Below are 143,835 nucleotides of genomic sequence, written 5' to 3' on the forward strand. Positions count from 1 at the left end.
ATTGCAGAATAACACTATATTTTAATAATACTAAAAAAATAACATAGTGTTAATAATCAAATCCGAACCTAACTTTAGTGACAAAAAAAAAGTCCGAACCTAATATTAGTGACAAAAAAGAAAAAAATTATAGTTCAGTGGTAGGTTTCTAAACAAATAATAAGTTGGGTGGTAAAAAAATCTATTTTCCCTTTCTTTTTAAAAAAAGTAATTTTGTTAATCGTTAAAAAGAATCTACGGGGGTGTATTCGATTAGGATTTTAATGCATTGTTTTTAATCAATAGATTTTAATGGATTGTATGGGATTTTGATTTTGTGCGGATTCTTGACGAAATGTCGCAGAGTTGATAGGATTTAGGTACAATGCTTCAAAATCCCATTGAATTTGGTGCGATTTCAAAAAACTTAAAATACACCGAAGAATGCCACAAAATCCATCATTTTATGAAATGAAAAGAAATCCATCAGCATTTGAATACCATCAGATTTTAATGGATTTCAAACAATCTCAATCGAATACCCTCGGATTTTAAAGCATAATTTAAAATCCCAATTGAATACCACCAGATTTTGTAGCATAATTTAAAATCCCAATTGAATACCTCAAGACTTTAATGGATTTCAAACAATCCCAATCGAATACCCTCGGATTTCATGAATGCAAAAAAATGCTTTAAAATCCCAATCCAATACACCCCTCCTAGTTTCTGGCGGAGGGAAAAAAATTAAAACAAGAAAAGAGACGGATAGAGAGATGTGTAGCTCCGAATTTGTGTGTGCGCAGCGGTGGAGAAATCGATGGCGTCTTTGTCTACTCCACCAAAAAGGCGGCGGAGAGCACAACCAAGAACCCCTAATTCCTCCTCCTCGCCATCTTCTATTCTGGCATCACTAGAACCTTCGCCGACTTTATTGCCGTCGAAGAAATCAGAGTTTTTAAAGCTACTGGGAGTTGTAACAATCGCCTCTTTTGTTGCATTCTCATCTAACTATCTTATCAACTTTTTTAATAATCATTCGACACCCTTTTGCGATATGGATCTTTCGCTCTCACCCTCAGGTCATTATCTCTTTTTTCTACTTTACTTTTACTTTAAAATACTATATTTTTGCAATGGTTTGGAACTCAAAAATAAATTTATACAGTATTGAACTAAACTGGCTTAATTAGGCTGACTTCTGCAGTCTACTTTATAAATTCTGTTGTGGTGCTCTTTTACTTTGATGTAATTTTGGTTCGGGTTCGAATTGAGTTTGTGGCTCGCACCATTTAGTCAATATTGTAATTTGTAACAACTCACAATCTCGCTTAGTAAGCTATTACTATGGCAAACAATGATCCACTTTACATGGAAAAGAGGGTCTTATATCAAGACCACCGTTCTCGTCAAAATATATCACCTTGCTACCCGATCTTCATGAGGACTCGTCACTTAATTCACTATATATATATCACTCTATAAAATTTTGAAAGAAAAGAAGATTAACAGAATCGAGGATGAAAAAAAGAAGATTAACAGAATTGAGGATTTATTTTTGTAATATTTAGTTTAGAAATAGGCAATTCGGGTTTTTTTGGTTTGATCACTAAAAAATAAAACTCAACTACAAGAACAAATTAAGGATGAAGGTGTTGAGAGAAGATTAAAACAACATACTATATATGTGCATATATGTGGTTACACGTGTCTCTGCATGTAAAGTTTTTGATTTATTTTTATTATATAAGTACACTTCATCCTGTGAATAGGATTCTTTTAAGTTTTCTATCAAAAATGTATTTTCTAGATTCAACCTAGTGATATTTGTAGTGATTTGAGTGTTTGAAATGGGTCTCCATGGAGATCGGGTAGTTAGTTGAGGAATTTTAATGAGAACGATGACCATTTTGATATAAAACCTGAAAAAATACACTTTTTATGTTTAGTGCGTGGTTTCTACTTTGTAAGTATTACATGTATAGATTAATTTTGTTATTTATATAACTCAGTCTCACTTTCATAGATATCTGCATCCCTTGTCCACCGAATGGGGTATGTCATCAAGGCAAGTTGGAATGCACCACTGGCTATAGAAAACTAGGCACATTATGTGTTGAAGATGGAGATATTAATGAAACTGCTAAGAAACTTGTGCGTAAGTAATATGTACACGCTGTTCTTATCATATGAAGAATAGTCAGTGAAATGTAACTCATTTGCATTTTTAGTTTCTGATATGCTACTTGTACGTTATTAAATATCAGTTGGGATCGGTGGAAGCTCATGTCTGCGAGGCTTATGCACAAAATCTATGTGAGGGGATTGGAAAAGTTTGGGTGTGTATTTCTTTTGCACTTTAAACTCTACATTGCAGGTTAACAGATTTTTTTTTCTCGTGACTTAAATTTTTCTTGCTATGTATTGTCTTTTAGGTTCAGGAGGATGAACTGTGGAATAATATAGAGGAAATGAAACTGATGGAGCATTATGGTTTGGATACCTCCGTCTATATGCTTGCAAAGGGAAGAGCTTTTCAAACTGTTGGACAACTATTAGAGACAAGGGTGAGCAGCAGTGGGTATGTCGTCACAGTTTTGTAAAAGCCCTGATGACTTGCCACATGCTGTGATTTTTGAAATTTGTTCGTATTCTACTGGATGCAGGGTTAGAGAACTTAAGTGTCCTGACTCACTAGTGAAACATTACAAGTCGGCTTCATGCTATATCCGCCAGTGGATTGCTGCACATGCGATAGTTCTAGTGCTCGTCTGCGCAGTGGTACTCGATCACAAACACAGAAGCCCATTCAAATATATTACTTATTATTATCAGAATATTGAAGCTTAGTAATAATGCTGGTTTGCAGCTTATTTCATGCTTAATAATACTGCTCAAAGTCCAGCGCAGGCGTCATTTATCATTTAGAGCTGAAGAACTTTACAAAGAGGTGCACAAAGTCATCTTCATTTTTTAGGAATCTTTAAGAAAAATCATTTGAGATATATGATGGTAAAGAGCTTTATTTTCATATTTTCCTCAATTCTGGCTGTCTTAACTACTAATGTTTCAGAATACAAATATTTTTGAACAATGACTTTAGGAATGATTTAAATTTGAAGATCTCTGGAATTAGCTTAAAGTAATGGTGATTCTATGCCGTTACTCAATCATCTAGCATGATTGCGCACTATATAGATTACTATGGCCCATTTGCTAAACACCGGTGCATTTTGTCTCAATATGGAATGTAGCCCATTTGTAATTAGTTACTGTCCTATGACGGCCCGCTTTAAAGCAATAATTCTCTAGGTATATAGAATAAGAAAGGAAAAACAAATTGAAGTATCCAACAATACCATTATTGCCAATCTATATAAATTTACATGTCAATTCTCATATTTCTCTAGTTTATCGGCTAGTTAATACTCAAAATAAATATTGAAATTAGGCATATACAACAGGTGTGCGACATACTTGAAGACACTGCATTAAAGTCGAGGAGTGTGAATGGTGAGGTTGAACCTTGGATAGTTGTTTCATGGTTACGAGATCATCTTCTCTCTCCTAGAGAAAGAAAGAATCCATTGTTATGGAAAAAGGTATTCTCATATATTCTTTGATAAAAATATTTGCACAGTGAATTTATGGGCATTTAAATTTTAATTGGTTATTTTACTCGAGCTTATTGGTCTATTAGTTGTTAGTTCCACTTTCCTATGTTTTTTTCCTAGAAAATCCAAATAAGCACAGTTATAACATTACAATCATGTACTTTAACTACTTCTGTATATCTTAAAGTGGAGATAATTCATGTGGCACTTCATTGGTAATATCTAAATTGTTTATGATAAAAGAAAATAATGAAAAGTAATGTGAAAATTGTAGAAATAATAGAGAAGAGACAAGAGGTTGACTGAATATTTCATATTCGAGATGTTTCTTATATCTATGCTCAGCCTTTAGGGTACTATCGTGATTTATAAATTATAAACTAAGTTATGGGGTTGACTGCATGACGCAGCACAATGACAAGAATAAGATTATAATAACAAGATAATGATAAGCGCAACAAGAACAGTGATTATAAACCTCGGGAGATTGAACCGCAGGACAATCTCTACCCCAAGCTATCCCCAAATTGATACATTATCAATATTCAGAGAAGAAGTTATATATATAATCAAAGTCTCCCTCCATAAGGAGCTAATACATGCATATAAATAGGCTGTTCACAGACCAACACAGCCAGGTAAAATTAGTAGTTCAACTCCCACCTAACTAGCAATAATATCTAGCTGCAACTACTAACAGCTAGATTGTACACACAGTCAACATACATAGTCACTACCATCATAAGTAGGATACACACTAAACCTGTTTTAAGTTAAAACTAATTTTACATATAACTAAATTAGCTACTAGTAAATAAAATATATCCCTTTTGTTATTATTCCCCATCATTCTCCCCTTGTTAGAAAAAACTCGACCACGAGTTTTGTAGAAGGCAAGAGTCATGTAAGATTGCGACGGAACCAAAAAGACCTTTATGCACTTCTTCAAAAGTATCAACTCTGTTCTCAAATAACGTTGGAAACTGATCTGCCTGTGAAGGATATTTAAACAAATTTCTGGAATGATGAACTCGATGTGTTCAACCTCAATAATATCATCATCGGCCATTTTTTCCTCTTGAACAACTGGAACACTTTCTGCAAAAGATTCCACAAAAATGTCTGTTTTGTGCTCTTTGCAATCCAAAGAATCTGAAACAAGCACATTATCCTCGCGCAACTGATTTTCTGTATTTTTATCTTCAACATGATTGATTTCCAGTGCAATTTCATCTCCTTTGACTATTTCTTCCTTCTCCAAATTGGATTTGTGATTCCCGCTAAGAAGTTGAGGTATAAACATTTCATAAAACCTCTGTTGTCTCTTCTCACTCTTTTCCTCTTCTTTTCTCAATTGAACTTTGTACTTTTGTTTCAAGTTTTCAAGTTCATAATATGATTTATCTAACTCCTTCAATGTAAGCTCATATTCAAATAGCTTGTTTCGATGATAACAGGCATAAATCTCATAGTGTAAGGAATCACATTCATCCTGAAGACAGTGTATATTATCCTTTACTATCTCAATTCCAGACTTTATACGCTTGGACATGATTTAATAGACAGAATTGGGGCTGATTTTCTCAAATTCAGAAGTTTAAGGGTCTGAACAGTCAGTAGATCAGAGGTTACAAAGGCTGCACATATTTGTTTTAAACGCAGCAGCAGTTTAGAAAAGCAGCCGCTTTCAATAAGTTTCTTTTTCTCCTTTTTTCTTTCTTGTCAATTTTCCTCCCTGTTGCTTCTCTCTATGATCTTTCTTGATCTCTTTTCCCAGACCTGTTATCTTTTCTGCTTTGGTGAGTAATTGTGGGTGTGATGCTTGTTTCAATTAGTAAGTGTATGGATTGCGTTGTGAGAACTGAAACCGAGTGTTTAAAGGTTTAAAAAAAAAAAAAGAGTGGTGCAGCTTTGTAGGTTACTGGGCAGCAAATGGAAGTGGTTGAATCTGGTGGTGCCATGGTAGTGATATGATGGTGTTATATTCCTGATTGTTTGGTAAAGAGGAATGGTATTCAAGGACTGAAATTAGGTTTCTGGATTATATGTAGAATTGGTCAGGTTTGGACAGAAATCAGGGTGAATACAGCAGCTGATGAACAGTAACAGTAGGATGAACTTTAACAATGATAACAACCAGAATTTTAGCTCTGACGCCAATTTGACGCAGCACAATGACAAGAATAAGATTATAATAACAAGATAATGATAAGCGCAACAAGAACAGTGATTATAAACCTCGGGAGATTGAACCGCAGGACAATCTCTACCCCAAGCTATCCCCAAATTGATACATTATCAATATTCAGAGAAGAAGTTATATATATAATCAAAGTCTCCCTCCATAAGGAGCTAATACATGCATATAAATAGGCTGTTCACAGACCAACACAGCCAGGTAAAATTAGTAGTTCAACTCCCACCTAACTAGCAATAATATCTAGCTGCAACTACTAACAGCTAGATTGTACACACAGTCAACATACATAGTCACTACCATCATAAGTAGGATACACACTAAACCTGTTTTAAGTTGAAACTAATTTTACATATAACTAAATTAGCTACTAGTAAATAAAATATATCCCTTTTGTTATTATTCCCCATCATTCTCCCCTTGTTAGAAAAAACTCGACCACGAGTTTTGTAGAAGGCAAGAGTCATGTAAGATTGCGACGGAACCAAAAAGACCTTTATGCACTTCTTCAAAAGTATCAACTCTGTTCTCAAATAACGTTGGAAACTGATCTGCCTGTGAAGGATATTTAAACAAATTTCTGGAATGATGAACTCGATGTGTTCAACCTCAATAATATCATCATCGGCCATTTTTTCCTCTTGAACAACTGGAACACTTTCTGCAAAAGATTCCACAAAAATGTCTGTTTTGTGCTCTTTGCAATCCAAAGAATCTGAAACAAGCACATTATCCTCGCGCAACTGATTTTCTGTATTTTTATCTTCAACATGATTGATTTCCAGTGCAATTTCATCTCCTTTGACTATTTCTTCCTTCTCCAAATTGGATTTGTGATTCCCGCTAAGAAGTTGAGGTATAAACATTTCATAAAACCTCTGTTGTCTCTTCTCACTCTTTTCCTCTTCTTCTTTTCTCAATTGAACTTTGTACTTTTGTTTCAAGTTTTCAAGTTCATAATATGATTTATCTAACTCCTTCAATGTAAGCTCATATTCAAATAGCTTGTTTCGATGATAACAGGCATAAATCTCATAGTGTAAGGAATCACATTCATCCTGAAGACAGTGTATATTATCCTTTACTATCTCAATTCCAGACTTTATACGCTTGGACATGATTTAATAGACAGAATTGGGGCTGATTTTCTCAAATTCAGAAGTTTAAGGGTCTGAACAGTCAGTAGATCAGAGGTTACAAAGGCTGCACATATTTGTTTTAAACGCAGCAGCAGTTTAGAAAAGCAGCCGCTTTCAATAAGTTTCTTTTTCTCCTTTTTTCTTTCTTGTCAATTTTCCTCCCTGTTGCTTCTCTCTATGATCTTTCTTGATCTCTTTTCCCAGACCTGTTATCTTTTCTGCTTTGGTGAGTAATTGTGGGTGTGATGCTTGTTTCAATTAGTAAGTGTATGGATTGCGTTGTGAGAACTGAAACCGAGTGTTTAAAGGTTTAAAAAAAAAAAAAGAGTGGTGCAGCTTTGTAGGTTACTGGGCAGCAAATGGAAGTGGTTGAATCTGGTGGTGCCATGGTAGTGATATGATGGTGTTATATTCCTGATTGTTTGGTAAAGAGGAATGGTATTCAAGGACTGAAATTAGGTTTCTGGATTATATGTAGAATTGGTCAGGTTTGGACAGAAATCAGGGTGAATACAGCAGCTGATGAACAGTAACAGTAGGATGAACTTTAACAATGATAACAACCAGAATTTTAGCTCTGACGCCAATTTGACGCAGCACAATGACAAGAATAAGATTATAATAACAAGATAATGATAAGCGCAACAAGAACAGTGATTATAAACCTCGGGAGATTGAACCGCAGGACAATCTCTACCCCAAGCTATCCCCAAATTGATACATTATCAATATTCAGAGAAGAAGTTATATATATAATCAAAGTCTCCCTCCATAAGGAGCTAATACATGCATATAAATAGGCTGTTCACAGACCAACACAGCCAGGTAAAATTAGTAGTTCAACTCCCACCTAACTAGCAATAATATCTAGCTGCAACTACTAACAGCTAGATTGTACACACAGTCAACATACATAGTCACTACCATCATAAGTAGGATACACACTAAACCTGTTTTAAGTTGAAACTAATTTTACATATAACTAAATTAGCTACTAGTAAATAAAATATATCCCTTTTGTTATTATTCCCCATCACTGCACCTGCCTCTCTTGGTTCTTTAACTATCATATACATAACAAGAGAGCATAGCATTGTTTTATATTGTTAGCGTAAAATGTCAGATGGCTATATCTTCCCCTGATCCTCATCTAACACCTCCCTTCTAACTTCCAAATTGATTACATGCATTACAGCTGACAACTTTTCTTGCTGAGAAATATGCCATTATTAAAGGATTTGTTAATATTAATTAAGTTATTTCTGTTTACTCATAGGTTGAAGAGTTGGTCCAAGAAGATTCTCGTTTAGATAGGTACCCAAAATTGGTGAAGGGTGAATCGAAGGTGGTTTGGGAATGGCAAGGTATAAAAGGCATATCTGCTGATATCAAATATTTATTTAAACTTGCATACGTTGCCATGATATTGTCAGTATCACTAATATAAGCGTGTATTGTTATCTATAACCATTATAATGATCGGTATATGATATTTTATTGCTATGATCAGTATTACATGTTGCAATGTTTTTCTTTCTTTTTGATGGAGGGTCCCATGTAGGTATATTTCGTTTCTGGTATTTCAAATTTAAGGTTACATATTAGATCTCAAATCTCACAATAGCATGAGATTTGAGTCTTTAAAATTAGTTCCCAGCGACATAAATGTCAAATTTACTGCCAATAAGGAGATTCTCACATCAAATATTTGTACTTACTAACTCTGTTGTGGTTCATCAGACTACAAATTTCTATCTTATTGCAGCTTGTAAGTCGCAGATAATCTCGTGCCTGTAACCTTGTGTCCTTGTCATATTTTTTGTGTCTCTTCTATTGTTCTATGGGGTTATAGTCCATTTTGAACTCTGGAGATTTTATGAGTGTTTATCAGTGCACACATTGGATATATTCATAAATGAGCGATTCATTTTACAGTTTGATCACTTATGCTTATTTCTTTGAGAATATATAACAGACACTGAAAGCTGGTAATGGACGATAAGTATTTCCATCATGTCATGTATCCCATTATCAGCGCTGCACTAAGAATGCCCAAGTATATCAGCGAATGAAATTATTGGTTTTTTGTACTGGTAACTTGTAGTTTAATTTAAGGCAATGTTGATATGAGAACCGAGAATAGTGTTTTAGACCATCTGTAATCAAATATAATCTCTTTCATAGTTACTTTTTTTTCCCCTTATATATGAAATAACCGTTGCAATAACGTTCTCCTATTCTTCATGTCTTGAAATATACATGGTCGCTTCTTTTTTACTTGTTACAAACTTCTTCTTTCTATTTATGTTGTTCATATCGTCTCCCATTCTTTTGTTAACTACACTCTTGTTAAGTTTTATAGCATTAAGAGGGAGTAATTTTGTTTAGTAGGCAAGTACATGTGTTCCCTTCATGTTAAATTTGAGAACATTTTGATATTAACTATTAATATAGTTCATGTAGTTTCTGCCAAGGAAAGGGTCTAACATGTCTAATTTAAGAGGAGTCAATAGCCATAATATCTAAATTTGTATTTTGTCCTTGAAACACGTCAGTGAATCATCACCAATGATAAATGATACTACTAACTTAACTTTCATCAAAATTTTGAAAATTCAAATGTTAGGCTAGAGACTGCTCTATAATCGGGCAAGGGAAGAGTTGTGTTTGTTCCTGCAATGAAATAGATATAGTGTCAACTACAAGTCAACAGTTTTGAGAGAGAAACTTGCAAAGCGTGTACTCCTAATATTATTTGTTTTTTTGGAAATATCTGAGACTTTTGTGTTCTATTGATATATGATGGTCTAGTTGGAAAGTGTGGCACTCTAAACACCACTTTAGCTGAAAGCTGAAGTATTTCGGTGATGTAGGAGTGCAAAGTAATCTTGTTTAATAATTGTGCACTCACTATTTCTTCCATGTTGACTCCACTTGATGAATGATGTCTGGTGCTTTTGTCTCACAGTGGAAGGTTCTGTAAGCTCTTCAGGAAAGGCAAAGAAGTCTGAAGGTGGCATATCTAAGCGTAGTGTCGGCTCAATTCTAGCATCTAATCAGACACCAAGAAAACAAGAAGCTGGCCACCCTTTATATTCGTGAACATGTAACAGAATCTTGTTTCAGTATGTATCGATGTAGGTCTGTGATTATAGTTAAGATGTGCAGTACATTTTCATAGTATATGTGCAACATAAACCCGTAAACTGCACAATACCGACCGATAAGTAATACTTCTTGTGTCATCTTCATTCTTTATTGAAACCATGACGCACTAATATCCTCCGACCACTAAATTTATATGTTAACCAACCCACATGGGATGATCATTGAGTAATTTAGAGATTATATTGACTATGTGTAACTAACAACAAATGACAAAGATAATTGTACATTGTAAACACAAATGATACCAGTTTCCGTCATGTGTATCCCCTAAAAAGGGCAACATAAAGGCCTGATGCAAAGCAATACAGGAGCAATATTTAAAGTTTGTTTCATACGTAAAATTTCTAAGAAGAATAGAGTGTCACTTGACTTCATTTAAAGGGCTTTTTTCATAGATATCTAAGTCTAAAAGAATTTTTGTAAAAATATTGGCACTTTTTAAAACAAATTGCAAAATTTTACTATGTTTCAAAAAGTTTTTGCAAAAATACGGAGGTTGCATATACAACCATATATTCAACTATTAGCAATCATATATACAATCATAAATGCAACTTAAAAAGTTTCTGTTAAAAATTACATTTAATTGCATAATAAGTTGCAATGAGTTGCAAATGACGAAAATGAGTATATCGGCAAAGCTAATACTCATATTTCAAAAGTAACCATGAAATCAACTGAAAAATAATGAGAAAATCAATTAAAAACAACTCAACAAATTTTCGAAGAAACATTTTTTTTACTACCCTAAATGTACATCATCACAAGCGCATTACAAACAAACACATTACACTCCACAAGCCCATACTTAACCACCACCCCCGTAAACACAGAACCCCACCAATTCTCAGTAATAGCAATAGCACTACCCCTAATCTCCCCACAAACCTTAAGCACAAACAGAAACGTATACTGATCAGGCCTCCACCCACACCTTACCATCCTCACAAACATCTCCACCAACTTTTTCGACGAAAAGGGCCGGCGCATTTTAATCACCTCACTCCACCAATAGAAGATGGCTCGATTCTTACGAGAATTCTAACTGCGTGAGAATGTGATTTGGAGGCTGTGTATATGAAGATGATGGAGATGGGCATGTGCTTATAGGAAATGATTGTTATGTCTTGATTTTGTATAAATGTATACTTCCTCTGTCCCGGTCAATTGTATATGTTTTATTTTCATTGCTCGACACGCTTTTTAAGGCTATTGTAAAACATAGTTCTACAACTTATTTTTAAAACTATACTATATTGAAGTATTAAAATCCGTGCCGCGCCCTCGTCCTCCAATGTATACTATTGACCGGGACGGAGGGAGTATATGATTCAGACAGTGAAACCCGTGCCATTAAAACCCGTATAGAAAAGAACATTTAAAAAATTGAATGGGAAAGTAGAATATAGTACTCCCTCCCTCTGTCCCATTCAATTATATACGTTTCTTTCTCAGTGCTCGACACGTTTTTTAAAGTTCTTATAAAACATAGTTTTATAACTTATTTTTAAAATTTCTTTTTTTATAAAAATATAATTGTTATACTTTTATACAGAAAAAAAATCTTAAAAACAAGTTACAGAACTATATTTTATTTAAGCATTAAAATTTGTGGAGCGCCCCCGTCCCCTAATGTATACTATTGGTTGGGACGGAGGGTAGGGATGGCAGAAACTCCGATCCGAATGGATACCCTACCGTTTCGACCCGAAAGAATTTTACCGAACCCGATATTTTGGATTTGGATTTGATTTTTAGACCTGAAGGAGTTTGGATGTGGATATTAGGTTTTCCGTATCGAAACCCAACCCGAAATCCAAATTTGATCCGAACCCGATCCAAACCCGAAAAAATATAATCCAAATTATATATATTATATTATTTATAATTTTTTGAAGAAGTCGTGTCCCGGGCGGACATCTGGCCATGATATATATTATTATTATTATACATATATTTTCAATTTTCAGTTATTATTTAGTATTATATTAGGTCATGAGTCACGTGCACAAGTCTCAACTCTTAGTCTCTCACAAAGTCACAAGACCCTTAATTCTAAAATCTCATATTCATATTCTCATCTCATATCTCCGACGTCTACACACACATACACGTATATATAAGTATATATACTTAATTTTGTTTATAATTTATATAGATAAGTGTGAATGTGTATATTTTCTGAGTGATGATGTCTTTTTTTATTTAATTAATGTATTATTTTAAAATTTCAGACTCCATATAATGAAGATCTTTTATTTAGATTTTATTAAATACGGTTTAAGATGATATTAATGTGTAATACTTTATTATTAATGTAGTTTAAATATAAATTAAATGAAATTTATGTGTGAGAAAATCAAAGATAAATTTATTAAAGTACTGCTTATTTTTTGGAATTCGGGTTTTGGATAAACCTAGGGCTGAGCAAACGGTCGGTTCGGTCGAAAACCGAACCGAACCGAAATAACCGAAAACCAAACTTTCATATTTTTCGAAACCGAACCGAACCGTACTTCTCTTTCAAACCGAACCGAACCGAACCGAAATTACTTCGGTTTTTTCGGTTCGGTTCGGTTAGAACCGAACTTTTTATATAAAAGAAAAACATTAGTTTCTTCTACTTGTTTCTGGAGCCTCAACTTCATCTTTCTTTCTATTCCAGCCGACTATACTTTTTGTTTAGAAAGGACGGAATGTGAAGCAAGATTAGCAGGGAAGCAGGTTCATGTAGTTTGCGTAGCTTCCCCGACTCAAAGCCATATCAATGCTGAAGATGGCAAAGCTCCTTTACAGCAAAGCCATTTTCATAACATTTGTTAATACAGAGTTCAACCACAGACGCTTCCTTAAACAAGGATTACTAAACTCTCTGGATAGTCTCCCCGGCTTCATATTCGAAACAATCCCTGATGGCCTCCCTCCTTCAGACCCACTAAATTATATATAAATATAATTTATATATTTTTATGTAAAACTTCGGTTATTTCGGTTAAACCGAAGTTTTGTTTTACAAAACCGGACCGGTTAGTTCGGTTATAACCAAAAACCGAACTAACCGGAGTTTTAAAAAATTCCAAACCGAACCAAACCGAAATTGTACAGTTCGGTTCGGTTAGTTCGGTTCGGTTCGGTTTTGCTCACCCCTAGATAAACCCGAACCAAAAGTCGAAGATTTGGATTTGGATTTGATATGTGAAATCTGATTGGATTTGGATTTTAAAAATAATTTGGATTTGGATTCAGATATCTTAGATATCCGAACCGATCCGACCCGTTACCAACCCTAACGGAGTGAGTAACAATATAGTGGGTGCTTGGCTGGTTTCTAAGTCCGTCTCCTGAAATTTTAAGTTAGAAGCACTTATTTGTCAAGAAGTACTTATAAAAAGCTAACTAATCCTAGTTTTTGTTTCATGCCTTCTAATTTTTTCTCAAACACTTTAATCACTTATAAGTCTTAACTTGTTTTTAACTTCTACTTCTTTTTTTACTTTAAGTAATAAACACTTATTTTAAACTTATTCATACGATTACGTAATTTAATAAATCCTAGAATAATTTTTAAAGAAAAGCTTCGCGCGTAAACACAGGTGGATGTGGTCTGTCATGATAAATATATTAACGGTCTAGAGTATGTATTAGCCAACAATCTCAATGAATCAACGACTCAAGTCTTTACTAAACAAATACAAGAACCATGAAAAAATCATCAAGAAGCTCCACGCCCACGCCATTACTCTTGGCTCACTCTCCACCCACCAACACCTCGCTTCTAAATTCTTGAATATTTACTCACTACTCAACAGACCAGCACAAGCCCAAAACATATTCAACCAAATTCAACAACCAGACATTGTTTCATGGACTTGTTTGATGAACCATTACTTGAATATTGACAAACCCAACAAAGCTATCTCAATCTTCTCTCAGTTGCTTGTTAATCACAAGCCTGATGGCTTCTCAGCTGTAGCTGCTCTAACAGCTTGCGGTAGATTTCGAGATTTGAGAAATGGGAGAGCTGTTCATGGGATGGTGATTAGGTTTGAGCTTTGTGATGAACCCATTTTGGGTAATGCTTTGATTGATATGTATAGCAGCAATGGGGATGCTTTGAGGGCTAAGACTGTGTTTGATGTTATGGGTGTTAGAGATGTTGTGTCATGGACTAGTTTGCTTAATGGGTTTGTGAAATGTGATGATATGGATAGTGCACGCCAAGTGTTTGATGAAATGCCGGTCAGGAATGCTGTTTCCTGGACGGGGATGATTGTTGGGTTTGTTCGTGGGAAGGTTTCGGTTTGTGGGTTGGAGTTGTTTAGAGAAATGGTTGGGGATGGTGGAGCTTTTCCTACGGAGATTACGGTTGTTGCTGTTCTTTCTGGTTGTGCTGATATTGGAGCTCTTGATTTTGGCAGGACTGTGCATGGTTTTGTTAGTAAGTCGGTTTTGGTTAGAGATATGGCGGTGAATAATGCATTGATTGATATGTATTCCAAGAGCGGAAGCTTGGAATCTGGACTAGAGATTTTTCATGGGATGGGTTGTAAGGATTTGTTTACATGGACTACGACGATATCAGGATTAGCACTTCATGGGAAAGGAAGACGTGCGGTTGAATTGTTTGGCGACATGTTGGCGACTGGACTTACTCCGAATATAGTTACATATGTTGCAGTGTTATCGGCTTGTGGTCACTCAGGACTGATTGAACAGGGGAAATTATTGTTTAAAAATATGATAAATAGCAATGGAATGAAACCAACAATTCAGCATTATGGGTGTATGGTTGATCTTTTAGGACGAGCTGGATGTGTACATGAAGCTATTGAGTTGATTGAATGTATGCCTATGAGACCGGATGCTGTGATTTGGAGGTCACTTCTAAGTGCTTGTTTAGGTAAGGGAGAATTGAATTTAGCTGAAATAGCTGCGAAGAAGATTATTGAACTTGAACCTGAGAGTGATGGGGTGTATATACTTCTATGGAATATTTATCGCAATGCAAATAAATGGGATGATGCATCTAAGACGATAAAGATGATGAGAAGTCAAAAAATTAAGAAAAAACCAGGTTGTAGTTGGATTGAGCTGAATGGCATCGTTCATGAATTTCTTGCTGAAGATTCACTGAGTTCTATTAGGCCAGACATGTATATAGTCTTAAAAACTATAATCAATGAATCAAAACCTGATACTAATATCTTGTTCTTTTGAATACATGTTTTTTTTTACTAAAGATTGTTTGATCTTTTTTATTGGTTGTCATGCTAATCAGCTATTACTAATCGTTTGAATACCATTAGGACGGGTTGTAAAGGATTTTTAAAGTTTCTGTCAAAGCTCATTAACTTTTTGTTGACTCTTGTGGGTCTCTCCATGGTGGCTTATATATTCCATCTACCTCTTTTTTTCCTCATACGTTATTAGGTAAATTAACCAAGTAGTGTTTTAAGTTGGTTACATCTGCTTTGATTTTGAGAGCCATGACCTTTTGCAGATGGGGTTGGCCGGAAAAGAGTAGTAAAAGATTCAACATATAATATTTGTCTGATATTTTTTAATAGTGATATACTAATCAACAGATTTGAATAAATAAAAGCATGCACATGCAGTTCATCACACAAGATTAAAAGTTTTCATCTGATCCTGAGTATCTGCAATACAAGTATAAGAAAACTTATGGACAGCTCAAGAATGCTCTATTTTGTGATAATGACTATCATCATATATTATAGTCATATAAGTTTGAGTGAAAATGTTAATCATCTTGTTCTTGATTACTACAAGGAAAATTGCCCCATGGTCGAAGAGATTGTGCAACGTCAAGTTCAAATTGCAGTTCTTAAAGATCCAAGAATGGCTGCTTCACTTCTTCGCTTGCATTTCCATGATTGTTTTGTTATGGTTAATCTTTTAATTATTATCCCTTTCTTCCAACTACCCTGGTAATGACAATTTAGTTGATTATTTTTCCATTTGGGTGTGTGTTTGGCAGGGATGTGATGCATCAGTGCTTCTGGACAGCTTCGAAGGTATGGTAAGTGAGAAACAAGCAGCACCGAATGTGAATTCACTGCGAGGATTCCAGGTCATTGATGAGATTAAGTATATTCTGGAGGAGGCTTGTCCTTGTACGGTCTCTTGTGCTGATGTTTTGGCTATTGCTGCCAGAGATTCTGTTGCATTGGTACACCTCAGCTCTTTCCTTGTTTGCATGCATTTGTTCCTTCAAATTTCTCTTTGTGTTCTTTTTTCTTTTCTAGAAATGTTACCAGAATAATAAAGATTTTTCTCTTATTTTTGTTTCACATTAATAGAGAGGTGGACCTTGGTGGAATGTTTACTTGGGAAGAAAAGACTCTTTGAAAGCCAGCTTCAATGGAGCCAATCAGTTCATCCCCACTCCAAATTCTTCTCTAGAGACTCTCATTGCCAATTTTAAAGTACAGGGTCTTGACATTGGAGACTTGGTTGCTTTGTCAGGTACTATTTATATTTCACACCAGCAGTTTATGTTAAATTTTAATTGCTTTAATCATTTTTGGAAAGGGTCCTGGTCCACAGTCATCGATGGCTGTGGAAAGGTTAGGCAGCCAACTATTTTTGGCCGTTGGATGAATATCCAGCGGCCAGGATTATAGCAAAATATTAATACGCCCGCGCTTAAAAATCGCTCGATGGAGTCATTTCACCCTGTCCAATGTTTTTTAAATGTTGGGCGAGCCTCGCTGGACGTATGTTATAATCCTAGTTGTTGGATGCGTAACCTGTCCACAGTCATCGATGGCTGTGGACAGAACTCTTTTGGAAAATGTCATGACATATTGTTAATAACAAGGCCACTCACAATATAGGAAGTCACACAATGGGAAAGGCAAGATGCGTGAGCTTCAGGCAAAGAATATACGAGGACATGTCTGAAGAATCTCTAGAATATTATCGCCACAGTGACAGGACAAGAATATTCAGAAGAGTTTTGCAGAGTATATGTCCGCAATCAGGTAGAGACAATGCAATTGCACCACTCGATTACAAGACTCCGACAAGGTTTGATAATCACTACTACCACAACATAGTTGAAGGGAAAGGACTCCTACAATCTGATAATGTGTTAGTAAGTGAAGATTATCAAGGGGAGATAAGAAAGCATGTTTGGGGCTATGCAAAAGATGAAGAGTATTTCTTTCAATCATTTGCAAACTCTATGATCAAAATGGGAAACATCGATCCACTAACCGGAGAGCAAGGAGAGGTAAGGAAAAGTTGTAGAATTAAAAATGACACTTAGCGAGGCAATGAGAATTGATAGTTTTTCGGTTAGTTAGTAGCTGTTATAAATCTCTTTAATTTAATTATGATAGTGTTTATATAAATATATGTATAATAATAGTATAATCAAGACACAACTCAGAGAATTTGAGAAGTAGATTTCTCTGTATCAGTTATCTCAACTATCAACTCCATTTTACAGTGGTAGAAGCCGTGTATTGAGAAGTAGAAAAATTTAATGCATGCAAATTGTTAGGTCCAGATATGATTGTAGAAGGGGGGGGTTGAATACAATCAGTACCAAATCGTCGCGGAAGTTAATCTGATTGAATATGATTTGATAATCAGATTATAATTAATTAATATAACAATGTTTGAAGTCGTTATATAATTAAGATGGTTCAGTTTTAATGTCCACTAAAGTTCGTAGAATAAATTCGACAGGGTATATTCTAGATTTAGTGATTAAAACAACCGGGTTATCAAAGCACAGAAAACTGTGGATATAACGATCAAGCAAGTTACGAACAACTTGAAAGCTTTACAAATGCTTTGATTACAAAGTGAATGAACACTTAAAAATGAAGGATGCAATGCCATATTTATAGGCAAAGCATTTGTACTTGTAAGACAATTGAAAGACAAGACAATTGCAAGTAGAAAAGACAATCTAGCAAGGGCAAGACAATTACAATTGCCTATCAAGCCAAAAGCATGGCAGAAAGACAATCTAAAGGCTAGCAAGACAATTTATAGTTCGGTCAGACAATTATATTGTCTTGGCAGTGTGGTTCTCTCGGCCAGACAATCCAATTGTCTTGGCAGAGCACCTTCGGTCAGACAATCAAAGATTGTCTTGGTGATCTTCATTCGGTCAGACAATCTTTGATTGTCTGGGAAGTCACAGAATGTCTTGCAGACAATTTTATCTCGGTCAGACAATGCCTAATTGTCTTGGCAGATTGTTCTCGGGCAGACAATATAAGATTGTCTTGGCAGAGTGGTTTTCTCGGCCAGACAATCCAATTGTCTTGGCAGTTGGAAATTCGGTAAGACAATCTCAGATTGTCTTGCTGAGCTTGAGTGGATGATTGAATGTGATTTGTAGATTATATTTAAATAGAAAATTATCCACTTAATTAATTTAATCATATAAATTCATAAATTAAATTAATTCGAGAGTGAATTAATTTAACAAATAAATTACATAATTAATTTAATTATTTAAGAAGTGAAATAATAATCTATTAAATATTTAATCACCCATTCATCAGCAGAACTGCTTCCCGTCTTCTTTAAACAATAAAAACTCCGTCTTGATCAGTCGAGCGAACGAACCACCAACTCTGCTTGACTTCAAATATTCAATTTGAATAACTGATACACAGATGCACTGTCTGGTTCATCTGTATCTAGTTAAATCAAATATTCTTTGTCAAATAAACATTAAGAATTTGATTTGTTCGTCGAGTCTTCGTCTTGTAAGTACTTCTTCATTAAATGGAATCTTCTGATAAAATAAAGTATAGGAACTTTATATCTTCTGAACTCCTGGACGTGCCACAAGAGATTATTTGTGCACTGAGGCCTGAACATATTAATGAACTTCTTTCAGTGGTGTGCAGCAGCATCCTGGAATTTATCTGACATATAATTCCCATAAATCATTTGACGTTCTTCGTACGGATTCCGTTGACTTGCTATTTACTGAGCTTTCTTATCTGAGTTGAGTTGTATCTCTTTAAATACAAATAGGCTGAACATATGCCTTTCAATCTCCCCCTATTTGTTTGTTAACATAACATGCAAATTTCCTAGAGGATAACTCAACTAACAGATAAGACAAAGATTTAAACAATGGAATGTAAATAGCAAAAGTTTATGGCTTGTATTGAACATTAAACCATATTCATAATAGATTACAAAAGGATGTTCCTTGAACATATCTAACAAAATATCCTAATCAATCTATTTACTCAGAACGAGTGACTTCTCCTTCTTCAGCATCTGAACAGTGAATAATTGGAGTAGACGGCTCATTCTGAGTTGGCTCTTCAGCTGCAGTGGATACTCCACGCTTCTTTCTTTCACGAGCCAATGAGAGATAATATTGAACCTCAATATCCACAGGGTCTTCGATGAAATCTGCTGGCTGAGATTGGTTGATATACTTCATCTTCCTGAAGTATTGCTGAATATTTCTTCTTGTGCAGTAGTTCACAATCTCAGTATCAGCATCAGCTTTGGCCTTAGTAGCGAAGCCCTTGGTACGTAGAATTGTAGATACAAGAACCAACTGACTCACATCATACTTGAGAAGATGTTGGTGGTCCAGGTAGAAGGTTCCAAATTTTCTCTCGTGAATGAACTTGACACAGTAAGGCTTTCTGACAACTTGTGGACTGTTATGAATGGCACAATCCATAAGTCTGTCACGTAGGAGTTCATTCAAATTCGAGCTGCGTCTAATCTTGTTACGAATCACCCAGATTTCAGTTAGAGATAGAAACTTGAATAGATCAATTGAAACCCTGAATGTTCCGTTTCTCTGAGTAGAAATAATGATCTCCCATTCATTGAGAAGATTCTTGACACCAATAGTTATATATTCTAACTCGAGAGCAAGAGCACGCATAAACATATCTTCATTAGGGTTAGCCTCTCTCAGGTCATAAATGAAGGATTTGAATTTACCATCATTGAAAGGTTCCCTTTGAGGTCCAGAGAGGATTTGTCTTGCAATATCCCAGCTTTCACCAACTTTCCTGGAGATATCCTCTCTCTTTTCCTTGCACTTAGCATCCCATAGTTTCTGTTTCTCCAGCTTGACCAACTCATCAGTTGTCCTCTTTTCATCTACCAGTTTCTGCAGTTCCTGAAGCTTTGCTTTGCTAGCTTCATGTTGAGCTTTAAACATCTTGACCTTTTCCATGTGCTCAGGATCTACAGACTGATCTTCATTGAAAAGAAAGCCTTCCTCGAAACGACCTTCTTCTTCAGCTTCAAAGTAAGCAGAATCAAATGCATCATCATCATCAACATCTTCAGGAATGTTATCATAATCCTGATTAGTGAAGATGTTCTCAGTTTCAGGCATTTTGCCTTTAGACTTGCTAGCTTCAGAAGAGTCCTTTTCACTTGCTCCTTCTCCACCCTTATCACTCCTATCAGTATCTCCACCCTTGTCACCACCATTGCCACCACCACCAGCATTGCTGTCATCCTTATCTTTGTCATCCTTATCCTTCTCCCCCTTAGTTGAGGGATCCTCTGGAGTAGACTGAGATGTTGACGGATTGATCTTTAAGTGTTGAACAACTTGAGCCAAAGTTTGCTCCAAGTTGTCAAGCTTCGTCAGACAGAGCTCCTGAGTTGTATCAAATTTGTCCATCCTAGAGTGAATACCCTTGACATGAGCATCTAATTCCTGTTTGAGGGAAGAGAATGAAGGATCAACAGCCTTTTCTTTTAGAGTTACCAACTCTCCACTTCTGAATCTTGCGTTCTCAGCATTCAACCTTTCTATTTCAGCCCTCAGAGAAGCCATTTGTTCCTGTAACAGATCTGTGTTGGTGTGTGCACTCACCTCACGAACACTCAAAGATTTTTCACTATCCTCTCGTGCATGTGTTTCGCTCGGTGTTTGCCTGATTTCACTCGTAGTTTTCACACCGTCACCAGCACCTGTATATACAACCATAGTTCCCTGAGATGGAACTGTAGGAGGTGAAGAAACAAATTGTTCTCCGAATGCCTGTGAAGGCGGATGTACTTGCAGGTTGCCAAGTAGATCCTGATCCAAAAAGAAAGAGTGATCAGAAAGATTTTCATATAACATGTTTTGAAATTCTGTGCTCTCTCTAAGTGAAGAATTAAAAGACACAGGTTCAGTGTTTACTAGCGTGAGTGCTAGTTGTGTGCTTGACTCTTTACAGGATACCGCGGTCGGACGGCCAATTTCAATAAATGCATTCTGTGGAGAGAATGAATCTAGAGACTGTATATTTACCATGTCAGAGTCCAAATCCTTTTGGGAGGAAATGGATGTGGCTGCAGTTGTCTCCGGTTCTGCCACCCTTTGCTTCTTATGAGACAGAGCTGCGGGTTCTCTCAGAATAGCACTCCCACTCCGTTTCCGGGCTACCTTTCGAACAACAGGTGTATGAGTAGTGTCGGTTGATGTGTTTGACGAAGACTCAGTTGTTGAATTGGAAACATCAGCTTGGATATGAACCTGGGTGTTTACAGGTTCAATGCTGGGAGACTGGAAATCAAATCCAATATCACAATCAAAATCTGCAATATCAATATTAAAGGTATCAGTGAGATTAGAAAGTACCTGAGCTACCTGTAAATCAGCCCTGAAGTCCTGTAGGGCAGGATTGATAGCAGAATCAGCAGGCAGTGGCTGAGAGGTTGATTGAGGTTGAGGTATGGTATGTGTATGTGTAGGTGAAGGTGTTGGTTCAGATTGAGAGGGAAGAATGGAGGCTTGTTGGTCTGGGAAGAAGTTGTATTGTGGAGGGGATTGGTGTTGAGATTGGTGAGGAGATTGTTGTGGTGAATTGTAATGAGGGTTGTAGGGAGAGTAATGTGAGGATTGGCTGGATGATTGGTAGTCTTGTAGGAGTTGAAGTGGTTGAAAGTTTTGAGGAGGTGATTGTGGTTGCGGCTGTTCTTGTTGTTGAGCTTGTTGTTGTTGTTGTGGTTGATATTGTTGTTGTTGAAGTGGTTCTGGAACTTGTACAGGCTGAAAAGGAACACTAAATTGTTCGAGCATGAATGGAGTCACTACCAGCGGTACATTATCATGCTTTTTCTTGTTGACCAGCCTAGTTTGGATCTTCGCACATGTCCTCTGAATAGGAACAACAGGAGAATCGATGTACATGTGCCTATCATCAGCATTCATCTTATCATTCATAAACAACATCAGGAATCTGGGGTAAAAGCATTCAACTTTGTCATTCTTCTGAATTGATCTCTGTGAAACAGACCCCATCTTCCTGATAATCTCCCTCAGCAATATCTTCCCAAAATTGATTCGTCGGTTGTAAGCTATGCTGAATCCAAAGATCTGCAGCATTGAAGATATATTTCCAAAATTCTTCCTATTTGTGGGAGCAAACACCTTGGCAAGGGTGTCAAAGAACACATCCCATTCAGCTTTCAGATTTCCCTTTGACATCTTCGGGAGAAAAATCTGACCCTGATAGTGAATATCTTGAAAGAACTGTCTCAATTCATCCTCAGAGGGATCTGGCTCAAAATTGTCCCTTGGAAGTCCTAAGATCCGGTTCACATCATCGACAGTGATTACAATCCTCTTCCGGTTAGGTAAATCCCCTATTAACTTGTAGTTCTCCAGGGTTGTAGAGTTGACAGCATTTGAGTAGAAGTCAAACAGAGGTTGCAGCTTGATCGGAATATCTGCAGTCATTGCTGTACTGACCAAACTCTGTCTCGAAAGAAATCTGACCCAAGTCCGGAATCTATCAGAACAGTCATCGGGGTTAAGACTGGCACAGTAGTTAGTCTCAGCAACAACGAACTCTCCGGCCATTTTTAATAATTAATTAATAATTCGAAATATTAAAATAATATCGAATTAAAAGTTAATTAATTTGAATGGCACTAATCAAATAGAACTTAACTAAATAATCACCAAACAAATCTTTAAGTCCAAATAACTCAGATTTGCAAAACAGGTCCTTAAGGCCAAAAACCCCAAATAATCAATTTCAACCAAACACGCCCTTAAATCAATAAATCAAGAACCCTAACTTCAAATTGGCCTAAAATCGACTCAAGGATCACACAAACAATACAGTTAAACTGATTTCCAGGCAAGTCTCAGTACAAACTTAGTCGAAAAGCTTCGAAAATAGACAACAAAAACCGACGGGAATCTGACCAAAATCCGGCAGAGGTTCAGCTTCAAATCGATCGATTTTAAGTAACAAAGCAAGCTTTACAGCCTGAAATCGACAGAAAACCAGCAAGTTTTTCGGCAAAACTTGAAAACCAGATCAGTTTGTGCGTGTATATATGTATGTGTATCGATGGAGAAGATGAGTTTGGGCAAGACAATCTAAATTGTCTTGCTCAAAAGCCTTTCAGGGAAAAATATACAAGGCAGCAAGACAATCCAAAGTTAAGTCTCGGTAAGACAATTTGAAATTGTCTTGCCGAGATTCTAACGACGCAGACAAAAGAAGTGTCTGTAAGACAATTATAATTGTCTTGCAGATACAAAACGGCGATTACAAAGCATGCTCGGTAAGACAATCTAATTGTCTTGCCGAGTTGTTTGAAATTACACAGAAAAATCGGTTCAGCAAGACAATTTAATTGTCTTGCCGAGCCAATCAGTAGATAATGCCAATTGTCAAAAAGAAAAACAAATAATAATAATATGATTTTTGATTAATTTAAGAGATAAAACATTTTGCAATTAAAATCAAAAATCTATAATAAAAACAATACTTTATATTACACATATATTTTGTAAATTTCAACTTTAATTAAATATAAATACTTATGACTTTGATTTTAATTCAAAAAAGATGAATTAACTTAGAATCAAATATTTATGCTTAATTAATTTTGAAAAATACAAAATAATTACAAATAATTATCTAAATGCTTAGGGAATAGTACAGGGGAGTGTATAAGCACTTAGAAAATTACAGACTAATATACAAACATGCATAATTACTAAGAATATTATCAGATAATATACAGAAAATCATATAAAATTTAATAAAATAGATATAATTATACAGAAAATTCACAAAAATATATAAAAACATATAATGCATATGAACAATATATACAAAAGAACTATGTCATATTTAACATCCTTAACTCACAAACCAGCTTAGAGAAAGTGGATTCATCCAGTGGTTTAGTGAAGATGTCCGCAATTTGCTCAGTCGTGGGTACAAAATGTAACACCACTGTACCATTCATGACATGTTCTCGTATGAAATGATACCTGATATTAATGTGCTTGGTTCTTGAATGTTGAACCGGATTGTTGGAAATGGCTATGGCACTTGTATTATCACAAAATATGGGAATTTTGTTTACTACAACACCATAATCATTCAGTTGGTTCTTGATCCACAAGATCTGAGCACAGCAGCTACCAGCAGCTATATACTCAGCTTCAGCAGTAGAGGTAGATACTGAGTGCTGCTTCTTGCTATACCAGGAAACCAACCGACGTCCTAGAAATTGACAGCTTCCAGACGTACTCTTCCTATCAATCCTGCATCCTGCATAATCAGAATCTGTATAGCCGGTTAAGTCAAAACCAGTATTCTTAGGGTACCAAATACCTAAACCAGGTGTACCCTTAAGATATCTAAAGATTCTTTTGACGGCTATAAGATGTGATTCCTTAGGATCAGCTTGGAACCTAGCACATAAACATGTTGCAAACATGATATCTGGTCTACTTGCAGTAAGATAAAGTAGAGAGCCAATCATACCTCGATAGCTTGTGATATCAACTTTCTTACCAGATTTATCCTGATCAAGCTTTGTGGCAGTGGCCATGGGTGTCTTTGCCGGTGAAGAGTCTTCTAGATTGAACTTTCGAAGAAGATCTCTGACATATTTGGATTGGCAAATAAATATTCCATCTTCCTTTTGACTTACTTGAAGACCAAGGAAGTAGGACAGTTCACCCATCATACTCATCTCATAATTACTCTGCATTAACTTAGCAAATCTCTTGCACAAGTTATCGTTAGTAGAACCAAATATAATATCATCAACATATATTTGTACAAATATCATATCCTTATCATGCAATTTGTAAAAGAGAGTTTTGTCTATGACACCTCTAGTAAAATTGTTTTCAATTAAAAACTCAGAGAGAGTGTCATACCATGTCCTTGGTGACTGCTTGAGTCCATAAACAGCTTTGAATAGGAAGTATACAAAATCAGCAAACTCTGGATTTTCAAAGCCAGGGGGCTGTTCCAGATATACTTCTTCTTCCAGCTTTCCATTCAGAAATGCACTTTTCACATCCATCTGATAAACCTTGAAGTTGGAGTGTGCAGCAAATGCAAGAAATATTCTGATGGCTTCAAGACGAGCAACTGGAGCATAGGTTTCATCATAATCAATTCCTTCTTCCTGAGAATAACCTTTTGCAACCAGTCTGGCTTTGTTTCTCACAACAATGCCATCACCATCTAACTTGTTACGGAAGACCCATCTAGCTCCAATTGTAGATTTTCCTTTTGGTCTTGGAACCAGGGCCCAGACTTCTTGTCTCTCAAATTGATTGAGTTCTTCTTGCATGGCAAGAACCCAATCAGGATCAGCAAGTGCTTCTTCTATTTTCTTTGGTTCTAGTTGCGATAGAAACCCAGAGAATAGACATTCATTTGTCGTAGCACTTCTAGTCCTTACACCAACATCAGGATCACCAATAATTAGATCAAAGGGATGATCTCTGCTCCAAATCCTTTCCCTTGGAAGTTGTGTCCTTGATGATTCAGCAGTATTATCATTTGGCTGATGTGTATGACTAGTTGATCCACCAGCTCCCCCTGAGCTGTTGCCAGGTTGACTTGATGATCCACCACTAGCATTAGTGGAATCTCCAGCATTATTGCCATTTCCTCCACCATTGCCTGGATCATTATCATTGTTGCCATCTCCTGTTTCAACCTCAGGTGGAACATCATCATCTGAATCAGAATCTGGATAGTTGTCAAACTTCAGAGATTCAGATGGATCAGTAGATTGTATACTTGGAAGTTTAGTGTCATCAAATGTAACATTGACACTAACTTTCACTGACAGAGTATCAATTATAAAAACTCTATAAGCATTATTTGTATAACCAACAAAAATTGCTTCAGAAGCCTTTGGCTCAAATTTGTTCAAGTTCTCTTCACCATCCTTGAGAACAAAACACTTGGCTCCAAAGACATGAAGATGTTTGACATAAGGTTTCTTGTTGTTATACAGATGAAATGGAGTTTTCATATGATCCTTGTTGATCAAAGTTCTGTTCTGGGTATAGCAGGCAGTAGACACAGCTTCAGCCCAAAAGTACAGAGGAAGCTTTGCTTCAGCAATCATAGTCCTTGCAGCTTCGATCAGTGTACGATTCTTTCTTTCGACGACTCCATTTTGCTGAGGAGTCCTTGGTGCTGAATACTGCCTTCTAATTCCCTTTTCAGAGTAAAAGTTGATTAGAGTTTGATTTTTAAACTCAGTTCCATTGTCTGATCTTACAGCTTTTACAGGAACACCTTTTTCCAACTCAACCAACTTGATATGATCAATTACTGTCAGGGGAGTTTCATCCTTGGAAGACAGGAAGTAAACCCAAGTAAATTTAGAGAAGTCATCCACAATGACTAAGGCATATCTTCCTCCATCAATAGATGCAACATTCACAGGGCCAAACAAATCCATATGTAACAAATGAAGTGGATCTGTAATGGTATTGATGGTTTTGCCTTTGTGAGATGCTCTCTTCGCTTTTCCTTTCTGACAAGCTTCACAAAGATCATCAGTTGAGAATTCCAGGGAAGGCAAACCTCTCACTAGATCTCTCTTGACAAGAGAGTTTATGGTTTTGAAGTTGAGGTGTGAGAGCTTCTTATGCCATAACCAACTATCTTCAGCTGATGCTTTGGCGTAGAAACAGTGAACTTCGTTTCCAGGGCCTGAAGACAAATCAGCTACGAATATATTGCCTTTCCTTATGCCACATAGTGAAGGACGCTTATCCTTGATATGTTTAATGATACATATCTCTTTTTCAAAATGAACATAATAACCTTTGTCACAGAATTGACTGACACTCAGGAGATTATGTTGAAGTCCTTCCACTATTGCAATATCTTCTATGATGATCCTTCCAATTTTGTACTTGCCATATCCCACAGTACGACCTTTGCTATTATCAGCAAAACTGACTGTAGGGCCAGCTCCTTCTCTTATGTCCTCCAGCAGGGATTTATTGCCAGTCATGTGCATTGACGCTCCACTGTCAAGCACCCAGGTAACACGAACAACTCCACTGGCACCCTGCAAAAGACAACTTGATTAGACAGTCTTTGGGACCCACACTTGATTGGGTCCGGCAGTCTTAAAGAACTGATTTCTATTAGGTAATACAACAGAGCCTCTTGGACTGATACTTGGTTCAGACTTGACTGAGCTTACTTCCTTAACAACAGCCTTATAAACCTTAGTTTTAGGCTTTGGAACATAAGTCTCCTTCCTAACATGAGTAGGACAAGCAGTCTTTGATCTAGCATGCTTGTTGTTTGTGTGTTGTCTAGGTGATGTGTTTTCATTTTTGGCATGCAAATTTTTAAAATAAGCAGACATCAAATTGAAAGCACAAGTCATACAATTATCAACACCACAGTATTTATGACATGCATCAAAAGCAGGAACAACAGGAGTATCAGTCATAGTATTAGGAACATTAATAGATTCTACTCTAACCTTGTTATCAGATTTAAAGTTCTCAGTAGAATGACATCTATTGTTCTTGTTCTTACTATTCACAAAACTATTAGGCTTGTTGAATTTGGTTCTTTCAGAGTTGACACCTAAACCAGCTTTAGGCAACCTAACATTGCCTCTCACTTTAATTGGTTTCAGGTTTGTCAGAATCTCATCTCTCATCTCATTACTCTCTTTCATTTTAAGGTCTTCCTGTTTTAGTTCATATCTAATGACAACAGGAGTCTCTAAAAGAGGTTCAGCTTCTGAGGTTTTAAACAAAGGTTTAAGGGAATCTTTCAAAACAAAAGGAATCCCTCTCTCTTCAGCACTCTTCTTAAAAGGAGTAATGTTACTAGCCTTACCTACAGATTTGTTATAGTCAAAGCCTATTCCAACAGTTCTCTTGATCTCTTGTTTATCATTAAGTTCTTTGACTATCAAGGAGGCATCCTTAAAGGCTTTACATTTCACTTTCTCTTCGTCTAGCTGAAGTCTTAAGGCAATCTCACCTTTCTCTAGAACTTTGACTTTAGCACATTGTAATCCTAAGTCCATAGTCAATTGTTCTATTTTAGGTTTTAATACTTTCATCTCATTCATTTTATAAGCATGAATTTCTAAGACTAAAGTATCAATTTTAAGATTAGCAGCTTTCATCCTTTTAATAGCATCATCTCTTTCAAGTCCTAATTGCATAAACAGTTTAGGGCATGTAGGATCTACCTGAAAGCTTCCAGCAGGAGGAGGTGAAGATGATCCAGCATTAGCCATGAAAGCAACATTCCCTAGCTGCTCCTCTTCATCACTATCTGTATCATCCCAGCTTTTGCCTTCTGCCAGATAAGACTTGCTTTTGAAACTTTGACTTCCAGAAGTACCATGATGCTTTCTAACCAGTGCATCATACTTCTGCTTCAGCTCATCATACGAATCTTTTCTTTTTCCTTGAACCTTGGGCTGTTTGCATTCAGTTGCAAAGTGTCCAGGTTCACCACAATTGAAGCATTTGAACTTGCTTCTGTCCACCATCCCAGTCTTGTATCCTCCTTTGCTTGTAGAAGATGAATAGCCTCCCTTCTGAAACTTACTAATAGTAGGTTTGTATTTATAGGAAGGGTTCTTCCGAAATCTCATGTTTCCAAACTTCTTGGCAAACAGTGATAGAGATTGATCTTCTAACTGTTCAAGCTCTTCCATTGTATAGAACTCTTCGTCACCACTGGTGGAAGCAGTCTGACCCATCTCAGGTACAACAAATTCCTGAGTAGTCTCAGAAGGAACAACAACATCCTTCTTCTTTTCTTCCAGTACAGGTGACTCAACAACTAGAGCTCTCGAATGGTTCTGTGTTTTACCCCAGCCATATCTCTGTTTACTCTGAACTTGCTCCAGTTCATAAGTTTTCAAAACTCCGTAGAGTCTTTCCAGAGAAATCTCATTCAGATCTCTGCTTTCCCTGATGGCAGTGATTCTGTGTTCCAGATGTTCAGGAAGGGTTAAGAGAAACTTCATGTTGACCTCTTTCTTGTCGTAGAATTTCCCATTCAGATTTAAATTATTTATCAAATTATTAAGTCTGATAAATACTTCTGAAATCCCTTCACCGGGATGAGAACCAAACTGTTCATACTGAGCCATCAGTATCTCTTTCTTGTTTTCCCTAACTTCCTCTGAGCCTTCATTGATAATCTCTAATGTATCCCAGATTTGCTTGGCGTTCGTACAATTTACAACAGCATTGTACATTACTGGATTTAGAGATTCAACCAAGATTAGTTGAAGAGCATCATCTAAGTTCATCTGATCACTCTCTTCGTCTGTGTACTCAGAAAGTTCTTTCGGAATGACCTGATGAGGTATCAACACACCATCCTCTTCGTGTGCTAATATGACCTTCATCGGAGTAGTAACACCTTTGTCCAAAATCCCGATGTATTTTCTGTTCGCAGTTCGGAGGAATAGGAACATGTGCCTCTTCCATAGGCCAAAGTGTTCCTGGCTGAACGGTGGGATTTTAATGCTACTGATCTTTTGTGTACTCATGTTTAAGGATTTGAAGTGAATAGTGTTTGGAGAGATTTAGATTTTTGAAAAAAATATTTTTAATCAAAATTAATTTTTGGAATAAAATTAATTCGAACAAAAAATATTTGGACGTTACAGAGTGTGTATAGGATCTGATACGGAAAAATGGTATCAACCGCTCTGATACCAATTGTTAGGTCCAGATATGATTGTAGAAGGGGGGGGGTTGAATACAATCAGTACCAAATCGTCGCGGAAGTTAATCTGATTGAATATGATTTGATAATCAGATTATAATTAATTAATATAACAATGTTTGAAGTCGTTATATAATTAAGATGGTTCAGTTTTAATGTCCATTAAAGTTCGTAGAATAAATTCGACAGGGTATATTCTAGATTTAGTGATTAAAACAACCGGGTTATCAAAGCACAGAAAACTGTGGATATAACGATCAAGCAAGTTACGAACAACTTGAAAGCTTTACAAATGCTTTGATTACAAAGTGAATGAACACTTAAAAATGAAGGATGCAATGCCATATTTATAGGCAAAGCATTTGTACTTGTAAGACAATTGAAAGACAAGACAATTGCAAGTAGAAAAGACAATCTAGCAAGGGCAAGACAATTACAATTGCCTATCAAGCCAAAAGCATGGCAGAAAGACAATCTAAAGGCTAGCAAGACAATTTATAGTTCGGTCAGACAATTATATTGTCTTGGCAGTGTGGTTCTCTCGGCCAGACAATCCAATTGTCTTGGCAGAGCACCTTCGGTCAGACAATCAAAGATTGTCTTGGTGATCTTCATTCGGTCAGACAATCTTTGATTGTCTGGGAAGTCACAGAATGTCTTGCAGACAATTTTATCTCGGTCAGACAATGCCTAATTGTCTTGGCAGATTGTTCTCGGGCAGACAATATAAGATTGTCTTGGCAGAGTGGTTTTCTCGGCCAGACAATCCAATTGTCTTGGCAGTTGGAAATTCGGTAAGACAATCTCAGATTGTCTTGCTGAGCTTGAGTGGATGATTGAATGTGATTTGTAGATTATATTTAAATAGAAAATTATCCACTTAATTAATTTAATCATATAAATTCATAAATTAAATTAATTCGAGAGTGAATTAATTTAACAAATAAATTACATAATTAATTTAATTATTTAAGAAGTGAAATAATAATCTATTAAATATTTAATCACCCATTCATCAGCAGAACTGCTTCCCGTCTTCTTTAAACAATAAAAACTCCGTCTTGATCAGTCGAGCGAACGAACCACCAACTCTGCTTGACTTCAAATATTCAATTTGAATAACTGATACACAGATGCACTGTCTGGTTCATCTGTATCTAGTTAAATCAAATATTCTTTGTCAAATAAACATTAAGAATTTGATTTGTTCGTCGAGTCTTCGTCTTGTAAGTACTTCTTCATTAAATGGAATCTTCTGATAAAATAAAGTATAGGAACTTTATATCTTCTGAACTCCTGGACGTGCCACAAGAGATTATTTGTGCACTGAGGCCTGAACATATTAATGAACTTCTTTCAGTGGTGTGCAGCAGCATCCTGGAATTTATCTGACATATAATTCCCATAAATCATTTGACGTTCTTCGTACGGATTCCGTTGACTTGCTATTTACTGAGCTTTCTTATCTGAGTTGAGTTGTATCTCTTTAAATACAAATAGGCTGAACATATGCCTTTCACAAATGGTTACGATCAAAACATTAGACTTATATGACTACTGCTCTGTGTATAAGAATCTGTGCCATCTAGAAGCTGCAGAAGATCACTTTGAAAATCAAAAATATGTTCATATTATGACACTCCTCTTTGATTGTCAATGTGGGTTATAACAAAGATTGACTGCCTCATTAAAATCTTGTAAGAAAAAACTTAGTGGGATAAAAACCTTGACGAAGGAAAAAGTGTATTGTCTCCCCTGAATAAAACGTCTCATTTGACATCTTTTTGTAGTAATGACTTGAGTTTTCGCATTCCAATATTATTTCGCAGCTTTTCAAAAGTTGATATAGGTAATGATTTTGTTAGCAGATCTGCCAGATTATCACATGATCATCGAATTTGTTGTACATCAATATCGTCATTGTCTTGAAGTTCATGAGTGTACAAGAATTTTGGCAATATGTGTTTTCTTCGATCTCCTTTAATATATCATTCCTTCAGTTGTTTAATGCAGGCTGAGTTATCTTCGAATAATACTGTAGGGTTGTTTGAGATTCCTGATAATCCGCATCCGCATGATTCTCGAATATGTTGAATAATAGATCGTAACTAGATACATTCCCTACTTGTTTCATGAATTGCCAATAACTCTACATGATTTGATGAAATTGCGGCCATAGCTTGTTTTGTTGACTTCCATGAAATAGCGGTGCCACAATATGTGCATAAATAACCAGTATGTGATCGTCCGAAGTAAGGATCTGACACGTGCCAAACATCTGCATATCCAGTTAGTTGTGTTTTTGAACTGCTTGGAAAGAATAACCCAAGATCAATTGTCCCTCGAAGATATCTCAATATATGTTTGATTCTATCCCCATGCTTTTTGGTAGGGTCAGAACTAAATCTTGCCAACAGGTTCACTTCAAATGCAATATCAGGTCGTGTGTTGTTTGCAAGATAAATTAGAGCGCCAATTGCACTGAGATATAGAATCTCAGGTCCAAGAGCCTCTTCATCTTATTTTCTAGGATGAAAAGGATCCTTTTCAACCTCGAGTGATCAAACAACCCTTGGATTGGTTAGTGGGTGAGCTTTGTCCATGTAAAACCGATCAAGAATTTTTTTTAGTGTAGTTTGATTGATGAACAAATATTCCTGAAGATAAGTGCTCCACCTGTATACCTAAACAAAATCTTGTCTTTCCAAGATCTTTCATTTCAAACACATTTTTGAAATAGTTAGCAGCATTAGTAACATCTTCAATAGTACCGATAATATTCAAAGCATCCATAGATACAATAATAATAATAACAAAAGCAGTTGATGATCGTTTCGAAAATGCAAGGACACACTTGATTATTAACGTATCCATCATTCAATAAGTATTCACTAAGCGTGTTGTACCACATACGATCAGATTGTTTCAAACCATACAATGATCGTTGTAATTTAACAGAATATAAATTTCGAGGCATACTGTTTTCTATATTTAATCCTTTAGGGATTTTTATATAAATATCACTATCAAGTGATCCATATAGCCTATAGGTATGTTGTCACAACATCCATCAAACTTGATTCTAGTTTTTCCATACAAACCATACCCATTAGAAAACGCAAAGTAACTCCATCAGGAGAGTATGTTTCTTGGTAATTTAAACCAGGCCTTTGAGATCCTCAGGCTACAATCCGGGCTTTATATCTCACAATTTCATTTCTCTCATTTCATTTTCGTACAAAAACCCATCTATTCCCAACTGGGACTACACCAGCTGGTGTTTCGACTACAGGTCCAAATACATTTCTTTTGAGTAATGATTGCAATTCTTCTTTAATTACAATTTTCCAGTTTGGCCAATCATCTCTTTGTCGACATTCTTCCACACTTTGTGGTTCAGGATCAGAGTTCATAATAATATCAAATGCCACAGAAAAAACATACACATCTTCAATTTCAGTGCTCCCATGATCGAATAATTTTCTGTTATGTACATAACTCATTAAGATCTCATAATTCTCAGGTACCTTTGCTTCTATAGAAGCATTTGGCACTTTTGGGGCATGTGTCACATTTAGGGCAATTTCCTCTTCAAGAAGTTTTGTTATAGCCACTTCAGGGGCTTGAACGTCTTCCATGAGGCAATACCACTTCCGGTTATTTTTTTGAAACTTTTGCCACTTTTGGAGCAGATCCAATCAATTTCCGTTTTCGTGGCACAATATCTTTTGCACCAATAGATCTACCACGCTTTTGACGTGGCTTTTAATCACCAACCAATTTCTATGAAATTGATTTATTGCCAGGGATTTCAATCCTGATCGGAGCATTAACAGCATGTATATATGATTTCATAATATTTCTAGAATCATTAAAAGCATTAGTAATATTTTTCATATGTATAATTCTTTGAACATCAGATTCACATTGTTTAGTATGTGGATCAATAGCATTTAATCCTAAGGCATTGCATGATATTTTTGAATTTAATTTATGCAATATTTTATCTTATCCGAATGTAGGAACATAGATTCATCAAAATGACAATCAGCATACCGAGCGGTTAAAAATATCACCCGTTAATGGCAGGGCCGTCCGTGAGAATTTTGGGGCCCTGTGCTAAAATATGAATTAGGCCCCAAATATTAAAAAAAATATGTATATTATAAAAATAAATAAATAATAAAAATATTATTTTTTTATAAAATTAAAACAAGTCACTTAAAATAAGATAAATAATGTTATTAAATAATCAGTAATTCCAGTATTTTAAACAAAATTTATATATGAATTTATTTGAGATATATCTATATTTCATTGAAAAGAATGAAATTTATAGTACATATGAAAAAATATCATATGTAAAAAACATTATGAAAACATTTAATAAAAGAGTAATTAATATAAAAAAAGTAAAGATACAACACAAAAGAATTTAAAATGCAAATAGACATAATAAACTAATCTATCAGATTATGTAATTATTTATCTATAAATAAATAGAATGAAAATAAATATAAAATTTTTAATTTTCAATTTCATTCTCTAAATTTTTTTATTAAATAAAACATTAATTTTTAAATTTTGAGGCCCCTATAGCTTTGGGGCCCTGTGCCGTCGCCCACCTTGCACGTCTCAAAAACCGGCCCTGGTTAATGGTTCCAGATACCTTATAATAGACGGAGAATCAAAACCAACATATATGCCAGTTCTTCTTTTTTGTGGTCTCATTTTAGTTCTTTGTAGTGGCGGTGATATAGGATCACATACGCAGCACAACCAAAAACGTTTAAATGAGAGATATTAGGTACTTGACCAAGAACCAATTATTGAGGGGATTGTTTGTGGTAAGCAGAAGGTCTTATCTTAATTATATTTGCAACATGAAGTATTACATGACCCCAAACAAATATAGGTAACTTTGCTCTCAGGGTAAAGGACGGGCAATAAGTTGAAGTCTTTTTATTAAGGATTCTGCTAAACCATTTTGTTTATTTAAGTGAGCTACCAGATGTTTAACTGAGATTCGTACTGACATGCAATAATCATTATAAGTTGCAGATGTAAATTCAACATCATTATCTAGTCGGATTGACTTAATGGGATAATCAGGAAATTGAGCTCATAGTTTAATTATTTGGGCAAGTAATTTGACAAAGGCTGTTGTTCGGGTTATAAGTTGGCATACATGAGACCATCGAGTTGACGCATCAATTAAAGTCATAATGTACATAAATGGACCAGAAAATGGGTGAATAGGACCACAAATGTCACCTTGAATTCTAACTAAGAATTTTGGGGACTCAGTTTGAAGCTTAACTGGGATGGTCGGACAATCAGTTTTACTAAAGAACATGCTGAACAAGGAAGTTCATCTCTGGGTATAACTTTTTGATTTTTAAGGAGGATGTCCAATTGAGTTCCCAATAATACAGCGCATCATAGATACTCCTAGATGACCAAGCCTTTTGTGTCAAAGGGAAAGTAGTTTTGGGTCTATGAATTTAGAAATGTTGATATTGGGTAATTTGCCATCTGTTCTGCTAGTTGTCGCTCCGTCAGCCATTTTTTGTCATCTTTACTGCCCAACTGTCACTCCGTCTATGATTCCACTAGATAAGTTAATAATAGTGATGTTTTTGATACAGCCAAATCAATTTAGTGAGTTTGAGACCCCATGAAAAACAATTTGTTTTTATATATACATGCTTGCGACTTTCATGTTTGAATATCCATCAACTTCAGCGACCAATTCTAAATCAGGAATGCCAAATGATTGGTAATAACGTACTACCTTCGAAGAAAACAGTGGTATCAAATAATTGCTAATCATGTATATTTGAAAACTAACACGGGTGTTGTTCAAGTATGCAGGTTAATCATCAAATTAATTATTTTAAGAAATAAAATTTTAATAATTGTCTTATAAAATCCTTCGAAAAGTAAATATATATGATAATTATAATAATACATATACTTAGCATCTATTATAATATAGGAAAGGGCCCTTCTTAGCCCTATATGAAAATTTATAGGATTAAAATCACTTTAGAAACGAGCATCATTGAATAGTCCAAGTGATGGATTTATACTCTTTTATTCCCGGACACTCGGGTTCAAGTTGTTCGACTCTGATTTACTCATTTGTAAGGTATATAAATTTAAATTGTCAAAAAGAAAATTACTTTTAGGAACATCACAAAGTATTAGAACACGATTGAGTGATGTCACAATATATTTGGATACAATTTTCAAACTATCTTCGGATCTTCAAAATTTTCTTTTAATATTATCATAGCGTGACATAAACAATTTTCTGCAATGCATTACTATCATGTATAACATAAATTATACTCCCTCCGTCCCAGTCAATAGTATACATTGGGGGACGGGGGCGCGACACGGATTTTAATGCTTCAATATAGTATAATTCTGTAAATTATTTTTAAGATTTTCTTTTTTTTTATAAAAGTATAACATTTATATTTTTATACAAAAAAAGAAAATCTTAAAAATAAGTTGTGGAACTATGTTTTATAAGAGCCTTAAAAAGCGTGTCGAGCAGTGAAAAAGAAACGTATACAATTGACCGAGACAGAGGGAATAGAAAACTCTTGAGGTCAGAGATTAGTTTACCAAACCACCAGAAATATGGGGCAGGTAGTTTAGTATCCAGTAAAAGCATTTCGGACGCTGTTGCCAAATATCATAATATGCTGAATTTCTAGGGAAGAAAATTTATGAAAAGACAGAAGATTGGTCTAGAATATAGGTCCTGTTCCTTGACAACCGGGTGTTAGATAAGGGTTATCTAACACACTGTACGGGGGCCGTTAGATCTATATTTCAAAAGCCCAGATCCAATCTGAGATTTTAATGTATCCGCTATAAAAAAACGCGGATAGGGAAAACTCCCTTCGGCGGTAAATAACCGCGGATAGGGAGTTTTCCCTTCCGCGGAAAATAACCGCGGATACATTAAAAACCCAAAATTGAATCTGAGCTCTTGAAATATAAATTCAACGGCCCCGTACAGTGTGTTAGATAACCCTTATCTAACAGGCGGTTGCTGTGGAACATGACCCCTAGAATATTTAGTTAAGTGTTTCCCCAGAAGACAACTTGAATTTCTAATTTCAAAGAACCTATGTGAATCCGCCTCTTCGGCGCATGATCTGATGCATGAACAGTATGGCCGCCAGAATATTATTACCATGCGGCCGCTGCTTGTTGGAAGATGTCCTCCACAGTCCAATTAATATATTCTAATTTTAAGAGTATTTGCGTGACCAGGAGCATGTTTGAGTCGTTTGACTTAGCTTATGGCTAACGAACTTATGACTTAAGATAAGCTGAAGGCTTAAAATGTATGAGTCATTTTGACTTATGAATAATTTATAAGTTAATAAAAATATAATAATAAAAATAAAAGTAATCTATGAGTAACTTATGATATAGGAGTAATTTTTATCAAAAAAAAAGTTCAAAAAAATTTAACCACCGAAAAAAATACCTCTAACTAACTTCTGACTTTAAGCCAATTACTGACTTATTTCTGATTTAATGCTGGTTTCTGACTTATTTCACAAACAGACATTTTTCAGATTAAAGTCAGGGATGACTTAAAACCCGAGCTTTAAGCATAGACAAACACCCTGTAAATCCTTTAATTTTTTTTGACTTATTTTGTGGCCTGCTTGTTCATTTTCTATCTTCACGTGAAATCTGTTGTATCATTTACTCATAAAATCTTCTTTAATAATTGTCTAGATGTCTTTCAGAATCAATTATTGCAGTATAAATTTATGTAAGATTATTAGTACAAATTAAAATCTTTATATTTTATTATTTGAGATTTTGACTATACATTTTTGTGTATCTTCGTGATATGGTACCAAGCTAAAGCGATCGCTACAGTCCCGCCACAATGTTTGCTCTCACTACAGTGCGCTCCAAAGTAAATCTCATCATTACAAAGTACAAGGCAGACAGGATAAAAGGCATGCACAAATCCCTAAAGGATGCAGGCAAGCACAGTTGATACACCTAACAGACAACCATGCTGGGCAGCAGGTATGGACCCGCGTTCGCCATTGTAGCTACAGTGACGGGCAAAGGCCTATATAAAGAACTCCCCGGCCAAAATAGAAGGTAAGAGCAAGTCCAATAGGTTACCTATCTCATTACTTATTAATAATATTTAATAATATAAAATAATGAATCCTAGTGAGTCTTAGGAGCCGTTTGGCTGAGCTTAAAATAAGTGCTTCTTGCTTAAAATAAATAAGTGGAGTAGAAGTTAGAAGCCAGACAAGACTTATAAGTGATTAAAGTGTTTGGCAAATAAGCAGAAGTCCTGAAACAAAAGCTAGCATTCCTAGCTTTTTATAAGTGCTTCTTGACTTATTACACAAACAGTACGAAATAAGTACTTCTAACTTATAAGCCCAGAAGTCGGCTTAAAAGCCGTAGCCAAACACCACCTTAGTGATTTAGGTAATCTAGTTCTAGTATCAACTCCAATAGTAATCCCTATATTTGTTCTCTTAAGATTATTTTAATAATAAATTTAAGAGAGAGAATGGGAAAATGAGAGAAAAGACAAGAAAAGAAGGAGAGAGATGATTATTTTATTCATAAATATTAAATAGGTAATGGCTAGGGTTACTTATAAATAGGTAATGGCTAAGAGATTTGAGGTTGTGCGAGTGATTTAGGTAACCACTAGGATAGTGTTGGAGTGCATTTTTTAATGTGAGTTTAGCACATCATATAGGTAATCTATTGGACTTGCTCTAAGTGCAATTTCTCCCATAAAAACTCTCTCCACAAAGCATATCGCACCATACACCTTCAAAGTGAAAACTCTCTGATCACCCTACTTATCAAACATTCCGATCATTGATTATCACGCCGGAGGCGCTTCACGGGACACACCCCCATGCTGCGTTGTTTTGCAGGTTAAGTTGTGACCTGAGTTTCTCGGAACAGTGCATTAGAGCCTCCAACGAGAAAAGGAGTTATCAATTCATTAGGGGAGAATGGATCGTACACACTCAATTTTTAGAAATAAAAAACGAAATCGATGGTTTGGCTACCATTCGGTTTCGGTTTAAAAACCAGACAGAATGAAAGACAGACCCGTGATGAGTAAGAAGAGGGCAACTGCATTTCTTCTCCTGTTGAGTGAGTAACTAATAATGTACAAAGAAAAAGAAGAAAGACAGGCATAAAAAATACTAATAAAAAAAACTACACAGGCATAAAATCACAGAACCTACTATAAAAAGACTACACAGGCATAAAAACACAGAATCTGCTATAAAGTAGATTGCATTGCAACATATATCTAATCAGTTCTAAATTTCTCAGTTCTGGTATTTCTTTAAATTTCATTCAATTTTTAACTACCATTTGTTTTAAGCCCTGTTTGGGAATTAGTGGTTAGCGGATTGAATTAGATATTTTAACTAGCTAATTGAAATAGATGTTTTGACTAGCGGATCGAATTAGTGGTTTCTTGTAAAACTGTTTGGTAAATAGTTGTTTGATTAGTTTTTTGTGAAACATACCAAAACCTCTAACCCAAAAAGCTCCTGAAAATAACTTTTTGAAAATTAGCTTTTTGAACCCAAACCTCTATTTCAATCCGCTAACAATCAAACACTAAAATTAGCGGATTAATATGATCAAACCTCTAAAACATCTCAAACCTCTAATTTTACATCAAACCTCTAACTTCCAAACACCCCTCAGCCTGTCATTGTAGTCTCTGACATTAGTGATCAAAATTTAACTACCATTTCAAGTGTTTTGAATACCTTCTTTGTCTCCTGGCGTCTCATTAAAAAATGTGGTATACCTGCGGCCTTGAACATCTGTAGAAAACAGACTGAGACAGCATTCTTATAAATATATTTAAATCAGGAAAGTCAAATGATTTATACTAGTAAAAAGATACGGCTCCCTTTCAAAACTAACCAGTATGTTCAACCACTTTTCAAAAGTAACCAGTTTTTTTTCGAGTTTTCAAAACTAACCAGTCTAATTAATTTGAAAAATGGCGACCCAAGGGGTACATATTTCCAAGCTCGGGACGCGCCTCCAAACGGCGACCCAAGCCTGAAAAATCCCCATAGGGGTCGCGTTTTCAAACGGCGTCCCCAGCTGTTATAAACACCACCCCTCCAACGCATAAAAACCCTACCCACGCATAAAGAATCGGAGAAACGGCGGAAGAAAGAAAGAGGGCAGCCGAAGAAAGAGGAGAGGGCGAGTCGGAGAGGGTCGCCGGAGAGCTGAAAAGGGAGGAAAAGGTCGCCCAAAGTCTGATTTTAAGCTTCAAATCAACCCCGATTAGCATTAATTTGAAGATATTACCCTAATCTTCTCTCAAAAATTGTGTATATATATATATATATATATATATGTATAATGCCTTGATTTTAATTAATTTCTTGTACGATATACTAGAGTTTGCATGCTTCAGATTTTATATGAGATTTGATATGAAATTTAGAAATTTGAAATAGTTTAATAATTTAGAGATTTATGTTTGAAATTAAGGGTACTTGTTAAGAATTTCTAAATTGGATCTTTAGGCTAAGTTCATGATTTTAGGATTTTAAGATTTTTAAATTCGAATTAAAATATACGAATATAATATACGAATATAATATATTTGGAATAAAATTATTAAATATAATAATCGAATTAAAATATATATAAATGTTAATATTCGAATATAATATATTAAAATATTAACATATAATATAAACATGTAATATTCGAATATAATAAATTAAAATATGAATATAATATTCATAAAAAAATATTAACATATATAAATGCATTATTTGAATTAAATTATCCAAAAATATAAATATATCGAAAAAAATCACTTTTAACATATTCGAATATATATATAAATAAAATATTCGAATTAATATAAAACTATAAAATTGGAATTAATATATATATGGGATTTGATATGAAATTTAGAAATTTGAAATAGTTTAATAATTTAGAGATTTATGTTTGAAATTAAGGGTACTTGTTAGGAATTTCTAAATTGGATCTTTAGGCTAAGTTCATGATTTTAGGATTTTAAGATTTTTTAAATTTGAATTAAAATAAAAATATTTTAAAAATTTATATGCTATAATATACGAATATAATATATTTGGAATAAAATATTAAATATAATAATCGAATTAAAATATATATAAATGTTAATATTCGAATATAATATATTAAAATATTAACATATAATATAAACATGTAATATTCGAATATAATAAATTAAAATATGAATATAATATTCATAAAAAAATATGAACATATATAAATACATTATTTGAATTAAATTATCCAAAAATATAAATATATCGAAAAAAATCACTTTTAACATATTCGAATATATATATATATATATATATATATATATATATATATATAAAATATTCGAATTAATATAAAACTATAAAATTGGAATTAATATATATATGGGATTTGATATGAAATTTAGAAATTTAAAATAGTTTAATAATTTAGAGATTTATGTTTGAAATTAAGGGTACTTGTTAGGAATTTCTAAATTGGATCTTTAGGCTAAGTTCATGATTTTAGGATTTTAAGATTTTTTACATTCGAATTAAAATAAAAATATTTTAAAAATTTATATGCTATAATATACGAATATAATATATTTGAAATAAAAATATTAAATATAATAATCGAATTAAAATATATATAAATATTAATATTCGAATATAATATATTAAAATATTAACATATAATATAAACATGTAATATTCGAATATAATAAATTAAAATATGAATCTAATATTCATAAAAAAAATATTAACATATATAAATACATTATTTGAATTAAATTATATAAAAATATAAATATATCGAAAAAAATCACTTTTAACATATTCGAATATAATATAAACATATAATATTTTTATTTGTTGGCGCAGATGGATCCCGCAGTTTACGGTCCCGGCCCTGTCAATGGCAACTTGTTGACATTGCAGAACGATCACAGGTCCGAGGCGGTGTGGAACAGGGGAGAGGTAATGACCTGACTTATTGCTATTTATTAGAATAAAACGTCTGCTTTATGATAAACTACTGACACATTTTGCATTTTAATTGTGTCAGGCACCGGAGGATTTGAGAGTGAGGGCCAACTTCGGTGAATATTGGGACACAGTTAAAAATAACTGGCCGCATGACTCGATAGTGACTGCCATCACGGCCACGGGTTTTGGATGGATTTTCAAGTTGGGGAAGGTCAGACATGACAGGGGGGTGATCACAGCCTTCATTGAGAGGTGGCGTCCAGAGACGCACACTTTCCACTTATCATTTGGCGAGGCCACCATCACACTGGAGGATGTTCATCACATTCTCGGCTTACGGACCACTGGCCGACCACTTATCCTGCACGGGTACACCTCCACTCCAGCTCAGAGGGTGGCTTTGGTACGGGATTTACTTGGACTGGCTCCTGAGAACGATGATTTGAGGAAGGACAACTTGAAGATCCAGTGGTTGATTACACACTTTGGCAGATGTCACCGGTTGGACGAGTTGGCTGAGGATTTTGGTGCGCAGTCTATCTTTCACATTAGGGCACACCTACTTTGTGTGATCGGATCGTTGTTTCCTAGTGGCAGCGGGAACTATGTGCCGCTAAGCCTTCTTCGGTTACTAGATGACCTGGAGAGCCTGGGTGGTTATAGTTGGGGTAGTGCTGTTCTTTCCTACACATACAGGAAGATGTGTGATGCGAGCAGAGGAGTCAAAATCAACTTCACTGGGTATGCCACATTACTTTAGGTACGCATGAAAGTACCCTCTTTAATCCCATTACTGTCATTTAGTTTTAACAAATTGTCTTCCCATACAACTTGATGTGCACATATATGTACTTTGATACCAGGTGTGGATATACGAGCGGTTCCCTACGATAGCTCCACAACACAGGTCTCAACCCCAGTTCACTTACCCACTTGCGCTTAGGTATGTAATATGCTACTCTTCTCATAAACGCATTCAGTTATTGCACATGCACTACTTCTCTTCCTTAATCTAAACATTTTGTTGTAGGTGGGTGGCTTCAGTTACCGTACTCAGGTGCCGCACTCTCAGAGTCGTATCACCCGGTACGAGTTGGATAACATGGGTGTGGAACAGTTTTTGTGGTGGCCGTATGCAGCTTTAGATGATGAGTTTCAGCCCGATCAGACATTGTACTTGCGGTGGACAGCTCCCACCCCTTTGATGTACATGGCATATGTCGAGTGGTGTTATACTGACAGGGTCACGAGGCAGTTTGGGTTCGTTCAGGACATACCCACATCCTCCGCACGTAGGAATCATTATCAGTTGCACGACGCCGTCAACGAGTCCATTAACTGGCAGGGCGCCAGGGAGACATACATTCGTTTGTGGGATACGTCCCTTGACCGAGCTATGACATCTCCTCCATTCATTTTGGGCGATGGTTGCTCTCCCGCATACATGCCTTGGTACCTCGAGGTTACATGTAGATACATGGTTAACCCAATATTCTGGCATACAGCGGATGCTTTTCAGGGGACACAGGGCGCCATACAGTCATTGGTATACAACCTTCTTATTAAGTTTTTTTACTGTCTTCCACAATTACTTTTGTTCTACTGCATATGTTATGTCATTTCGAATGTATTCTCGGCCTGACTTTTCTTTGCATGTTTATGTTTGGTAAACATAAACATGTTGGCACCTCTACTGCGCCAGATAGGGATGCACGGGGTCCTTCAGGGGCCGGGGAATGGCCCCGTTGGCTCGATGTGCCAACTAAGACTGCAGGGGATGACTATGTAGGTGGTGAAGGTGGTTTTGCGGTGAATTTAGAGGATGACGAGGACACCTCTGCTACTGGTGGGCACACACATGTTTCTCCTCCACTTCAGGAGTCATACCAGTTTTTAGATCGAGATGTTTATCGTCCTGACATGTCATTCTTGGCCGATCAGTACACCACACCTCCGCTACAGGCCCCGGTCCCGTCATTTGGTAGCCCATCCTACGTGTTCGGGGCACCTGCGTTTCCACTTACACCGGCAGGGGTGAGGTCCACTCCTACTCCTGTACATATGCATAGTTTTGGTGCGTACGCTGCTGAGAGTAGTCCTTGGGCAGTACGAGATGAGTCGGAACCCGAGGGGCCGTCCCAGCCTGAGCAGAGACAGCAGCCACCCAGAGATGCAAAGGGGAAGGGCAGGAGATGTCACACGGGCAGCCATATCTTCGGGCATAAGAAGAAGTAGTTTATGTCTTTTGAGTTTATGTATTTTCAGTTTGTAGTTGCGTTGTTTGCTTATGTATGTTTATTTGGTACTTGTTACTTATGTATGAACACTTGCTACTTGTTGCTACTTTTCAGTTTAGGTGTCATTATGTATGTAAAAATTCTTGCATAACATCAGTTTTATTCCAACAAACAATGACAAAGCCACATAAACATAGTAAGCATCAACGTAACACTTAAAATGCCACTGAAACATAGCAGTTAGCACTTACAAATGTAACACGAGATAACAACATTTGGAACACTTATAAAGATAGATAGAGATGTGCATAAGTTAAAAAAAATTGAAAGACAAACACATAACATGAAAAACATCAAACATCCTCAGCATCCCATCGAGATCCATCACCCTTCATGGTCTTCTTCAATTTTTTTACTCTTTCAGCATGCTTCGTCTCCATTTCTGCAATTTCCAATGCCTGCGACCATTTGAGGTCACTTATTTTCTCAGAATGTTTGTTGATGACCACAGTTGACCGGGTGTCTAGCCGCTCATCTAGCCATACTAAGTAACCACAACCACTAGCGCCGTTAGGACATTGCAACATCCATCTACCAACATCGGGAACGTTGTCATGACAAACTCTCTTAACAAGGACTTTGTCACAGTAGCACTTATCGACAGCAACGGAATCCATAAATGTTATAATGTGTTTGAGATAGTGATGAAGCTGAGATGATGAGGGAGGGACTTATTTATAGGTGAAAATGATAAGTCCATCAGTTTAAAATATTAAAAAATAAACAACTTAATACATAAGACTGGGTTCGTAAAGTGGGGAAGGACAATGTATTATTGTACGTACATAATAAGAAACACAACAACACATGCATGTTACTAGGACATGAACTTAAATCAACGTTCGTTTTTATTTTTTGAACAACCCTCCCCTTTCTTTTTTCCCTTCACAGATTTAAGGTCTTCATCATGCCTCTCCCTAATCCTCTCCTTTGCAAAGTGATGATCCCATATGAGGTCGCTCATCTCCTTAGTCATCTCAATAAGCACTGCAGTAGCACGCGCCTCAAGTGGGTCATCGATCCAAAACATGTATCCGCACCCCTCTGGCCATAGTGGACACCGGGACATCATTCTTCCAGCATTAGGCCCAGTCCCTCGATAAGTACTATGAACGGCAAACCTTTCACAGTAGCACGTATCCCCTTGAACAACCTCACCTATTAGATCCATGTAATTAAGATTTGTTTAAAAAGTGTGAACAAGTTTTCCACTATTTATAAGCCCAATTTCCCAAGTAGGCTCCCTTCATACAAATGTTTACTCACCAGATTACCATTATTGCGGAAGAAAATAATGGAATCTCTATCATGGGTGCATTATAGGCTTCACATGGCTACAGTCTTGTAATCTGACCCCGAAGGAATCTATGCAGTTTCACATGGGTGCATTATAGGGTTCACATGGGTACAGTTTCACATGGCTACAGTCTCCGAATTTCTGCAAAAATAATTCACATGGGTGCATTATAGGGTTCACATGGGTACAGTCTCCGAATCTCTGCCAAAAAGACCATGTCATTTACTTTTATCATGGTTACAGTAAAGGAATCTATGCAGTTTCACATGGACCGATTCAGACACCTTCACCACTATACTCAAGTAGCTTCACATGGCTACACTCCATGAAAGCTGTGCAACCCTAGCCTTCCAACTCAACTACTTCACATGCCTATAGTGGATTATTAGTCTATATGTACTCATGTTTATTGAAGGTGTCTACACTTACAACTTCAAACTTAAATCTTCTCATCACGAAATGTTCTCATCCTCTAGAATTTGGTTGCTACGACAAATGGATGACGACTACTATAGTTTGAGATACACCGATCCCGAAGAGTATTTCGCTGGAGTGCGGCGCGAGTGGACATTCCGTCTTGAAGAATCGAATCAGTTGAGAAATGATCTGATTGGTCTCGGTGCAAAGCTCCCCGTCCGTGATTCTTTAGGCGTGTATCTGGATCGTAACTTCAACGGTAGTTGGGGTGATTATCGCCGTTTGGTCATTGAAGCTGTGGGACTAATAAGGGAAGAGAACAACAGAATGTTGTTGCGTCGTTGTCGTTTCTACATGCTTAAGTTGGTAAAACATTCGGCAGCTACTAGCGGCAGGGAAATGACTTTTGAAGAAGAATGTCAACTTCTTCAAAATCCAAATTACTTGTCCGATGAGCCGATGTCCGATGAAGAGGCAACTGATGATGATGATTCCGAATAATATATTTTGTTCTTGCTTTTATTTCGATAAATCTATTTGTTTGTACTTGCATTATATTTATTTCAATGAAATTGCACTTAGTAAGAGCATAAACACAACATTACAACTACTTCAAAATGACTCACGTCTAACATATGACAAAATTCATCACGGATGCTTTGCATACTCGTCAAAATTCGATTTCACAATATCTATCACTTTTGCATCGTATTCTGCCCAGCTGTCTTCCAACAATGCTACCCTTTGCTCCTCCGTGATCTGTCCTCTCAAGAAAGAAGTATTTGTATCTCTATCTTTTTTGAAGTGATATTCTCGCAACGCCCTGCCTACTCCATACATAACCTCAGTGTCGGTCTCATCCTTGGTCGGCACCCAATGTCTGCCCTTTCTTTCTTCTCGATACTGCAACAACCGCATCTCCGCAACAAACTTTATCTTCCTCGATGCCCTTTCCGCAGCAATTGAAAGCTCGCATTTCGTTTGTTCATAATCTCATTCTTCCATCCCCTCGTCTTCCTTTCTCGATCTTTTATGGTTCTCCATTCAGAGCTTTGTTCGTACGAGTCGATCTAGAATATGTGTGTATGTGTGAGAATGACTAAAAACCTAATGGTATTTTATAGAAACATACTAGCTTATAACCCGTGCAATGCACGGGCGGTTAACATATTTGGTATTTTATTGTATATATTTTAAATTTAACTAATTTTATTGTCAAAATGAAATTGTGATAGAACAATGTGTTTAAATTAATATTTATTTTACTCCGTGGGTCGAATACCAACCGGTTCACCAAACTCAATTCTATTTCGGCTTTAATAGTGTAATAATATATAATATATTATAGATTTGTAATATTTTATTTAATGCGAGATCATTAGAGTATTTAAAAATAATGTTATTAATGTATTTTTGTTGAACAAATCACATGTTATTTATTAATAATTATATATAATATTATTATATTTTTATATATATGTCGCCCGTGTTAATTGTAAAATCTTGATTTTTTTAGTTAGAAAATCTAAAAAAGATAATGCGTTTTGGTTAAAAAGGTAATTATTATGTTACTCGATGTTATTTTAAAAGATTGAGTTTTTTAGCTAAGAATATATAAAAGATTATAGCTAAGAATATATAAAAGATAATATATTTTAGTTAAAATAATAATTGGTTATACAGATAGGCATGTACTTCGGCCCAAGTACAGACCATAAGCCCGTATTTTGGCTTAAGTACCGACCGACCAAACTTTTGATGTTTCGGCTTTAATAGTATAGTATCGGCCCAAGTACAGACCATAAACCCGTATTTTGGCCCAAGTACCGACCGACCAAACTTTTGATGTTTCGGCTTTAATAGTATAGTATAGATAGGTTACAAAAATTCACAATTTTATTACTAGCTATGTAATTACAACATTATTAATTAGATACTTACTAAAACTTGAATTAAATATATATATATATATATATATATATATATAATATTAATTACCTTTTAAATTATACTTCAATATGAGCTTAAATATTTAAATATTACAATCTATAATATTATATTATATCATTACATAATATAATAATATAAAATAAAATATCACAAATAATGTATAAGAATTATCCGATTAATGATTTTTTTAAAAAAAAATAGGCCAGGGTCCCCCGTGTAAAACAATATCATTATATGATTTTTTTTATATTATATCATTATATAATATAATATTATAAAAATATAATAATATAAATAATATATAAGAATTTTCCGATTTTTCAATTTTTTTTTAAAATAAGCCAGGGTCGCCCGTGTATAGGGCGACCCATATGGCCACAAAATGAAGAAGGGGTCGCCCTTTGGAAGGGCGTCCCGTACAGTTAATTTGAAATGGTTTGCGTCGCCATTTTTCGAATGAATTAGAATGGTTAGTTTTGAAAGCTAAAAAAAACTGGTTAGTTTTGAAAAGTGGTTGAACAAATTGGTTATAAATGAAAGGGAGCCAAAAAGATACCGGTAACCATCTACTCCTCAGGCACCCTCAATTATATAAGAGATAATTATATAAGAGATGTGCGTGGCGTGGTTTGGTGCGGTTTACCCCTAAAATAGCAACCGAAATCACAAAGGTGCGGTTTCCAAAATTGAAAACCGAAACCAAACCAAACACTATTTGTGCGGTTCGGTTTTAAATAGAACGGTTTCGGTTTTACATGGCATGGTTCGGTTATCAAACCACGAAGAGTCCGGGATATGCTAAAAAGCATGATATGAATATTCATAAATGATGTACTTGCAGGAAAAAAGAATGAATTTCCCGGAGTTTAAACTTCACAGAATCCTGTGATCTAGAAACTGCACAAAATCAAAGCCTTTGGCATAAAAAAAAATAAAATATCTGGTATCAAACTTTTAAGATAGCTGCTAATAGTATTAAGTTTAGTACCAACAGTTTTAATACAACCAACTCAGTTACAAGTTCGAGCCTCAACCCACAATGACAAACTCTTTAGTATAATTTTTAAGAGTGTTTAAGAAATTGAGCTAAACCTGCGAGAGTAAACATCCAACAGAGAACCTTTATCATCCACTACATAATTATATATTTTATAAATAGATATAATTTATATATTATACTTAAATATATAAAATAAATAAATAAATATAAATATTATTACGGTTCAGTTCAGTTTGTATTCGGTTTTAAATTTTTGAAAACCAAAACCGAAACCAAAGTATCGGTGCGGTTTTAATTCGGTTCGTTTTTGCTCATCCCTATGCGGAGTACGAAAATGTGTCATATATAAATTTCAATAATATTTTTTATAATTTATTTTTAATTATATTTTATAAAAACATTAAATACGCATCGAATACTCAAAAATATTATATAAATGAGTGGGACGGAGGAGGATATATAGCCCGTTTCCAGTTTATAGCTTATGACTTAAGGTGACTTATGACTTAACGTGACTTATCTTATCTGATAAGTTAAGAACTTAAAATGTTTGTTTGGTAATTTTGACTTATTAATGATTTATGAGATATTAAAAATATAATAATAAATATAAAAGTGATTTATGGGTAACATACTAGCATATGACTTGTGGGTAAATTTTTTTTAAAAAAAAAGTTCAAAAAAATAATATCATTGAAAAAGTATCTCAAACTAACTTTTGGTTTTAATTCAGTTTCTTACTTATTTTTTATTTTACACCGATTTTTGACTTATTCCACAAACATACATTTTTCAGTTTAAATTCAAAAATAACTTAAAATTCGGCTTTAAGCCGAGGCAAACTGGGTCATAGTCTATTATTGTGTTGAAGAGCACAATAGAAAAATATTGTTGTCGTCCAGCATTATTTATGCCAAAGATGCAAATCGTGATGGTTACCATGGTTGACCATCGGAATTTAATTAGCAAAAGATTACATTTTTAGTATGGTAATCAAAATGAAAGTTACATGCTAATTACAAAATAAGAAAGTAACTTATGAAATATGTCCGTAAGGTTGGTCCAGGTTAAAAGAGGGGACTTGTATCCTCTAGGTCACATTAGCCCTCCTCAACCAGAGAGTCTGTCGTTTAATTGCGATTTACCTGGTTCATGTAGTTTGGAGGCGATTGCGAGTTCTTACGTAAAAAAAACAATGAAATATTAAACACTGATTCCATTTCATAAAATATTAAAACTCGATTGAAAATTAATTTGCATATCTTTTTCATCAATCTTATCTCAGTCATTGGGTGTCTCATGCCAATGTGCAAGGTCCATGGAGTTGTCTGAATTAAATTTTTAAAAAGTTATCGCTTATTAGTTATAAGTTAGAAATTACTTAGAATAAAAAATAAATTTAAAATTATATATTTGAATAATTATTTTATTTATAATTCACTAGATATAAAATTATTCATAAAATATGGGATAAATATCAAATTGGTGACTCGTTTCGTCCAAATATATCAATTCAGTGATTGATTCCCAAATTGACTCAAATGAGACACTCGTTAGAAAAATTTGTATCAAAAATATCACTCTATCGTTAATCGAAATTTTGAAAATATTATATATTGAGTTCCGCACATTTTTTATGAATGGTGTTACATCCAAATGAAAGATTCTGAATCCTACTATTTTTGCTAATATTTTTAGATTTTTAAAATTTTATCAACTATTTATTTTTAATTTTTTGATTGTTTTATTTGATTTAAATAAAAATAAATAGGAGATAAATTTTTAAAAATCTAAAAATATTATCTAAAATACTAGAACTCGGAATCTTTCATTTAGATGTAATATCATTCATAAAAAATGTGCGAAACTCAATATATAATACTTTCAAAATTTCGACTAATGATAGAGTGATATTTTTGATACAAATTTTTCTAATGAGTGGCTCATTTGAGTCAATTTAGGAATCAGTCACTCAATTGATACATTTGGACGAAACGAGTCACCAACTTGATATTTATCCCCATAAAATATTATAAATTATAGATATTGTGAACTCAAATTTCAACTTTGGAATTATATAATTATGTCGCGTGGGTCAAAACATGAACTTCGTCCTAAATCAACTCCGACCATAAAACAATCTTAGTTAAAAAATGAATTGATACAGCAAAAATAAAAGATATAATTAATCTGTTGAATAAATCACACTCGAACCATATACTAATAATTCTGGTCTATAATTATAACAAAACTATTATTTATATTTGTCAAAACTCTACACACCTATAAAAAATGTGTATGAAAGATTACAAATCATATATTACAATAAATGATATATTTTATTTATAACATATTATTTTTAAATTATAACCGAGCAGTGTTGCCAATATCATCAAACCACGTTTGTCTTATAACATGACACAAGAGCAAGAGCAAGACGGACAATGTCTTAATTCAAATCTTTATATATAATATTAAAAATTGATATACTGATAAATTTATAACATATCTAACTAATTTCACCTCAACAGTGTGTTTTATCCCAGATAGATATTTAATATTTTATTATTAAAGATAATTTTTATTATTTTTTAAAACAAAAAATTTTTATTATTATAAAATATAGGATAAGACAAGCAGAGATTTGTCTTGAAAATATGACTTGGATATGTTGTGTGATACTCCCTCCGTCCCACCAGGTTGTTTACATTCACTGTTCACTGATTACACGCATTTTGAGGCTCTTGTAAAAGTAGTGTTCAATAACGTTTTTTTAATTTAGTTCTTTTGAATAAAAGTTTAAATGTCAATCTTTTATTCAAAATTTTTTTAAAAAAATAATATGAATATATACTTTATAGCAACCTCAAAATGCGTGCATGAGCGTAAATGGTGGAGCGGAGAGAGTACAAGACATCGCCAGGATCTTTTAGGTCAATTTTTCTTTTTATCAAATGCTTTGTATTTTAAGTTATAAGCAGCAACTATTGGAGTGATGTGATTGGCTTATTTTAAGGTAGATTATGTATAAATGAGAAGTGCGGAGTGCATGGTGTAGTGTGTGCACACAGATTACAATATTGAATGGCTACTCCAAAAGCTGCTGCCACAAGCAACTTGGGTAGTTCACTTGCCGTAGAAAATGTTCAACTTCTTGCTTCCGAGGATTTCAAGGATATCCCTCCTAGATATGTTCGACCAGAGTTTGAATCGGAAGAAATCTTGGATGATCATTCCATCAAGATTCCAGTTATCGACATGGACAAGCTTGTGACTGGACAACTAGGATATGATGAGGAATTGCAAAAACTTCATTTAGCATGTAAAGATTGGGGCTTCTTCCAGGTACTTGACATGTAAAATTAAACTTTTAGTCAACTTCTGCAGATTTATTTACCTAACATTATGTGCCTGTTTGGCAAACACCACTTCCGACTTTTTTGGATAAGAAGTCGGCTTCTCCTTTTTTGACTTGTTTGTGTAAAAAGCTGGAAGCACTTATAAGAAGTTGAGAATGTTAGCTTTTGTTTCAAGATTTCTACTTCTTTGATGCATTGTCACAATTACGTTTACCTTTTTTAATTTAATTTTTTTGACAATGACCCGTTTGTGTAAAAAGCTGAAAGCTCTTATAAGAAGTTGAGAATTCTAGTTTTTGTTTCAGGACTTATACTTCTTTGATCCATTGTCACATGCACGTTTTACCTTTTTTTCTAATTTTTTCAATAAAACAGTTGATAAATCACGGTGGTATAGAGATCATCGAAAAAATGAAGGCGGTGACAGAGCAGTTTTTTAGTCTGCCACTAGAGGAAAAGATGGAGTGGGCACAGCCACCAGATGACATTGAAGGCTATGGACACCTTTTCGTTTTCTCAGAGGACCAGAAGCTTGACTGGGCTGACGTCTTCTTCCTTTATTTACTTCCTGTTTCACTCAGAAAGATGAGGCTTTGGCCAGAAAAGCCAGTTTCATTCAGATCAAGTCTAGATGAGTACTCAAAAGAGATTCACAGGATTTCAATGAGCCTCTTTCGGTTGATAGAAATAAACCTGGGAGTTGAGCCGGGCAACCTGAGCCGTCTGTTTGATCAGGATTGCAAGCAAGGAATCAGGCTCAACTATTATCCACCCTGCAAGCATGCTGACAAAGTCATTGGCCTTACGCCTCACTCGGACGCTGTTGGCCTCACTCTTCTGGTTCAGGTTAACGACATCCAGGGATTGCAAATGAAGAAAAATGGCAAATGGTTGCCTATCATACCAGCTCCGGGAGCAATCATCGTCAACATAGGTGACATGCTTGAGGTGAATTAATTTCTGATGACATAACCTTTTTTTCAGGTGTGGTAAAAGGCTGCAACTGTCACTTCAAAACGCAACTTCGTGTCGTGTTAACAAAAATGCAACTTCAAGTCGTGTTTTCAACAGAAAACTTGAAAAATCAAAACGCAACTTCAAGTCGTGTTTTGAAATGACGTTTGAGGTCATTTTTCCAGAAAATGACATTAAGGCCCATTTAACTTAAAATAGTGACTTTTTGGACCTTTTCTCTTTCTTTCTTTTTCCTGTATTGATTGTTCGAAATATAATATGATAACATATGTTGTTTGTTTTGAGTTTGCAGATTATGAGTAATGGAGAATATAGTAGCATTGAGCACAGAGCTGTAGTGAATTACCAAACAGAACGCATATCTCTTGCAACATTTCAAATGCCAGATCTAGCCACAATGCTTGGTCCATTGCCCGAGCTCGTCGATAATAATCAACCGAAATTTGTGAAGATGAGCATAGAAGAGTTTTTAAGATTGAACCTCCGGAATAGACTCGACGGTAAGCGCCTGTTGAACGAAATGAAACTTAAATACTGAGGAGAAGGCGTGGCGTGCAGAATCAATAAAAGGTTCCCTTCCCTTAACCGGGAAAACATGTGTACTGGATTCTATGTACTCTACCGTGTGCTTGTAATAAATTTCATAGTGTATTGCTGGCTTTTATGCTTCCGACCGTGTACCGTGTGTATTCTACTTCCGACCCATTGAGTTTTCAGCCATAAATTATACCAGCCAACACCTATAGTAAACTATCAACCATAATAAGAAAATAATTACATAAATATATTATACTATAAAAAAACTGCCAACTTGGAAAATAAATAGCAGAACATGGTATTCTTCTTTTTTGTGTGTATATTTTGATACTAAATTACTAAATTAAAGGCATAAAGCACAAGACCATGAGATTTATGGAACATTAGATTCGACCATTAAAAAAACTGATACTGTAAAAATCACAAGAACATGAGATATGATTATAGCATTTATTTTTATACTAACAAAAGCATATCTTTTCTGTAATAATATTCACATAAGAAAAGCATAAGAATATATGATTCAAGTAGTTACAGGTAAAGGTTGTTGATAGTTTCTCTCTGGCCCTATTTAAATACATTGGCAGGATAATGAGTACCTAAAGAAAGGGAGTTTAGCATGGATAGCCAAAATGGCAGAATGTGCATTCTAATGATACCTCACTTAGCCCATGGTCACATCTCTCCCTTCCTAGAACTGGCTAAACACCTCACCAAAAGAAGTTTCAAGATTTATCTCTGTTCTACACCAATCAACCTTGCTTCTATCAAGACCAGAGTTGATGAGAATGATGATATTCAACTAGTAGAGTTTCATCTTCCATCTTCTCCATCTCTGCCACCTCATTTTCATTGCACCAATGGCCTTCCATCTCATCTCCAGCCCCTCCTCCATCAAACTTTCGAAAATGCAGCTCCAGTTTTTATGGATATTCTGAAAGAGATTAGGCCCAATTTGGTTATCTATGATGTGATACCTTCCTGGCCTGCAGAGCTTGCTCTGTCACTTGATATTCCAGCTATTCATTTTTCGACACATGCTGCATCAACTTGTAGCCTAGCCATACATTTCTACAAAAGGGTAGGTCATGATTTCCCTTTTCCAGAGGTGTTTGATTCTTCTATGGACCGCGCTCCGGTCTCTCAAGATGAACTCAAGTTGATTAGGAACTTTGTGTTGTGCTTTGAACGATCGTGCGGCCTTGTTTTGGTTAAGAGTGTTGGAGAAGTGGAGGGAAAGTATATTGATCTTTTGTCGGATTTGGTGGAGAAGGATGTCATTCCTGTAGGCCAACTGATTCATGATCCAACTGGGAATGAAGATGAAAACCTGGAGAATATCATGGAATGGCTGGACAAGAAAGAGAGATCTTCTGTGGTGTTTGTTTGTTTTGGGAGTGAGAATTATTTATCTGCAGAGCAAGTGATGGAAATGGCAAATGCACTGGAGACAACCAAGTGTCATTTCATATGGGTGTTAAGGTCTCCGCGAGGAGAGGAAAAGGGTTGTCTGCTGCTACCAGAGGGATTTGCAGAAAGGGTGAGAGGTTTCGGGTTGATTGTAGAGTGGGCGCCTCAGACCAAAATTTTGGGACATTCAAGCACGGGTGCTTTCTTGAGTCATTGTGGATGGAGTTCTGTTAATGAAAGCATGAAATTCGGGGTTCCCATCATTGCCATGCCCTTGAAAGAGGGCGATCAGCCTACTAATGCTAAGCTTGCTCTGGAGATTGGAGTTGGGATGCAGGTGAGAACAGATAGTGAAAGGAGATACAAAAGCACGGAAATTGGGGATGTGATAAGGAAGGTTCTGGTGGAGGAAAGTGGGGAAAATGTGAGGAAGAAAGCTAAGGAATTGAGTTTGAGGATGAAAGAAAGAGGAGAGGAAGATTTGGATATAGCAGCTGAGAAGTTGATGCAGATTTGCAGCAAGAAGAAAGAAACATGCTATTAGCTGTTTTTGTACTCTTCTTCTATCCAGTTTTTTGCTTAATATTGGTATCATCATTGGTATGAACTCCTTTCATTTAGTAACAAATTCTGCAGTTTCAATTAGACAATTTATTTTCTAATTCTTTTGTCTATGCCTGGAATGTTTCTTTTGTTATTGCATAATTACAATCAAGAATGAAACTGAGGGCAGCAAAGTATAATGCAACTCACATGAGCAAGTTGTAGTTATATAATCTGTCAGGTACATCAAACCATCTACATAATATATCTGTACTGTAGATTCCACATTCAGCTATAATAATGTACAAATTACACAAGGCAGGAACACAAAAATTCTACACAAGACTTGTACCATTACATGTATATATACATCCCTTTGGAAACCATATTCACATCAAAGTAATGCAAGATCAACAGGCCTGAAACCCATCAGGTAATGGAAATCACCTATTATAGGTATAACCCCTGGCCAATAAAATGAACACAACTAGATTGACAACACTTAATGCAGCCAAAAGCAAGAAGAAGTAATGTAGGTGACCATAATTCAAGTTGTCTGGTATCCAGCCGGGATCGCCATTTCTAGTACTATAGGCCGTTACAAGAGTGACGAGTAAAGAGCTCAAATAACTTCCTAGGGAGGTAGTGGTAAGCGCCAAAGCCGATGACATGCTCCTCATTGAATCAGGTGCTTGTTCATAAAAGAACTCCAGCTGTGCAATAAAAGTAAAAACTTCAGCACAGCCCACTATGAAGTACTGCGGAACCTGCCAAAAAATTGACATAGGCACATGATCTAGTTCATAGTAGTTGTGCCTTCTTACAATTCCAAGCCTAACAACTTCTAGAACTGCTGCGGACAGCATGGCAAATATCGATATGAAGAGACCAGTGCCCATGCGTTGCAACTGAGTTAATCCACTTCTGTGACCAGTCAATTTTTTTGCAATTGAGACGATGAAATAGTCATACACCGGCACCCAAAAAATAACACTAATTGTGTCAAATATCCCGAGAGATGCTGGTGGGATTTCAAAGCCTGCATTTCCCAATCGAATATCCATTGCAGAGCCTTGAAGCACGAATAAATTGCCTACTTGATTATATACAGCACTGAACATGATACCAGTTGCCCATATTGGAAGTAGCCGAATTATAGATTTGAGCTCCTCAACTTGGGTAACAGTGCATAATCTCCATGGATCTATTGAGCCCTCGATGTAATCTGTTTCTGATTCTACTGCTGCCTTCTCAAAGAAACTGACAAAGATATATCACAGTATCAGACATGAATCTATACAAAATAAACATAAATGTCAAACATACAAAAATTTGATATTCAATTGAGAGCTTCCATTTGTTGTATCCAAGAGCTTCATTTCTGCAAACTTGTTTTTACTTGCAATACAACACAGTGTCATGTTGGTATTGTAAAATCCACTTCAACCACCAGAGTTGCAGAATTTCTCATGTTTTTACCATAAACCAGTTTTCTAAGAATTCAAGATGCTGAACCTGATAATAAATGACTTCATTTGAGGGACCAGTATATGAATATCAGAAACCTTCAAGACAATTTCATACCTCATACCGAATTTATATCAAATGAATACATTAAGAATTGAAGTGTGCCAGTTCTAAATTCATCAATTCATCACTATTTTTGAGTTCTTTCAAAGGTACTTCTCAATGGCTGTTTGATAGAAAGTGGTACAGATATGAGGATTGGAGATCTTAGTGATTACTTCGAGCGGTTGTTGCTAATTAAGGTAGATTGGTAGCATTCCTTGGTTGATATTTAGGTATTTATTTCTTAGCTTTGTATTATTTTTTTGAAGGAACTTAGCTTTGTATTATGCTTCTTTATAAACACATAGGGTAGCATGGTGAGTGCAGAAGCGGGATTTATCAAGTGTCAGCGGAGGCTTTCACGGAGATTTCCCAAGTGTCAGCCATCATATTCCTCACATGGTCACACATGTAAGCCATCCCAAATTTGTAACCATGAACAATTGAACACTGTTCTGCACGCAATGCCTGCCATGTGAGTAGCCAGGCAAATGCAACAAATATCACCCAAAGATCTGTTTTATCGGACAAAAAGGTGGGATATTGATAACTTTATGCCCGTAAAAGACAACAAGAATGAACTTGGATTACAATGTTAACCTTATTGACTAATTTTCTTGGCTGCTCAAACAATAATTGTAAATTCGGTAAATTCTAGTAAAATATACCAAGTCCAGTTTGTTCAAAGATCTTCTTGGTGGATAGGAATGCCATTAAGGTTCAATGCACTTTAATCCTTTTAAACTGGATAATGGTAAATTTAAGAAACTAGAAAATTGTGCTCAGAAGCAAGCTCCTTGTTAAGATTGAACGTATTGCATAATCATTAGAAACTGTACTTTTGCCTCCTTTCTTAGATTGCAGCAAGTGAAAACAAAGCCACGCAGGAAACAACTCTAGATGCAAAGAAACAGATGATATATTTATGGAAGGACTAACGATTGAAAAATATAAATTACTTACGTTAGGTACTTGGCATGTTTTGGCTTCTGCCTTTCAGTACTTAAAAGTTCTGCATCTGCACCACCATATAACAAGGAAATATCGTCTGGAATTTTTTTCCCCCTTTTCCTACAAGAAGCAACGATTACCTGGAAGAGGCGGGTAAGAGGGCTGCCTACAGGCTTTTGGTTACGATATATCTTGGAACCTGAAAAGAAAGAAACGATAGCAATGGCCATGGCGAGCGTAGGAATGCCAAAACCCCATCCCCATCCCACATTATCTTGTATCCATACCAGGACAGAATGAGCAACGAGGGCACCAATATTGATAGAAAAATAAAACCAATTAAAGAAAGAACTTTTATACTTTTTCTCAGTTTCATCAGCATCATCAAACTGATCTGCTCCGTAGGATGAGACACAGGGTTTAATCCCTCCTGTTCCCAGAGCAACCAAGTAAAGAGCTATAAAACAAACTGCAGTCTGAAACTCTGTTGCATAGCAAACATTATTCTCAGAACATATTGGTTTAAGGCCAGGGACTGATGCTGATAATGTCAGGAGTAACATCCCCTGCAGCAATCAATTGTTCTCAAGTTTTCTCAACCACATCAAGTCAATCAAGAGAATTTTCTAAGAGGTCAAGAAACAATAGCATGGTAAATAAGACAATACTAACAAAAGCATAGATGATTGAAAAGCTGGCAATTGTCCAGTATCTTCCCAGATAAGCATCAGCAATATATGCTCCTAGCAGTGGAGTGGCGTAACATGTTCCCGTCCAGTTTGAACGATTATTTGATGCAGTAACACTATGCTCATTCAGTTGATTTTTAAAATAAAGCAACAAGTTGGAGCTGATCCCATAAAATGCCAGTCTTTCGCAGCATTCATTTCCTGTAAAGACAAATTAAATACCAATATATCCTTCCCACCAATTAAACCATTATCTGCAATAATTTGAAATGCGTTACAAACACACCAAGAATATAAGGACAGGCTTTCCAGGTTCCAGTTATCAGCTTATTAGCAGGATTATTACAGTAATCTACTGTCCCATCTTTAGTATAGATGCTATCATCTTCCCCTTGTTCTACCGCTTGGTATGTGACTGGCCTGCTGTCCTTTTTTCTTGAAGTAGTCATACCTGGAATTTCAAATAGGTTAGTGATCTGTCATCATATAGCACAGCTCAGGACTAAATTATCTGCCTCGAGAGAAGCAACCATAAGCCATTTGGGAAACTAATAGTAACCGATAAATCTAAAGCTTCTTTTTTCGACCCAGGGAGTGAGCAAAGTGCAAGTGAATATAAAAAACCAAAGGGATAGAGTTCTAGCAAGATGGCAATCGAGTTATGTAATTAATCATCAACTTAAAACACTGATCTTTCTTGCAAGTTAAGCTCACAACATAACCCATACAGATTACAGAGTGAAGTATATGTGAATAACATACAAGAACTTTAACTAAACCTTAATCCAGAGCAGTGAAATCAGACAGGAAACACATAAACAGAATCAAGGCCATATGAAACTTCAAACTCAAAATCAAGATTAAAAACTTTGAATTAGTAAAAATAAGGACATACCCATATAACAAGATGATGCTAGTTGCAATAGATCAATTCAGGAAATGAAATTGGTTTAAGGTTTAGCAGAGCATCTCCTAGACTCTGCCGATGTTGCCAAGCCGATCATTTCATATCTTTACAAAATAATTTTATTGAAAACAATCCATTTCTCGTTCATATCACTGTGGTCATTGAAGTGTGGCTGAATATACATACTAGCCACTGAACTATAAAAATATATGGATCAATCAATGAACTTTTGGTTTATTTATTTCAATAGCACACGTGTTTACTTGTCGTCATGTCAATTAAAAATTTATTTATATTCATAAATTTTGTGGCCTCAGATGATATTGATTTAATTATTTTTTATTAATTCTGCGATCAATATACATTAATTCAATTTAACTTGTGTTCTAAAAGTCGGTGAATAATATCGATTAATTTGTGTTTTGTAACTTGTCGAACTGATTAAATATACGATTATTCTATTAATTTCCCGATCAATCCAATTATTTTTGATTAATCTTTGTTTCGTGACTTCAGTGATTAAGTTCGATTTCCGTTTTTTATAACATTTAACAAATAGTGTATACCACCAATTCTAATTATAAAATGATTAATAATTGTTATAGAACTAAAAACGGGAGTGAGCGATTCGTGCTTTGGACTGGTCTCGGTGCGAGATGCCTACGTATCTTCTGCGTGAAGAAGAACCAAGTCCAAAACGTAGTTCTAGTTATGAGGGGTAGAGCCCTTTATATAGGCGCTTCGGAGTCAGAAGTGGGACGGAAGTACGATTCCGTGTATCAGACTTCTTATCGAAGTATGCCTCGAAGCAAGAGATAAGACAGAACTCTTATCCTCTTGTTGTTGACGTTTATCCGAACTTCTGAATATTTATCTGCTAGAATCAGATGTATTATAGAATTTAGACTCATAACTGGACCTCTATTAATTAATTACGAAATTAATTAATATTTAAGAGCCTCAGGCCCTATTTAACTGGGCTTTAGTGTTCTTGGGCTTTTAATATCTAATAATAATCAAATATTACTTCTGACCCATATCATTTGCCCCCCAACTCTCGACAAGTTTTGTGAAAACTTTTCAAAAGTTGCTGAGTCCTCATCGGCTTTCTGAGCTCCTGATTCATATATCATGCGAGAAAGCTAACTTCTGCAAATTCCCATCGTCCAAGGTCTGAAGTTCCATAAATAGCGCAAGGATCTCACCGATCTTGACTACTTTGAAACAATTCGAGAGATGATTCGAATTGACTGTATAGTAAAGATATCTCTGTTTCGTATCCTTCGGGATCGTACTTCATTTTTGATTGAAGTATCGGAAGACACGAGTCTTTCTTTTGACTTTTTGAGTCGTTTTCATGACACTACGAGTCTTTTTTTTTTATTGGTACAACAAGTATCCTTCAAAATTACGTTTGTAATGGTACTTTCGAGCACTTTCGTATTTTTCCAAGGCTAAATTCAAATTAATTGGAATTTTTATAATTAAATTCCAATTTTCTAGAATTTTTCTAGCCTTTAAAGAATTTTCAAAATAATTTTTGAGAATTAAATCTCAACTTTATTCTTTTTTCCAGATTTTTGGAATTAATTCCAATTTTTGGAATTTTCAGAATTTAATTAAAGAATTAAATAATTCTTTAATTGATCAAACCATCTGTGAACCAGATATGTCTCCTGGGCGTGCCTTGCCACGCCAAGGAGACGTGTTCACCACCACGCCTAGGAGACATGTCTCCTGGGCGTGGTTGCAGCAAGCCATCCAAGGCTGGTGAGTGAGATGCTTCCTTGGCGTGCTTAGGCACGCCAAGAAGGCATATTATCTGCCACGCCTAGGAGACATGTCTCTTGGGCGTGGATAAGATAAGCCTGCCGTGGCTGACATGTATGATGCTTCCTTGGCGTGCCTAGCCACGCCAAGGAGGCATGTTATATACCACGCCTAGGAGATGTGTCTCCTGGGCGGGTGTGGTCGATGCCTGTCTTGGTTCTTCAAGTTGATGCTCTCTTGGCGTGCGTGGGCACGCCAAGGAGACATGTTTACTCAGGGTGTCTCCTGGGCGTGGTTGGTCAAGGCCTTTCATGGCTGATCAAGGTAATGCTTCCTGGGCGTGCTTTAACACGCCAAGGAGACGTATTTGCTAACTACCCAGGAGACCTGTCTCCTGGGCGTGTGTAAGCCTAGCCTATCACAGGTTGAATAAGTTGTTGTTCCATAGGCGTGCTATGCATCGCCTAAGAAGTATAGTTTTCCATAAACGCCAAGAATACATAGTCACTTTATGTCCTTAGTGAAATTATTATTTATTATTATTTTTTATTTTTTTTAAATAAACGATGTTTTCGCTCAACAAGTGAATGTGCCCTAGGCGTTGCATGCCCCGCCAAGTAGACATGGTATGTACCACGCGAAGAAGATGTCTTTCCGGGAGCTAAGTAGTGTTATATGTTGTGGGCCTTAGTCTATAACTTGTCAGGCCTATATAGCTTATTTTTCTTTTATTTTATTTTGTGAGTGTCTTCAGGAATTCTCGAGACCCTTCTAGAATAGGTACGAATTTTTCAAATTTATGGGCTTCCCGCCTCTGACACGGCTTAATGACCGGCCCAAGGCCCATTTTACAGGCTGTAGCCAGTTCATTTTAGGGTTTACCGGCAAGTGAACCGGTTGTGGATTGCCCATATAATGAGTGACTGAGAGTTCACTTCTCATTTCACTCCAAAGTTTCCAAGTTTAAGTGCTAGAAAACCCTCCCAAACACTCTCAAAAATTCTCTAGTTTCTCGGCGAATTCTTAGGCGTATCTCCGGCAATCTTCAAGTTCGTTCCAGATTCCGGCCGATATTCAAGGGTTTTCCAGTTTTCCGGGCGATCTTCAAAAATTTCCCAGGTTCCGATCAATCTTCATCTTTTCTTCATTCATTTCTGGGTTTCAAACCTTCATCACAAAGATATCAATGGCGGATTCTTCATCCTCTCAACAATCTCAACAATCTCAGCTATCCCAGCCTCCTGTGGCCACCGCCAAGGTCAATCGAGGTAAAAAATCTCTCGTCCATGCAAGTGTTTTTTCTCTTCGTGACTTGCTTTCTGAATTCGGCCAAGCTTTTCCAAATTTACTCCATTTAGATGCATATAAATTTCCTTCCAAATATGATCAAAAGGACGTTGATGCCATAGCCTATCTTTTTGGCATCAATGGGCCTTATAGTGCCGTGGCCTCAGGCCCAAATGACCGAGCCTGCTATCCTAAACCTGGGGCCCTTAGAATTTACAAAGAAACTTTTTACGCGGGCTTCAGATTGCCTCCTCCAGAGTTCGTTTTTAGACTTCTGGCCGAGGCCCGCGTTTGTCCGACCCAACTCCAGCCCAATGGCTGGAAATTTATTTACTGCTTTTTAGTCCAGTGCAAAAAGCACGGCATCGAGCCCAGTGTCTCGGTGTTTAGATACCTCTTCAAATTCGTTAATGCGCCCAACGATGAGGGTTGGGTCAAGATCCAATATAGGACCTTGGCCTGTAGCATCTTTGTTTCAGGCTCCGCCCCTGACTCACTTCCCCACTGGAAGAAACAGTGGTTTTATTTATATTTGAACGAGGGGAATTGGGCCGACTATTTTTACTCGGACTTTAGCAGAGCCGAAGATGGGCCTGTTAGGTCCCTAAAGTTGGGGGTAGAGGAAGAGGCCGCAATAAAAATCTTGACCGGGGACTGCCTCCACCATTGCTCCGTTCTTGTTTCTGAGGCTTCGCTCCAGGAACACGGGCTTAGCGATTTGGGCCCAGAGGGTATTTTACTTTTACCCCTTCCTTTTTTTGGGCCGTATCTATTTATCTTGTGTTCTAGTTATTTCTCGTCTTTGTGTTCGCAGCCCAGGAAAGATTGAACACAATCTTTGCAAAAAGGGAGAAGGCCGCGGCGAAGGCTGTACCGGCCGAGGTCCAGCGGGTCAAGTGGCCCAGGAAAAGTGGGGCCCAAGAGGTAGTGGAGAAGGTCCCTACCTTTTTGGCTCCAAGGCCCAAGACCGTGGATGAGGACCCGAGTCCTTATGTGGTCCAATGGGGCCTTTTAAACAAGGACACCATTGTAGGCGACGCCCGGGCCGCTGCGGAGTGGTCCAAGAACGTTGTGACCCCTCGCGACCGGGCCCACGTGGTTGAGTCCTCAGAAGACCTCCAAATAGAGATGTTGGGGGCCCAGGCTGTGGCAACGGTAAAGCCCATTTCTCTTTCTATGTCATTTCTTTACTTAGAAATATTTCTTCCGTTTTGTTTTACTTAGTCTTTTTTTGCTTGCTTTCTCGCAGATGAACACCTATCTCTAGGCGGCCGTCCACAACCTGAAAACGGTGAGGGCGGAGAAGGCGATAGCGGAACGCGACCGCGATCGTTATTTCGAAGCCTCAACTGCCAACTTTGAGCAGTTCAGGAAGGTGGAGGCCGAGCTAGTGGCCGAACAAGAGAAGGTGCGGTCGTTGGAGGCGGAGTTGGAAAGGGTGCGCCGGGAGGCGATTGCGGACTATAAGGCGTCGCCGGAGTTCGCCGATCTCCTTGCGGCGGAGTACGACTCTACCTTCTACGAGACCTTCAAATCTTGCTGGGAGAGAATCATAGATGAAGTGGGGGCCCAAGTCGAGGGGGTCACACTGGAACGGTTCCCGGTTCCTGTACTTCCCGGAGAAGAAACCTCTTCTCCGATGGCGGTAGAAGATCTCGGTGATTCGCACCCATTTGATTCCCAAGATGGTGGGGTCCCCACTGAGACTCTTGTGATCGAGGATCCCAAGCGGATCGAGGAGGGTCTCGAGGCCCAAGATGAGGAGATCCGGGAGGAGGAGGCCCAAGAGCAAGAGAAGGCCCAAGATGACATCTTCGATGACGGGCTTCCCTAGACTAGGTCTTCCTTCAGCCCTGCGCGGCTTATTTTGTAAATTATTATTCAGATATTTATACCCTTCGGGGTTTTAACTTATATATTTAAACTCTCTTTTGTCTCACTTTTTAATCTTGCATATTCAGCATTCTTTACTTAGAATACTCTTCGTAAGATTAATTTAAATCTTAGAATAATCCTCGGGATTTTAATCAGAGTTATTCTTACTTAGAATTTTTAAACTCTGAAACTGACTATTTTAAGTCCAAACTTAGGATTTTTATCCTCAAACATGTAAGTTCGATCAGACTTTGTGAACTTTCCATTGAACAAGACACAAGTACAAGCAAAAATGACTTGGATAAAACAAGATAGATAATCCTTGGGACTTTATTATTATAGCAAAAGAAATAACTATCTCCGGAAATCAACTACATGGCAGTGGTCAACATGACCTTATTTTTGTGGTAACTACTAACTTCTGTTATCACAGAGTAGATATTAAATATAATATATCTTTAAGTTGGTCGCATGCCAACTTCTAGGGACTTCAACTCCTTCCAAGGTTTGAAGCTTGTATGAGCCATGGCCTGTGACAGTCTTAACTTGGCAGGGGCCTTCCCAATTTGGAGCCATCTTGCCTTTGGGACCTACCCCTGAAGCCTCAATTTTTCTAAGTACCAGATCTCCTTCCCTGAAATATCGCTCCTTAACCCGTAGGTTATAGTAATAGGAAGCTCGTTTCTGGTTTTCCACAATCTTAGCATGAGCTTCGTCACGAATCTCATCGATCATATCAAGCGCAAGTCTCATACCTTCTTCATTGGCTCCTGGCTCATACTGCTGGACCCTGGAGGATGTATGAGTGATCTCAAGTGGCACCACTGCCTCGGCTCCATAAGCCAGCTGAAAGGGGGTTGCCCCAGTTGAAACCTTGCAAGTGGTTCGATACGCCCATAGTATAGGAAGTATGTCATCGGCCCATGATCCCTGGACCTTCTCAACTCTTTTCTTCAGTCCATCGAGGATTATTCTATTGGCCACCTCAGCTTGTCCATTAGCTTGAGGGTGAGCAACTGAAGTAAAGCGTAACTCAATCGAGTAATCCTCACAATAACTTTTAAACTCAGCGTTATTGAACTGAGTCCCATTGTCTGTAACCATGACTCGAGGTATTCCGTACCTGCAAATAATGTTTTCCCACACAAACTGAGCAACCTGCTTGGTGGTTATCTTGGCCAGTGGTTTGGCCTCAATCCACTTAGTAAAATAGTCAATAGCTACCAACAGAAACTTCCTTTGCGCGCTAGCAAGTGGAAAAGGTCCAAGAATATCCATCCCCCACATTGCGAAGGGGATAGGAGTATTGATGGATGTCAGCATCTCAGGTGGCTGTCGTACAACAGGTGCAAACCTTTGACAACGATCACACCTTTTCACATAGTCTTGAGCGTGCTTTAGCATATCTGACCAATAGAATCCAAGGCGAGTTACTTTATGAGCCAATGCTCTTCCACCAAGGTGTTGGCCACATACCCCTTCATGAACTTCTCTAAGGGCTTCTCGAGCCTCATCCGGCCTCAAACATCTTAAATAAGGGATCACAAACGATTTTCTATATAAGACCCCCTCAATGAGTACATATTTAATGGCCCTTACCTGTAACTTTCGTGCTTCATCGGCATTAGGCGGCAGATGACCGCTTTGTAAATACAACTTAATCTCATCCATCCAAGTAGCCCCTGTGTCAATGGGGGCAACTAACTTTGCTTCGATACTAGGGGTTCTCAAAACTTGATAATAAACGCTTCCTGAGCATACCTCATCATCGGAGGATGTGAATTGCGATAAGGCATCAGCCTTGGTGTTCTCCTCCCTCGGCACATATTCTACCAAGCATTCTTCGAATAGTGCCATCTGGGTCTTTACAATCCTTAGATATTTCAGCATAGTCTCCTCACGGGCTTCAAACTCACCATTCACTTGGAAGACTACAAGCTTTGAGTCGCCACAGACTTTCAGGTTTTTTACTCTCAAGGTTCTAGCTAAACCAAGTCCAGCTATTAATGCTTCATACTCTGCTTCATTATTGGTGGTCGGAAAGTCTAGCTTAATAGCATATTCCACAGTAAAGCCATCAGGGCTTTGGAGCACAAGTCCTGCACCACTACCTTTTGTTTTTGAAGCCCCGTCAAAAAATAGTAGCCAATATTCTTTAGGTTTTTCTTCCTTAGTAGGTTCTTCTACCTTGTCTCCTTGCCCCCCGACTTCCTGGTTGCTAATGGTGCATTCAACTAGGAAGTCAGCTAAGGCCTGAGCTTTAATCGCCGTTCGAGGTTTGTATCGGATATCAAATTCTCCAAGCTCAATGGCCCACTTGATCAATCTTCCACTAGCCTTAGGGCTATGTATAACATTTCGGAGAGGTTGGTCTGTCAGGACTTCTATCTTATGAGACTGAAAGTAAGGTCTCAACTTCCTCGATGCTGTAATCATGGCCAAGGCAAACTTTTCGATCACCGAGTAATTGAGCTCCGCTCCATGCAGAACCTTGCTCACGTAGTATACCGGTTTTTGAACCTTGAACTCCTCTCGGACTAATACAGCACTTAATGCTTGTTCTGAAACAGCTAGGTATACATACAAGGTTTCACCATCAATGGGTTTTGATAGAAGAGGTGACTCTGCCATGTACTTCTTCAGTTCCTCAAAAGCTACCTGGCTCTCTTCTGTCCACTCAAAGTTCTTAACCTTCTTTAATGCTTTGAAGAAAGGCAAGCACTTGTCTCCTGACTTGGATACAAACCTTCCCAAGGCTGCAATTCTTCCTGTCAGTTTCTGAACATCCCTTACACTCTTTGGAGGTTCCATATCTAGGATAGCTTTAATCTTGTCGGGGTTGGCTTCAATACCACGCTTTGAGACCATTAGACCCAGGAATTTCCCAGAACCGACCCCAAAGGCACACTTAGCTGGGTTTAACATCATCTTATGCGTCCTTAGGACTTCAAAGGCCTCTCTAAGGTGTTCAAGGTGATCCGCTTTGTTCAAGCTTTTCACCAACATATCGTCTACATATACCTCCATAGTCTTACCAATCAGGTGTTTAAACATCTTGTTTGCAAGGCGTTGGTATGTTGCTCCTGCATTCTTAAGTCCAAAGGCCATAACCAAATAACAAAATACACCAAAGTCAGTGATAAACGATACCTTGGGTACATCGTCCTTGTCCATCCGGATCTGATTATATCCGCTGAAACCATCCATGAAACTCAGCATCTCATGGCCAGCAGTGGCATCTATCAATGTATCAATTCTTGGAAGAGGAAAACAATCCTTTGGGCAAGCGTCATTTAGGTCAGTGAAGTCTACACACATCCTCCACTTCCCATTAGCTTTCTTGACCATAACAGGATTGGCCAACCATTCTGGAAATTGTATCTCTTCGATAAAACCTGCTTCCAGTAACTTATCGACCTCCTGTTTAATGGCTTCTTGCCTTTCAGGGGCGAAGTTCCTTTTCTTCTGCTTAATAGGTTTCCTCTCGGGGTTTACATTCAACTTATGGGTCATGAATGAGGGATCGATACCTGGCATATCGGCTGCCGTCGAAGCGAAAACATCACGGTTGTTCCTCAAGAACCTCACAAGCTTTTGTTTCAAATCTTCCTGGAGTAATGCTCCAATATAAGTGACCTTTTCAGGTTCTTCTGTATATAATGGGATCCGAACCAAATCTTCGGCAGGCTTGCCTCTCCTTTCCTCTTCTTCTCGGACATCAAGGTCCTCTATAGGTAATACCTGCCCCCCGGCTCCTCCAGATCTTAATGCCCCGATATAACAGCTTCGGGCCATTTTCTGATCTCCTAATTCTTCTCCAATTCCGTTCCTAGTTGGGAATTTAATCTTCATGTGGTAAGTGGACGGGATTGCCTTAAAAGCGTGTATCCCAGTCCTTCCAAGGATGGCATTATAGGTAGACGAGGCTTTGACAACCAAGAAATTTATCATACATGTGGCTTGCCTAGGTTCGGTACCCATAGTTACAGGTAGTTGGATCATGCCTTCAATCTTGGTTTCCACATTGTTGAAGCCATATATAGGCATATCCGAGGGTGTCAGTTGAGTATCGGAGTATCCCATCTTTTCATAGGCATTATAGAACAAAATATCCACCGAGGCTCCATTATCAATGAGCACTCTCTTTACGGACGAGTTTCCGATCACTGGTGTAATTACTAAGGGGTCATCATGGGGGAATTTTACCTTCTCAAATCTCAAGGTCGACGTTATCGAATGCCATTGCATAGTCAATTTTTGCCCGCTTCGGGGGTTCCCCAACTATACTCATTACTTCCCTTGCATAAGCCTTCCTCGAGTTACTGGAAGTACCAGCGGCTGTAGGTCCTCCGGAGATCACATTAATAACAGGCCCTCGAGGCTGAGCTCTCTTGTCATCGTTGTCTCTTCCACGATTATCATTGTCTCGATGATTCTTGTCTCCATCTTTGGTAAATTTGGATAACTTTCCTCTTCGGATCAAGAACTCAATCTCATCCTTCAACTGCCGGCAATCATCGGTCTTATGTCCTGTGTCTTTGTGGAATCGACAATATAAATCTTTGTTACGTTTCTCCGGATCGGTCCTTATAGGCTTCGGCCATCTAACACTTTCATCCTTCTCAATTTCCAACAGGATTTGACTCCTCGGGGCGTTAAGCCTGGCATACTCAGTAAACCTCGGCCCCACCTTTTTTTTAGCAGGCGATTTTTCCTCATCTTCCTTCCGGGAGTACTTATTCTCAGCATTATACTCCGTGTCATTCCCACGTTTCTTGAAGTTGGTATTCGGTCCCTGATTGTTCTGGGATTTTCTCAAACTTTCCTCCGCCTTTATATACTTCCCGGCTCTTTCTTGTAAATCGTTCATATTGTCCGGAGCCCTCTTGGCTAGAGATCGGCGAAAATTGTCATCAGTGGTGCCTTGTTGGAGTGCAATCATGGCTACCTTCTGGTCTAGATCTGGGACCTTCAAGGCTTCTTTGGTAAAACGATTCATATACTCTCGGAGCGACTCATTCTTACCTTGATGCAAATTCATTAGAGAGGCTGAGCTCTTAGCATGTGTTTTGCTTCCAACAAATTGCCCTATGAAAGCCCTGCTCAAGTCAGCAAAACAAGAGATAGAATTAGGGGGTAGGCGACTATACCAATGTTGGGCCATCCCACTCAAGGTTTGGGGAAAAGCTCGGCACTTGATTGCTTCGGTGACGGGCTGGAGTAGCAGAGCGTTCATGAAGGTCCGAACATGATTAGCGGGATCACCCGTACCATCATAAGCTTTAATGGTTGGGAGCTTGAATTTTCGGGAAATCCTTGCACCCATGATTTCTTGCGTAAAAGGGGGAACCGGGTTATCAGGATCGCCTGCTGGTAACAAGTGAATTTGATTCATCACGGTTTGACGAGGGATCTCATCCCTAGATTCTGGGGGTTGCATCCTTGCCTGGTCTCTTTTTAACCGTGCGATTTCCTCTTCATGGGCCCGGATCCTTTCCTCATAAGTTATTGGCCCCCGGGGCTCATTAGTTTCTTGCCTATGGCGGCGTCGACGGTGTCGATCAGCATCTCTTCTCCTTCGAGGGGGTGTGTCATGCTCCTGCTCCGATTCGGAAGAGTCGTAGTCAGTTACATGCACATAGTCATCTCTTGTGCCTCCACGGGTGGTTGTAGTGACCGTTGAGTAATGTGTGCCGGCGTCGGTGACGGTTGCAATTACTCGAGTCAGAGGGGGCAGCGAGCCAAAAGTCAGGGGAGTAGTAGTTTGAGCAATGGTCGTACCAAGCGGGAGGGTGGTAGTTACAGGGGTTGATTCAGTCGAGACCCCGGTGGTGGTTCGACTGCGTGGAACATGGATTTCAGAACGTGGTCCGGTTGGGTTCGTCATGGTTGTTGTTGTCGTCCCACAGACGGCGCCAAATGTTATAGAACTAAAAACGGGGGTGAGCGATTCGTGCTTTGGACTGGTCTCGGTGCGAGATGCCTACGTATCTTCTGCGTGAAGAAGAACCAAGTCCAAAACGTAGTTCTAGTTATGAGGGGTAGAGCCCTTTATATAGGCGCTTCGGAGTCAGAAGTGGGACGGAAGTACGATTCCGTGTATCAGACTTCTTATCGAAGTATGCGGTATGCCTCGAAGCAAGAGATAAGACAAAACTCTTATCCTCTTGTTGTTGACGTTTATCCGAACTTCTGAATATTTATCTGCTAGAATCAGATGTATTATAGAATTTAGACTCGTAACTGGACCTCTAACTGGGCCTCTATTAATTAATTACGAAATTAATTAATATTTAAGAGCCTCAGGCCCTATTTAACTGGGCTTTAGTGTTCTTGGGTTTTTAATATCTAATAATAATCAAATATTACTTCTGACCCATATCAATAATATATTTACAAAGCTGGCTTATTAGAGCATCTCCAACATAATTAACTATAATGGTTGGCTAAATTGGATCTGTAAAACATTATGTAAAATTTGTTGAATCTGTAATATATTTTGTTTCGATTGTACTGACTATATTGATTCACTAATTTTTACATACAGCATACTATTATTATTTCAAGTTGTTATAATAGAATACATAGTTTTAATACGGTAATTGATGACGTGATATTTGGTATAGATTTGTAATAGTTCGACAAGTATAATCATATAAAATTATAAACAATGGAAGAGGATGATCGAAGTGTAATATTTTCATGAAATTATTTATATTTTTTTTATTTTGGACATGACAATTTACTTTTTATCTAATAATATTTCATGTTTGGAGCAGCTAGAATGAGTATGCAATTTAATATCAAAACGGAGTAGTTAAACATATTAAAAATATTGAGGTATTTGAAGAAAATAATACTCCCACCATCCTTTTTAGTTGTCCGTTATTAATCTTGAATGTTTAAATTGATCATTTTTTGACCCCAAGATTAAGAACAATATTTTTGTTATTTTAAAAACTGATATTTAAATTTAAAATAACTTGTGCGTGCATTATAATCATATAATTTTTAATTTTTTTAATTTATATAATATATATAATGTTTAATCAAAATTTGATCAATTTGATTATTAAAATTTAAAACTGGAACTAAAAAATGGGTTGATTAATTAAGAAAGCGGACGGGTAAGAAGCTACGTGTAAGATAATCCAACAAGACGCAGGATATGATGGCACGTGTCCAAACGCCCCAGAGCAGAGTGGGCTGGTGAAAGCTGATAAATAAAGAGATGGATATATACATATCATGGATCGAAAAAAAATGGAAGGTGCAAATGAAAGCAAGTTGAAGGGCATGAAAGAAGAAGAAGATAGGGGAGATGATAAGAGGTGTGATCCCATGGGGAAGGCCAAGGAGGTAATCCGTGACTCCCTTCCCTTGTTGTCAAACAAGATGATGATGAGAAGAATAAGAGCAAGAAGAGTGATGTTGCTCAACACTCTGATGATATTCTTGCTTTTTCTCGATCGGTTAACGCTACTGATTCTTCCCTTGAATAGCTATAATCGAGATTTGGCAAACTAATATATAGGCTTTTGTATTGAGATTTGCCTACTTTTTCCTTGTTTCTTTTGCAACCAAAGTATGAGCAGTCCTAGCAATTTACACAAGTGCTTTCATGCTTGATTTCCATCTTTCAACTTCAAAAATGATCACAGAAAAAATAAAGTAGTTGTCTACCTTTTATAAGGCAGATCTCCTGATACGAATTCTGTATTTCTTTCACATTTTTATTAGAATATTTGCAGGAGTATCAAGATGTATGTTAAAAAATAACAAAGGAACCCTTTGTGCCAATGATTTAGAAAATATATGTGACCGAAATTCTTGTGTATATCTTTTTTGGGTTGCAAAGTATATTCATCTTATTCAAAATATTAAAATAATACTGTCTTTAATGTCTTTTAAAGATAATAGATCATTTTAAAATCTAGTAAGAGTAAATTTTGTGGGAGAAAAATTTAAGTCAAAAGAGAAATTATGCGAAAAAAATAACCAACCAGAAAAATGTTTGCGGAAAAAAGTTTTGAAGAGAAATAAAGTTCTAAACAGAAAGAATATTTATGACAGAAAAGATTAGAGAACAAACAAACGATTATAATGTTGAACAAACAAACGATTATAATGTTTTATTTGTTCGACTTGATGACAAATATGATAGGACTTTTATTATTAAGTTAACATTTTATAAATAAAGAAAACTATCAGCTGTGATTTTTGCTCCTGCCAATAAACGGAATAAATAAATTAAAAATTCTGGAAAAAATTAGTGACACACGTATAAAGCAGTATAAACAGAGCCATAAACAAGCACACATGACCCAACAACGATGAAGGTCTCTCTAAAACTAGTCGAAGAACGCCACACGAAAACCACAATCTCAAACCCACCACCAGCACAACCACTCCTCCTCCGCACCAAAATCCCCCTCACCATCTTCGGCTTCCCATTTCTCTCCGGATTCACCACTTCCGACCACTCAAATCTCTCCCTCTCTCTCCGCACTAACTTTCTCTCCGGCCCATCTCTCAAGCTCTCCTACACTCCCTCCTCCCACGCCGCCGCTTCTCCGCCCCCACTGACACTCACGCTCAAATCCGGCGTCTCCCTCTCCGGCTCCCCCAACAACTCCCCTCTCATCATCTCCGCCAATTTCTCTCTCACCCCTTCTGCTTTTTCCAACCCTACCCCTACTTTTTCTCTCCACTTCAAGCCTCAATTTGGCGATTTTTCTATAAGGAAGTGTGTTTTTTCGGACCCCAAAGGGAATGGGGATAAGGGTCCTGTTGGGCTTGTGAGTGAGAGGTCTAGGGTCTGGAAGGAACTGGGTTTGGAGGCTGGGGAGAAGGAGCCGGTTTTTTCGGGGGTTGAGGTCATGGCCAATACCAAAATGCCGGTGGCCAAACGGGTGGCGGTTAATTTAAGGTGGGGTGTTAAGTTTCCAGGGGATTTTAGTAGCCAATTGCCGTATTTGAGTGTTAATAAGATTGGGATTGAGAGGGTTGATGAAGTCAAAGTGAAGAAGCTGAATTCTGAAGACAAAAGTGTGGGTGATTCGGAGATGTTGATGGGCATGATGTCTTGGATGAAGAGGGAATTGGAGAGTGTAAGGCGAGAGAATCAAGAAATGAAGTGCAATTTACAAGAGTTGAATTCTAGGAAATCAGTGAGAAGTGGCGGTGGGGAGAAATCAATGCCGGTGGTTCAAAGTACTAGTGGATTTGATCAGTGGAGGAATAAAAAGAGTGTTGCTGAGGAGAATCGGAAGAAAGAGTTGAAGAAAGTTGAGGCTCCGGTGACCGATGTAGAGAGTGAATTGCAGAAAGCTATTATGGCTGCTTCCTCCACATGAGGTTGGGACTTTTCACGCTTTCTGTATCTTTCATTTGGCCCTTGAATTTATGTTTGTGTACATGTATGTATTATTGTATATTGTGTATAATGTTTGTGTCAATGTCGGCTATTACTCTTTGCAGCTTAGAACTTTATTCTCTATGCAAATTCTTGAAGAATATGATGATCTAATTTTGGCAACAGTTAGTTGACCAGCTGAAACCTTAATTTGTAAATGTCAAAAATGTACTTGGTCAATCAACAAAAACAATGTCAAATCTGAATGGTTTTTTTTTTAATGTAACAAAGTGTTCCCTCTGATAATGGAACTTGTGATTGTTGGTTAATGAGCACCAACCATCTGTAGAAAATCAAACGAATTACACTGCTACTCTTTTTTATATGCATTCAGGCATTCACTATTATTAAGGGTAAATGGTCCTGCTTTTAGATGATTGTAATTGCTTCGATTAAAACTGGAACTTACTACCATGTGATGTAGCGAGCAGGCTAGGAGTTGGATCCCAAGGGGGGCAGATTAAGTTTTCTTAGAACTCACAATATATTGTATACAACTGATTTTAAAAAAATATGCAGTATGAGATAGCACTTGAGTCATACCCTGCTATAACATTGTGTCTTTACTGACGAGGTAATAAGTTTTTATTATAGATTTGAGTGGACTTCCGTCAAAATGTCAAATAGGTATCATGTATTAATTCTTATTACTCATCAGTTTTCACTGTTCTCCTAGAAAGCACAGACTCTTCAGAATGGGTGTCTAAGTCTTCAATATGGGTATTGTATGCGTGTCCGGATTCTGCAAAACAGACGTTGTATGTGTGTCTGACTCAGCAACTCGGCACCAACTTGATTGAGTACGTGTCTGACTCGGCAACTCGGCACACGCATATGACTGGTGACTCGCCTTCAGCGTGGGCCGTGGGGCAACACAGGGATGGACTTGGCCTACCTTAAAAAGCCCGAATAACGTGTTTTTAAGGCCCAATACCCCTCTTTTAACCTAATTTCACAGTCTCTCGTCTGGATCTTTTGCCTCTCATTTGCATCTTCCGTTCACCCATATTATATAACACCCCTAAATACTTTATATCTTAGATTTGTGCCTTCACACACACATATTGCTAGGATTCTTGTGATGAATGAAGTAGTTCAATGTTTGACATATATAAATTCCATTTTACTATTATTATTATTAATACTTTTTTGTCTGAGTACCGGGTCTCTTTGATAATCGTCTCCGTACCCATATCCCATGTTACTGTACCTGAGTACATGCTTCCTAGGTTATCACTCATAAGAAAAGGTACATGCTTCCTAGGTTATCACTCATAAGAAAATACAACTCTCGAGATCTGAGGCCTTCTTTCCTTCAAGTGATCGAGGAGAGTACAAGGGAGGAGGCTGTGAAAGAATTGGTGGGATTGGCAAGGAATGTATAATTTTTTGCTTTGTGATTGTTATATTATTAGATACTTTAATTTGAATTTGTTGTGCTTTTAATACTGTGCTAATGAATGTATAATAGTAGGACTGTGTGAGAATGTACAGGAGAGTAACAATACTTTTTGAGTCGGCGAGCATTTAGTGGGTGTTTGGCTGGGTGGCTTCTGGGCTTAAAAGCCTGAGAAGCCCACTTCAGCTTCTATATTATTCCCTGTTTATATTTTTGTTATAACACTCCAGAGTTGAGAATCTAAGATGTTCGTGTTGGTTTTTTAAGCAAGCTTATCAAGGTTCTAAGAGACTTCTTTACTATACCTTTAAAGGAGGTGTGGCTAATGGCTAGAAACCATTTCAAAATCAGGTTTCAATCTTTTTTAGACTGGATGCCTTAAACAACACTGACAGTTATAACGTGTTTGTATATAGTTTTATTAAATGAAAAGGAAGCTGGAGCTGCCAGGTAAAGTGATTAATTTTACATGGAGAGTATATCGCTCTGTGTTGCCAACTGCTATGGCTCTTGCAGCAAAAAGAGTGCAGATTGATACCCGATGTTCTTGGTGTTTAGTGCATAATGAAGATGCAACTCACGTATTATTCGATTGCTCGTTTGCACGGATGGTTTGGGCACGTGTGGGGTTACAGGAGGTCGATTCAGGTGGATACGAGGAGAGTATCAATGATATATTTCATTAACTAGTCAGTGTTTGTACTCCGGAGAAGCTGGCATTGATTGTTATGATCTGTTGGAACCTATGGAATAGAAGAAATAGGTGGGTGTGGGATAAGATTAGCACCTCTGATTTTGGCGTTGCTTAATATTGCAGGAGTGGAAGCAAAATCAATCAGAAAAGAAGAAGTATCAGGTATGTCCAACACAAGTCCGAGAAGGTGGCAGAAGCCAGAACAAGGATGTGTAAAAGTAAATATTGACGCTGCTGTGTTTATGGAGTCTGGTTGTACTGCTGTGGGAAGCATTATCCGAGAATGGAGCGGAGGTTTTATTAGAGCTCGAAACCAGAATATAGCCGCAGTCTATCAACCTTGGGAAGCTGAAGCAATTGTGTTGAAGGTGGCAGAAGCCAGAACAAGGATGTGTAAAAGTAAATATTGACGCTCCTGTGCTTATGGAGTCTGGTTGTACTGGTGTGGGAAGCATTTTTAGAGAATGGAGCGGAAGTTTTATTAGAGCTCGAAACTAGAATATAGGCGTAGTCTATCAACCTCGGGAAGCTGAAGCAATTGCGTTGAAGGAAGCTCTCTCCTGGGTAAAGGAAGTTGGATACAAAAAGTGTGTTTTTGAAACAGATGCTAAGGCGCTAGCAGATGCACGCAAAAATGTCCAAGAGCGTACTTATTTTTACTCCATTGTGTCAAGTTGTGTTGATTTGTTTAAGCTCCGGGATTTATTTCTGATGTTTTGATCATTGATTCAATTTAATAAAAAAACACGTTCGTTTACTTCAAAAAGAAATGAAAAGGATTTGAAAAGTTTTATTATATCATGGCAGGTGCATGCTATATTGTTGAGACTACTAGAATGGATCAACATAAATGTCGAAAATTGTGATCATCTTATAATCACTAATTGTTGTACAAGATCGAGCAGAGGGTGGGTAGATGTTTGAGACTTATGCTTGTGAGATTGTTGTTTCGTTCTGCTACTCTGCAGTTATTTAATTGTTCGTGTATATTAAAGTTCAAAAATTGAAGCTTATATTGTGAATTGTCTTGACTGCTTACATGCTATAAAGTTGTGTGTGCCTTTCGACAGATATCTACAAGGGAAATGTTCAGCGCAGAAGTAACCCTTCAACTGCGAAAAAACGTAAATAATTTAACTCTAAAACAAAACGAGGAGTCAATATTGCTGATGGTGAAGACCCAATTTTAGAACATGATCACTCACACAACAAATCTGGTCGCGTCTCCAACTGATGTGACTAAATTATAAGATGAGTTTCACACAAGTACTTCATTTCTACAAGCGAAGCTCAAGGATCCTTTTGTTGACACGCTAAATGTGACTCACAAATTTTACATCTGAATTGGACACTGTTCATTTGAGCTGCACACTGAAAAAAGTAACCTTGGTAACAAAGGCAGTCCTCATCAAAGTAATGCTACTAAAGCCAGCATAATGGGAAAAAACAACACTTCCCCTGCCTAGGGGTGAGCAAATATAACTAATGCAATGCAGCAGTGGCTTGCTACAGGTGACACATGAACCCAGGTTGTTTACATATAATCATCTAGTTGCATAAACTTAATTAGTCCATCCAAAGGCAATATGGTATGGCAACTATATATCAAACTAAAAAATAAGGCATGAAAAAATTAATCTAGTACTCTGACAGCAGCCTAGAACAGCTTAACTTATTTTTAATCAAGAAACTGCAAGAGAAAAAAAACAGTTGCACTAGGTCAGTGTGGGCATAATTTAAACTAAAAGCTCTGTATGCACATTTGCATGCAAATGATTAATAAGAGTTGTCCAAGAGTAAAAAATGAAAGAATTTTTCATAAATATCAACATATTCACCTATAAATCAGAAAAAGTAATTTACCAAATACTAACAAATCTGTTTGAATAAAGTATGAATCAGCATCAAGGTCATGATCACAGCAGGAGGATATACTAGAACTGAGATGTTAAATGATGTTGAACCAGGGAATCGAATTATGCTGTCGGGAGAAGTCTAAGTTATCATTCAATACTAGAATGCAGCCCAAGCCTTTTATTACAACCCGATTAATGTGGAAGAGGTTGCGAATGTCACAATTTTAAAACTCACAAGGACAGGGGCCCTCTTCATTTTTTCCAAGTATCATCTAAGCTAACAACACTCCCTCAAAACTTTTACTTTTACCATCATATCCAATTTATCTAAACACATGTAAAAACTGTGTAGATTACAAGAAAACTCTTAGCTTAGAGCCTTAAATGATAGTCCTCTCCAGGATCTCAACATTTGCGACAAACGGATCGAATGCATTTTAAGGTCCCTATAAAGTATAGTTTCATAAATTATATAATTCTTTTTTGCTTTTGAATAAAAATTTCATATTCAGATTTTTTTTTCATAAAAAAAAATACACCTTAAAAATGCATGTCAAGCCGTCAAAAAGAACTATAAAGAAATGAGAGGGACAGAGGTAGTACAAAAATAGCAGTCGCTTGATATATTGGTATTGTTAATTTGCAATTTCTTCATTTTGCTGATTGTATGATTTAAGTAGTGATCAAGATATTCTTGTTAAGTTGTGCACATTAGGCTCCAAAAAACAAAAGAAACTATATTTTTTTCCTTGTTTTCCGATACTATTACAACAAGAAACAACATATATGGTTCTGCACTCAAGAGTTTATTTACATCTTTCTCCAACTGATACTAATTTTTCATTTGCATTACAGATGTGATCCGTAGTTATGTACTACTCCCCCCATCCCCCTCAATTCTTAACATTGGGGGATGGGGGCTCGGCACGCATTTTAAGACTCTCATAAAATATAGTTTGATAGATTATTTTTTTAAAAAAAAAAATCTTCTGAATAAAAGTTTAATGTTTAAATTTTTATACAGAAAAAGAATTTTTTTTAAAATAATTGTAAATCTATACTTTATATGCATCTTAAAATGCGTGTCAAGCAGTTGAAAAAACGTGTTAAGAAATAAGAGGGACAGCGGGAATATAAGATTGCATGCATGACGGAGCTGAGACAGTTCCATATTATGTATGACCTGACAGTATACTTTTTAATATTCGTTTTGCATTACCGACTTTTGGAAGACCATAACTTTTGATAACCATTAACCAGTACCTTACTCCACCCACTTCTATGGTTGCAGCAAAATGTTCTTATCAAGATAAAGGTTGCATTCCTGAATTAGAAGAAAAATCATTCTTAGAGTAATTCCAATCTTCCAACATTATAGTGCTAAGACTGAATGACTGGTGATATATTTTTATTCAATTTTCCAGGTGGAAAATAATGAATCTCATGATAAATGACATACTGCTGAGTGCCCAAAACAAAGTATCAAAAGTTGATCAATTAGATTGAGAGTAGGTAAACTAAGAAATAATCTTCTAATTTATGCAGGACTAATCTTCTATCCTGAATTGTATGATTCACAACTGAGTTCAGTTGGTGTACATTAGTAACATATATTAGTTATCCAATAACTAATATTAACTGATCCTAATGACCAGACTTGAATAGCTTTGTTCTAAATATATGTAAGTAATGTACACCAACTCGATAGCAAACCTCAGGATAAAAAATTAGTCCATTTAACATAAATTACAAGATTATTGCTTGGTTTATATTCTCTGAATCCGATGAACTTTTGAAACTTAATTTCAACCTCACTGTCAGATAGTGTTTAATCACAAGATACATTACTTTCCAGTTTCCACCTAAAACATACAAGAAAATGAATAAAAATAATCAACAATATATAGTCTTAGTCTTATATTCAACCCGTAAATATACTTCATATACTTGCTGCAGGAAGATCAGAAACTGCATCCTCTAAGAATAATTATTTTCTAATTAAGGAACATCACCTTTGTCGTAGGCATTCAAGTACAAATATGTGGAGAGACTAGTTATCATAAAAATTGGTCTTCCAAGAGGATTTAATGCAACATACTCCCTACATTTCAAATTACATGTCCAATTTTGACATTTTTTGGTCAAATTCACCAAATTTTGACTGAAATTTACATATATTATATAATTGTAAGAACATTTAAGATATCATCAAAAAATATACATAAATCACTGTCGACTGTATTTTCCAGATACTTCGTGTTGCATAAAAATAATTTATAAAATTCAGTCAAGTTGGGTGAACCTGACCAAAAAGAGTCAAAACCGGACATGTAATTTAAAACGAAGAGAGTAGTTAGGAACGAATATTAAAAAGTATACTTGACATGCTGACTAGTCATGTTAACTAATATGGCAACTTCATTGCTCATAAGAATACAAGTTTTCAGGTAACAAAACTACATGACACATGTTTGTTTAGTGATAAAAACCAACTTCTTGTAGAAAAGCTTTATAAGTTCAACCAAAAGGCAACAAGGTAAATTCATTGTGTTCAACCAGTAGTTGAAAGGGGGCCTAAAAGTTGCAATTTTTTTTAATTTTTGAAACGGGCATGAAAAAGCAAAGTAATTTTAGAAGGTCAGTGTGAGCATGATATAACCACAAGTACTCTACGTGCACAAATACACACATCAACAACTTTAAAAATGATAAAAAAGTTGCTGTCCAGGAGTAAACACAAAATAACTTCCGATTTATATTAACCAGATATAAATTAGAGAATACAACTAAGAAAATCAATAAAAACAATAGAGGAAAGGATCAGCATCAAGGTTATGATCACAGCAGGAAGTAAAACGAAGCCGAGATACTGAACTAGGGAATCAAATCAAGCTGTCGGGAGAAGTCTAAGTTATCATTCAATACTAGAATGCAACCCACGCCTTTTATTACAACCCGATTAATGTCGAAGAGGATGCGAGTGTCACAATGTTACAACTCAAACAAGGACAGGGGCTCTCTTCATTCTTCCCTAGTAACATCTCAGCTAACAACACCTCTCTGCTCAAACCTTTTACTTATTACCATCATATCCAATCCATTTATGTAGATTTCAATAGAACATAAAGACATATATACACATATTCTATTAAAAACTCAATTTAACCACAGAATTGCTCATCAAACAAACATAGAGATTCTACTCATTTTTCCTATAATTGCATTTTCTTATAAATGAGGAACACGTAATCAAACAAGTATGACAAGTTAAATAAGATATTAGAAATCAAAGCATTAATGTAAACAATTTATATATATATGTAACAGAATTATACATACAGAGCTTCGAGAATGACGGTAGGGTTTGCTGTGCAGCTTGTGACGAAGAAGGGTTCCCATTTTGTAACGAGACTGAGTCACAGTTGGCCCATTATTAAAGTGGGTAGCTCTTAAGGCCCAAACTTTACGTAAGAAACATACAGGCCCAGGATATATTTTTCTCATGAGCCCGATGTGAAGAAGTATATTTAATAATTTAAGAGGGGTGTATTGGATTGAGATTTTAAAGTTTTTTTTTGCATCATGAAATCTGAATTGTTTGAAATCCATTAAATTCTTGAGGTATTCAATTGGGATTTTAAATTATGCTAGAAAATCTGGTGGTATTCAATTGGGATTTTAAATTATGTTTTAAAATCGGATGGTATTCAATTGGGATTGTTTAAAATCCATTAAAATCTGATGGTATTCAAATGCTGATGGATTTTTTTTGATTTCATAAAATGATGGATTTTGTGGCATTCAGTGAATTTTAAGTTTTTTGAAATCCCATCAAAATCAATGGGATTTTGAAGCATTGTGCTTAAATTCTATGAACTCTGTGACATTTTCTCAAAAATCCGCATGAAATCAAAATAACATACAATCCATTAAAATCCATAGACTAAGAACAATCCATTAAAATCCCAATCGAATATTATGCGAATTTTAGTGGATTTTGTATATTCGATGAATTTTAATAAATTATATCTGATTTTGATTTTATGCGAATTCTAGATAAAATGTTGTAAAATTAAAGTAATTATAATTTAAGCACAATATCTTAAAATTTATGGATTTTAGTAGGATTTCAATTATATCTTAAAAAAAATTGAACATTCCCACAAAGTCCATTATTTTACGAAATCCAATAAATGAGTTCCAAATTCTCAGAAAAGTAGCCAAAGTTTGACCGCCTTTCAAAAATGTGGCTCCTACCAAACTCTCGTTAGTGACATTTAACGGGAGTCACACTTTTAAAAGGCGGAGCCAAAGTTTGACCATCTTTTTGAGAATTTGTAATTCTGGCCAATTTTTTGAAAATCGGTGTAAATTTTGGCCACAACTCTGAAGTTTACTCTTATTTGAATACTCCCTCCGTCTCATTCAATTGTATATGTTATTTTTTTCACCTTTTTTAAGACTTTCTAAAAGTATAGTTCATAAAGTATAGTTTCATAATATACCTTTAAATTATAATTTTTCTGAATAAAAATTTAATATTAAAATTTTTATTCTGAAAAAAAAGATTTTATAAAAACAACAAAATGCGTACAAAGAAGGAAGGTAAACTATTCACCGGCACTTCTGGGTATATGATTTTAAGATACCGTCGCGGCGGCGATACACAACGGGGACCCAACAAACAGCATCTTATTCTTGCGTAGGCCCCCCACGCCCCATATCCTGGCGTGGACTGAATTTGCAGGCCATATCATGTGATCTGAATGTCACCATAGGATTGTAAATATACAGGTCAAGTATAAAATTATTCCACAACAGCTTGCTCACCTGGTTTTTTTAGTAATGTCTGTAGTTTACATCCAATATTTCATGTATTTACCTTTTATTGCAATAATGTACTGTAGTAGTGTAGTTGAGAGGAATCACGACATACCTAATTATAGATAGGAGGCAAGGAGTTCATGATTTTACTTAAAAAAGATGGAGAACATGGGATGGAGCTCTTTGCTCTCCTGCATTCCCAAATGTTCCAGAATATATCTTAAATATTAAGAGCATCTCCAACGACGTTGGTTATAATCGTTGGCTAAATTCGACCTGTAAGACATTATGTAAAATTTGCTGAACCTGTAAGACATTTTGTTTCAATGGTACTGGCTATATTGGTTGACTATAATTTAAAAATAGTATGTTATTAATATTTTAAATTGTTAAAATAGAATATATTAGTTCAATATGGTAATAAATGATGTACAATCTTCCTACAGATTTTCTTACAGACCTGTAGAGGTTCGACAAATTTAGCCATCCACAGGAGGTTGGCTAAATTTATAGACAACAGGTGAGTATGGTTGGAGTTGAGTTTTTGGAACTGTTGGCTAAATTTTTTTATTTTAGGTATGCCAACTCACCTTTTAGCCAAGGGCTTTAGATGGTTGGAGATGCTCTAATTAATGACAAACATTGCTCCCAACGTTTACTACCACCAATAAATCATCTGTCCGAGTTAATATAGATTTTTTATTATGTACCCTTACACGTATTTTAATATATATATAAAAATATATACAGTTTTTTTATGGTGTGCCCGTGAGCACATACTAAATGCTAAAATATATGAATTTTGAAAAATTTTAATTGATTTATACTATCTAATAATAATGGACTCCCTGCATTTATCATAACCATACCAATCAAAACATTCTAAGTTTAAATATTATTTTTTAACTCTGAAAAAAAATAATTTATCAAATTATAATTTATAAGAGTATATTTTTCACTCTCTAATTCCTTACTCTGTCACTCTCATTTCTTTACGTTATTTTTTGATACTCTCAAGGTTTTGATGATGACACTAACAGCAAGCTAATAACATGGAACTGATATATGTTAGCATGCTATCAAAGGTTGTTTATGCGGACTAACAGTATTTCAGGATGTTAGAATGATTATAGCTGTCAGCAAGCTTACAGGAATATTTACAAGCTATCAGCAGGCTTACAGCGTGAACAGAGAAACAATCGGATAAAGATCAAAGTCTGTTTTTCAAGGAGATTTAATAGGAAACGACTTTGTAAGGATTCTAATATTTGTATATATCTTATATAAATATTAGAGCTCAGTTTTATAAAGAGTTTCATTCAAAAACGTTTTCCTAACAAATAGGAGATTTTATTTCAAATCGATTTTATCTTTAACAAACTCCTATTTTGTTTCAAACGGGTTTTAATTTAAATATCTTTACTGAGATGATTTCAAACGTGGTTTATCTTTTACTCAGTAATCTTACTTCATTCAAACGTTCATCATTCAATTCAAATTTAAACGTGAGGTTGTTACCAAGATCGTTGGGAAGTTTGTTGGATTATGACCGTTGGTATGATGTATATAAATTTGTGTGTGCTTTCATTTTCGAGAGAGAACAAGGAGAACACATCAAGCTTTCTGAAATACAACTCTTTACATTGCTAAATCTTTTATTGAGCTCTAGTACTTATATTTGCATATATATCTATATTGAGAGTTCATAGTTTCGGTTGTATTACACTTATTCATTGTATTGTTCAAGGTGTAATGTTTTGTTGCTGTGTATCTAGCTTGTGAAACAAGGGAACAAGGGAACTAGTTAGCTAGAAGAGTATACTTGGGAAGTATAGGTCTTGGTAGGCTTTTGGTTCGTGGTTCAGGGGTTTCAACAGGCTGATAACAGGAACAAGGGAGAAAGGGAGTTATATTATTGAATCTTGTAATTGTGATCATTATTGATTAATAATATAATCTCTTACCAGTTGGTAGGGGACCAGGACGTAGACCATTAGGGTTAGGGGTCGAACCTGGCTAAAATTCTTGGTGTTGCTAGCATACTGCTTTACATTATCTGCATTGCATTTATCTTATTAGCAGGCTAACAGTTTACTCTGAAAATTAACAGCAGACTGTCTTTGACAGATTAATTATTCGGTAACTTATAAAAATCGGGTATATTAGCCATAACACCTATTCACCCCCCCTCTAGGTGTATAATTTCAATTGGTATCAGAGCCAGGTTTGTACTAATACTTCTGTAACAGGAATAGTATCGATCGATATGGCTGATAACTTTCAGGGAAAGTCCGATTTTAGAGCTCCTCTCCTCACGGGTTCTGACAACTACAATTGGTGGAAAGGCCAAATGGAGGCTCATCTATCCAGAGATCCCCTAATGCAAAGAGTTGTGCAAAGAGGTCCTTATGAATATCTTGATGGCAATGGCAAAGTCAAGGACGTTGATGTTCTCACAGCGGACGAGCTATCAAAGGTTGCTGCCAATGGAAAAGCAAGGAGTACATTGATCAATGGGCTGAATCAAGCTGAATATGACAAGGTCTCCTCTCTTAAAACAGCAAAGGAAATTTGGGATGCATTGGAAACATATCATGAAGGCTCACAAGGTCTAAAGAAGGTCAAGCTCGGAAAGCTCATGAAAGAATTTGGAAGCTTCGCTATTAAGAAAGGAGAATCCATTCGTGAAAGCCAAGCTAGATTCCAAGTTACTCTTAATAGCCTTGAAAGACTTGGCAAAAAGATTCCTCAATCGGAAATCAACATGAATATTCTAAATGCAGCTCCGTTCGAATATGGTGCCAAGGTCACAGCATTGGAGTCAGCTCTCAACATTGATACTATGGATCACCTGGCTATATTTGCTGAGCTGGAACAATTTGAAGCTAAAATTGAAGCTAACAGCTCAGAAAGCAGCAAGCTGCCAACAGAGAAAATGAAGAATCTTGCACTCCACTCTACTGCCAGCAGGCTGGAATCAGATGAGGAAACAGAATCATATGAGGATCTAGCTCTTATGTCCAGAAAAATCAAGAGAATGATCGAAAAGAAGAATAAGATGAAAAGAGAAAAGGGCAAAGCTTTTGGTGCAAAGAAAGATCCAAAAGATGATGCGTGTTTCGAATGTGGCAAGAAAGGACATTTCAAAAGGGATTGCTACAAGCTGAAAAACAAGTCTAAGCCGTCTAAACAGCAAGCTGATTACAAGAACAAGAAGAAATCAAAGGCACTTCTCACATGGAGTGATGATGAAGATGAATCAGCTTCTGATGTTTCAAGTGATGAGATGGTTAACTTGGCTCTTGTTGGTCTCGATGGCTCAATAGAGACAACCGATTCGGATTCAGAGACTAATAGTGAGGTACATTCTATTAATTCTGAATTACATTCTATTGATACAACATCTTGTGAACTAACCATGCAGGATAAGAGTTGTCTATCAATTATGGAACTCATTGATCTAAAGAATGAGAACTATGAGCTCGAGAAAGAAAATGTTCATTTGAAGAAAGTCATAGGTGATTTCTTGAATGAAAAGAGTGCCAAAGCTAGTAGTGGAATCATTGCTACTCTCAAGGAACAGATCTCACAACTTGAAGGGAACAACATGCAAATCCAAAGAAGGAATGATACACTCATGAAGGAACTCAGCTCGCTGAGAGCAGATCTTAAGGCTAAGGATGCAAGCTTGGAGGCATTCGAGTTAAGCAAATCCCAAAGCTTAGCCGAAATCTCTATTCAAGCTGAAAAGATCAAGTCATTGGAGCAAGAAGTCAAAGATCTTCAGAAAGCCATGGGAAAGTTTGTTCAAGGAGAAGAAAGTCTCAAATCTATAATGAAACAAGCTAAAGGTTCACATGACAAAGGAGGCATTGGTGCAGCTTCTACATCCACATCATCAATGAGATATGAAGGGAAGAATGGCATTCCATACAATTATGCCATGCCTTGGGTGACTTGTCACAAGTGTGGAAAGAAGGGCCATCTTGCTAACAATTGTCCAATGAAGAATACTCAATCAGCAAGCTGGAGAGGGAAGTCAGCTCACAGACAGTATGCTGACAACACAAACAGACAGAAGACAGCTCCTAGACAGTATGCTGATAAGACTGGCAGAACATGGAAGAAAAGTTCTAAAGTGGTCCAAATGTGGATCAAGAAATCTGAACTAAATGTTCTATATGTTTTATCATCTAACACTGCTGGACCCAACAAAATTTGGGTACCAAAACGTTGAGTTGTTTGTGTTTGTTTTGTAGGTTTGTCTCGTGTCTAAAGTAAAGCCAAATCAATGGATATTGGATAGTGGATGCACTAGGCACATGAGTGGAGACAAATCACAGTTTCTAAGCTTGAAGATGAAGAAGGGTGGACGTGTCACAATTGGTGATAGCAAAACTCTTCCTATTCTTGGCAAAGGAACTATAGGTAATAGTATCATTTCTATCAACAAGGTACAATATGTTAAAGGTCTTACTTATAACTTGCTTAGTATAAGTCAGTTATTTGATGATGGTCATATTGTTAACTTTGGTAAGGATGAATGTACTATACTTGTTGGTGCTAACAAAACTCCTCTAGTTGCAAAACGAGAAGGAAATATATATGTTTTGAATTTTGAAGAACAGGAGGCAGGTGTTTGTTTAGCAGCTGTGGATAATAATCCAGAAATTTGGCATAGAAGGCTTGGACATGCTCATATGGATCATCTCAGCAAGCTGTCAGCAAAGAAGCTTGTTCGAGGACTACCAAACACTACACCATAAACTGCCTACTGCAACACGCAAATGTGATGTTGCCACCTAAAATGTAGCCTTAGGTGACCAAAATCGATAAAAAATGATGTAAGGCAACATCAAAGTCGGATGTTGCCATTTATGTTGCCTTAGATGCAAAAAAAACTCTCAATGCCAACATCTATATCGGTGTTGCCTTAGAGACCCGAAAAACTGTTAAAAAAACGGGGTTAAAAGCCTGCTCAATGAAAATATGTTGAAAATTTTAATTCGCGCCCCACTTGAAAACATAACTCACCCGGCTCACTTACACATTAAACAAAAATATTAAACACTCTCACTCTCACAAATCTCTCTTACACACACTCTCACAAATCTCTGTAAAACTCGCTTACACCCACTCTCACACACACTCACCACTCATAAGTCTCACAAATCTCTGCAAAATCTCGCACACGCTCATCTCTCTCTTTCACCACTCATCTCTCTCTCTCAATCTCCCTCAATCTCTCTCTCGGCGCATCTCTCTCTTTCACCACTCATCTCTCTCAATCTCTCTCTCTCGGGTCATCTTTCTCGGTATGAACCCTAATCTTTGCCCCAAATCTATGGTAAATTAGTCAATATTTGGGGGTTTCTAATATTTGGGGGTTTACAAACCCTAATTTGTCTGGGTTTTTATTTTGTTAAATTGGGGATTTACAAACCCTAATTTAGAGATCTATAAACTTGATTTTAGTTTGCATTTTGGTCTAATTTTGTTTTTGGTAGGGTTCATTTGCTGGAAGTATATGTTTTAATTTTTGGGGTTTTTAGTCCCCTGCTAGTGCTCTGTTTTTTGTGTCCTTTTAATGTTTATTTTTAGTCAGAATATGTCGGTTATTGCTTGTATGCAGCTTGGAGAGCAAAAAGATAACGATTTTCTCAAGAAAAGAGCTATTCTTTTTATGGGTATTTCGATTTTTTCAATGCTTAAGTTCAGAGGTTATGTTGTGCTCCTGGTGAGTTGTGGTTTCTTGATTTTTTAATGTTTTGATTATTTATGTCCTTTTGTTTTATTTATAATACTTTGTGTGAACTTAGCTCAAACTTGTATCAAGGTTGTAGTAAGATGATGATAATAATAAAGAAGTCCAGAGATATGTGAATCGTTAAATTTTAGTTTTGGATTCCTAGAACATGACTAGTTTGTGGGGCTGTTTATACCCATTTAATGGATGAACTGATTTAAGTGTCAAACATTAAAGTTGTAGTTCTATATCTGAAGAAACTATATGCAAAATTTTGTAGCAATCCAGTATATGTGGAAAAAGTTATGGACAATCTACTACATACCATTTCTGAATATTCTGTTTATTTTTCAGATTATGTATCATTCATTGAGTGCACATTTTGACTAGTTTAGAGGCTGAATATGGTGAAAGTTAAATAATAAGAATAGTAGGATTTTTTCTTGACAATGTCCCTGTAAAATATTATATGCATTAGATGTGTAGATACAGAGATACAGCCAACTGAACATGGGTGACTCAAACTGTATTATAAAATCAGCATTTGGGCCAATTCAAAACAATGTCTTTAATTGTATATCATATTTAAATTAATAAATCGGAGTTTTTATAGCCTCGAGTATCTATAGTTGTTTAAGAAAAAAAAAATTCTTGATTTGAATTAGAAAGTAAAGAGGTATAACTTCTCTAGTAAAATTAAATAATGCAGTGTCCTTGGCTTTAATATAGTACATTAGTTAAGTCATAAAATAATGCAATGTGCTAGTTGTATATTAATTATTTCTAGTTCCTGGACACTTGTAATTGAATTTGTCTGCATCTTGAGCTTTCAATAATTGAAGGCCTTACCAAAAAGAGTCCTATTAATTTGTATATAATTGTATTTATTCAGTATTTTTTAATTTTCGTATATTATATTAAAGGATAAGTCTAATGTAATCATACTTGTGCATAAGCTGTACTTTGGAGCTTATATAATTATTTGTATGTGCTTTTGAGTTATGATGGAGAAGTAGCAACCTTCTAGATGAATGGATGTTTGTTCTTCTAAGATTAGAATTATTTAACACAAATAAATTCTTCTCATTTCTTGTTAGAATAATTATCCTCCTGCCGTGGAGTACGTAAACCACATTAATAGATTTAGCTAATTTATTGGTTGCTAATTTTCCTAAGTTTTGTTGGTGGCTAATCATGAGTACCATTTTTATGTACTGATTGTGGTATTGTAAAGTTATGTTTATGCCTTCTTTTATGTAATGATTGTGGTATTGGTGCTTTATATGCAAGGCACTTGTCAGGGACCAGGCGGCTAATTGTTTGACATCTCTTATTGTAGGATGATGTTAAAAACCTTCTTGGATCAGTACTTGGCAAGTTTGACTAAAAAGATCTGAGATCAGCTTGCATATAAGATGGAAGAAAAAAAGAATCCAAAACTCAAGTTTGATATTGAAGACCTAAGTGTCGAACCAACTTATGATGCATGCATGCCTATTCAAGTAGAGCCAACACTGCTAACACGGAGACTACTTTATTTGTGATGCACTTAGATAATCTAACCATATTTTGCAAAGTTTAACTTGTAATGTAATTACTTCTTAAGAATTTTATGACTTTGAACTGCTATTTCACTTGGATGGTTAAATTATGGTTGTTGCAAAATTTGGATGTTTGGTGTATGGTTGAATCAGAATTTGTGATTGGTTGGCTTGATTTGTTTTGGGATGTTTCATTTTAGATAAGAACATGTCAAAATTTCATCAATAAAGGTGTTGCCATATTTAATAAAAAATGTTGCTAAAACCTGATCAATGTTAGAAAATAGATGTTACCATAGAGTGAGTAAGATGTTGCTATTGGATTAATGGCAACATCAACCTTTTGTTGCTGAAAAATGAACCGTGTTGCCATAGATCTTATGGCAACACCCTCTTTGGTGTTGCTATAATAAACAAAATGTAGCCATATGGACCTAACACAACATTTTTTGGGTGTTGCTGTAGCTTGTTAAAATATGTTGGCTTACGCTCTAAGGCTACAAGCCGATATCCAACACCCACTATTTTGACAAAAATGTTGCCTTAAACCTTATAGCAACATTTTAAAGCATTTTTAACATTTTTTTTGGATGTTGCCGTAGGCCATATATGGCGTAGTGAAAGCTTAAGTATGTCAAGATGGAGACATGTTCTGCTTGTCAATTGGGAAAGCAAACAAGGACTCCACATAAGGCAAAGAAAATGGTATCTACTTCTAAACCTTTAGAGCTTCTTCACTTGGATCTTTTTGGTCCCGAAGCTTATAAGAGTATTGGAGGTAAACAATATGCTTTTGTTATTGTTGATGATTATTCTAGATTCACTTGGGTATTATTCTTGCGTACTAAAGATTGTGCTTTTAGTGAATTTGAGAAACTAATCAAGTTGCTTGAGAACAAGCTAGATACAAGACTTGTAGGTATTCGAAGTGATCACGGTGGGGAATTCCAAAAAGACTTCATTACTTATTGTGAAGAAAGAGGAATCTCACATGAGTTCTCAGCACCTCGTACACCTCAGCAAAATGGAGTTGTAGAGCGTAAGAACAGGTCCTTACAAGAAACAGCTAGAACATTGCTGCAGGAGAGCAAGCTGCCAAGAAGTTTTTGGGCAGAAGCTGTCAACACAGCATGCTATGTTCTTAACAGAGTGCTTATCAGGCCAATTCTCAACAAGACTCCTTATGAATTGCTAAGGACAAAGAAGCCTAATATCAGCTACTTCAAAGTTTTTGGATCTAAGTGCTTCGTACTCAAAACCATTGATAGGGATGGTAAATTCGACTCTAAATCTTATGAAGCTATATTCTTGGGATATTCTTTAACAAGTCGTGCTTATAGAGTGTATAATCTTGCTAAACATACTGTTGAAGAGTCTATTGATGTTTCATTTCAAGAGTCTACTGATGATCTTGCAAGGGATGAGGAAGAATGTGCAGGTACAGGTACTAGCAGCAAGCTGACAGTGAAGGAAACTGGAAATCAGCAAGCTGACAAGTCAACTGCCACAACTTCAGAAGGCAATAAAGCTACTGAATCCACTCCATCTCTTGAAGAAACTTTGGATAAGATGTCAAAGCTCACATTGGATGAATCCAAAGGTCAAACTTCATCAGCAAACCAAAATGTTGGTGATCAGACTCCTCCGAGGCAGACTACAAGGAATGAAGAGGTCATAGCTCAACATAATCTACCAAAATCAACTAGAACAGTGAAGAATCATCCACCTCAGTTGATCATTGGAGATAAATCAGCTGGAATCAGGACAAGGAAAGCTCAAGCCAACATTTGTGCTTATGCTGCCTTCATAGCTCAAGAGGAACCAAAGAATGTTCAAGAAGCTTTACAAGATGAAAATTGGATCATGGCAATGCAAGAAGAACTTAATCAATTCGAAAGATGTGATGTTTGGGAACTTGTTGATCCACCAGAGGATGCTTCAATTGTTGGAACCAAATGGGTGTTCAAGAATAAAGTTGATGAATTTGGTACTATCACTCGGAACAAAGCTAGACTTGTTGCACAAGGATACAATCAACAAGAAGGGATTGATTTTGATCAAACATATGCTCCGGTTGCAAGATTGGAATCTATTAGGATGCTGTTATCATTTGCATGCTACAAGAAGTTCAAGCTACATCAAATGGACGTCAAAAGTGCATTCTTAAATGGATATCTAAAGGAAGAAGTCTATGTCAAGCAACCACCAGGATTCGAGGATGAAAAATATCCAAACCGTGTCTACAAGCTCAAGAAGGCACTATATGGATTAAGGCAAGCACCTCGATCATGGTATGAAAGGTTAAGTGAATTTTTGATCAAAAATGGTTTTATTAGAGGTAAAATTGATCCCACTTTGTTTACCATTATTAAAGGTCAAGATATATTAGTTGTTCAAATATATGTGGATGATATTATATTTGGATCTACTAATGATTCTTTGTGTAAGTGGTTTTCAAAGTGCATGCATAGTGAGTTTGACATGAGCATGATGGGAGAGCTCAATTATTTCTTGGGGCTCCAAATTAAGCAAACTCCAGAAGGAATTTATGTGCATCAATCCAAGTATATCAAGAATCTACTCAAAAGATTTGGATATGAGAATATCAAGGCAAAATCAACACCGATGAGCGTTGTCAGCAAGCTGACAGCAGATGAAAATGGTAAAGATGTTGATATTCGAATGTATAGAGGTATGATTGGTAGTTTACTATATCTTACAGCCTCTAGACCTGATATTATGTATAGTGTTTGTGTTTGTGCTAGATTTCAAGCAAAACCAAAGGATTCTCACTTACAAGCTGTTAAAAGAATATTTAAATATTTAAGTGGAACCATTACTTTGGGCTTATTCTATCCTATCACAAATGCTTTTGATCTTGTTGGGTATAGTGATGCAGATTATGCAGGTAGTCAAACTGATAGAAAAAGTACAAGTGGTGTTTGTGCATTTTTGGGTCAAAGCTTAGTTTCTTGGTTAAGCAAGAAGCAAACTTCAGTTGCTCTATCTACGGCTGAGGGGGAGTATTTAGCAGCTGGTAGCTGTTACTCTCAAATGCTATGGATGAGACAACAATTGAAGGACTTTGGAATCAAATGCAAGCAAACTCCTATCTTTTGTGACAACACAAGTACAATCAACATTTCAGAAAATCCAGTCAATCATTCAAGGACAAAGCATATTGATGTTAGACATCATTTTCTGAGAGACAATGTTGCAAAGGGTGCTGTCAAGTTAATATTTGTGGCTACAGCAGATCAGCTAGCTGACATCTTCACAAAACCTCTTCCTGAAGAACGATATGTTGTGCTGAGAAGGGAATTGGGTATGTGTGATGTGCAGTCAGCAGGCTCTTAAGCATGGTCCGGGTACTATCAGCTTACTCCTAGCATCTTACATAATTTTTATTTATTTTGCATGCTGGTCAATCTAAGTGTTTATTTGAAATCTGTGCTCTTAAATGATATTGCCGTTGTACGTTTAGTAATTTGAGATTTTGTGTTGAATTTTTGATACGTGATTATGTGATGATCTATGTAATTGATGATAAGTTTAAAATTCAAATTAGTTGCAAGAGATATATATAGATGTGATAAGTGATAAGTGATAACTAGATTTGTTTTTGGGAGATTAACATGAGTTATTTTAGGAATTTTACTTCGATTAATTTTATTCCTAAAAATCCTCCCCTGATAATTGTTAAAAGAGTGTTAAAAACTCTACTCACTCCACGCCTCTTCAACTACTTATTCAACCCTCCCCGAGAAGCTAGGGTTTTCTCACACTATCTCCGAAAAGGTTTTGTCATCACCATAGCAACAATCGGCTTACGGCTCGCGATGAGGAAGAAAACTAGAGCAAATGTGAAGGCACACACTCTTCAGCCATCCTCTGTCTCTCAAAAGCGCAAGCTGGTTGATGAGGAAGATGAAGAGTTCGTGACTGTTGAGAGTGGTGATGAGATTTCTGGGGTAAATCGAGATGAGATTGGAATCGAGTCTCCTCAGAAGAAACCCAAGTCCGAGATGTTAGCTGTTCGAGGTCTCGCCGGCCGAAAGGTTATCTTGGGTAAGCCCCTTTCTGGAAAAGCCTTTTATAATTGTGGGATTGTCAAGTTGTTTGAGGATCTAGGGTTTCAATCTTTTCTGGTTGATTTGCCTAAGTTGTGTTACCCTGCTTTAGTGCGAGAATTTTATGCAAATCTTCAATCTACTGGGTCTGATCAATATGTGTCATATGTGTCTGATGTCAAGATATGTTTATCTTCCATGTTTTTGGGTGCTATTTTGCGAGTTCCACCATCTACTGTGTCTATTCACACCAAACGCGGCCCGAAAAATATTGAGGGTTTTTCTCATCAGGATCAGTTGAAGATAATCACTGGTCTTGAAAGTGTTTCTGAGGGTGTTTTTCCATCTACTACACAGTTAGTACCACTAGCACAAGCCCTGTTCAAGCTGTCAATTGAGAATGTGAGTCCTAGGTTAGGTACTAGGTCCAATTTGTCGTCACAGGATATTGTTGTTGTTTCCATGATTCTGGCTGGAAGAAAGTTTGATTTGCCAGACTTGATTCTGAAAAATATGATTGATTCTGTGGAAGGGAAGTCTTCTGGTGGCTTGCCTTATGGGTTATTGTTGACAAGAGTTTTTGAATGGTTTGGGGTTTCGTTTGCTGATGAGGAGAGTGTGACGGCCAAAGAATTTCTTGATGTCAAATTCTTGGCTCAGTCAAATCTAAAGTTGGATAAAGATGGTTTGTTGGTTGTTGAAGTACCTTCACCCCCACCCCCTGCTCAATCTGTGAATGTTGTGGATTTGGGAATCTCTGCACAGGAGATTCATGATTACATGAATGAACTTCGGTCAAATCACAAGGAAGTGATGGATGGGCAGAAACAGCTGTCTGAGCAGATGGCTGAGTTGGTTTCTCAGGTTGGTTTTTGGAAGGATATGATGTTTGGTGCTCGCACGTCTACTGCGTCTGAAAAATGCAGCTCTGGAAGCTTTGCTTACGAGCTCTGCAAACGGATGTATGGCTCCGGGGGTTCATCTGATGTCAAGGCCACTTTCACTTCAGAAGATGATGCTACAGATAGTCCAAGGCCGAGAACATGTATGGATGCACTCAAGGAAGCTGCTGGTACAGACTCCAAGTATGCTGCGGCAGGAGAAGAGATGCTGGCTAGGAACGCGGTTGCGGCAGAGCTTGCAAAGAAGTATGGACTGGAGAAGGATGTACAGGACAAGCCTGGAACCTGATTTTCTAACCTTTTTAATGATTAAGGGGGAGGAAATTAGGAAATTAATTAATAATACTTGCTTAAGTTTGTGTTTGAATTTGCTTTAAAGACTAAGTTGTTTGTGTTGGTTGGATTTGGTGATCTCAGGTGGTTTATCCTGAGTTAATTTGGTTTAAGTTGTTTGGATAATATTTTGGATACCAGGTGGTTTATCCTGGTTAGGATTATTTGAAATATCTATGCAATTTGCTTTGATTATTTGTTTCTGTGTTAAATTTTTGCATATATGTGAAATAGATTTATTTGTTAGATTTTATTCACTGTGATAATTGTTTAGTGATATTAGATTGCTATATTTAGGGGGAGTTTATTACTTTTCCTAATATAGTGTAATCATCAAAAAGGGGGAGATTGATACTCTCAAGGTTTTGATGATGACACTAACAGCAAGCTAATAACATGGAACTGATATATGTTAGCATGCTATCAAAGGTTGTTTATGCGGACTAACAGTATTTCAGGATGTTAGAATGATTATAGCTGTCAGCAAGCTTACAGGAATATTTACAAGCTATCAGCAGGCTTACAGCGTGAACAGAGAAACAATCGGATAAAGATCAAAGTCTGTTTTTCAAGGAGATTTAATAGGAAACGACTTTGTAAGGATTCTAATATTTGTATATATCTTATATAAATATTAGAGCTCAGTTTTATAAAGAGTTTCATTCAAAAACGTTTTCCTAACAAATAGGAGATTTTATTTCAAATCGATTTTATCTTTAACAAACTCCTATTTTGTTTCAAACGGGTTTTAATTTAAATATCTTTACTGAGATGATTTCAAACGTGGTTTATCTTTTACTCAGTAATCTTACTTCATTCAAACGTTCATCATTCAATTCAAATTTAAACGTGAGGTTGTTACCAAGATCGTTGGGAAGTTTGTTGGATTATGACCGTTGGTATGATGTATATAAATTTGTGTGTGCTTTCATTTTCGAGAGAGAACAAGGAGAACACATCAAGCTTTCTGAAATACAACTCTTTACATTGCTAAATCTTTTATTGAGCTCTAGTACTTATATTTGCATATATATATATCTATATTGAGAGTTCATAGTTTCGGTTGTATTACACTTATTCATTGTATTGTTCAAGGTGTAATGTTTTGTTGCTGTGTATCTAGCTTGTGAAACAAGGGAACAAGGGAACTAGTTAGCTAGAAGAGTATACTTGGGAAGTATAGGTCTTGGTAGGCTTTTGGTTCGTGGTTCAGGGGTTTCAGCAGGCTGATAACAGGAACAAGGGAGAAAGGGAGTTATATTATTGAATCTTGTAATTGTGATCATTATTGATTAATAATATAATCTCTTACCAGTTGGTAGGGGACCAGGACGTAGACCATTAGGGTTAGGGGTCGAACCTGGCTAAAATTCTTGGTGTTGCTAGCATACTGCTTTACATTATCTGCATTGCATTTATCTTATTAGCAGGCTAACAGTTTACTCTGAAAATTAACAGCAGACTGTCTTTGACAGATTAATTATTCGGTAACTTATAAAAATCGGGTATATTAGCCATAACACCTATTCACCCCCCCTCTAGGTGTATAATTTCATTTTTTGGCACGTTTTTCCACACTCATTTAAATTATAGTTTCATAATATATTTTTAATTTTTTTTTCTCTGAATGAAAATTTGATATTTTAACTTTTATTTTAGAAAAGAAAATTTTGAAAAAAATTATGAAACTATACTTTATAAAAATCTCAAAATGCATGCAACAGTGAACGTAAACAATCACGACGACGGAGAGGATAATATATAAGGGAGGGAGAGAGCAGTGTACCACTACTGCGTTTCCTCGTTGCAACACCAATCTATTTGTTTTGGGTATTAATCTACAGAACTTCAAGTGCAGCCATGCAGTCGCAGTGTACAACCTTTTCACACTCCCACTACATTAACAGTCGTTTGGGCAAAACCATCAGTGTATCTACGACAAGACAGAATTACAATTGAGAGCTTTATTTTAGACATGACTCAACTTCTGCTCGAGAATTCAATTTCAAAAAAATCGTAAAACCTGAAAAGTTTTCTTAACAATTCTTCACAACAAACATATCTCGGAGCGTCTCCCGCCAAGTAAGCTTAGTTAATAATCTATTTCTCATGACGTTTTATTGAAACAAAATAAAATTATAATGAAACAAGTAAAATAAAAATAATAAAGTCGAAATAAAACAAAAGGTGTTAAAGGTATAATACATATCTCGTTAGAAAACTCTCACGTGAACAAATGAATTAAAAAATTAATTAGCCCTATCACACTTATAAAATCTCATCTAAACACCTCTGGAAACTAGGATGCATCAAAACTAAGATATAAATAATTCATCTAAATTTAAATAATATGATTTGAGATTTCTAATAATAAATTATATATCTTTCCATCCCTTCCGCTTGATTACTTTTTAAATCAGACAAACTTTCCATTACGTGAGCCCGCCTATTTTCTCTTTTCCTCATATACATACCCTTCTCCATTTTTATGTTACATTCTTTTTCCTTCAGTTAGATATATAAATTTCTCTATTTTTATGTTTGTCCTGATATGTTTCACATCAGTTACATGTTATAAACTTCTGGACACCATCATATTATCAATAGAGTAATTAGCATTTTGCACCTCTTAATTTTGGTCGTTTTTGTGATTTGGTCTCGAACTTTAAATTATAGCAAAGTACATCCTTTAGCTTATGTTTCAATCACATTGCACCCATTGGACTAATTTCCGTCAAAAACTAATGGTCAACGTTACAGGCAAAAAGTGTTAATTTTACAATTAGCACTAAGCACCCATCAACTTTTGTCGTTTTTTCGATTCGGTCTCATATTTTTTTTTATGTCAGCAGAATGCATCCCCAACATAAAAAATTTAATCATTTTACAATCTTTTAACGAATTCCGATCAAACATTAACATTTAATATTAAATAACATGGGTAAAACTGGAATTGTGAATAGGTGCAATTATAATTATTTGTATCTTTAACTCAGATATTAATTTATAAAATTATTAAACATAATATCTCTCAACTTTTTCATATCCCTCGATTTCATCTCTCATAAGCTGACAGAATCATTGACGAGATCAGGCTGCTACTCCAAATCCATCCCCTCCCACTAGGGGTGTACACGGATTGGTGAAACCGACCACCCGATCCAAACCGATCATATTTCGTGTTTATAAAACCCGAAATCCATGTCCAACCCAACTATGATCCCATCGCATATTAGCCTATTTACTGTAAAAAAATTGGATGTTGAAGACCAATTTGACACCAACAATTATAATATTTTGCTGAACCATTATTCATTTTTAAGATCTTGAGACTTTCTGTTCTATTTATATAATTGATCAACCTAACCAACCCGATCCAAACCGAAGTGTTACAAATAAATTTGGATTACAAATTTATACGGTTCCATGACGATGTTGAGATATTACCAAACCAAACACCTCACTCTTCATCTCTTTTTTTCTGGGTCACACCTGTCATTCATGCCGGAATTATTTAGAGATTAATTAATTGGGGCTTTTAAACTAAGTTGTAGTCGGCCGCAGGGATAAAGTTCACTTATTCAGGATTATGTGATGAGAGAATCTTAGTAAATGGACATATAATTATTTGGGAAGTGCCTGCAAGGGTTTGTTCAGCTGGTTAAAATAGGAGATTTGTATCCTCTTGGTCACAGGTTCGACGCCCAAAGGATGGAAATTTGTGGTTATGCCTCCTCGACCAGAGCCTGTCGCTTAAGTGCGGTTTACCTTAGTTCACGTGGTTTGCAGGCTTTTGCGTGAGCTTGTAGGTTTACCCAGTGCGCACCCGAAAGGCAGCGGTTGCGGGCTCCTACGTTAAAAAAAATATTTGGGAAGTGATAAATTAGCATGTCTGTACAAGTTTTATTGACTAATTAAGGCTGAGAGTACTAGAACATGACTTAACTGAGAAGTCTGATGCTGATACATATATAATATAGTGTTATTAAAAAATTCTGCTACATTAAATATGGGTGTTTAATTTTAGAAAAAGAAAAGAAAAATATATTATTGTTAAATTATTGATATACTCAATATATCTAACGTTATTTGTTATAATTAAATAACAATCCGGTTTTACCCATGTCATTTAACGTTAAATGTTAATATTTGACAGGAATTTGTAAAAAGATTATAAAATGATTAAATTTTTATGTTGGGGATGAATTATGTTGACATATAAAAATATGACACCGAATCGAAAAAACGACAGAAGTTGATAGGTGCAAAGTGTTAATTATAAAATTAAAACTTTCTTTCTTTAACGTTGACCGTTAGTTTTTGACGGAAGTTAGTCAAACAGGTGCAATGTGATTGAAATTCATAAGCTATCAGATGTACTTTGTTTTTTTATTGAAGCAGAGATGTATTTTGTTATAATTCAAAGTTCGAGAACAAATCGCAAAAACAACTAAAGTTAACGGGTGGAAAATGCCAAATACTCTTATTAATATTATTATGAAATAATACTATATGGACAATATAAATTATAAAAATTTGTAATCTCATGCTGTTTCTTTGCAGTGACTTTTGTCCAAAATGCACATAATTATCAATAATTGAAACACAAAACTTCTTATTTATTTCCTTGACCTACATAATTTCCATATATAATATATTCTCATAGATAATTTTAAATTATAGGATCCTTATATATTTTATTTTTTTCAAAATATTTATAAGCATCTGACAACCTACATAAATATTATAATCAAAAAGGTAGACGGACTATTTTATAAATATTCTATTCCAATATTTTTATGTACTCCATAAAATTTGACCCTATAATTTTAATTTAATAATTCATTTTTAATATATTATTGAAACATTTTAATCCTCTTCACTGGTTAATACATGAACCACCACTTTCATTAATATATAAACATACATAAATATATATTGTATTCGACTTGAAAAAAAATCGTATTTGGGAAAAAAAAGAAAGAGACAAGAAACCAGGTGATGACAGAATGCTCCGATATCCTAAAGAAAACACAAGAATCCAGAAACTGCTTTTGTTTCAATCAAATAAAGAAATTACAAGAGATCACCGAAAACTAAAATACTGCGATCTGAAAATTATTGACACAACAAGCACGATCGGATAGTTCAAGTGGAGAACGAGAACATCATGACGTGGCTTCACGTGGCATAGCCTGGGCGACAGAAGCCAGCTTCTGCAGATTCAACTTCACCACCGTATCCGCAAACAACCGCGTATCCTCCTCCGTGTTCCCCTCCGGCACATCCACCACGTACGACTCCAACACCACGCTCCACATCTCGCCGTCGCGCTCCACCCCATGCACCGTCGTCACCGACTTATAATTCCTCAGCCTATGCTCACCTCCTATTATACTGAACCCCGTCACGCGGCGCTCGTCGTCGAGTATGTCTAGCCGCTCTGTGCTCGTCGCCGCCGGCAAGCCGGATATGACATTGACGTCACGCGTCTCGCCGACGGTCATTGTGAATTCTGGCTTGACGGTGCAGCTTTTGATGAAGTGTTTGTAGATTTGGGGCTGGTCGAAGCGGCGCACCACGGACCAGACGGTCTGCGGCGGCGCGTGGATGAGTTGGGTGAGGAGGGAGGAGCACTGGGAGGGGGTGAGGGTGTAGGTGTGGAACTCGCGGATCATGGGCTGGAGCTGCTGGAACTCCTCTTGGGTTAGGCCCGGTGGGACTGGGGTGGTTGATGGAACACCCTTTTCCATCTCAGAACTATATATACTTACAAAGTCTTTGGAGATATATATTTATTTGTATATTATGCTTGGAGAGTGAGATTTTGTTGTTTGATGCTGAGGAGGAGGTAAGAGTGGATAAATTATAACAAGGTGGTTGAGTGATGCTCAGATGACCTGTAATTAATTTTGTTTCCGGATATCGTAAAAAGTGGGAATCAGATTTAATCGGTGAAGTCACTGAACAAAAATTAATCAGATGATGATTAATCAGATTGATCATGAATTAATCGATGATTTTATCAATTCGATGAATTACGCATTATGAATTAATCGATGATTAATCACCGACTTTTAGAACAGAGCCTAGGCGAGATAGGATTTGGCCTTGATTTTCATTCCTCTTTTTAGATAATTATTATTTGAGTTGCAAGTTGTAATATATTAGTTATCACAATCATATCACACCTTCTTTTGTTATTGCATGTATGCATCAGGCGAACCAACACAATCATCGGTTATCTGCAACTTGTATTTGTTTATTTGTTTCAGTTCGAGAGAAGCATTTTTGGTGAATAATTAGTGCAGTCCATTTAAAAATGAACTCGCATTTTAAGGTCATAAATGGTTGTTCACAGAATCTTCTCAAATAAGGATCGACATATTTTTTTGGGATTAAGCTATGCGACGGTGATTTTTTATGAAAACAAATAAGTGTAGTGATTATACGGTTGGGCCTGAGGTAACTTAGATTTGTATGATTGAGGATGTCTGCTTGCGAAGCTCTCAGATTTTCAACAAGCAAGAATTAAGGGGCCATTTCGATAAATTTAAAAAAAGTGCTCCTTATTTAAAGTAAAAAAATGGACCGAAAGTAATAAGTAATTTAAGACTTATAAGTGATTAACCTGTTTGAAAAAGAAGTAGAAGTTTTGAAACAAAAACCAGCATTTTCAACTTCTTATAAATGATTCTCACTTTTTACATAAACGAGTCAAGAAATTTAGACACCGGCTTCTTGGCAAAAAAAAGCCAGAAACCTTGTTTGCCAAATAAGCACTAAATGATAAATAATTCAAGTATATGAAAATGTCATGGTTATGTGTTCCGTCTTGAAGCCTAGATGAAAATCTTTCAATATGATGGAATTTAGTTACAAGAAGCTAAGACTCAAAACTAGGGCTGTTCACGAACCGAGCCGAGCCGAGTTTTGACCGAGTCGAGCCGAGCTTTAAATTTTTTCTTATCGAACCGAGCCGAGCCGAGCTTTCTTATCGAACAAAAAAGTGTGTTCGAGCTCGAGCTCGATAACTAACGAGCCGAACACGAGCTTGTTCACGAACAAATACGAGCCGAGTCGAGTCGAGCCGAGCCGAGTCGAGCTAGAGAAAAATAAGGCCAACCCGCTACTTTACTCTTAAAATAGCAAGCCAAATAAAATTTTTAGTATGTTTTGATGGTACCATATTATAGTTGATATTCTCATGATCGATTTGATATATTATATGTTGAATTCGACGTTCAATAACATATATATATTACGAAATTATTATGAAAATATTCTTTTTTTTCGAGCTTTAACGAGCCGAGCTCGAGCCGAACGAGTTCGAGCCGAGCTCGAGCCGAGCTCGAGCCGAACATACTAAAAGCTCGGCTCGAGCTCGTTTTCTTAACGAACAATTTTTTGTGTTCGAGCTCGAGCTCGTTAACTTAACGAGCCGAGCCGAACGAGCTCTTAACGAGCCGAGCTCGAGCTTGTTCGCGAACAGCTCGGTTCGTTAAACAGCTCTACTCAAAACTTGAAACTTGTGTATCCGACCATTCTATCTAATAAAGCTTAAAATTCACTCTATTTTTGAAATAGCATCTCTATTATCTGAGGAGCTTTCATCAATTTTCACTGGTAAAAAGTCCCAAACTCTTTTAATTGATTTGTTATTTTCAATAATCTTCCTCTCCGGGGAAGGATTTATAGCTTCTTATCAGGTTTGGTTTGTTATTCTATATCTAAATCGTCGGAGCTTTCGGTTTATTTTTTTTTTCCCGATTCAAGCGAAGCTTATCGGACGCAAACATTAATTCGCTTATCTTGTGACTTCGACTATCATATTTAAATTTTTTATTTTCATTGTTTTCAGTTTGCTTTTATTTCGATCTTCGACTTGTATTTTTATTTAGGTTGTTTTCTCTACTTGGTCAGAGGTTTGCTTTCGCTTCTCTATTGTAAGCGGTGGTCTTAATTTGGTGATGAAATTCAATATGAAATCACAGTTTTAGTCGATAACTCCATCCGGGCCTGATGAATAGGGCACCAGTAATTCAACGAGAATGCATAAAGTGGATACTTTTATTTTTATATACATTATCTTCAAAATATTATTTAATTGTCTATTCATCAGAACATGCGATAACAACTGTTTGTTCGACTCGATCATTAGTGCAGATGTCGTATGATTTTTTATTATTAGATTAACATTTTTGTTTCAAAAAAAAGAAGCTCAGACTCAAGCTAATACTAAAGCATATACATATAGTTTGTTTTTTTGATAAAACTGGAATCATCCGCATTCCGTTTTATAGAATTCGAAAACTGGAACTGCAAACGAATCATATGTACGATTTCGGTTTTGAAAACTTTGGTTCGTTTGCTAAATTCTGGTTTCTTTTTAAAAATGGATGCAGATAAAATGAGTGAAAGTTGACAATCAATATATCAATATACTTATATAAAGGAGAAACGAGGGGCGTGTAGGTGGCGCCTCTCACGTCGCTCCGTTCTATATTTCTAATTTTCTGGAATTTTTGGATGAAAAATATCAAAAATTAGAACTATCTTTATTAGTTTCGGATATATTAGAAGCAATACCTTTTTTAGTTTCGGATTAGAAGCAAGTTTCAAAATCTGAATTTGTTTCAGATTATTTATGGAATACAGTAGCTTGGAAAGTTTTAATCTGATTTTGTTTCCATATAAAGGAGAAGCGAGGGGCGTGTAGGTGGCGCCTCTCACATCGCTCCGTACTATTTTTCTGATTTTTTGGAATTTTTGAATGAAAAATATTAAATATTAGAACTAACTTTTTTAGTTTCGGATATATTAGAAGCAAGTTTCAGAATCTGATTTTGTTTCAGATTATTTATGGAATATAGCAGCTTGAAAGTTTTAATCTGATTTTGTTTCAGATTATTTAATTATGGGAAAAAGTAGCACACAAGTCTCTTTACACCTATAAATACGGGTTTTGAATCATCTAAACACAACCTACTCTCTCTCAATACCATAACCCTAACTCTCTCTAGTGATAGTTCTCTTGCTCGATTTCTAATTCGGTGGTACCGTTCTTCTGTAACGATAAGTGAATGATGTTTATACGGTATTAAAAAAAAAGTTGTTGCAAACAAAGGTAGTTATAGACCACTATGTGGGAGTCGACAAATCCAAACACGGAAGAAGAATATAGTGTTGACATGATATTGATGGATGATATCAATAAATAAATATTTATGATGTTTGTTTGTTGGTTATTCCTTTATAATATTTGTTTTGTTCATCGGACATGTTTGTTGTTGTTAATTTTTATATGATTTACTTTCTACAAAGGAAAAAATTATTCATGCATTATCTGTTTGCTCTGTTTAAGCAACTTTTAAGTGAAGACCGTTCATATAGTATTAAAAAATAAATGTTGTTACGAGCAAGGATAGTTATAGACCGATATATCACGGATTTAAGTTAGATATTTTTGTGCACAATCAATCCAAAAAAAATTGGAGGAAGGTGACAATGTAAAAACATGATTACTTTAAAAAAAAACACAAATAAAATTAAGATTCGTCGTGCTTTAAATTGTTAATTACGTGTGGAAATTTATTTTGATTTTTTCAACATGAATTATAGTCCAATTTTGCAATTTTATATATTAGTATTGGTATTACATCAAGATTTTTATAATATAAAATTTATTTTATCCTACAAATATTAATTTTTAATTTATAGACAACCTCAAAATTATTGCATTTCGCAAATATTAATATTGAATCATTAATATAATTTTTATAGACTTTTTTATAGGCCGCCGCAACGCGCGGTTTCTCAACTAGTTTAAATAAAACCGCACCTTGCAGATAACAGCCGCTCAAACCTAACAGCAACAACTATTCAGGTAAATTCATTAACAGGAAGTGAACTCATAGATAGGAACTACGCAGATGTATTCATTCTACATGATATTGAAAAATAAATTGTGTTGTTGAGTCTGAATAGTGTTCAGTTTGATGCATGACTCAGGCCTCTTTCTAGGTCGAACTGTAATTCAATAATTGTATATATAATTTTTAACAGGGTAGACATAGAAATGGACTAATGTAGTAATGCCCCTTATTATGAATTTCTAGCCCAAATACCGAAGAGCTGACTTGGTCTGTAAAATATATGAGGTCGTTTGAGATAATATACTAAAGTAAATTTGTAGTGGTGCTAGCATTTGGTTTTTAAGGTTGTTTTGGTAATTTCAAATGTCTAATTGGGTAAATGGGTCAGACTTTGGATCATCCAGTTAGATCCATGGATTTTCACCTTAACTAAAGATATGTAACATGAATTTGAAAATTATACGTGAAACAATATCTCTTCAAGCATGCATTTTCTCTTGCTAAGAGCATCTCCAACGGTGTTGGTTATAATTGTTAGTTAAATTGGACCTGTAAGACGTTATGTAAAATTTGCTGAACCTGTAAGACATTTCGCTTCAATGGTATTGGCTATATTGGTTGGTTATAATTTAAAAATAGTATGTTATTAATATTTTAGATTGTTAAAATAGAATATATCAGTTCAATATGGTAATAATGATGTGCAATCTTCCTACAGATTTCTTACAGACCTGTAGAGGTTCGACAAATTTAGCCATCCATAGGAGGTTGGCTAAATTTATAGACAACAGGTCACTATGGTTGGAGTGTGAACTTTTGAAGTGGTTGGCTAAATTTTTTATTTTTGACATGACAACTCATCTTTTAGCTAAGTGGTCTTCATGATTGGAGATGCTCTAACTTCCTTTTTACACAGGCGCCATGGATAGCTTTTCAAACTCGGGCTTCCATTTCTGATATGTTCATGATGGTTTAGAACAGATTCAAAATCATAACTTTATTCAAACCAGCTAATGCTGATGTAAGATGGTTTATTATTGAAACCCGACCTGTCAATTGTTTGTTGAAGACGTTCTGTTGGTTTTTGGTGCCTGTCTCCACTCATTTCATATCGTCGTTCTCCATTGAATCATGCCTTAGTACCCCCGGTGTAAACTTTGAATATCTGGATGAATTATTGAAAAACAAGCTCATTATAATCGATAGCAGCCTCTGTACTGAATGTTGTCAGGAAAAAATTGAGCAGGTGTTCGAGTATTTGTCCAGTATTAATGGATGAGGCTGGAAGAGGTATTCAGGGTTGTCGTCGTCGTTTGTAATCCATATTGATCTCTTTCCTTGACTAGATCACCTGTGGCTAACTTTTATCATCTTTGCAGTTTTAAAACGTCCTATGGAGATTTGTCATGTTTCCCCTTAAGCACCCAAACACAGCAGGTGTACCAGTTTGAAAATATTTGTCGCTATGGATTTGAATCAACAACTTGCCGAGCACAATGAAACAAAAACTGATTGGAGGATCAGGGTTCATGTTACTTGAATATTGCCATCTTTTTCACACTCTCGTGCGTTGGACCTACACAATCTACTTCTGCTGGACTCTGAGGTAATTGCCTTTTCATAAACTTCCAATATATTTTTGGAATATCGTTACACTACAACGTATAGTTTAATCTAATTTCTTCCACACTGATGTTCCTGTTGCAGCACACCCATATGCAAGCATAAGTTGATCCAGACAAGTGGAACCAGTTTGAAAACATATTACACGAAGGTATTTTATACTCCATTACTGATTTCTTGGTTAGGCCTTCGTGGGGTGCTTTTAAGCATGTGAAGACTCTTCTGCGCATCTTCTTTTGGTTAAATACTGTTGTCACTGCACTAGATAATGATGATCTTGAGATACCAATGAACAAGTTCGAAATAGTGAATCTCCCTGATCTTCACCATCATGCAAGTCCACTGGGACCGAATCCACAACACCAATATTCAACAGGGAAATAAGTGTTCCCAACACAAATTTAATTATTTGATTTGTTGTGACTGTGTAATAATAACATTTCTTTCCAGCAGATGTTATCGATGCAATTGAAACTCTTCAACCTGTGGTGACCTTCCTGACACTATACGGGATTGAGAAGCATATCATTCGCTTCACAATAACCAACGGCAGGTAATCTTATGTGATCGATAATTTCTGATATATGACTATACCCGCTACTATACTCTCTACATCTGCAGAGTTTTGCATCCTGTTGGAATTTGGGATCCTAAACCAGAACATGTTCAAACAATATACGCTCCCAATGTGGTGACTCCACTGATTCTAATTATTGAAAGTACTAGAATCATGCACTTTAAAGGTGCATCCTATTGATATCTTTTTAACCTGCATATTATTATAGTCCAGCTTTGTCCATAATAGGCCATATACTAGATACATGACTCACTCAACTAATGATCTATATATACAAACACAGGCGTTGTTAATAAATGGAACCTGTAATCCACCAAAATCTATGCTAATATTGAGAATGAGGCGGTCATCAGTCTCAGGCAAAGCTATAATTCAAATATGGATGCTTAACTTGATTTGGATATTATAAATTCTTGCAATAACTTACCTCCTAAATTATTGATCTTGCAAGCTGATGATTTAGACAAGTTAGGGAAAAGATGACCAGGAAATAAAGAATTATGCATCCAGGGATTAAGAGAAGAAGGAGAACTCCAAACTCCAACTGAATAGCTGAATCATCCAGAAAACAGCAAATTCTTCCTTTTACGGATAACTATAAGTATGCTCCACTCAATTTGGATTAAGGGACCTAGTGTAATACAATGATCTAATTTAATTTTGGACTGTTTTAAAGTTTAATACTTATTCTGGAACCTAAAAAATAAATTTACGTAAACTGCAAGAAACATAGCATAAAGAATCTGAATTATGATGGTGGTAAACGGTCAAGGAATGGTTGATGATCGAAACTAAACACAAGTGAGTCGAAACAAATCAGCCTAAACTAGACCTTGTCACCTCATATACCAAAAAGCATGCTGCATTTGCAGGAATACTTCGACCCATGGCAGGACCAAAACCTTTGTAGAGCCCTTTGACACCTTCTGAAGCCAAGATCTTTTTAAAAGCATTGATTGAGCCAGAGTATTTCGGATTTTTGTAGTCATCAACCTGTATTGCACTCTTCACAACATCAGTTGGGTATACTGACATCCAAAAGGCTCCTCCAGCCAATCCTCCTGCTAACATCAATGAACCTTGTCCCAATTTGGATGTGTCTTGACCTCCCGCCATGTATTGCTTTAGGGCTTCATAGACACCAAACATAGTGGCGTTTCCAGGTATTTCACGCGCCATTGTTGGAACCAATCCCTTAAACAGACCCTTCATACCTGCTGATCGAAGAACATGCTTTGCTACATCAACTGGTCCTCCATATTTTACTGCAGTGGCAGAAGCGCCAGCATCTGCTAGTGCACTCTGGGCTTGCAATCTACATTTACAGGCATTTATCAGCATATAATTTTTAATATGTTATAAATTATTAACAAGTACAATGGTCTAATATATTAATATGTATTTTATATTGAAATAAGCCACATCTGAGAGGGAACCTATTGCAATTTAGTGGTCATACTGGAACAGTCCAGATCAGTCCAGATGTGGATATGCCATACCACACTCACGCATTGTTTGCAAAGAAGTAATAATTCAAGTAATAGTATATTTATCACTGACCTGCACTTGATCAATTCAGTTGGACAGGCCAAGAAGGAGACAGCAACTCCAGCCCCAGCTCCACAAACAACCTGCTGCTCAATTGTGAGCGCAGAACCAGGTGCTGACCTTAGTAAAGTCTCCATTTGCCCTCTTACTGAGAAAAGTACGGCATTAAAGGCTGCCACAGTAGCAAGTGGTGCGCCCATACCTTTAAACAGCCCCCCTGCACCTTCAGCTGCTACTGTCTTTTTGACAGCATCTATTGCTCCAGAAAACATAGGAGGTTGTCCAGGTAATGGTACTGGCTGGCTTTGCAGTTTGACCTTGATGGTATCAAAAGGGTGCCCAACTATCAATTGTGCTGCTCCTCCAACTGTGCCAGCAGTCAAGTCCTTGGCCACATCACCCATCTGCAATGTATATAGAAACGGCAAATCCCCCACAGAAAAGAAAAGCAGTCAGCTGCAGCTCCTCATAATTTTTAGATAAATAGTCAATGTTCAACGAATTATGGATCTTATGTCGTCTTTATACAATAATCCACATATTAAGTACGATGAAACGAGAAGAAATGAAGGAGTGTGTGTGGTGGTCTTGTTTGATCATATTTCTCCACATTAATTATGCTCAGGTAGTAATATAATGTGCATTCACACAGAAAAACGATTTCATACATAAAGCATGCTAGTATAAAAGTATTCCAGAATAGGTCGTTCCAAAACAAGGTTATTGGTCCCATAAATCAGGAAGCCTTCATATGCAGGTCCAAGGTAAAGAGATGACATCACTCAAACAGGAATCAACGAAACAATGTATACTGAGTTTGGAAGCAAGCCCTACAGATACAACTGCATAGATAATGTTCCAGGTTTGAAATTCGAGCAAATGCCTATGCTCCAACTCAACCAGGACTTGTGATTTAAAGATATATATCTAGAACCATTCTCAACAGTTATCATTCAAGGAGATGACTTGTAAAACTACAGACCTTCATATTCATTTAAGGTGTGGTGACTGAAGGTTTTTCACATGGAATGCTATCAATTATTCAATATAGAGGTCATACTCAACAATCATGCTCAAATAACAAAAAAGTTCACTATAGACTGCAAACATTATCAACCACAAAGCTCATCAATGTCATCAGAAACATTAGAAGACATATTGAATATCTAAAAAAATTTCTTTTCCTGCACAGACATATCTACATGCCCAGGGACAGAGCTAGGATTTGACAACCACAGAGGCGACATTTTTTAACAGCGTATATATTAAATGCCTAGGAATTTCATACATAATTTACTTATAAATAATTGTATAAACTATTAAGGGCCCAAAGATTAAATATAAAAAAAATTCACTATTTAATTACAATTATTAAGAAACAAAAAAAAATGATATTTTAGTACTGACAATGAAAAAGTAAAGTATGGAGTGGCGAATGCTCCTGTGCCCCGCTCCCTTCCTGCAAATGTACTCACGTAAATTGGAATAAAACAGAAGAACAATTGTCCTTATGTTGTGTTTGGCTGGGATAATGGAATGAAATGAGTAAAATTACTTGAAACTATTAGAGATACTAGGGAAGTTTTGAAAAAAATTAAGTGAGTGCAAAATTGCCATGATGAGATTTGAATTTGAGAAGATCCGGGGGTAAAAGAGAATGGAGCATTCCATCTCAAATTGAAGATGTGATTTCTAGCACTTGATGGAAAAAATAGAATGGAGGAAGGAATGAAATTTCTTAACAATTGTCCATAACATAGTTCATTTCTCATACCAATCCTTCCGGAATCATTCACCCCAACCAAACACAACATAAATGTCTGCTTTACTACAATGCTTTCAGAATAATAGTATGGTACCGTCTCCTTATGCATATGAAAACATATCAGTGTTGTAAGCGAATCTAGGCCGGAGAATATGTATACCACATACACACGTGGGTGAAAGTTTCCAAACAAGTCGTACTTATTTTTTCTACTCGAACTACCTGAGGAACCCTGCAAGTTGTTATCCAACCATGCTACTTGTTTGTATTGTTTTTTATACCTAAGAATTGGTACTAATTTTAGGAAGCTTCGCATAACATACACCGCCCGACTGGTAGTGTAAACAGCAAGACTGTTGCACAACAGACCAAAGGGCTGTTATAAAATAGGAGCAGGAAGAAGGGCTCTCGTTGTAATTATGAAATTGGTAAAATAATTTCACCAAATAAATAACTGGAGGGTAGTTAAGTCTATCAATTTCTTAAATAAGATAATTAAGTCTCGGAACACATTAAGGAATGATTTTCAAGTTGAATATTTAAACACCGTTAAACTCTCATAGGCTACTCTCTACTCTGGTTGGAACTTTGTCTAGGTTGTATTGTAGCATTACACACCAGAACCATGCTAACAAGGAACAAAGAAGCAATGTGATTGAAGAGAACGAAAAGAATTAATCGTCTTAGTGACTAACTAACATATCTCACTAAACATGCCACGTATATCCCACCGAGGAATAAAGTCTAGGGAGGGTAAGACATAACCGGACCTTAACAATGGTCAAGAACTTTAGTGTAAACCCAAATTTTAGAAGATAAAAGGAACATTGTCAGAATAATACATGACATCAAGATACAATAGAAAATGAGAATAAGTGAAGTTCAATAACTTAAGTTACCACTGAAGTCCTGCCATTAAACCTTCCTATAAGATGCACAACAACATATAAATTACATTTAGAGAAGTAAAAAAGAATGAGAAAAGAGGAAACCTTGCTTAATGTAGTAGAAGAGGAACAGGGGTCCAACTGAGTTCAAGCCAAATTCTTGGAGGATCCAAGGGAATATTTTGTCTAAAACATAAAACCAAAAAAGAGAGGAAATATCATAAAAAAAGGTGATAGAAAAGAAATAAGTGTTGTTGCATGAAGTATAGATATAGGGATAGTAGGAAAGAAAAAAGAACAAGTGATGGGATAAGCAAAAATAGTGAGTGAGAGAGAGCCACATAAGAGTGAGAGGTTGAGACAAGGATTGAAGTTTGGTTGGTTCACACTGGATTCAAGACTATAAACATATGGAATAGAATATACTCACGAGAGAGAGAGGGAGAGAGATATGAGGAGGGATCTAAATTCAGGAATCTGGAATGAATCTTACCCAGTTGTGAGTGAGTATGACAACCGACAAGAGGGGCACCCTTTCAAGTTTCAACAAGTAAACTAGCGTAAAAGCCCGTGCAAAGCACGGGCCCCTATTATAACTCAATTTTTACAATGATATATATTTGAAGTAGATTATAAGTAATAAATAAATTTATAGAGTGTTGTCTACCTCTATCATAATTTTAACAAATAACGTTCAAAATATCATAAAAATGATGGTAAATAATATCAACTTTAACAAAAAAAAAACTTTAACAAAAAAAATTTTAATTTTGTTTTTATCAAATTAGAGTTGCTCCCATAAAATTAGGATAACATGCCGGTGCTAAAGGTGCGGCTAAAGCACTCTGCCAAGAAGTTGTTTTATTCTAAATTTTATTTAATGTCCTTCCCAGAGTTCCTTTGGAAAAAGAAAAAAATAGAGTTTATTTTACCTGGAAATGCACAAAGATCTGAAAGAAAAAGAAGGTAACTGTGAATACAGGACAACAGGACATACTACATTTTGCTGATTTTGTTCAGTGTTTTAGCATGTAGTATATTCTTAATAATGGCACGTATTGCATGAAATAAGTCATACTTGTGATTTGTAAAGCACTCAATATATTGTCATGCAAAATATATTTTCATGCAGGAGGACCATCATGAGCTACTAAGAATATACATCTATAGGCCTGAATATATTCTTAAGTGGATCCACATCCTGAATGAGAGATCTTAAGCGCAAAAAGAGTAAACATATATGAAATCATCGTATAGGCCTACATCCTGCAGTTATAACTACTGTGGATACTCTGGAATTTGCAACCCCATACAAGAGGAAACACTTTTTAAGCGGTCAATATTATTTGATTCTGACAAAAACAAAATGTATGGTTAAGCGACTTCTTCCAAAACTAACAATGAGATCATTCACTAAAGGAGTGAAAATATCAGGCTCCCTCTAGTCTGGTCTCTATCTTCATCTAATTTACCACACATTTCTCATTTTGTCATTCTTCTTATGTGCATTTACATGTCCCTCTGCACTTCCCATCCCAATAGCACCTCCTGTGATTCACCATTAATCAATCTTTCGGCATATCCAGTAGATCACAGTCCGTTTTCTCTACAAGTTACTCTGATAAAAAGGTCTAAAAAGAGATTGTCGTCTGAGTTGAGTGTCAGAATCATCGATGGTGTTCTTCCTTCATTTGTTGAAAGAATTCATGTAACATATATATTAACCGACTTGTTTTACAGGTGTCCGGTTTCTTCTTGATTGTGTTTTGATCCTGGCAATCAAGTACACATAATTTATCAAACAATAGGCATTGATAAAACACGATATCACCAACAATTTAATGAGGCAATTTATGAAGGGGATCAATTAACATGGTCGAGGAAGTTGTCGCTCATATACTGAAAACTCTTTAATAAAATCATGAAGTTAATGAAGAATTACATGTTCAATAACCTTACACAACTCTCAAATTTTGTATTACCTCACAACAGCTGCAATCATATTTAGAAATTCTACTAAAATTGATGCCTTATCGGGACTAAACGTGGATCACAATATATAGTTATGAATTTTTCTACGTTTACTTCTCAAAAATTATACAAAGTGTGATACAACTTATAAATAAGTTGGTGGGAGATGTAAAAACTTATACTTAAATGGAGACACCTTATGCATCACGGCCTTTTATTTTAATGAGAAAAATAAGAGGTTCTACCTTATCAAAGTAATTTTTGTTGAAAAAGTATAATTACCAGGGAGTTTGTTTCCCGTCTAGGATCTTCCCCTAAACTTGGTTTCCTAATTTTATCATTAAGCATTGGATTAGAGTCACTGGTGCACACCATTGCCGCTACTATGTAGCAAAGCCATTATAATATTTTAATTGTGATATATTCATATATACATAATTCACAATTCCGTCATAAATTTATTGATGTCAATCATTTAAAAGACTGGGAGTTTAGGGTGTTGAATGGATGAAAATACTTTTTGCATTCCTGTCTTTCCTGTGGATGACAGTTTGCTTAGCTAATAGCTCAGGCATTGTAAGTAACAAAACCCTATTATATGACTTAAACTCATCCCGCCAAAATTTATTGAGAGAGCCTAACATTTACCTCAACTCAAAAACATCTTTTCTTTCTAGGATTAAGAAAACTAATAATACAGATATTATGTCAGTGCTATTGGAGTTCTAAATGACTTGCACATTGTTCTAACCAACTGCTGGCATCATTTAATTTTATATTACTATGAATAAGATGCAAGCAGTACACACAAACATACAATAATCAACAATAAATTGGCCCGATTAGCCAATCAAGGACAATATCGCATATATTTAAAATAGGTATCAATCAATTTATATTATAAAAAAAGCCCCACTACCTTAATTGAATATAAAAGATAAAATTAAGACATGAAATGTACCGTCTGCAATTTTTTATATGCAAGCTTGGTTAAGATTTATATCTTTAGAGAATATATTTACTATAGGATCTTGTATTCTGATGTGGGTGTGTAATCATATCCCCAGCTCAACCTGAACCATATGACATGCATTTGGTTCCGTGGCTGAGAGCAAGGACAATTTCTAGATTTTCTAATTTGATGCATTTCTTTCTGTAGCCAAATGCAAGTTATTTGGAAAACCTAATGGAAGATCAAGTATTCTTTGTTCTATACTCATTATTCAAATTACAATATTCAAATTATAACAACATTGGGTTTCTCCTGCTTCTTCAGCGAGATACATAACATCCTGGAATTTGAATTTGCATCCTTAGTGACCAAGTACATCAAATTATATTATTAATATTGTCTTATCACCATTAAAATGTAAAAGAAAAGATCAAGACATGAGATGTATGATATGTTATATATTTTGCATAATCTTGGGAGAATATCATTTTAGGCCTTCGTGTCATGAGTTTCCAGTTCAACCAAGACCATGAATACACACCTACGTGAGAACACAAGATGCTATGGTAAAGATGAAACTATCTGAGTATATAAGTTTGGCCACTTAAAAAAAAGTCTAAAACAATCATCGAGCTCATAGAAGACCATCAACATACACACCAAAACTGTTCAAATTATAATGTCATTACTACTTCCTACAGATAAGATATTACACAAGTATCAGGGCTTTTATCAAAATGCAACAATTTGCAGAACCTGTTTCTAGAGTTCGAAAAAATATATAACTTACCAGGTACTGATAAAACTTATACTTTCATATAGTCAGTTTAAAAAGTTACCAGAGCAAGGGCTTCAAAAAGTCTTGACACATGTGTTATGATTTTGTTCCTGAGAAGGACACTTCCAAGACTTATCTAATTTTAACACAGTATTTGACTCAAATAAAGCAGACTAAACGTGGATCGCAATATATAGTTATGAAATTTTAATGCGTTTCCTTCTCAAAAACTATACAGAGATACAACTTATAAATAAGTTGGTGGGAGATTTAAAAGCTTAGACTTGAATGGGGACACCTTATGCATCAAGTCTCTTTACTTTAATGAGAAAGATAATAGGTTCTACCTTATCAAAGTAATTTTGACTAAAAAAGTATAATTACCAGGAAGTTTGTTTCCCTTCCAGTATGTATCTTCCCCTGAACTTGGTTTTCTAATTTTAGCAATAGGCACTGGATTGCAGTCACCGGTGCACACCATTGCCGCTACTCTGTAGCAAAGCCATTATAATAATATACCGGGATGAATTCATACATAAGTAATCCACAATTCCATCATAAAATTATTGACGCCAATCATTTAAAAGGACTGGGAGTTCAATTAAATAGATAATAAAGAAAGGCTTAAAATGCAAACCAACACAAATTGTCAGAAAGATATATCATATGCTTATTATTACTTGGATTATTTCTTTCCTTAATCTGATGAACTTCTGAAACTCGGTTTTTGGATCAGTTCCATAAGGCATCTCGTCACGGGGTTCATTATTGTCCACCTACAGAATACAGGGAAATGAGATGACATACATAAGCAATAAATTGATCTGCCAATTTTTTTAATGTGAACTTCTAACACATAGAATATACATACTGCTGGGAAATCAGAAATTGCATCTCCCAAGTACAGTTTGTCCTGTAATTTAGGAGCACAACCTTCATCGTAGGTGACCGCATTTGACTGCAAACAATAGAAAAGGTGATTTAAAAACGATAAACATTGAAATGATTATTGGATGAAATGACATATGCTCCTAGATATATCAGTTACGTCAAAATTAAAAGGTAAATATTTGATTAAGGCACATACTCTCTTAAAGCGAGGCTCCATGCTTCCTGAAAGACCACAACTACAGGTGACTCGCTACCAGTTACACACATCAATCCTTTCCATAAAATTAGTGTCGATGTAACAATCATGCCTGTAGATAAACAAATGTAAGATTGATTACTCCCCCACCACTAGTAAAACAAAATTAGTACGATGAATTTACTTAAAATATAAATAAATTAATGTACACCTTTTGTTCTAGACAAATTAACAAAAGGCTAAAACCCCTGAACTTTAAACTAAGCCCTATAAAAGAATGGAGGACATTCTGTAATTGCAAAATCAAAACACTGAAAAATATAAATAGATTTCCTTTTCGTAAAAAGGATTACTTGTCAACGTCCAAAACTTTATCTTTTCCAAGCTTGACAGAGAGATTTAAGATTCTGTACAAAAAACATAGATATGCAGGGAGAGAGAGAGGGAGAGGGAGAGAGAGAGAGAGAGAGATATGACCGGTCTGAGTGATAAACTGTCTGAATTGAATAGACTTGACTGAATCTACTTGCTCTCCGATCCACCCCATTTCTACAATGACAAATGTCACAACACAAGGAAGTAACATAAATAAATTACCTTCAGTAATTTCCAGGAAAAAAATGTAACCTTTTTGAAATTTATTGGTCACCATATCTCATTTCAATCCCTCAGAAATCTACCAAGATTTTCAAATCTTTTTATAAAAAAGCAAATATTTTCATTACTTAATGAATTCTTTTACCAAATGCACCACATCTATCAAATGTGACAATGCCTTGTTATAGTGATATTTAATTTCCTGAAAAAGATATAATGCAAATTAAATCTTCCAAAATTAACAGGATTTTGGAACCATAAGCCTAAACATACCCACAGATTCCCCGGAAGATGATAGGCGCAACCCTTATTGCTCTACCAATTTGCAGGATCAAATCGGCATTAGGCTTCCACCATTTATTGATTTCAGTCTGAAACAATTTGTGATACAGATTTTAGAATCGATGAATGTAGAACTGAATAGGAAGGTGAACACCATATAACAGATGTCTCTTTGACAATCATGAACCATTACAATTTGATAGTGCAGACTGAGATGAGAAGACAGGATAAAAATGTGGAGTTCATAAATAAGCTCCTATAGAATTAATGTATACCTGACCAAAGCCACAAACTGGCACTGTATCACATCCCTTCTCCATAGCTATGCGAACAAATCCCAGTCTTGACTTGAGAAAAGCAACCAACAATTTGAAAAAAAAAATGATTTTTACTGTAAAAAAAACTATGCCCGCCACGTCTTTTCGAGGAACCATCAATATATAAATTAAAAATGAATCTCTTTCTCCAAAACCCAAACCAGGAGAAAACCTCAACTGAGGAGAGGCAACCCAGCACCAAATAAATCGCAGGCAAGGAGAGAACAGCTAAGCCGAATAAAAGAGCTGGCAGAGAACATGGAGAAACTGCTGCAAACTAAGCAGAAAACGAAGGGACGATGGCATTCCTGAAATTGTCTGTAAATCGAGGGTAAGTACGTCATTTCACAGGTATTTCTTTTGCTCATTTTGCCCTTAGTCCTCTTTTAATATATAGAAGGAGAAGTAGATTTTTGGACTTATAAAACTGCTTGCTTTTACTTGATCAGAAAAAAAAAAAATCTAAACTTTTTACTCAAAAGTTGGTTTGCCGGTAAATTTCGTACTCATCTGTACTATACTATAATAAGTCAACATTTGTATAATTTGTAGTCCAAGTTTTAGTTATATTTTTTGATTTGGTACTCTACTTTTGATACTACAAGTTTACAAATGTGGAGTCCATTAGTATTATATTGTTAAACAGTTTCAAATACTAAAAACACTCATAATAATATATTATCATATAATATTTCATTAAAAATTATAATGATGTTATAAATAAAATTATAAATATACAATTTTGAATATGTTTTTTTTAACAAGAACCTTTATATAACTCTTTTTAATTTTAACGTGTTCTATTTCAATATAAACACGAACCATTACATAACTCTTTCTAAAACCAATATTAGAAGTTATTGTCGTCAAAAAAACCAAGATTACAAAATTACTTTTGAAATTCGATTGATTAGATTACTAAATCTTTCAAAGGTATTACACGATCGGTTATGTTTGACAAAAATTTGAATTTTCTTATTTTTTTTATTTTTAAATCTACATAAACTAAATTCGGATTAAATATTCTAATATATATATATAGTCAGTTGAATGATATAATTTAATTAAAATTCAATTCATTAATACTAAAATACTAATAAAATGATGTTAAAATTTATATTATAAATAATAAATTACGAACTATATACCCACCCGTGCTCGCACGGGTTAAAAGCTAGTACATAATAATTTTACATTTGTGGAATCAATTTAAGCTGAGAATTTTCAACACCATCAACTTGTGTCATAGTCATGCCATCTTTCTGAGCACGGGTTAAAAGCTAGTACATAATAATTTTACATTTGTGGAATCAATTTAAGCTGAGAATTTTCAACACCATCAACTTGTGTCATAGTCATGCCATCTTTCTGGTACATTCAGTTTCACTTATGCAGAAAATCTTCCAACTTCCAAACATAAAGTACTTTCAACAGAGTATTAACTGCTAATCTTCTCTTAATTTAACATTTGGCAGCCAACACAGCTTTGGAGTTTGTACTGCCTATAAATCTTCACTCTTTAAAACAAGATTAATAAACCAAACTGGAAGTAATTGAATTATTTGATTGAGGAGGATGTTTTGCCGAGGCAAAGCAGCTTTATTTAGCATGATAGCAAATTTATAACACATTATAACATGTCCGCCTATCGAGCTACATATACGTGGATTTAGGCATTAGCATCATAGCGTGGTACAAATAACCAGAGTAGTACTTCATATGCTGCCAGAATGGAAATGATTGGTACAGATCGTGGAGAAACAGATCACAAGAGAAGCTTATTTTAGTTCTCGATCTAAGTCCCTAATTCCCCGTGTTTTAGTGTAGCACGTAGAGACTGGTATGGGTTGTGCAGTATCAATCTTCTAATTGATCAATGACATTGGCGAACACCTTATACCCTTGGCACATGTCAGAAAGAAGGCAGTACTCATTCTTTGCATGGTATGTAGCCATCAAGCCTGCATATTATTAAGCTAAATTTCAACATCTTAACCAATATATCAAGGTAAATCCATCCCTCAACAAAATACAGCACATCTAAACAATATTTAATTGTCCTCGACTTATTACCCTGAGACTGGATTCATGGGAGTGAACTTTCTATAGTAACATAATCAGCAAGGTAATAATGATACAGAAGAGGTAAATGATTAATTAGCATACTCACATCACATGTTTTTTATAATCAACTTACACGAGTTGATTATTTTGCTAGCATAACTTTCATGCGATTTTTTGGCATGCCTCCACAGGAAGTTCAAATCTCAGCCTCTCTGCCGGTTGGTGACTTACTTAAAGAGTAACCATTATATGCATAAAATGTGTATTCTAGGGGCAAAAACAATACAGAGCAACTCAGAGTCAAACCGGTTATGACACACTAAAAAACGTTGAATCTGAAATTTCGAAACATACATATACACTGACAAATACTTAGTAGGATCTCACCAACCTCATACTCGTTTATATATTTCTGTATTGCAGTTCAAATAACCTGAAAGCCCTTGAATACATATTTAATTAAGCATGTTCAACTCACAGTAACACATTTAATAATTATCTTAATATACTCCCTCCGTCCCATTATAAATGGCTTAATAGTTTCCATTTAAGTGTCCCAAAACTACAGCTGGATTTCCTCTGAAAGTTTTCATTATTAATTTACAATTCTTAGAATATAATAAAATGTCTTCACTCTCTTATTGGCGCACATGTATTCACTAGTAAACTCATATTTTAGGTGACTAACTTCCAAATACGGAAGTGGGTTCAAAGTCTAATATATTTAGGGGTCGTTTGGTTTGGGGAGTGGTATCGGGTTGGAATGAGGAATCGGGTTAAGCTGGTATGAATTTGAGGTATCATATCTGATATCATCTCTTTGGTTGAGTGATGGAATCAATATATACAATTTTTATAAAAAAATAAGTTAATAATATATATTAATTAAAATTATTAATAAAATTATTATTGTCATATATTTTTTCATCATTGATTTAATTTTGTATCAAACATTAATATTTCATTACTTAAAAAGAGACAAAAAAATAAAAAATAAATATATCTCATATCTCCATCTCATACCCACCTCCCCACTTGGGTATCAAAAACCCAAGTCCCCACTTGGGTATCAAAAACCCATACCTTGGGGGTTTAAGATATGGGTTTCAGATTTTGTTTTTTTCAACCAAACACCAGGTATGGGTTTGGAATGAACAAACCCCATACCTGATTCCAGAAACCCACGAACCAAACGACCCCTTAAGTTTATATATATGTGCGCCACAAAGTAAAAGAAGCCACTTTGATTGGAACAAAAGAACTAATACATATGAACGTTATAATTACTTTTTGGTTTGCTGTTTACAACTCGATTTATATGCACAAGTTTGCAGGTACGTAAGTTCAGATAAACAAACACTCCAAGGAGCATCTCGTAACTCACTATTGTGGTGTCTAATTATATGACAATTAGTATACAAACTCGAGCCTAATCTGAGTGAGGCATGTACAATTTATTCGATTTAGAGCCGATTAGCCAAATCAGACCATCTAAATGTTTGTAGGTATTCAACTCGATTGCACCCCAATATATAGAAACCAATATATGTATATATGTAGCACAATATAAAGCAGGTAGATAATTATAGATGTCACGTGAATTCTAGGGATTAGACCTAGTTACAATGAAGCTACATCATATTATTTGCCATTTTCTCAGATTTATTAGATATTTAATTGGTTCAATAGTACTTTCTAAATGATGTTTCCAATCTTCACCACTCACTTATATCACTAAAAAACAGCCTTCATCTTGTGAAGATTTAAGTCTCGACCTTTTCTGTCCCATGCATTTCTTTCTTTTTACTCTTCATATGTATTAATTGCAAAAGACAGCTTTGAAATTGACATCAATAGTTGAAACCCCTAAAGCACTAAATTTGGCATGAAAGTAGCAAGAGAAGCATACCATATCCTGAAGTTTGAACATCAAAACCTTCATCCTGGAAAGTAATAATCAATACCATTACAACAATATAAACTATTTAAGGAAAACCATATTAAACTAAAAAACACAGATATACAAACCTGCAAATCTCTTATGAGGGGTAAACTTCCAGTAATAGAATATGGTTTTACATGGCCAACTACTTGTTCAGTAGCTTTGCACAAAACATGGAAGCCACGAGAATCAAGATTGCAAGCGACTCCGGGATAAGCTTCTTCAAAACTTATCTCGATCCTGAATAAATAGAAACCATAAGCCAACCAACTAAACAAAAATACCCGATATAGAAATTATACAGTAACACGCTTAAGCAGACACATCTCACTTGACAAAAAATTACATTACTAATTTGCAAATATTAGTAATACACTTAATGAGAACACTTATGGTGAGTCATAATTGTTGTCCTGTTACTTGTAAAATTATGAGACATAGACATGAGAAACAAATAGAACCCACCTTCCCCTTAAGTTCTCATCTGGAAGAACATATTTTGAAACAGGTCCCCGTACATCTATCTTCTCGATATTGGTATTTAACTCCTCAACATATTGTTGTAATTTCTTCATGACATCTGATATGCTAAAAGATGATCAACATGGTTTTTTTTAAGTCAGACGACAATTCAGGGTTACAGCAGCCCAGCAAAGATTATTATAAAGATTAAAGAAATTATTACATGACTTACTCGTAAAATGGAGTCAGCCTGCGACAAAGAAGAGTGTGATTAAAATCATTTTATATATGGGACGTTTATAAGAATATAAGAGAGTAGCATTAACCTGACATCTCCTGAAATTGTGCATTCACCAGGAATTTGATTATTTCCACCTCCTGGATCTGTAAAAATAATAAAACAACAAAAGTTGGAGCAAAATGAGAGGATAAAAAAGAAGTGGCTTTAATTTCTTCGACTCCAAGAAAAATTGGTTCTAAACAAAGACAATCACGATCAGTTCTAAACAAAAACAATCACAATCATCTTATATTCTGGAATGGACTGATTATCCTGACTAAATACTTCACAACTTGTTGCTTAAAGACTTACAACTCCATTGAGTTGGTTTCATGGTTGATGGTGTTGCAAAGCCATAAACTTCTTCTTTAGGATGAGCAGGAAAGTCTTTGTAAAACCTCAACTGGATCACTTTAAGAGCTTCCATAGCGAGCTCCAAAGGATTTATAGCCTGCATTCAGTAACGAAGATCATAAACATGGAATCACATGGTATATATCAGAACGTTTTTTCAGTCCATTGCAGAACATGACAACAAATCAGTAGAAAATTTTGCTCAAGATAAACTAGTGTCTGGACATAAATACTCATATTATAGTTTACAACTCAGATAACACCAAGAAGTTTCAACATTTCTTATTTGCTCTCATATCTGGTCATATTATTGCCTCCATCATGAAAATATCGAACAGTTTCTGTCACATGCCCGGCATTCCGTTCACTTATTTCCAATACCTTACTATTATATGGCAATCACATATCACAAAGAACACCTTTCTATAATACCAACTTGTGTCTCTTCTACTAGCAACAAATAAAAGAACAGGCTACAGCAATGTCCAAGGGACATTACCTGCATAATGTATAGGCTTAATACCCTTTTAACCATCAAAGTGTGCACTCATATACACAACTACCAGCAAAGTTTCAATTTGTCCAGTTCAACCATTGATGTTGTTAAACTTGCACACTTAAACCATAAATTAATAAAAATATGGCGATGAACTTAAACACTCTGTCTGGTTGAGGGAAGTAGTATAAACATGCCATTAGAAACATAAGCTCCCATATCTTTCATTCTTCTCTGCCCGCTCTCCGTATCTCTCACTCTATATTGTACTCTTACTTTTTCTCTTGTCAGATTTCCATCTCGATTCTCCGACCTCTTCTCTCTTATCTCCCTCACTCTATACTCCAAATTGACGCCTTGTCACCTAGATTGTATTATAGTGAATGCTGATAGATTGTTTGATACAATGAACGCTGCAGATACATAAGTAGAAAACTGAAGGCAAGAGGAGTTAGTTTTTTGATGCTGTGAAGAAGTATAATGGAGCACAGTTGCTTCCAACAGATTTGCCTGAGTATAAAATTGAAGGTAAGTATTTGTACATGAAACTTACCCTGAATAAGCTCATGTTGCCAATTTGATGGTGAGGACAGCTTCAGATCCTCTGGGACTTTGTCACCTTTTTACACGCAGTATATCATGGATTTTGGCAATAAAACAAGGGATATAAGATTGAAAACTAGTATAATGCTGTTAACGGAGAATATGGTGAAAACAAGATTCGGGGAAGCTTGCTGGAAATTCCGATGGTTGTTGATGGCATACGACGGAGTAAGGTTTATGATTTAGGTTTTGGCTAAGTTCACTTGGGGATTAGGGTTTTCTCACAAGAAGGAGCATTCGTTCCTACAAGGGTTGTGACTTATTCCTAAACAATGTGCCTACATACCCTATTTATTGGGATCAAGCCGGACGTAGTTCTTGGGGAACAAGTAACCTAATCAGAATAGGTTTCTAATTCCTAGGTTCCAGCATAGTGTACCACCACCTTAAATAACACAATTATGGGTGGCTGAGGCCAGCCTCCTCTGAGAATCATGAGACTAGATGGGTTGATCTGAAATCGCGGTTTTGACACCCAATCCAGATCATGTGAACCTCACCTAAGTCAGCTGTATGGGCTAGCCCTCAGTCCTCCCAAAAGGCGAGGCTTATAGTGGGCCTGAGCCCAAAATAGTAAACATAGTAAATCATGAGAAACTGATGATATTGTCTTTCCCTGGTAACAGGCGAGGCTAATAAGGTACAAACGAGGTCCATCAAACTTTATTCATCAAACCACAGTACCTTGTTAGGACAAAATCCGTTAATGACTGCTGAATATAAGCAAATATATAGTTCTCATAACTGAAATCAAATTCCTTATTATTACTCAAAAGAACTGTAATCAAATAGCCATAAACATTATCGACTAACATTAGCTGAACACAAGACCATCTAGACTAAAGTGATTCATGCTATAAATGTGTAATTACCATATGTTGTGCTTTTAATATCAAAAAGTGGTCTGGTTCAATTATGCCCAAAATATGGTATGTTTCGATTATCAATAGTCCCTATTTTCCTGTACATGGATGTTCCATTACTCCATTCTGTACGTCAATAATAAGAATAGTGTTTACTGCATACGGAGGGATAAAGAAAAAGGTTACACCAGTTGTGATACTACAGACTCTTTGTTTTCTTGACAACCTAAAGGCTTCTGACCTAGTCTTAATGATTCAAAAATTATAATTGCCAAAGAAGCCGAGCAAGGGCATGTCAGTATGCAGCCAAAACTTAAGTGAAGAAGGAGCAGTGTCCTTCATGTATGTAGGTCGACAAGTGAGAGCAGAACTCAAATCATGGTTTTTATGCAGCTACATATCAAAGCATTGTTGAGGGATTCTAGAATGCCACAATGGTGCAAAACAGTGTCCTTAAGGCAGAACCTCATTTACATACATATTTTTAAGTTTTATATACATGTTCACCTTCTAATATATACTCAGTAGAGGACGCAGAATATATATTTAGTCAGGACCATAATATGCTATAAAAAAAATTACAAATAAACAATACATGATGAAAACAAGAGGTTAATTGCAAAAAGCATCCCTTTGCTTTGGACCAACTGCACTTTATTACCTAAACTTTAGGTAATTGCATAGGGCATCACTTAAAATATTTTAGCGCCACAGGTTGTACCCTTTTGGCCTATCTTCATCTATTTTGATCTATCTCTATGTTAAATTAGACTTAAGAACCTATAACAATACATTTTAGTTAATTCTTAAGTCTATTTCACCCTTTTAATTTACACAATGATAGGTCAAAGACTCAAAATAGACAGAAATGGGCCAAAAGGGTTCATAATGAGGCGCCAAAACATGTTAAGGGATGCATTGTGCAATTATCTAAAGTATAGGTAAAAAAGTGCAATTGGTTCAAACTAAAGAGATGCGTTTTGCAATTAACTCTAAGAAAAATATATAGATGATAAAGTTTTACATAGTTAAACATACAAATTACAATGCTATTCTACAAGGTTTCATATATTGAAACCTTTGAATTACATCTTGGGTCTTAACAGTTCCGAAAATATTCAGGTCAACATAAGTAACTAAAATATCATTCAACCACTCATCTCCAATTCTATTGCGTAGTCTAGTCTTGACAACCAATTAGGTTTGAAGAGTGCCTAACTAATAAACATAAATATATAACATGCCACTAGATACTAACAGTAGCACACACTACGAACAATACAACTTAGTTGGGTTATGAAAGTTCTTGGCTATTATTTACTTTTACACATTTATATTAATAACACGTAATTTTTCAAAAAAAAATAAAAAATTCTTTACAAAATCTAATTAAACTAGAGACCCATTTCATCCTGTTAGCTCTTGAAATACAGTTGCAACACATCAGAGAAAATCAAAAGAAAGAAAATCGGACGAGCAAAGTCATGAAGGATAGATGTAAAGAGAGGAAAGGAAGATGTGAAGCATCAGATGAAAGATGGGTTCTTGGGCAAACAGGTTAGGCCAGCGAAGCTCCTCATCTCTTCATGGTCTGTAGTTCAGTTAGAATTGGGATTTAACTGATGCCATGAGAAGCCTAATTCAAAATTTTAGCACCAGAACATTTTCCAGCGGTCCAGGAGAATGTCATATCGAATGGCGATGCACGAGAACAATAGAATCTCAAATGGTTAAATTTGATACAAAAGAAAATAAGTTGTAATCATGTGATAGATGCTACATCGTAAGTTATGTTATGAGGATGGTTATAAGGTTGGCATAAGAATATAAAATATTGATTATGTAAAATTTGTTTAACCTGTAAGATGTTGTGTTTCGATAGGGCTGGCTATGTTGCTTGTGTATATTTTAAAAGTTGTATGTTATTATTATTTAAGTTGTTATAAATAGAATATATATATATCAATTTAATATGGTAACATATGATGTGAAATCTTCTTACTTACACGTCTCTAGAGGTTCAACAAATATAGCCAACGTCAAAATATAGCCAACATCAGGACGTTGGCTAAAATTATTACGAAGGAAATGTCCAATAAGAGTTGACATTTTTTCACATAATCTCCATAAAATTTATTTATAGTATCTTTTAACTACTTTTACCTAAGGGTTTTGTATAGTTGGAGATGCGCTTACTCCCATAAGTGTGAAGAACTCTTATTCTAAGTAATGTGTAATCCCTGTAATACCAATAACTAGAATCTAAGATCATCCTTTTTGATCAACACTAGAGATCATTAACATCTTATATGATTATATTTTATTTCTTTATCCCTGTAGGTTATCTAGGTTATCTGAGTGACAAACAGTAAGATATTAAATGTAATGGTGCATATTAGTTTTTTGATCATACAGTTATCGCTGAGAGCAATTTGCCCTAAAAACAACAAATAATAGACTAAGATGACATACTTTGTGTGGAAGACCACTGTGAAAGAGCTTTCCAGTAACGTGAAGCTTCCATGGTATAGCACCCCCAGTACCAATGCAAGGTTGTTTATCCGCTGTGTCGATCCAATACCTGTTTAGATAAATAAATACCAAATCAAAGCTAAAAGATCAAAATTCATAATAATATCATCTCTGGAAGACAGTAAATTTAACACTTTTTTACTTACAAAGGACCTTGCTTCAATTTATTAAGCAAGCCGTGTTTCACCAGTGCATCTACACCAACTCCTGGAATAGATGAGTTCTCTTCACTGGCAATGAAGACAGCAACTACAGTTGACTTCAGTTTCGGCTTCGTTTCCCCAAGTCTCCTCATGAGTTCAGCCACAAGGGCAACATGTCCTAGACAATCAGTTGTCCCACGGCCACGAAGTTCATCTCCTTTGGTGCTTAATGAGAAAGGATCGAAGTTCTGTCATAACGCATTGATTTGGTATGTTATTATACAAAATGATTGTATACTTTTGTTTGCAGATTCCAACTAGATTATATTACAATGACAATATTTGGAATATTTCACTTCACTGGAAAATGGAAACAATCACTTTGCTTAATCCTTTAATATAGAAACATAGAGTATATATCTAGCAAAATAAAAAAAATGAAAGTCTGAGTTCCAGTTATAGACGGCTAGAAAAGAAAGAACCAAAAAGTTACTCAATGATCATAATTATAAGACATCATATGGAGATGCTAGTTTCTCTCAACACAAAGTATCTAAATCTAATATGCGCATAAAATAGCTTAAAACTGTCATTATCTATCAAAAATACAACATGAACTAGCTATATAAATTGAGGAACCCCTGTATTTAACAATCAGCGGCACCATTGACATGACACTTCCGTGACAGTGTGATTGGTCATGGCGTATCCTTCTGTTAGCTCTTGGGAAGAGCTTTGGCCATTTTGATCATTTGTTCAGGATACGTGGGTGCACCCAGTTCAGTTTGATTTGATTTGTGATTTGGCGGTGACGTTGTATATGCCGTACACGTTATCCGGTTTGTTGCACACATTAGGTACCCTATGATGTGTGTATCTGTATCTGTTCTGATTTGATCTCGGTATGAAATATCCTAACCCTCGTTGCATCAGCCTATTTATTTTAAAAATTATTGTTTTATATGATGGTCAAAATATTTTAAACGTTTCTTGTTTTGTAAATGCTTCCAATCCGTACTGGGCATTTGGCTCATGCCGTATTCTTCTTCTGGCAGGTTCTTAGGGGGATTCGGGACTGTATGATGGAGAGCTACCCTCAGTTACAGTGATTAAGATTTGTGTACCTTTATTGTTATTAAGATTTTATTGTTTAGTGATTCTGTTTACTCATGTTTATCGGATATTAGTGCTCTGTTCGCAGGTTTTGGATTTGTAGGTAACTCCTCGTCTTGATTTAAGATTCGCTAACCTAGGCAATCAAAACCTCTCCAAGAGATTAGCTATATAATATCCTAAGCTAAATTTTTGAAAAATATTTTACATTATATTCTTGCTAATAGATTTTGAATTTAGTACTATAATAATAAAAAAGGACACAAATAGATAACTTGAGTTTTCATTTAATATAGTGTCATTATTGCTAGAAATTTTATTATATATACAGAGATCCCCACTAAGATACTCTTGAAGATGCTCTCACATATGTCCAAATTTAACCAATCAAACAACACTCTTGGAGATACTCTGACATATGTCCAAATTTAACTAATCAAACAACATACTGACAAAAACAATGCTCCCTCCGTCCCCGCTTAGTTGTCTAACTTCACTTTCTGATATATTATACAATTTAAATTCTAAAAATATAGTCCCTCTGTCCCAGTCCCATTTAATTCTATACCTTTAATATTTGGCACACATTTTAATGCTCCTATACAATATAGTTCTATATATTATTTTTAAGATTTTCTTTTTATAAATAAAAATTTAAGATTTTTAGAGGAGAATTAAAGTGAATGCCGCTCAACTCAGGGGAGGGGACGGAGGGAGTATCATTAAAAACTAAATCTAATCTATTTTAATATATAATTTTTAGTTCTTTTAAATCGACAACTAATCACCGACGAATAGCATAAATAAATTTCAAAGTACAAGACAGATTACCCATTCATCAGGATTGGCAGGAACAACATCCATATGCATTCCAACAAAAGAAAGAATCTTATCAGGCTCAGTCCCCGGATACTCAACAATAAGGTTTCCTCTTTTGGAAACATAAGTAACATGATTGACGATCAAAGGGCCACCGCCAGTGGTAGTGCTTAAAGGAAGCAGAGATTCAAGAACATGGTTGACGATTCTGTCCTCCTCAGGGACCAGCTCAGGTGGGTTGTTTTGTACATATTTTGATTCACCGATCAGTTTGCTCAAAAGGGTCACGAAGTTTTGGGTGTTTAGGTCACCTAGGGTTTGAGCCAAAGAAGAAGACGACGACATTGGGCCTGTTTGATGTCAGCTTCTCACGTAACTTAAAATTACTTGTCTATATCCTGTAATAATTTTACGGAATTTAAATTTGAATGAAGTTCTTAAATGAAGTTAAACCGTGACGAATTGGATAAGACGATAAGTTATATCTGTTCCCATAAAATATCTCTATTATTTGATTTAATAAAATATCTGAATATTGGATAATAAATATTCTCTCCGTCCCTTTTTAGTTGTGACTTTAATTTTTTGCACAAAATTTAATGGTGATTAAAAAATATATATTTTTACTTATTATTTTTAAATTTTATTTTTTATGAATAAAAATATAAATTATAAACTTTAATTCAGGAAAAAAAAAATTTAAAAATAGTAAATGGAAGTATGTTTTTAATCACCTTAAATTACGTGCAAAAAGTTAAAGTGACAAACAAAAAGGGACGGAGGGAGTATCATTTGACATATAAATTTTAATATTATTTGAATGATTTTATTTTTAAAATTTTCCATTGATATAATAAATTAATTTGAACTTAAATAATTATCATATAGTTTGGTTATCTTGTATTACCCCTGCTAAGAATATAAAAATTAATAGCTAAAAACAATCTCCCATTAGATTCAAATCGTGATTTTTAAAACAAAAGCAAATATAACGGTGTACAAGTGTCGGTCTCCATCCCCATGACCAATACAGTAACCTTTACTCTTTGTCTCCATCTCGGCATTTGGATTTTTGACAATATGTTTGTGGCATGTGGGTTTCCTGAATTTGGTACTTGATCTGGATTAGGACTTGTAGTAAGATGGGTTTGCTAGGAAGTGGTACCTGTTGAACCTTGATTGAATTGGCTTTGTATTTGATTTTGTAGTTGGTACTGAACATTGAGATACAATGGTTAACGTCTCCCCCACTTTCTTTTAATTTCAGAGTTCACCTTTTCGCCTAAAATCGAACATTTTCGCCTTTGTCGTTTCTAAGCCCCTCAATCGCTACTTTTAGTTGCTTCTTTAGATTTCGGTTTGGTTTTCCTCTTGAATCTTGTTGTGATTGTTGGTAGGCTCTGCTAGATATATGGGTTGTGGTTTTGTTAGTTGCTTGGGTATATCTTTTTGCGGGGTGGGTTCTTGTTACTGGTTTTATGGGTTTGTGTAGGAAGAACAGCATAGGATTCTTCGTTGTTCGTTTCTGTGTATATGCGTGTATGTATATGAGGGTTTCTTTTGTTTGATCTTAGATTTTGGATTTGGATTTTTGGCAATCTGTTTGTGGCATTTTGATTTTTGGCGACCTGTTTGTGGCATTTGGTTTTCCCGAATTTGGTACTTGATCCGGATTAGGGCTTGTAGTAAGATGGGTTTGCTAGGAAGTGGTATGAGTGTATAAATTCCAGTTGAATCTTGATTGAATTGGCTTTGTATTTGGTTTTGTAGTTGGTACTCAACATTAAGATACAATGGTTAACGTCTCTCCTATTTTCTTTAAATTTCAGTTTTGACCTCTTCGCCTAAATTTTCGCCTTTGTCATCTCTAAGCCCCTCAACAGCTGCTTTTAAAGCAACTCTAATGGGGTTCTAAAAAGAGTGTCAAAATGCCATGTGGTATGACGTAGCATGACACTCTTGTTGGCTCTCCATCGGAGTGGAAGGGGTGCCAAGTAAAATTGCCAACTTTTGGCACCCTCCTAAAATGGAAAGAAGTGTATATATCACCCTAAAGCATATAGTTCCCTATCTTTTTATACTTATATATGTTTTATTTAATTTTTCAAATTAAGTTATAAAATGATCAATATATGGTGAATAAATAATTAAGTTATAAATAATAAATCTATATATGAATGTGATGTACAGTGAGTATGAAAGAGATGCATATGGGATTTTTTCTGATTTTAATTATGACGAAAGTCCCGTTGACACTCCAACAATTCAAGTGTCGCATGGGCCTACTTCCAAATTTTCAACAATGCTTCAAATAAATGCAGAAATTCGAGATAGAAGCATTCATCGTGATCTTCAAGCGGATTTAGTGGAGCATATTTGGTCAAGATTTAGAGATCATATTTGACTCTAGTATTTATTCAATTTTAAAATTAATTATATTAGCATAAATCAATTGAATGTATTTTGTTTGGTTTATATAAAAAAACTATATTGTACAATTATGTGGCAACTTTGGTTGCCAACCATCGGAGCAAATTTTTATGTAGGAGTTGCCAAAAGTACAAATAAAGAGAGAGAAGATAAAATAATAATACTTTTGATGATATGTCATTTTAAGCAACTTTAGTTAGCACCCCCATTGGAGATGCTCTTAGTTGCTTCTTTGGATTTCGGTGTTCTTGTCGTGGTTCGGGGTTTCTTCCTTGCTTTGCCTCGTTTTGCCATCTTCGTTCCAAGTAGGGATTCCTTTTATGCCGCATTTTACCGTTACCGTTTCAAACTACATTTGGTTTTGCTCTTGAATCTTGTTGTGATTGTTGGTAGGTTGGTGGGTACATCTTTTTGCTGGGTGGGTTCTTGTTTCAGGTTTTGTGGGGTTGTGTAGGAAGAACAACATATGGTTCTTCGTTGTTTGTTTCTGTATATGTGCATATATGTATATGAGGTTTTTTTTTTTGATTTTAGATTTTGATTTGGATTTGTGGCAATCTGTTTGTGGCATTTAGGTTTCCCAAATTTGGTACTTGATCTGGATTAGGGCTTGTAGTAGGATGGGTTTGCTAGGAAGTCGTATGGGTGTATAAATTCTAGTTGAATCTTAATTGAATTGGCTTTATATTTGGTTTTGTAGTTGGTACTCATCATGGTTTGGACATTAAAGTTCGAAGTTGTTCACTCCATGGACGCAGATTCGATAATGAAGGTCATCACCGCCGGCGTGGTGTTACTTGTCATTGCCAAGGTGATTTTCGACGGCGGCGGCGGGGCTCCGAATCCTTTCCAACTGAGTGACGATCATTAGTTCATTTATTTCTATGGTTGTATTGAATGCAGATAGTTGGTGATTTGTATTGAACTCTTGTATTTGCGTATGGTGAATGTTCATTGTATACTCTTGTTATACCTATATGTTCTGTGAGCCATTTTATTCCCCATCAGATTTGTTTTTGCTCTGTTATACCTCTGTTATCTACTCTAGGTATACTTGTTGCAGGCGCTTCTTCTTATCTTATATTTTTCTTATATCTAGCACAAGTAGCCTATTAAACGTTCGTTTTACATCCACATGAGCCAATAATATCAGGCATACCAAGTTTCTAGTGCTACTAAGTGTATGATAGAAGTCCCAATAAGTTGATTTATATGTGTTTGCTGAGAAATAAATATACATACTGGTGGTTTAAAGCTTTAGTTGTTTTCGAAAAATTAAAATCCCAGGTGATGACTTTGTCAACAGTGATGTTCAACTGTGAATCAAAGATGTTTTCCGGTATATTCTAATTAATAATCTACTGAGATCGTATGAGAAACTTATTCAAGTCGTACAAATTTTTTTGATTTGATCTTTTAGTTTGGTTATGTTTTTTTTTTACTTATCCTATATTACCCCTACTAAGAATATAAAAATTAATAACAAAAACAATCTCCTATTAGATTCAAGTCGTGGTTTTTAAAACAAAAGCAAATATAACGGGATACAAGTATCAGTCTCCGTCCCCATCACCAATACAGTCACCTTTGCCCTCTGTCTCTGTCTCCATCTTGGCAAAAGCTTTTTAGCTTCACATACAATACAAGGAAGCAAAGAAATAGTTGAAAGAGGTAAACTTAATAACCAATTTATTTGATTTTTGGTTTTTTCAGTTTCAATTGTTGATTTAGATACACTTGCGAGATGCTCGATTTATTGCCTATGACAATTTGATTATGCCGAATTAGAGGCTGTAAATGATGACAAAAGCATATTTACTACACTTGTTCTTTTGACTTCTGTCAGCATCAATTTTTGGCACTAAGGTCGCCTCCTTTATTTGATTTTAAATTCTTACTAGGCTAGTTTGTTCAAGAAAGCTGCAGGAGAAAAAGATCAATTGTGAAGCTAAAACATATTAGAAACAAAACAAAACAAAAGGACCGGAGAAACCTGGCCGGGGGAAGATTATCTGGTTCATTTTTCGGGGGAAGATTAGGCCAGGGATGCTGGGCTCAATGATCATTTTGGACTGAGTCCTTTGGGCTCATCATTCTAATAGGCCGCCTCATTGGTGAGCTCCCACTACTTATAAGATTTATGAAGACTTAAAGAGGACTCCATAGGGGTCATCATGAAGATAGAACAGTAATCCTAGGGCCTCACTACCTTATGGCCTCATTATTCTCGAGGGTCATCATGGATGAAGACAATAAGCACGGGGTCCCTCGTCCAATGGCTCACTCTTAAGCTTGCAAGTACAAGGTGGCCTCTAGACCTCATCTTCTCAAGTACAAGGTGGCCTCATCAGAGAGGCCTCATGCTGTATTTTACTAAGTCCTTTGGGCTCTCGTCATAAGGGCTACGCCCTCCACCTCGGGTTACATCACCCCGCAAGATGATGAACGAATTACATCACCCCATAAGATGATGAACGGGATCCCTCACCCCAAAGAGGATGATGAAGACTTGAAGGCTCGCGCCTGGACCCGTTGGGCCCACAAGTATGGATCTCGAGGTCTTTACCTCCGCTAATTGGATCATTATTAATGTTCCGACCCACTTCATGACAGCCTATTGCCATATGAGCCTAGGCCATGCGAGTACGGGCTTCTTCCGACGGCGGCCCTCAAGGTCCTGATAGACCGGACTAACACTTAGCTCGTGCTGAGAAGTTTGGCCCGTAAGAATTACGTGATAGCTTGAACCCCTATAAATAAGGGTACGTAGGCCTCTTGTGGCTCATACTCTGATTCTTACTGAGAAACACTTGAGATTACTTTTTCTCTTTCTCTCAAGGATTAAACACAAGATCTGCGACATCATCTATCACTTCCTGTCCCGTGTTTTTCGCAGTTCCTTCCTACATTCACTCAGATACCCACATCTGTTGTTAACCAATTTCTCCCGTTAACAATGTCTGTTCCGAGTTTACCTGCTTGATCAAAAGAGTAATATCTCAATTTGTTCACATATCAGCATACAAGGGTCTACTATGATATTCTCTCCATCCCAATATCCCATGTAAGAAATCACTTTTGTTTTTTAGATGTCCAAAACGAGTGAAGCTCTCGTTTATAACATCTATTTAAGATTATTTCAACCACACATACATATAAATATAATTTTTTGATAACCATTATCTCATTTTTTGCGGTTCAAATTGAACTCAAACATACAACTCTTAAAAAGGGTGCTAGGCATACGAGATGGACAGAGGCAGTATTTATTTGTCAAAGTAACTGCACACTCAGGAGGAAAAAAGTAATAAAGTATTTGAACACAAATATACAATCACATGATTAAACTAATACTGCAACTATTTACTAGCTGGGGAGACGCGGGAGAGAACTATTCCTTCTCCATAATCAACCATCTGCACACAACTGTCTTTTTAGTTTTCCATATAATACTACCTCTCATACAAGCAGCCTGCAAAAACTTAATAATTATTTAACTCGCTCGAGGGGAAAAAATTTACTCTATATGTTTCATTAGGACCATTTGACTTTAACTTGTAGAAGCTCCAAAGTAAACAAGTGTTTCTTAATTTAGCTGCTAAACTTCTGTTCAGCTGTGCTTGTAGAAGAAGCCTGCATTATATCAACAAATGATCAGCAAATTAAATGTTTCTGATTTCAGTTCCTAAATTTTGTTTAGGTTACATGTAATGTTAACGACTCGTGAGCAAACACAGCATTTTCTGATCTGTAAAAGAACTTAGATTAGGATTTGAATTCCTGTACATTTACTGACATCTTATATAGTAAGTAACCAGGGACGAAGCCAGCAAACATCTATAACTATAAGGGGGGCCAAAAAAATTTCTTCGACACAGTGAAATTTTTCATCAACACAATATAAAATAAATACAAAAATACTAGTAAAAAAATTATAGTAGAACCTTGCGTTCTTTTAAACCAGAAAATCAAATATATAGTTGTGTCAATTAAAATATTTAGCTTTTTTTCTTTAGATATATAAGAGTATAAAATATCAGAAAACTCATCATAATAACTCTAAATTATACGATAATCTTTAATTAGCAAGTAACACACATTATATGAAATTGTACTTTAAAAAAATGATATTGTATTTTAAACAAGAGTAAGTAAAATTTTTACAATATCTAAAAACTAAATATTATGTTTATTAACCTTACAAAAAAAATATTATAATTATTTAGAAGATGACAAACTATAGTTTAAACAAGTAAAACTATTACCTGGATGATGAAATTTGAATTGACGATGAGTAGACAAATATTAATATTAATTAAAAAAACTGATAATGCACTAGGATCAACTTTATTCTACGAAAATGAAGAAATGAGGTATAAGTTTCTCAGATAAGAAAGACCTCCACCAAAAATTCTTAATTTTGTAAAAGAATTATATTGACGTTTACCTTTATCACATATCACAATTCACGATCTTTTTCTTAAATAGTATAATTGTATATATATCCATATTTTTGTTTATTTTTATTTATATATTAAGTGTAATACATAAACTAGAGAAATCTAAAAATTAACACTTCATCTTACAATGTTAATTATCTCTTAAGAATGAAGAAATATTTTTTTAGGGGGGCCAAATTTTTATATTTATATAAATATACAAGTAAAATATAATTTTTCTCAAAATTATATAATACAAATTATAATATTAGGGAAACCCTCGGGGGCCATGGCCCCTTGTGGCCCCTATGTAGCTTCGTCCCTGTAAGTAACAAAGAAACAATGTCGAAAATTTTCAATTTTAAAAACAGTTTACCTGAAAGAGTTCAAATTTCACCGGACGTTATTATTGCCAATTAGCTACAAACAAATGGTACTTTATAGTATACTCACCCCTGCTGATGTTACGAAATTGCAGACTGCACATTTTACAGATCGTGCTCCATACTGATACATTAACATCATGCGGCAGTTTCCACAATTCACATGTGCTACTTGATTTGCTGTAGTGACAAATTGTAGATGAGTATTTGCAAATTACAGAAAGAGATTTGTAATATGTTTTGTTCCTAATGCAAGAGATTTATACCTTCCAATGCTAGATTCACTGTGTGACAACAAGAACATTGTACGCTTGTTGCTCCGCGAATATACATAAGTAATGTGTGGCAGCCTCCGCAAACTAACTGAGCCATTTCAGTTCCTATTGATGATACAAATTGTAGCAAAAAAGACCGAATGTCAAGTCGTTAAGTACAGAACATGTTTGTAGCATTTTAGAACAAGGAAAAACAATAACTACTTCCCAAATCACATGTCAAAATTTAACAGACATTGTTATTGAATGTTGAAAAATTAGAAATGATATAAATTTACCTGGAGGTGGCACAGCTGTGACTGCATTACAAACAGCACAACAAACCGAGGTGGCTCCTACCGGATAGAGCAAAAGGTTTCGACATCCAGAGCAAACAAGCTGACTCTGTGAACCTGCAACACAAACATCCGATCCAAAATAATAAATTTTTGTTTCAGACTACCAGCAATTTAGCCTGTCTGAAATTACAAATATGTGAAGTGGTGTGTATTGTAGTAGCCAGATTAATCTGGCAAGAGTTTGGGATACTTGATTCAGAATCATACCATTTGCAGGTGGTGTAGGAGTAGGATATGGAGCAAGAGGGACTGGCATTGTGAATCTGACAAGAGGTGAATCCTTCTTTTCCTAGAATCTAGTTGCTTAATGCTGCATATGAATGTAAAACTAACTTCTTTACCCTTTCATCTCCTGTAAACACAGACACAAAGATACTCCTATAAAGGTATTAATGTTTGAGCATAACTGGATAAGCATGTCATGATTATATATGCACAAAAGATCTGTTCGGGCCAGATCCAGACCGGGCCAAAAAAATCCGGATTTTTTTATAACCAGATCGGGCCGGGTTTTTTTAAAAATCGGGCCGGACCGGGCCGGGCTTTTCCAAAAATACTAGGCCTGGTTTAGTTATAAAAAGCCCGGATTTTTCAAAAATCCGGATTTTATCCGGATTTTTTTGAAAATACTAGGCCTGTTTTAGGCCCTCGGACCGGGCCGGGCCAGACCGTGTTTTTTTCGGATCGGGTTTTTCAGATTTTTTTCCAGATCGGATCGGATCGGATTTCGAATTTCAGATTTTTTGAACATCTCTAGTCATGATAGCTAAGAAAAAAAGAGGCAGCATATTATGTATTGACAACTATGGCCTAACATGAATATCCAGTAAGGATTTGCAATAAAAAAGAATAATAATAATAATATGCACATATGAACAGGGACGGATTGAGCATTGAAATTTTGGGATCACTAAGCAAATTTTTGGAACACACCTATATATCTTTAAATTTTGTTGCGCAATTCTAATACTTTCTCAAAATTTAAAATGGTAAAAAAATGTAAAATGAAATTTTGGGGGTCACTTGTCTGGTGACTTAAGAGCCCTACATATTTAATTTATATATTTGACCTTGTACATGTTGTATACTCAGGGCCGGTTTTTGAGACGTGCAAGGTGGGCGACGACACATGGCCGTAAAACTATAGGGGCCTCAAAATTTTAGAAATCACTGTTTTATTTAATAAAAAAAATTTAGAGAATGAAATTGAAAATTAAAAATTTTATATTTATTTTCATTCTATTTATTTATAGATAAATAATTACATAATCTAATAGATTAGTTTATTATGTCTATTTGCATTTTAAATTCTTTTGTGTTGTATCTTTACTTTTTTTTTATAATAATTACTCTTTTATTAAATGTTTTCATAATGTTTTTTACATATGATATTTTTTCATATGTACTATAAATTTCATTATTTTCAATGAAATATAGATATATCTCAAATAAATTCATATATAAATTTTGTTTAAAATACTAGAATTACTGATTATTTAATAACATTATTTATCTTATTTTAAGTGACCTGTTTTAATTTTATAAAAAAATAATATTTTTATTATTTATTTACTTTTATAATATACATGTTTTTTTTTATTTGGGGCCTAATTCAAATTTTAGCACAGGGCCCCAAAATTCTCCCAGACCGCCACGTGTATACTTTTAGGAAGCTTCATAAACTGAGTTGAACATTATCTATGCAGTTGTGAGGGAAAAAGACATTGGCTTTTTGCAGGTTTTTCAGAGGAAACGGTGGTTTTTTGAGAAGAAGATAAGTTTTATTAATCATCGAATATTATTATTTTTATATGGATATATCTTCTGCAGGGGTCTGGGTCCATGTAAAGATATCGACATGCAAATGTTTATTACCTATTTTTTATTGTTAAAAGTATTAACAGAGAATTTTTTTCTGTCACTTTATTCCAGCTTCATACACTTATTTTATCAGAGCAACTCCAATGCAATGCTATACTTGATTCTATTGCTATATTACAGCATCAAAAGTAAAAAAACTCAACTCCAAAAGGGTGCTATATTTGGATGCATCCATGCTTAGATGCATTCTTAGTTCTATATTTGAAACCAAAGATGGATCCATCCATGTTTCACATCATCAATAACTAGAAATTGGAAACTAGTTAATGAATTAAAGAGCTAAGTAAAAGTTAATGAGTTGGTTCTATATAGAATTAGGTAAAAGTTGATGAGTTGGTTAAATTTGAAACTAATTATAGAACTTAACATTGGAGTGCAAGTTTTATTTTAGCATAAAAAAACATTTTTTAGTGCTATATTATAGTAATATCAATACATATATAGCAATATCAATACATATATAGCATCTAGCATTGGACTTGCTCTTATGCTCATCTTTCACAATTGTCAACAATCATTGTTAAAGGCTGACAGATATCATTTTTATATAAACGCAACGCAGAAAATCTTGCTATTCTAACTATTTTCAACTTTTATGATCTTCAACTAGGGATGAGCAAAACCGAACCAAAAACCGAAACCAAAACCGAAACCGGAAAAACCGGACAAAACCGAACCATCAAAAACCGAACCAATTAAAAACCAAACCGAATAAATACCGAACCAAATAATATGGTTGCGGTTTGGTTTTAATTTTTTGGAAACCGAATACAAACCGAACCGAACCATATTAAATTAATTATATAAATTTTTATAAATATATTATATATATCATTTAAAATCTGTTGTATTTAAACTTGGTTTAGTTCTGGTGTTGCTCATAAAACATTGCAGAATGTCCTTAATGCAAGCAAAACCATGACAGAGCATGACAAAAAGCAAATTCTTGGTGCATCTGCAAATTCTTATAAGTGTGGATGATATTTGTACCCAAGCCAAATCATTTCCTTGCAGGCATGTTATTGATTTCTTTTGTTTTACTTTTTTTTATCAATTTTTCTGTGTAAAATTGCTATTTAGTCAGAATAGGTTCAATGGTTCATACAAGTGGGCTCTGCTAATGTTACTAGTGTTGAGAGACTATCCAAGCATGTTACTAAAGAGCCTGGTAACAGATAATTTGCTATTGCTGAAGCTGCAGTAGTATCATACATTTTAAATTAAAAACTTTAGTTCAAACATATTTATGATTAAAAATTTATGAGTATATATAATTTAATTTAATTTGATTTTAAAACCGAAACCGCACCATTATAAACCGAAACCGAAACCGAACCAACGGTGTTTGGTTTGATTTTGGTTTTTAATTTTAGAAACCGAATAAATATGGTTACGGTTTGGTTTTCGGTCGAAACCGAACCAAACCGAACCATGCTCATCCCTATCTTCAACAATCGCGGGTGATAGATTTTTCATTTCGAAGACCGTGTTGTTTGGTCATGGGCATGGCCAATATAAAAGCTATTGTTATGGCCAAATATCAACTCGGAAGATGATTGCATAAATCTCGCCTTAATTCACGAAAAAGACCGATCTCCGGGATCGTCCTCGCCCATTACGTGGACCTCACCATCTATGTGGCCCAGGAAGTGAGGACCAGCAACAGATGGACCCGGGTCAGCAGAAGGGTCCTCGCCCAGTATGGACCATCGTCCTAGGCATGTGTCGGCCTCGCGGCCCAATAACTGACGACCCGTCTTCAAGGAGTCCTCGCCCTCTATGATGAGGCCTCGCCCAATGCTTACCTTCCTCGCCATCAGCATGGTCCAGGGCACAAGGCCCGGCGTCAGATAAGACCCGGTCTTCAGCCAAGTCCTCGCCCGATATGGAATCTCGCCCTTAACGTGGGTCAAGTCACGCGGCCCAGGTCTTCGATGGGGTCCTCGTCCTCAGCTATTGAGTCCTCGCCCAATACGCTTCTTCCTCGCCCAGTGCGGAATGGACCAGATACGCCTGCTTCTCAGGCCTGATTATTATTGTTTTATCTTGGGCCCAGGCCCACCATCAGCCTCGCCCTAAGAGAGGACGGAGGGCTAGCCCATACAGCTGAGTCTGAGGAGGTCCACCTGGGCTAGTGCTGGTCAGCCCACCTAGTTCCATGCTCCTCGGAGGAGGTTGGGCTCCAGAAGCCCACGTCCGTCTGATCTAAGGCGGTGGCCAATCGCTGGAACCAAGGAATGAGAAACCTATTCTAATTAGGTTACTTGTTTCCCAAGAACTACGTCTGGCTTGATCCCTATAAATAGGGTACGTAGGCACATTGTTTGGGGGGAGGTCGCAACCCTTGCAAGAGCGAATACTCCTTCGATCTTGTGAGAAAACCCTAATCCCCCAAACGATCTCAGCCAAAACCAAAATCACCACCCATACTCCGTCGTCCGCTGTCATCGTTCACCACAAGTTCCAGCAACCCTCCCTGAATCTTGTTATCACCAGATTCCTCCGTTAACAATTGGCGCTAGAAGGAGGGGCTTTTTGACATCTATTGGAGGAAGGATGTCACATGAGACGAAGAACGACGTTGTCAATCTATGGAAGGGAAGGAAGACCTCGGAGACTCCGGCTACCAATCAGCTACCGTCGCCTCTCTTGACGTCCGAAACCAGCTATCAGGAACATCTTGAAGGAAAGGATATTGTGAGGACATGGAACGCTGGACATCAGAATTATTATCAGGAAAGTTCATATTCTCCTTCTCTAAATTTGTGGTTATATTTTCTGTTTTGATATTTGCGTAACAGTCCTGGAATCGACAAGATCACTCCCAAGACTCGGGGGTAGCAATGGTACGTTCCCTCCGACCACGCTATCATGTAAGCATGCTATTAACAACAAATTTAGAACCTTTTGTATATCTTTTTTCGAATCTATATATTTGTGTCTTGTTGGAGCGTCAAGACCAGGGACAACCTCCCTGCTGCTTTGGAATCCGTCTTCATGTGTAATCGAGACACATGTTTGACACCCTCGGGATGCCTGGACAACCATCTTCATAAGATGGTTCGAAAGATTCCTATGCCCTGGTGGCCCGTACTTCCGGTAAACCATCAGGAAGACCCTCAGGGGTGCAGCTTTGGAAAACCCCCAGGGGTTGGAGTTTTACTTTTAAATGTTTTATTTTTACTTTTCATTGAAGTTCCCCAAGTATGGTGGAGGGCGACGACCCACATACTTGGATGCCTGGGATCTAAGTGGATGATTTCCCTGCTGTCCCAGAGGTTGACGTCCCCAAGTATGATGGAGGGCGACGACCCACATACTTGGATGCCTAGGATTTAAGTGTATGATGTCCCCACTGTCCTAGATGCCTGGGATCTAAGTGGATGATTTCCCTACTGTCCCAGAGGTTGAGGTTCCCCAAGTGTGGTGGAGGGCGACGACCCACCTACTTGGATGCCTGGGATCTAAGTGGATGATTTCCCTACTTTCCCAGAGGTTGAAGTTCCCCAAGTATGGTGGAGGGCGACGACCCACATACTTGGATGCCTGGGATCTAAGTGGATGATTTCTCTACTGTCCCAGAGGTTGTTCGTCCCCAAGTGTGGTGGAGAGCGACGACCCACCTACTTGGATGCCTGGGATCTAAGTAGATGATGTCCCTACTGTCCCAGAGGTTTATGTTCCCCAAGTGTGGTGGATGGCGACGACCCACCTACTTGGATGCCTGGAATCTAAGTGGATGATTTCCCTACTGTTCCAGAGGTTGTTTTTCCCCAAGTGTGGTGGAGGGCGACGACCCACCTACTTGGATGCCTAGGATCTAAGTGGATGATGTCCCTACTGTCCTAGATGCCTGGGATTTAAGTAGATGATTTCCCTACTGTCCTGGAGGTTGTTCGTCCCCATGTGCGGTGGAGGGCGACGACCCACCTACTTGGATGCCTGGAATCTAAGTGGATGATTTCCCTACTGTCCCAGAGGTTTATGTTCCCCAAGTGTGGTGAAGGGCGACGACCCACCTACTTGGATGCCTGGAATCTAAGTGGATGATTTCCCTACTGTTCCAGAGGTTGTTTTTCCCCAAGTGTGGTGGAGGGCCACGACCCACCTACTTGGATGCCTAGGATCTAAGTGGATGATGTCCCTACTGTCCTAGATGCCTGGGATTTAAGTAGATGATTTCCCTACTGTCCCGGAGGTTGTTCGTCCCCAAGTGCGGTGGAGGGCGACGACCCACCTACTTGGATGCCTGGGATCTAAGTGGATGATGTCCCTACTGTCCCAGAGGTTTATGTTCCCCAAGTGTGATGGATGGCGACGACCCACCTACTTGGATGCCTGGAATCTAAGTGGATGATTTCCCTACTGTTCC

At 36.1% G+C, this 143,835-nt stretch overlaps 12 protein-coding genes and 2 long non-coding RNA genes across 21 annotated transcripts; 8 read left to right on the forward strand and 6 right to left on the reverse strand.

The window, feature by feature from the left end:
• The first annotated feature begins 689 nt into the window (after positions 1-689).
• Positions 690-10,207, forward strand: LOC108192282 (uncharacterized). Of its 2 annotated transcripts, XM_017372903.2 has the most exons (9): positions 690-1,061; positions 2,006-2,133; positions 2,247-2,318; positions 2,415-2,560; positions 2,646-2,760; positions 2,849-2,929; positions 3,444-3,581; positions 8,206-8,293; positions 9,898-10,207. In XM_017372903.2, the coding sequence occupies exons 1-9, from the start codon at positions 800-802 to the stop codon at positions 10,029-10,031; spliced, it is 1,164 nt and encodes a 387-aa protein (XP_017228392.1). In that variant the 5' UTR covers positions 690-799; the 3' UTR covers positions 10,032-10,207. The 2 variants fall into 2 exon arrangements, with proteins under 2 accessions (XP_017228392.1, XP_063939376.1); XM_064083306.1 differs by lacking the exon at positions 2,849-2,929.
• A 3,484-nt stretch (positions 10,208-13,691) lies between these two features.
• Positions 13,692-15,381, forward strand: LOC108203761 (putative pentatricopeptide repeat-containing protein At3g15930). Its single transcript, XM_017372910.2, has one exon. The coding sequence runs from the start codon at positions 13,755-13,757 to the stop codon at positions 15,312-15,314; it is 1,560 nt and encodes a 519-aa protein (XP_017228399.1). The 5' UTR covers positions 13,692-13,754; the 3' UTR covers positions 15,315-15,381.
• Positions 15,382-15,699: 318 nt separating this feature from the next.
• LOC108192430 (peroxidase 20) lies at positions 15,700-17,523 on the forward strand. The gene is made up of 4 exons (XM_017372911.2): positions 15,700-16,004; positions 16,096-16,287; positions 16,418-16,583; positions 16,955-17,523. Exons 1-4 carry the CDS (start codon positions 15,780-15,782, stop codon positions 17,386-17,388), a joined length of 1,017 nt encoding a protein of 338 aa, XP_017228400.1. The 5' UTR covers positions 15,700-15,779; the 3' UTR covers positions 17,389-17,523.
• Positions 17,524-42,260: 24,737 nt separating this feature from the next.
• Positions 42,261-43,697, forward strand: LOC108203760 (uncharacterized). The gene is made up of 3 exons (XR_010286591.1): positions 42,261-42,934; positions 43,038-43,117; positions 43,205-43,697. It is a non-coding gene; the product is annotated as an uncharacterized LOC108203760 (long non-coding RNA).
• An 8,446-nt stretch (positions 43,698-52,143) lies between these two features.
• Positions 52,144-54,139, forward strand: LOC108192351 (S-norcoclaurine synthase 1). Its single transcript, XM_017372913.2, has 3 exons — positions 52,144-52,480; positions 52,870-53,442; positions 53,762-54,139. Exons 1-3 carry the CDS (start codon positions 52,220-52,222, stop codon positions 54,005-54,007), a joined length of 1,080 nt encoding a protein of 359 aa, XP_017228402.1. The 5' UTR covers positions 52,144-52,219; the 3' UTR covers positions 54,008-54,139.
• Positions 54,140-54,593: 454 nt separating this feature from the next.
• On the forward strand, positions 54,594-56,085 carry LOC108192219 (UDP-glucosyltransferase 29). The gene has a single exon (XM_017372907.2). The coding sequence runs from the start codon at positions 54,626-54,628 to the stop codon at positions 55,958-55,960; it is 1,335 nt and encodes a 444-aa protein (XP_017228396.1). The 5' UTR covers positions 54,594-54,625; the 3' UTR covers positions 55,961-56,085.
• Positions 56,086-56,156: 71 nt separating this feature from the next.
• LOC108192399 (protein NRT1/ PTR FAMILY 8.2) lies at positions 56,157-60,286 on the reverse strand. The gene is made up of 5 exons (XM_017372915.2): positions 60,064-60,286; positions 59,455-59,619; positions 59,152-59,369; positions 58,492-59,045; positions 56,157-57,219 (listed from the first exon to the last, which is right to left on the reverse strand). Exons 1-5 carry the CDS (start codon positions 60,065-60,067, stop codon positions 56,403-56,405), a joined length of 1,758 nt encoding a protein of 585 aa, XP_017228404.1. The 5' UTR covers positions 60,068-60,286; the 3' UTR covers positions 56,157-56,402.
• A 13,017-nt stretch (positions 60,287-73,303) lies between these two features.
• Positions 73,304-77,311, forward strand: LOC108192745 (uncharacterized). 4 transcript variants are annotated; one of them, XM_017372918.2, is made up of 2 exons: positions 73,304-74,364; positions 76,639-77,311. In XM_017372918.2, exon 1 carries the CDS (start codon positions 73,341-73,343, stop codon positions 74,361-74,363), a length of 1,023 nt encoding a protein of 340 aa, XP_017228407.1. In that variant the 5' UTR covers positions 73,304-73,340; the 3' UTR covers position 74,364; positions 76,639-77,311. The 4 variants fall into 4 exon arrangements, with proteins under 4 accessions (XP_017228407.1, XP_063938815.1, XP_017228406.1 ...); XM_064082745.1 differs by lacking the exon at positions 76,639-77,311 and adding an exon at positions 75,652-76,060; XM_017372917.2 differs by lacking the exon at positions 76,639-77,311 and adding an exon at positions 75,687-76,060.
• Positions 77,312-88,254: 10,943 nt separating this feature from the next.
• Positions 88,255-90,685, forward strand: LOC135148269 (uncharacterized). The gene is made up of 3 exons (XR_010286250.1): positions 88,255-88,510; positions 88,828-88,932; positions 90,281-90,685. It is a non-coding gene; the product is annotated as an uncharacterized LOC135148269 (long non-coding RNA).
• Positions 90,686-100,827: 10,142 nt separating this feature from the next.
• Positions 100,828-101,635, reverse strand: LOC108192475 (abscisic acid receptor PYR1). Its single transcript, XM_017372912.2, has one exon. The coding sequence runs from the start codon at positions 101,538-101,540 to the stop codon at positions 100,956-100,958; it is 585 nt and encodes a 194-aa protein (XP_017228401.1). The 5' UTR covers positions 101,541-101,635; the 3' UTR covers positions 100,828-100,955.
• A 6,740-nt stretch (positions 101,636-108,375) lies between these two features.
• LOC108192494 (mitochondrial carnitine/acylcarnitine carrier-like protein) lies at positions 108,376-112,562 on the reverse strand. Of its 2 annotated transcripts, XM_064083607.1 has the most exons (4): positions 112,168-112,530; positions 111,893-111,945; positions 109,423-109,814; positions 108,376-109,177 (listed from the first exon to the last, which is right to left on the reverse strand). In XM_064083607.1, the coding sequence occupies exons 3-4, from the start codon at positions 109,812-109,814 to the stop codon at positions 108,679-108,681; spliced, it is 891 nt and encodes a 296-aa protein (XP_063939677.1). In that variant the 5' UTR covers positions 111,893-111,945; positions 112,168-112,530; the 3' UTR covers positions 108,376-108,678. The 2 variants fall into 2 exon arrangements, with proteins under 2 accessions (XP_063939677.1, XP_017228395.1); XM_017372906.2 differs by lacking the exon at positions 111,893-111,945 and having other exon boundaries at positions 112,168-112,562.
• A 706-nt stretch (positions 112,563-113,268) lies between these two features.
• LOC108203759 (DNA (cytosine-5)-methyltransferase CMT3-like) lies at positions 113,269-118,374 on the reverse strand. 3 transcript variants are annotated; one of them, XM_064082475.1, is made up of 8 exons: positions 118,005-118,374; positions 117,721-117,818; positions 117,328-117,399; positions 116,851-116,962; positions 116,635-116,721; positions 116,444-116,539; positions 116,148-116,254; positions 113,269-113,834 (listed from the first exon to the last, which is right to left on the reverse strand). In XM_064082475.1, the coding sequence occupies exons 1-4, from the start codon at positions 118,161-118,163 to the stop codon at positions 116,905-116,907; spliced, it is 387 nt and encodes a 128-aa protein (XP_063938545.1). In that variant the 5' UTR covers positions 118,164-118,374; the 3' UTR covers positions 113,269-113,834; positions 116,148-116,254; positions 116,444-116,539; positions 116,635-116,721; positions 116,851-116,904. The 3 variants fall into 3 exon arrangements, with proteins under 3 accessions (XP_063938545.1, XP_063938547.1, XP_063938546.1); XM_064082477.1 differs by having other exon boundaries at positions 118,005-118,367; XM_064082476.1 differs by having other exon boundaries at positions 116,148-116,539; positions 118,005-118,371.
• Positions 118,375-119,576: 1,202 nt separating this feature from the next.
• LOC108192319 (acetylornithine deacetylase) lies at positions 119,577-130,168 on the reverse strand. Its single transcript, XM_017372916.2, has 10 exons — positions 129,730-130,168; positions 127,789-128,033; positions 127,583-127,691; positions 123,107-123,245; positions 122,841-122,898; positions 122,747-122,764; positions 122,518-122,640; positions 122,139-122,292; positions 122,020-122,053; positions 119,577-120,007 (listed from the first exon to the last, which is right to left on the reverse strand). Exons 1-10 carry the CDS (start codon positions 130,060-130,062, stop codon positions 119,904-119,906), a joined length of 1,317 nt encoding a protein of 438 aa, XP_017228405.1. The 5' UTR covers positions 130,063-130,168; the 3' UTR covers positions 119,577-119,903.
• A 5,467-nt stretch (positions 130,169-135,635) lies between these two features.
• Positions 135,636-138,001, reverse strand: LOC108192347 (protein LOL1). The gene is made up of 5 exons (XM_017372914.2): positions 137,790-138,001; positions 137,523-137,636; positions 137,236-137,349; positions 137,040-137,149; positions 135,636-135,780 (listed from the first exon to the last, which is right to left on the reverse strand). The coding sequence occupies exons 1-5, from the start codon at positions 137,836-137,838 to the stop codon at positions 135,739-135,741; spliced, it is 429 nt and encodes a 142-aa protein (XP_017228403.1). The 5' UTR covers positions 137,839-138,001; the 3' UTR covers positions 135,636-135,738.
• Positions 138,002-143,835: the final 5,834 nt, after the last annotated feature.

This window comes from Daucus carota, chromosome 8, assembly GCF_001625215.2.
Source record: "Daucus carota subsp. sativus chromosome 8, DH1 v3.0, whole genome shotgun sequence".
In the NCBI taxonomy this organism is placed as follows: domain Eukaryota; kingdom Viridiplantae; phylum Streptophyta; class Magnoliopsida; order Apiales; family Apiaceae; genus Daucus; species Daucus carota.

Bases quoted from the DNA above. Each gene is read 5' to 3' on its own strand.
- LOC108192351 (XM_017372913.2), top strand. From the start codon at position 52,220: ATGGCTACTCCAAAAGCTGCTGCCACAAGCAACTTGGGTAGTTCACTT. The intron at 52,481-52,869 runs GTACTTGACATG...TCAATAAAACAG, and splicing joins AAGATTGGGGCTTCTTCCAG to TTGATAAATCACGGTGGTAT. The intron at 53,443-53,761 runs GTGAATTAATTT...TTGAGTTTGCAG, and splicing joins ACATAGGTGACATGCTTGAG to ATTATGAGTAATGGAGAATA.
- LOC108192219 (XM_017372907.2), top strand. From the start codon at position 54,626: ATGGATAGCCAAAATGGCAGAATGTGCATTCTAATGATACCTCACTTA.
- LOC108192319 (XM_017372916.2), bottom strand. From the start codon at position 130,062: ATGTCGTCGTCTTCTTCTTTGGCTCAAACCCTAGGTGACCTAAACACC. The intron at 127,692-127,788 runs GTAAGTAAAAAA...TTATCTAAACAG, and splicing joins AAATTGAAGCAAGGTCCTTT to GTATTGGATCGACACAGCGG. The intron at 123,246-127,582 runs GTATGTCATCTT...TACTGAATGCAG, and splicing joins ACAGTGGTCTTCCACACAAA to GCTATAAATCCTTTGGAGCT.
- LOC108203761 (XM_017372910.2), top strand. From the start codon at position 13,755: ATGAATCAACGACTCAAGTCTTTACTAAACAAATACAAGAACCATGAA.
- LOC108192745 (XM_017372918.2), top strand. From the start codon at position 73,341: ATGAAGGTCTCTCTAAAACTAGTCGAAGAACGCCACACGAAAACCACA.
- LOC108192475 (XM_017372912.2), bottom strand. From the start codon at position 101,540: ATGGAAAAGGGTGTTCCATCAACCACCCCAGTCCCACCGGGCCTAACC.
- LOC108192282 (XM_017372903.2), top strand. From the start codon at position 800: ATGGCGTCTTTGTCTACTCCACCAAAAAGGCGGCGGAGAGCACAACCA. The intron at 2,134-2,246 runs GTGCGTAAGTAA...ATTAAATATCAG, and splicing joins ATGAAACTGCTAAGAAACTT to TTGGGATCGGTGGAAGCTCA. The intron at 8,294-9,897 runs GTATAAAAGGCA...TTTGTCTCACAG, and splicing joins GGTGGTTTGGGAATGGCAAG to TGGAAGGTTCTGTAAGCTCT.
- LOC108203759 (XM_064082475.1), bottom strand. From the start codon at position 118,163: ATGGTTCCTCGAAAAGACGTGGCGGGCATAGTTTTTTTTACAGTAAAA. The intron at 117,400-117,720 runs GTATGTTTAGGC...TTGTCATTGTAG, and splicing joins ATCTTCCGGGGAATCTGTGG to AAATGGGGTGGATCGGAGAG. The intron at 116,963-117,327 runs GTCATATCTCTC...GTTTATCTACAG, and splicing joins ACAGTTTATCACTCAGACCG to GCATGATTGTTACATCGACA.
- LOC108192399 (XM_017372915.2), bottom strand. The intron at 59,046-59,151 runs GTTAGTATTGTC...TGATTGCTGCAG, and splicing joins TTTCAATCATCTATGCTTTT to GGGATGTTACTCCTGACATT. The intron at 57,220-58,491 runs GTAAGTAATTTA...TATCTTTGTCAG, and splicing joins AAACATGCCAAGTACCTAAC to TTTCTTTGAGAAGGCAGCAG.
- LOC108192430 (XM_017372911.2), top strand. From the start codon at position 15,780: ATGGACAGCTCAAGAATGCTCTATTTTGTGATAATGACTATCATCATA. The intron at 16,005-16,095 runs GTTAATCTTTTA...TGTGTTTGGCAG, and splicing joins TCCATGATTGTTTTGTTATG to GGATGTGATGCATCAGTGCT. The intron at 16,584-16,954 runs GTACTATTTATA...CTCACAATATAG, and splicing joins AGACTTGGTTGCTTTGTCAG to GAAGTCACACAATGGGAAAG.
- LOC108192494 (XM_017372906.2), bottom strand. From the start codon at position 109,814: ATGGGTGATGTGGCCAAGGACTTGACTGCTGGCACAGTTGGAGGAGCA. The intron at 109,178-109,422 runs GTCAGTGATAAA...CTGTAAATGTAG, and splicing joins ACTGAATTGATCAAGTGCAG to ATTGCAAGCCCAGAGTGCAC.
- LOC108192347 (XM_017372914.2), bottom strand. From the start codon at position 137,838: ATGCCAGTCCCTCTTGCTCCATATCCTACTCCTACACCACCTGCAAAT. The intron at 137,150-137,235 runs GTATAAATCTCT...TTGTCACTACAG, and splicing joins AGTGAATCTAGCATTGGAAG to CAAATCAAGTAGCACATGTG. The intron at 135,781-137,039 runs GTGAGTATACTA...GATATAATGCAG, and splicing joins ATTTCGTAACATCAGCAGGG to GCTTCTTCTACAAGCACAGC.